The sequence below is a fragment of the Phocoena phocoena genome, chromosome 11 (assembly GCF_963924675.1).
Source record: "Phocoena phocoena chromosome 11, mPhoPho1.1, whole genome shotgun sequence".
NCBI classification, from domain to species: domain Eukaryota; kingdom Metazoa; phylum Chordata; class Mammalia; order Artiodactyla; family Phocoenidae; genus Phocoena; species Phocoena phocoena.
In genome coordinates this window covers 68,489,784-68,633,962 of record NC_089229.1, presented here as the reverse complement: position 1 = coordinate 68,633,962, position 144,179 = coordinate 68,489,784, and the positions used below count along the sequence as shown (strand labels likewise).

The following is a 144,179-nucleotide window of genomic DNA, read 5'->3' as shown; positions in this document are numbered from 1 at the left end:
TTTTGGACTGCACCACGCCACTTGTGGGATCTTAGTTCCCCAAACAGGGGTTGAACCCCGGGCCCATGGCAGTGAAAGCACCAAGTCCTAACCATTGGACCACAGGGTATTCCCTCCACACTTTACATTCTTGTCACAAGGTTTAACCTGATTGGCATGGCCATTCCTCCTCTCCCCACCACTTCAACCTTTCTGAGCACACAAGAAAATATACTTCATCACTCAAGACACTGAAAAAATTACACGTTTTTTTCCCTGAAGACTTCCTGTAAACTCAGGCAGAATTATTTCTTGTTTTTCCTCTATACTTTAATTGAATATTGAACCTATCTACAGTCTAGCATACTTCATGGGTAGAAATTATTTCTTTGTGGCTATTTTCCTTACTGGGTTGTTACCTCCTTAGAGGCAAGAATTGAATTGAATTCTTCTTTCCATAGCTAGGACTCAGCACAGTTGCTGGCTCATGTAGTATCTTCTCAATCCATACTAATTAAATGAAAGGATTAGATAATTGAATTTAAACAACACAAATAGATGGAATTTGTCAGTCAGGTTCTGACTATCAATGATTGCCATCTGGCAAGTGCAAACTGAAAAAAGGAAAAGTTAGGATCTGACCGGGAATTTTAGAGAAGTTGTAAATGTCTGACTGACATAGCTGGCCATAGGAAGCAGGCTGTAAAAAGAAAGAAGGAATTAAAGAGATGATAAAATGAGAGAATTAAGGGAAGTCGAAGGATTCAAGAATCAATGAGTACTCAGTGCAGGTTCAGTAGGCCCCAAGATTAGAAAGATAACGCACATGGGGTCAGAAATGTTACTTTTAGAGTTTAAGATTTAAAAATGAAGGTAGAAATGCAACAGACCTGTGTAAAGATTTGGAGAAGCAGCAGAATTTAGGACTAATCAGTGAGAATTAGAGGAGAGGCAAATTCTACATTAATCCAAACAAGAATTATTCAAGCTCTATGCAGCTGGATGGGAAAAATGGGATGGACATGTAAATCATTGGAGATGGCGAGATTCCAATGTATTATATATGAAGTGGAGACGATAAGTACATCATGATCTAACTACTTAAATCACTGTGGAAGGAAAGAGATGGTCCTAGAAGTTAATAGATGGTGTTGCTGACAATGGGAAGAAAATAATAAAAGGAAATGGTATAAACCTCCAAAAAAGAGAAGTTGTGTATTGACGGTGGCAAAGGGAATGCCGTTTTCTTCTTCAGGCCTGATGAATTAACATGGAAGAGGAAAATAATTCAATTCAAGGACTTTCTCAGTCAAGGGGAAAAAAGCTTATTAGTGAACCTTGTCTGAGGAGGTGAGAATTGTCAGTGAAAAGAACACATGCAAATATACACAGCAAAATATTAGCAGGTTTGTCTGAGACAACATTGGCAGATTTACTTAGGTGAAGTTGAAAATACTTCATTATTCTGTATCAGAATGAAGAATCTGGAGGTGAATTTTTTCCCTATAAAAGTATGGTGTGGAATATCAAAAAGTATTCTAATACTTAATAATTAACTTTAATAATTTTTGTTTATAAGTTACTTTTTGGTATTTTGTTTTAAAGCCAAAGTACTTGGGTTCCTTGAAATATCTGAGCTTAGCCAAAAAATCAGTTATTTATTTACATTACTATGTTTTTTTCTTTTTGGCCATGGCACGAGGCTTACAGGATCTTAGTTCCCTGGCCAGGAACCCATGCCCCTTGCAGTGGAAGCGCAGAGCCCTAACCACTGGTCTGCCAGGGAATTCCCTATTATGTATTATTATATGATTCTCACATTGGAAGATGGTTAGATTAGATGACAGTTAAAGCCCTTTTACACTCAAGTTCCAGGTTCAATAGTACTATATGTTTAGAAATCTGTTTTACATTTTAAACAAAATTAAATTAAGTCAAGAACTTTAAGGAGCCAAGTACATATTTTATAAGCTCCCTTTTACTTTAGTGAAATGTTTAAGCAGGTTGAAATATAAATAAGGTTTTTTTAAACATACTTGGTTTTTAAAAGAATGTTTTTTTCAACCAAGCCTGGTTCTTAAAAGAATGAAAAATATTAGTGACTGATGTTTGTTAAATGGATTTGGAGGAAATCAACTCATGATTCATTTAAATGAATTTGAAGAGGTTGACTAATGTTTTTATACTTTCTGTCTAGACTATAAGTTTCAAAAGCACACCTGTGACTCCCCAAGCCTCTGCTAAATTATGTCTGGTAAGACAGTTTTGTAAGAAGAAGAAAAAAGTCATCATCCACAATACCCACAAGTATGAATCTGGAGACTGGGGAGACCGAGAGTCATCATTGTGTGTGACTCCAGCAGAGCTTCCAAAGAGCTTTTGGCCTTTGTGCCAGTACAGAATGTATATTCCAGAAGGAGCTCAGGGAGGGGTGATTGTGGGAAGGAAAAAAAAAAAGTATGTACCATCTGTTAGTTTCCACTCCATAAAATCTCACCACCCTTCTTCATAAATCAATTCCAGGGGCCCTGAGTCTTTCTCTTCCCCTGCCACTCCCAATATTTGAGGGTCTGTCTTTCTCCCAGTTTAACATTTGAGAAAGTCTGGTGTTCAAGCAGTAATACTGAGTGTATTCATTGTGTTTTAAGCTAAAATGCAATAGAGTTCTTTTAACTTATCTGATTGGATAACTACTGATTTATTCATTTACTGGAAATCTGTTCATTCCAAGGTTGCCATATTATAGAAATTAGTAGAATAATCCTTTCAGTAATTAAAACTGTTGGTAGTGATCTTTAAACTTTGGTCTTCAGCAGCTGAACAGTTATATCAAAGAAACTGTATTGGTTCTTTATGATATATGACATAAAACCTAAAGGGTCTTAAGTCCACCTACACCACCTACCAGAACCCTGCCTTTAAATCACCCATTAGTTCCCGAGGCAGTTCTGTAACCTAGTAGATGAGACAGACATGCAAATATGGAAAACAATACAAGGCAATACAATAAAATCTATTTAGGAGCATTTGAACAAATATCACAAAGAATTGGCATTCGCATTGTGCATTGAAAAATAAACAGGGTTTTGATGGAAAATATGAAAAGAAAAGGGGGGAAGAAGGTAAGTGAAGGAAAAGTTGAAAGAAAATTCACAGAAGCTTAGAAGTAGAAGCGTGTTTTAAAAACAAGTCCCCAAATGTAGACTCTTTGTTCTTGGTTTCCTACAAGATCTTTGTTTCTCCCTCACTCTGGAATCATCATTTGGCTGGGCTGGATGCAGCACTGCACAGAATAGGTCCACAGGTTCTAGGAAAGGCTTTTCCTCTTCTGTAAATAAGTTTGTCATCCAAAGGAGACCATGAGACAAGAGCATTAAATACAGGCAACATTAATATAGATATATGAGCACTTATCGCTGAATTGCAACAGTCATTCAGCGGTAACAAGTCTCCTCAATTTGCTTTGCTCAATCTTCTTATACCATTTCTACTCTCCTAGTCCCTGAAATGTTCTCAAATTGATAAATTCAGAGAGAACAAAAGATATAACCAGATCATAAATCACTGGAGTTTCTTTTTTGCCTCAAGCATAAAATAAAGGGGTTGGATTAAAGGGTCATGGATACCCTTTCAGGTTGTGACATTGTTGGATTCTACATGTACAAATGTAGTTGGCACATAATCCCTCTCTCTCATCTTTCCTCTCTGCTTTCCTCCTTCCCCCTTGTTCTTTTTCTTTCTCTCTGTCATACATATTTATTTTGTACAATAAAAATGACACATCCATTTTTGACAACAGCAACAATTTTAAAAAGCTACTTAATATTTAGGCTAGTCTGACATTTTTATCCAGAGGCATTTTTTTTCCCTAAGTGAATATTCTTGTAGTATATTTACATATATAGTCTACTAATTAATGTAAAAATATATGTCATGTATATATATATATATGTGTGTGTATCATGGTACACATATAATGTGGTTGTGAAGAGAGTATACTATACAAAGACTAATGTCAAATGTGTGTCAGCATCCCTATTCACCCCAGAAGGAACATCAGAGTCTGCCCAGAGAAAGGAAAGTCTAATAGCTTAGTCATTTCAGTAGCCTTCCGGAGGCTCACCACAACTCTCCTTGTCTCCAGGATTGAGATTCAGAGCACTGGTTAGGCCAGTCTAGGGATTTTATTCCACTGGACACTGACCACACATAACACTTCTTCTGTCCTCATAGAAAAATGAGATAAATTGTCAGCTCCCTTGTAAAAGTGGCAATCCTGAATTAAGAGTCCGCAAGTGCCCCATGAAACTTTCAGGACTGGTTTCAGGGGGTTTGGGAACATTTAAGAGTAGTATTAACCCAGGCCCAGCCACTCCACTTCCACTTAGAATTATACCACTCCAAGCACTCGCTGTCCTGGAAGGTTGGACCCCACGTGCTCACAAAAATTTGTGCTGCTTCTTTTTGCGCAGCACAGGCTCCGGACGCGCAGGCCCAGCGGCCATGGCTCACGGGCCCAGCCGCTCCGCGGCACGTGGGATCCTCCCGGACCAGGGCACGAACCCGTGTCCCCTGCATCGGCAGGCGGACTCCCAACCACCGCGCCACCAGGGAAGCCCTGTGCTGCTTCTTAATGCTGAATGTTTGGAAGGAAGGTGAGAATTGAAGTATGCAGAAGCATGTGAACATGGTAATCTAGCCCGTCAATTAGAAAAGTCCTGGAAGGTTGGCAAAGCACAGGGAATAATCAGTTAAATGATTCATACAAAATGAATCTCAAATAATTTTGTATTTCATACATGTAAGGACAGTTTTCTCTCAAACATGTTAAAAGTTATTAACTCATTACAACTATTTGGATAATATAATGGAATATAAATAAATACCTTGGACTACATTAATAGCAGTTGACTTGACTGCAATAAAACGGACCCTTACAAAAAGGCACAGGATAATCTGTTTATAGGAAATTTCATCAACTTCAAGAAAGCCTTATTTAGTAATGACTATACCACTGTAGAAAAGAAGAGCTCATATAGAAAGCTTCATTCAGCAAATCTCAGTAGCCCAAATACTTGTAGATATATTAAATTTTCTGACTCTGAGGGTTTTAACAAACTTTGCCTTACATTCTAACGTCTTGTACGTTGGTAATTCCTGAGAGAGATATTTAAATTTCACTAGAGCAAAACAAAGAAAGCTTTTCTAATCAAACAAACCACACTATAAGCATGCTTTTGAAATTAAACTAAGCAAATTTTATAGAATTGTTGGATTAGACTAGCCTTTAATTATAGCAGAACTATTACTTCTGTAATGATTAAATTATGGGTTGTCAGCATTTCCTTACATTTAGTAATTAATAACTTGACCAGGAAATTTTACTTTCAGCTAAGGCTTGATAAGAAATAGCCATAACTTAATTATGAAAGCAGTAACAACAACCTCAGGGAAGGTGCAGCCAAAATTCCTAGAATTTTCTAGGAATTCAGTTTTTATACCTTTTTCATTGGTGTCCATTTCAGGTTCATACTGGTTAATTTTAGGTTGTTAGTACTTAATACAAGCTGTGCTAATATGTCATTCCTATTATAATCAAGTTCAAAATAACTTCAAAAATAAGATTTTTATAAGTTTCCTTTAACATTTTGTACATAGAAATGGTTAGCAGTGACAGAGTGAACCTATATTATACATACAGTGATTATAGAAAAAAATAGATTATCAATTTGTTATTTCAAAGTCACAACCAATGTACTGTTTCCATTTGTTGCACTGTTTATTTGATGAAACAATTGGCTTTGAAGCTTTTGTTTTTAAAAAAGCACAATCATATGAAGAAGTCAACATGATATTTGGAACATATTACTATAATATTTAAAGCAGAGCTAATTTTAAACTTTAAACTACAGAATTCTTTCAAACTATTTTGGCTTTCTAGGAAATATATTTTTTTAATTGCTTGTGAATAAATTACATATTCTCCCAGGGAGCAGTTAAAGTATTAACTATATGTTTTAAACTGATTTTAATAATGGTTAGATTAAATATTGAATAACAGAAGAATGGTACTATGTCCAAAGGCAAGGGAAATTATTTTTTAACTTCTCTCCTTTAATGCCACCATGAGAGAGAATGTCTTAAATACTATTAAGTACTGCCTTACAGAAATATCAACTGTGTTATAGTCATCCTTATACTGTCCTAAAGTAACATGAAGATAGTGACTTAAATATCTAAATCTTGTAAAGTTTGTGGTTAAATTTTAAATATGGCTGCCCTAAGTTCTGAAACTATACAGTTAATCCAGACAATTGAGTGAACTGTCCCAAATTAGTCACTGAATGTCCCCTGTATATGGAAATGAGATATAGAGTTTGTGCTCTCTTCCCAAAGTTTGCCAATGTTTCTTGATCACATAGTTCACTTACTTAGCAATTTGGAGGAGTAAGATGGTAAAGAGAAAGTCCCAGGAAGATATTGTAAAATATCCCATGCTAAAAAGATTATGTGCTTTAGGCTTGACAAATGTGAAGTGACATCTGCTGGCCCTTTTGTAGAAACAGATAAAGGAACTGGTTCATCAAGAAAAAAGAATTCTTACCAGGAACCACTGAGAGGAACAACACATCATCTAAAAAGAAGCAGGGTTAAGCAAGTGAGTCACACATATTGCTTCAGGAGATAAAAGGCAATGGTTTTTAATTCATTTTATGTAGACCACAGATAAGGAATCTTCTAGATCAAAGCCTAGTAACATAATGGAAACTAGTTGAATACAACTGGATCTAAAAACGTCTGTCAAGGGTTTAATGTGCAAAAATGAAATACTTTGATTCTACTAGATGATCTTTAAAGACTCAGCTCTATTATCATGTAATACTGTATGATGAAACAAGAACCAAAAAGACGTGTATCCCTTCATGCTGGTACTTTCTAATGTCAAAAAAAAGAAAGTGTGTCTTGCCTAGCCATGAAAAACCGGGCTCTGGCAAATGGCTGGAGTATAAGGACTTTAAATTACATTAGATTTTCGAATGCTGTATCTTTTTCAGGCAAGTTTGCATAAGTTTTAATGTTCAAATGTGCCAATCATCAGAGAAAATGTTCACTATTTTAATATTAATTGGGTCATTGAGCCCTTTAAAATTTGTTAAATAAACTTCAACTACCAGGCTCATATCTTTGTAATATTTTTTTTCATTGTGTTGCAATTCTTTTACACGTGAAGCAAAGAATCCTATTGGTGGTGTTACCCACCACAGAATAAATAGGTAACTTTGTTTTGTGAGCACTAGTTAAGTGGTCTCCATGGTGATGAAAGAATAGGGGCCATGGGCCCCATTATTCTAGCCAGAGGATAAATTACTTGAAAGAGATAGATCTTCCTTATTCTGTGGAGAATCACTTACATCATTTCCCTTAGGTATGTAAATGTTTGCCTAGCAGTGCCATGGTCCTGTCAGAAACATACTATAGAAGTGTTTTTGGTTTTGAGGGATTTTCTGAAAAGTTACCACACTCAGGTGTGGAACAAGTTAGTTACCTGGGAAGATCTGGCCTGCAAGGAGGCCCCAGGATACTTTGAAAACTAGAAGACCCCAGAACTATGCGAAGGAGGAACTGGAGACTTGGAGAGGAGAAGATTGGGCCTTTGCGCTTGCTGCTTAAAAGCGCTAAAATGCTGCAGCCTGCGGACAGGCTGGAGAATAGTATTTATAGCCCACGAAGAACAGAGTAGGTGTTACAAACTCAGAACCCTAAACACATATATTACCTGAGTGATGAGCACTGGAGGGCCTGCCTCATCTAAAAGGAGCACCTGCTTGTTTTTGCCAGAGGAAGTGTTTACACCTAGAAATGCCAGCCTTTCTGATTTTTTTCAGAAAACCCAGAAATGTTCATGTGAAAACTCTGTTTTTAAATGAAGCCAATGAATTTATGATTTTATTAAAACACTATGAGGCGCCATACAAAGCAAGTCTACGGAGGGGTGGGGTGGATTCAGCTGAGAGTGGCTTATATGCAGTGTCTAGTGTAAAGGGCACTTTGGTTACACGTGGATTGTCTCACAACTGGACTGTGAACTCCTGGAGGAAAGACCTTGTCTTCAGTATCCAAAAATGTCCAGGACCACAGCCTGTGTTTAACACAGTTTCAGTTCACACAAAAGTATTTTCATATATAATATGTTGACACCACTAAACAGGTCATTTGTAGGGGAATTGTAGAGGAGCGCTTGGCAGAAGGAACCCCCTGGTTTCCTGATTTTCAGAGCCCACCCACAGGAATCTATATTTTGCTTGCTTATTTGGGGTCTTGGACCCAAGTTCAAGTCCCTTCCCCCAGCCAGAGTTTCCTTCTCACCCCATCTCTGGCCTTACCTTATCATCTTCATTCCCACTCTTCCTGCAGTTGTGGAAGGTGATGGGTTGTTGGGGATGACAGATGACACATTAGGGAGGTCAGTGGGGTGAGGGGGAAAGATAGGAGGGAGTCACATGCATTGGGTGAGTCCTTCCTTCATTTCCATTGGATTAGAAACTGAAATCAAAAATATTTCCCAGGGCTTCCCTGGTGGTGCAGTGGTTGAGAGTCCGCCTGCCGATACAGGGGACACGGGTTCATGCCCCGATCCGGGAAGTTCCCACATGCCGCAGAGCGGCTGGGCCTGTGAGCCATGGCCACTGAGCCTGCGTGCCCAGAGACTGTGCTCCACAACGGGAGAGGCCACAACAGTGAGAGGCCTGCATACCGCAAAATAAAATAAAATAAAAAAATCTTTCCCAAAAGCTATTCCAGCCATCCACATAGTCATGTTTAGAAGTCTCAAAGTCAACTGTTTGTGATTACCTGCCCTGGGGTCAGGCAGAGAAAGTTAGGAGGGAAAATGCCTGGAGGACTCTTGCCTGGGGCCTGTGAACATTCTCACTTATAAACGATTCCACCTGCCTCCAAAGGAGGCAAAGCCTGAACAAGCCATGGTTAGAAAGCTTTTGTTTTCTGGCTCCCTGGAAATGGACTCCACTTTTTAATATGTAAATCTGTTGATCAGATTTTCAAACACACTTTCATACTAAATAAGTAAGAATGTCTGTAAAGATGGCTACTCATGAAAAAATTTGGCTACAATGAGAGTTGTCTGTTAGAATAAGATATATTAAAAGAAGAAATCCATTAACTTGAGGGGTGATGATATTTCTTATCATCTCAGAAGTCTGTCCTTGCCTTTTTTTTTTTTTCACCTATGATACCATGCACTCTCCCTAAGTAATATTCTTCACTTCTGTGGCTTCAATAACTATCTACAGGCTCATGACAGCCAGATATTTGAGTCTCTGTCCCACAGACCAAACCACATACTAAATCACTTTTGACCCGTGATATTCACATATCTCACTTTTGTTCATTTCTCACATTGCAGTTTGCTAGCACTTTCTCTGATGGATTGTCTCTGACTTTCTAAGACTGGTTCTGGTCTCTTTCCTATGTACTTCTGTTTTACCCTTCATTTACTCCTATCACAGAATTTATCCCATTCATATGTTCATTCAATCAATCAATAATTATTGAACTTTAGGTGCTTGGAATATAAAGGTAAGTAAATACATACAAGTTCTGTGCTGAGGAGCAGTCAAGTACAAAAGAAAGAAAATTGAATAAGCACCACAAAAGGAAAAATTACAACAATAATAACCATTACAGAAAAGAGACATGGTATTGCAAGAGAATAAAATATGGGTATTTGAACTAATTAAGAAGATCAGGGAAGGGAATTTGATAAGTATAAGTTAATAGGACAAAAGGGGAAGAAATAGACTTTTTGCAGGTAGAACAGTATGTTGTGTTCTTTTATAAGTGCTGATTGACTTAGTCTCTCCCATTCCACTGGGAACTATTTGGGAGTAGGGATGTTATCTTATTTATGACTGTATTTTGAATGCTTGTAAAACTGCCTGGCATATAGTAGATGCTCAATAAATATCTGTTGATTCTAGGCCAATATCAATATCTAAGTGTGTGCTGGATGATGAGTGATCCCACAAATAGAATTCTACAATACTACTCTAGGCCAATATTTATGGAACTGTGATCTACAGATGACCTTATGAGCTCCACCCCAGATCCACTGAATCAGAATTTCTATGAACGAAGTTATGAAGATGTGTATTTTTAGAATTGACCCCCAAATGCTCTTTAAGTACCCTGATTTTTGACACTCATTAGTCTAAGCCAAGAAAATAGCAATACCAGGAATTCAGTTTGAATCAGAAACTTCACCAATGGCTGGGAATGCAGACAAAAGCTTCAATTACCTTTAGAAGGTAGGATGTCAACAGAGTTCCAACCACTTGAGCTACAGATTCATGGCAGAGTTCAATATCAAACAATGAAATGACAAGACATAACCCTACTCATTAACAGTAAACATTTATTGAGGACATACAACATCCCAGGCCCTATGCTGAATGATCTGCATGAACTGTGTGCTCTTCAACCTCACAACAACTGTATAATATAGCATTTTTATTATTCCCAAATAACAGATAAGGAAACTGGGGCACAGGAATATTCACTAAATTGCCCAAGATCACACAATTGGTAAGGCAGAATATTATATAAAGTCAGGCAATCAACTGCAATTCTCCAATTACAGTCATGAAGAACCTTCTATTTATAGACTCAGCTCTACTTGGCAAAGTAAGAACCAACAAAATAGTTGGATAGCTGGATCAATAGCTGGATCAATAGAATTTCCTGATAATACTTGCTTTCCCAGAGGGGGACCCACACTAGCTCAACTTTCAGAATCGAGGAAGGCAACGCAATATCTAAAGTGCCTGGTTTACTGAACCCTTACATGACAGCCCATAGCTGTCCTTTCTTTGAAGACGTCACTCTTAACTGCTAAACACTGACTGTCAGTGACCTCAGTGTGGCAGGTATCCAAATCCTGGCTCTTCCAGGGTCCTTACTATTGAATAGTTCCCTGAAGCAGGAGGTCAGCTCCATTTTGTCCTCTTATTCACTCCTCAACCCCCACCAACAGAAGCCTGTCTGCAGCCTCCCACTGCTGAGTTCTTGATCCAGGGGAAATAGCAGCAACCCAGGCCAAGACCAGCCCTCTTCTGTGAGAAATTCGTCTATGCTTGCCAGGCCAACAAGTAAGAGTGAGGGTCTCATGCCCCCAGAAGCCCCAGATCTCTCTCTAATTTTCCCTTTCCCTGCTCAGGTAGTCCAGAAGCAAATCAGCAAAATTATTTACAACCTATTAACAACGAGGAGAAAAAAGATTTCAGTTCCTCCTCCTTGCTACATCATTAATCTCTTTTTTTTTTTTTTTTTTTTTTTTTTGTGATACACAGGCCTCTCACTGTTGTGGCCTCTCCCGTCGCAGAGCACAGGTTCCGGACGCGCAGGCTCAGCGGCCATGGCTCACGGGCCCAGCCGCTCCACGGCATGTGGGATCTTCCCGGCCTGGGGCACGAACCCATGTTCCCTGCATCGGCAGGCAGACTCTCAACCACTGCGCCACCAGGGAAGCCCCGTCATTAATCTTTTATAGGTGATTATCTCAGAACACTTCCCCTTGATACTGAGGATTGGGAACAGCCCCTTCCTCTCAGCCTCTCTCCATGGACACCACTCTCACCAAAAGACTGATGACTCTTGTTCTCTCTTTGGCCTATTTTTACTTTAACTGCTGGGAGAGGAGGTGAAGGTGGTTATGGGTACTCTAGCTAATTAAGACCTGCAGGAAGGTGGCTAATCTTGACTTCCAGAAGCTCCTTGAATGTAGGATAGAGGGATTTAGGAACTCTTCGTCTTAGTTTTTGGCCTTAGCAGAAATTCAAGGAAAATGGGAAAAATCTCACTTGACATCCTGTTATGAGTTTATCTTGTAAAAAAAAAAAAAAAGCTTCTCCATCTTATACTCCATTCTTTCTCAATGTATGGGAGTCTAGAATTTTATGGTGATAGAATAAACTGCATATACTGATATTTTACATTCCCATCTTGATTTTTCCTTTATTTCTTAAGTGTCAATCCAACCATGATTATACACACGTGTTATTGGAGGAAAGTTACACCAAACCTGTGAATGCCATCAAAGAACTCCAATTCAAAACTGCCATGAGTTTAAGTAATAGACCACTTGCTTGGATTATCTTCACTCTCACTGAACATCAGTGAGGGTGGGGTGGGGGGAAATTGGTCTCTAACAAAATCAAGTCAAAATAAATAAGAACAGAGCCACTGAGAGTGGAGCCTGAAAACAGCCCTCTTTAGGTGGCATGCCTTGGCTTAAAAAATTGCCTCCCCCCAAGGTCATTTCTCATTCCAAGGTCAGTCCACATCCAGTGACTAATCTATACAGAGTATAAAGTCTAGCCTCCTTGCCCCAACTCAGGATAATCTGAAGGACCGCCTCAGTTCCAGAGCCTCCCCGCTGCAAGTGTCGGCTGAGACCCTCATTAGGACCATATCATAGCTCAACTTGTTTCTCTGCCCACTTCTGCTTCTGTCACATCCCTTCTTCCTAGAAGAATACTCCCTAATAAATATCCCCCATACTAATCTCTTTTGAGTTCCTGGGAACCCAAACTGAGAAATGGGTAGAGGTCAGAATGACAAACTTTTATGGGTTTCATAGGTTCTTGTGTTTAAATTCCTGAGAAAATACTATTTAGGGAAATATTTTACAACACAAGTTAAGATGACAATTTCAGAAATTGGGTTTAGGGGCCTGAAGAATATTCGGTTTAGATTTAAAGAATCTCAAAAGGAATTATTGGAGATTAAAACAATTAGATTATTTTTAATGATAGCATTCTGTATGATTTCTATAATCTGTCGTTTAATGACATTATTTGTGTGATTTTTAAAAGGAAGATATTATATCAATGGATTCTGTCAAATAAATTAGAGGATTGTTTACTGATGGAAAATCTAGAAGAACACATATGAAAGAAAACCCAGCAGAGTATCTTCTGGCCCAGAAGAGAGAGCTGACTTGGTAAAGAGAGTTGCAGCTTTATGTAGACACCAAGATCCATAACACAAAACCATTGGAAGGTCACCATCTGTTTCTCTAATTTGATCAAACACACAGGAAACCATGCAAGTATATTGGAATGATTTCTTTTTCTAGCAATATTTTGCAAGGAGATATCTAGGAAATAAAGCATGCTATATTAACACTTCTATATATCCATCAGAAGTTTTTATTATCTCTGGCCAAATAGATCTAATAAAACTATTTCAAGGGTAAAATTAAAACATATTTCTAAGGAAAGGCATTGGTATAACAGTATATAGGTTGAATTTTCAAAGGACGCATTACAAATTTGGTATTACATCATAGAGCAATTTTGTCCAATGTCCCAAGGAAAGGAAGAAATTTGCCTAGCTTATTTGTTTATTTCCAATAATTTGTAATTTTACAAAGAGACTTAACTATATAACCTAATAATTGGACACACTTCTTGGATTTATGTTTAATTGGAGTTATAGGAAAATCTGATAATTAAGCAACTTAAATATAATTTCCTGAAATAGTTTAGGTTTGTCCTTGCATCCCAGCAGTTTGAATGGCCTTTGGTCAGATGGTATTTTCCTCAGGAACTGCCCAGAAATACTTTCTTTGAAATAAATTGAATCTATCTACTAATTGTGTCATTTAAATTTATTTCTTGGTTTGTGGAAACAGTTTTCCAAATTTTCTTAAATGATGGTCACTTTCATAGCTCCTAGAAATACATAAATATTTTTTATAAAATGTAAAATTCTGTCTGCAATATACATTTAAAAATGCAAAATAATCATACCCCTAAAATCATTACTGCATTATCAAATGAATGTTAATTTAAATTATAAACCCTAATTGTTCATTCATCCTTCTAATTAAAATATGATTAAAACATGTTCTGAAAAATATAATACTATACTTTGATCTAGAGCAGTAAAGGTATGACTATTAAAATATGGTGACTGAACTCTATTTGTACTTTTTACGTATCTGTAATAATTGCGAATGATTAACTCAAATGAGATTTAATAACAAAATGAAATCCACAGTGGAGTTAACTTTGGCAAATACTTTTATTATAACATCGGATATACCATCCCTTAAAAAAGAGTAAGAGAACTAGTGTGTCACGGAGAGCACATGGATTTCACTACTTAATAGCTTTCTGAATGTGGGCAATTTACTTCAGTTCTAAACCTCAACTTCTTTATATAGAGATTGTAGCTCACAATGTGATGGTGAGATTAATGGGGGCAATATAAGTAGAGCACTTAGCACATATAAAATCCCTGGCCTGTAGTCAGGATTTTAAAAAATTATAACTGTCATTAAATATATTTGCAGTCAAAACACCTGGAGGATTCCTGTTTCTGTCATTAGCTATGAGTCCTAAGTCCTCTAACTTGTATTTTCCTCATGAGGAATATGGGGCATTAATAATACCTGAATGGTCTTCTGAATAGGATTGTCTTGAGGATTAAATGAGATAGTATATATGAAAGTGAAATGTTAATCATAATGATCCTACTTTTTCAGATGAGGAAACTAAAGGCTAATAGTTGGAAGCAAACTGTCCAAGGCCACATTGCTAGCAAGTAGTAAAGCCAGAATTTGAAAACAAACCTTCAGTTCCTGAACCCAGGACTTGGTCGAGTTCATTTTATCACACAGCTGCTTCTCATAAAGTTTTTAAGAACTTCCTTTGCGTAGGCCAAGATTAGTCCCAGAGCCTGGGATAGGATTAAGCCAAAAAAAGAAGTGAAAGAGCCTCAGCTGCTGAGGTGAAAGGGCACAGGAGTGGAGAGTTGGGACAGCTAATATGCCAATCATTCTGTTTCTAATAATAGTTCTCCCAGTCTCCTGAATTCAATGCTCTGAAGTCAATCTTTGACTTTCCCTTTATCACCCACAGTTGTTTCCAAATCCAGCCATTTCTTCCTTTAGAAGTGATTCCATTATCCACCTTTTTCTCCCCATTTCCACTGCTGCCACTTCTGCATATTGCTTTGTGCCTGGATACAGCAAACAGCCAGTTGGCTGGGCTGCTGTGCCCTTCCTCTGACAAGTTACCCTCAGCAATATTGCTAGATGACTCTTGCAAAGACATCACTTTTAAGAGTCATGAGAGCTGGGATTATCCAGGAGTGGGCTGGAGCTGGTTTGCACCAGCTGGCGAGACCAGATTGTGCTCATCTCTTCTCAACTCTAAATTCTGTGTGAATAGCTTGAAACTGGCCATGGCAGGGGCACTGATACCACAGTAGTCAGTGAATACTACGAATCGGGGATCATTTTCCCCCAGGGAGTCAGTTGTTAAACATTTAGCAGCACTAACTACATCTGACATATCCTCTCCTTAAAGGGACTCTGCACAGTGTCTGACACACTGTAGTACTCAATAAATACATATGCTAAAGAAATTACGTAAAATCACTCTGCTCCTCCAATATCTATACATGTCATTCATCACAATTCACAGTCTAACTCTGTGGTCTAACTTTCTAGACCCATTTAATTTTGTCCTTTCTTATGAAATCAACATTTTTCACTCTTCTGTAAGACCCATTCCATTTAAGCTGGTAAAGCCCCCACTGGCACTGGCATGATCTATGATGAGCCCATTCCTTTGTGCCTCTGCTCACGCTCTTCCTCCCACCTAGAAAGACTTCTCTTTCCCCTTTTACTTTTTAAAATCCTACTACTACTTTTTTTTTTTTTTTTTTTTTTTTTGCGGTACTCGGGCCTCTCACTCTCGTGGCCTCTCCCGTTGCGGAGCACAGGCTCCGGACGCGCAGGCTCAGCGGCCATGGCTCACGGGCCCAGCCACTCCACGGCATATGGCTTGGACATTTTGTTTTCCCAGAATATGCCCAATAAAATAAAATAGATTTTTCTTTCTAGTTATGGTCAGCATTCCCATGTGAAACAGTATTTTCTAAGTTTGTGAAAAAACCACATAGTATAGGCAAAATGTTGGATGAATAAGTTCTACTTTTTGATACATAATAAAACATAGATTCCCAAATTGACAGCTGTTCAAAAAGTAATTACATATAGGAATGCCTTAAAATAAGCTATTATGTTATATATTTATACATTTTTAGTAATATTTGCACTCTGTGTGCCACGTATACAATGTGAGTGACACCTCCTGGAGATGTTCAATGCAGTGACCTTACATTGAATCTAACTGCTGGGCAATTAGGCAATCTGAGAAGTTAAAGGCCTAATTCAGGGCAATATGAGGTTTATAATGAGGGACTATTCATTCACCTGCAAATAAGACTCCGTTTAGAGTACAGATGGTTGAATGCTTATGGTGTGGTTTGCTAAAAAAAAACCTCAGAGAATACAAAGATAAATCAGATAATGTTTCTTTCCTTACATTTCTTACCACCTAATGAGGGAGACAGGCCAGGAGGCTACACACTAATTGTAAAGCACTCACTGTAAATACAGATTCACCAGGTCATCAGGTATTACTTAAAATAATCAATAAATTCATCATCATTTACTGAGATGCAGCACAATTAGGCAGTTAGAAACCCATGGGAGAGTTGGAATCCCAGCTCCATTGCTAGAGGTTTCGTGACCTTCTCTGTGTTTCTCAACCTCTCAATAACTACATTTCCTCATGTGGAAACTGTGAGGAATAATAACAGTATCTACCTTTTAGGGGTGTTAGGATACTCAAAACGAGTTAACATTTGAAAGTGTTTAGCTCAAGGTCTGGCGCATGGTAAGCGCTAGATAAGCGTCTATCAGGTACCTAGTGGTGCTTAGTGATTTTTTTTATCCTGCTTGGTTTATCATTCTTAACATATTTCATCTATTTAGAAGAGTTTAGTCAGTTTATATTGTTTGGATTCATTTGGGGAAGGGATAAAGGAACACAGAGGAGGAAAAATCATCTATATTTATATCATTGTTTTTCTTCACCATCAGTAGAATGAAAATTTCCCCAGGATGCAGAGTTTCTGGTTCTGGTGAAACTGTAAAACACACTGGAGGCACTTCACTTCCCAGAAAGAGCCACATGCAAACATTTTATGAACTCTTAACCAACAGGTGAGGAAATTAAAGCCAAATTTAAAGTTAGGTGGTAAAACACATGAATTACAATCCAAATTCAATTTGTTTCAACTGCATTAGATGATTTATGACAAAAACTGGAAATTTCAGAGGCCCACAAACAACATAAAATCAAGGTTTCAGTTTATCTCATAATTATCTTCTGAAGTCCAAGCACATTGACAGACTGAATCAAAATTTTAATATGCAGTGATATTTAGTTACCCTGCTAAAATAGATACAAATATTTTTAGAAATTTGCCCAGTCTCATAGGAAAAAGTACTGAAACAACAACAACAACAAAAAGCCTTCTGTATTTGTTGCATTGTCCTTATACTACTTAATAGAGAAAACAGGAACTAAGATACCCAATAATTATGTATCCACCTCTGAAGTATTTAATGGAGCAACTGATCCTTTACATGTTGAGGTAGTCATATGCACATTATTCCATAATTATTTACTTCAGAACTAACACAGTAGTTATTTTAACTTCTTTTTTTGTTTTTTTACTTTTTTATCCTATTGATCTGAGGCAGACTTTTCCTATAAGAGGAATGCTGATCTTAATGATTCATTGACAACAATCAAACAATCATAATCTCCTCTCACTTTCAAGACAAATCAAAGGTAAAATCTGCATACTTTACTTCTGCCACAACTCGCTACCTGTTTGACATGACCCTTTTGAAACGTGATCCAAAAAATAACCTTCCCTGATTTCACATAAAGGTACTAGAAAATGCTATAATAAACTGTCCAAAATAACTTCTCAGAAACTCTGAGCAAAATAGACAGCTTTATTTTTACAAAGTCTATTTTAAAATATAGGAACAAGAAAAAGTGATTCCATGAAAGTACGCAAAGTATAAGTGAGTATAATTTCTCATCCTTTTGCTCCTTACAGCCTGAGATTTAAAAAAATGGAACAATAACAATTACCTGATTAACCCTAAAGAAAGAAGGAAAGGAGAGAAAAGGGAAAATAAAATACAAGAAAATAAATAAAAAATAGATTTAAGCTAAATATACCAATAATTATCTTAATGGAAAAGAACTAAATACCGCAATTATAAATCAAAGATCACTAGAATGAATTAAATAACAACTGTATGCTTACAAGAGACACATCAAGACATAAAGATCCAAAAATGTTTATTTTTAAGTACATAAAGATATATCACACAAACTGTAAGAAGCAATATACTTACATAGCTATACTTATATAGCTATATCACACAATAAAATTTAAGGCAGAACTGTTACTAGAAATAGAGGCATTTCATTATGGTGGAAGTGTCAATCCACCAAAAAAATGTAAAACTCAAATTTGTATGCACGTAGTAACACAGCCTCAAAGTATATAAAGCAAAATTTGATAAAAACTGAAAGGAGAAACAGACAAATATGTAAGCATAAAGGTAGATTTTAATACACTTACCTCAGCAATTGACAGAACAAGGACACACACACACACAGAGTGACACACACAGTGAAGACATAGACAATTTGAATAACACAATTATCAAAACTGACCGAATTAGCATACGTATAACACCTCACCCCAAACTTCAGAATATACATTACTTTTAAGTGTACATAAAACATTTGCCAGAAATAGCATATGCTAAGTAACAGAGCAAATCTCAACAAATTTAAAATGACTGAATTAACAGGGAGAAGTTTGATGACTACAGTAGGTCTGAGCTAGAAATCAATACCAAAAATACCATTTTTAAAACCTCAAATGTTTTGAAACTTAGGAATACACTGCTAAATAGCCCATGAGTTGAATAAGAAAGATCTGAATTAAAAAATATTTTGAGCTCAATCATAATGAATATATGATATTTCAAACTTGTGCTATGCAAGTAGACCTGTGCTTAAAGGAAAGTTTGTCTTTAAATGCTTATATTCGAAAAGAATAAAGGTTGAAATAGATTATCTAAGTATCATCTTAGGAAGTTTGGAAAAGAAAAACAAATTAAACCCAAAGAAAGTAGAAGAAAGGAAATAATAAAGAGCAGAAATCAGTGAAATATAGTCAACAAAACCAAAAGTTTAATTCTTTGAAGAGACTAATAAAATTTGTAAATCTCTGAGAAGACTGACCAAGGAAAAAGGTACAAATTACCTATGATTCATATTTCCTACATATATATATATATATATATATATATTTTTTTTTTTTTTTTTTTTTTTTTTTTTGTGGTATGTGGGCCTCTCACTGTTGTGGCCTCTCCTGTTGTGGAGCACAGGCTCTGGATGCTCAGTGGCCATGGCTCACGGGCCCAGCCGCTCAGCGGCATGTGGGATCTTCCCGGACCAGGGCACAAATCTGTGTCCCCTGCATCGGCAGGTGGACTCTCAACCACTGCGCCACCAGGGAAGCCCTCCTACCAATATTTGAAGGCAATAAAAATTATCAAAAATGCCAATTAATTTTAAATTTTAAATGAGATAGACAAATTTCTGGAAAAACACAACTTATCAACACTGACAAAGAAGAAATAGAAACCTTGAAGAGTCCTATGTTTGTAAATATACATATATTTCTGTATCATTACATGAATTGAATAATAAGAAAAATCCTCCCACAAAGAAAAATCTAGTCACAGGTGGCTATTGGTGAATTTTACTAAGCATTTAAGAAATATTAATCTTACCCAAAATCTTCTCCAAAATAGGAAATAAGAAACACTTTCCAACTGGATGAAATTTGATAAGGAAAAAGAATGATGGAAATAGATTTTTAAAAATACCTTGGGAAAGTATGTATCATCAATAAACTTTAGACACAAATACACTTTTATAATTTTTAGAAATTATTTTTACCTTGTCCTGATTTTGAACTTTAAACAGAGTTCAAAAAGAAGCTGCTTCTTGGTGTAACTCCATTTGTACTAATAGAATAAAGGAATTCAGGGCTTCAGTAAGAATTTATTGATCTCTTCTCCTTTCTTTTTACCTTCTCTCCTGACCGTGGGCTTTTCTCTCCTGTGTACAGAACATTTGATTGCCTTTCTCCCTCAAAACTCCTTCTCAACCCTGTCATTTCCTAGTGCCTTCCTTTAACCACCCGGACTTGAAAAATGAACCTAATCTTCCACTGCTAATTTCTCATGTCCCATTTTGTCTTGCAGCCTCAGCAACCTGATCTCCAACTGTACCATTCCACTCAAACTGCTTTCAGAAAGGTCACCAATAAACCCCAAATTGCCAGATGCAATGTAACCTTCTCAGTCTTCACTTTACTGGAACTTTCTGCTGCATTAAAACGGTCCACTTGCACTGTTTCTCCAAACTTTACTGCCTTGACCACCTTGACAATGATCTCTCCTGGTTTTCTAATCACTGTGTTTCTTTGGAGCCTTCCTCCTCTGATAATATATTTCTAAGTAGATACTCTGTTCAACTTTTTAACATATGCAATATTTTTTTTATCAAAATAATTTCCATATCCACAATTTCTGTGCTAAAGCTTTAAAGAAACATTGTATTTTTTAGGTTGGTTGAATATCGCCTACTATTTTACTGCAAATGCACTTATTACCAAAAATTTTAAAAGTCCAAAAAGTTAATTTATGTTATCAGAAATTCTAATTCAGTGAATTTGCCTGAAAATGAATTAATTAGAATTGCTTCCAACTCCACCTACCATTGAATTGAAACATTCTAAATGATTTTAAATGCATCTTAATGTGTTATATTACTATTCTTAAAATAAATAGCAATATTCAAAATCAGAAATAGCTACAAATTTAACCCCTGTCTTGCTCATCTTTTGAGCAAGGCTAGTAAGCTATCTGTTACTCTTTCTCTCAGACTCTTGAAGGAAAACCAGCTAACCACTATGGCTCCAACCTCATACACAGCACAGAGGCTGGGATAGATTCTTTCCAGAAAAAACTCACAATTGGCCCTTTCTACACCTGAAGTAAGAACACAATTGTAATCTCCACCTAATAGCCCAAAGCCTTTCCTTTGTAGTCACTTTGGCCTGAATTAAACAATACATGAATATACAAGTCAATAATTAAAGGGAAAGTACAGAATATGGACCATGAGAGACCTGACAAATGTGGTAGAAAATAAGGACTTTTCTAAGTATCAGGAAAGTATGTAAATTAACTTGCCCTTTGGGGGAAAAAGTTGAGCAGTTTTTGCATTTGTCAAACACTTGTGTTGGATTACAGTGAGCTACTCACCTCACTATAAACTGTTAGTACATTTTAAAGTCCAAATGTGTCCTCAGATTAAGAAGCAAATGTTATATGCAAATAATCATCTGTTACCAAAACAAACCTGGGTCTGCTCGCCTGAACTGCAGCAAAAGCAATCTACTGATACTAGGTTGTGGTGAAGGAAAGTACAGCATTTATTGCAAGTCCAAACAAGGATAACAGGCAGCTAATGTTCAAAAGAACTTCCAGATGGCTTTCAGGGAAAGGTTTATAAAGGCAAAGTGAGGGAGGAGATTGCATGGTACCTGATCAGCCTGTGGACATTCTTCTAACTGGCTGGTAGTGAGGTAACAGGGTGGTATTTTGAGAGTCAACATTATCAGTCCTCAGACCCCAGCCAGTCTGGTGGCTATGTGCATATGGTCATCATGCAGTTAGCTTCTACCTGGTGGGGATTTTTTAGTATCTGCAAAATGACTCAGGGATGTGGCTCAGGATATTATCTATAGTTCTCGAGGAGGAACTAAAGGTCCTTGACTTTGTTTTATGGCTAAACTATTATTATTTTGTCTTCCTTGACTGCTTTCCTTTGTTTCTGCATTTTCTCACTTCTCTGATTAAATTTGCTCTGTGGAACTCAGGGAAGGTCTAGGAGGCTAAAGTTTTCTACAAACAAGAGGCAGGGGAAACAGGCGTCTGTCCCCATAAAGGTCCTGCAGGTCCTGTTCGGTTTCACATCTGTAAACTTAAGATAAAGGACTCTGGTAAATTCCCTGAAATCATTATTTAAATCAAACTGTAGAAATTTACAAAATAGTGAAATATATGTTGCATTCATCCAAATAAGTCATTTCAGTTACTATTTTTCTACAGATTATAATCCCACATGTGCAGTCATTGACTCATCTCATAATTTACAGCCTACTGATTAATGATGTAGTCCACCACAAAATTGGAGAACACTAAACACCAAAATTTAGAATATTTATTTTAAATACTTCATCTTTCTAAAAATATTTTAAAGATGTCTAACAAAAAATTACATTCTTTATTCTTTAGCTGATTTTATCTCTAGTTCTTATATAATCCTATCATTGAGTGAATATAAATCATTAAGGCATGAAAACTTTCTAAGTAGAAAAGAACTCATGAATGAAAAGGAACTTGTGTAGAAAGGTTATTCTACTCGGAAAGGAATAGCTAGGCTTTTAACTAAATCTTCATGTTTTAAAGGACATGTTATTAAATTGAAATAGAATCTGTAACTCCTTCATTGTAATTCAGCTTAGGTAAAATTTCTTCACCAAATATGAGGACATTCTTATAAAGAATTCTCTCTTTATATATAAAATACCCAGCTGCCCTTTAAGCCCTTTAAGTCACTGTAAAAGAACAGGTCTATGAAGGGCAAATGTGTGCATTGGCACATAACTGGATCCTAAGAAGGAACTCAGTAATTTCAATTCAGATAAGCCTTAGTAGAATGAAGCATGTTGTAAAAATACTGATGCCTTTTTTTAAAAAGGTCCACATACTCATAAGATAAAGACAGAAAAAAAAGATGCCATAATAGTGCTTACAGTGTCTGATTGAGGTAGATTTGAGCATTTACAAGAGGTGTTTGGACTGTCTGTTTCCCATTAATGATACAACAAAGCACAAGAGGCATCTACTACCTCTGCCTCCCCACCCACTTCAGTTCACCCCTGTCAATCTTAACCGCAACAGATTGCTCTCTTAACTGACATGAACAGAAGGGCTCCACCATGAAACCCTATCTTTTGACAATGGCTTTCTGAAAGCAGGATAAGATGAATGAGGCAGGAAAGAAAATTGAATCAGAGTATCATTTTGCTAACCCTAGCCTTGCCTTACTTCTGTCCCAGCTTTCTTGTCTGGCCCTTAGCACAGAAGAGAATGGGCTAAATTTATCTAGGGTTCCTTTTCATACCCTTTCAACTCCAACACTCTTCTCTCTCCCATTCTTTCCAGTCACCACACCACAACTCCCTCCAAGGCAAATCCCTGTTTCCTATTAAAATTGACTTTCTCAGTTCTCAACTGCCAACAAACTCTTAAGTTCTTCCAAAATGGTTAAACTGAAGTAACAACTGTAATAAATTAATCTATTCTAATGGAGATGGATAGAAAAGCCTGAAACCACCCTCCATCCTCCTCAAATAAATACATTTTAGCAATAATTTGGAATAGTAAAAGATACTTTCTGGCCAAATAGGAAAGGAAAAAACTGGGGAATTACGTGAAATGTGAATATCTTCTCCTCCTCTTTTCTCCTGTGTACAGAACATTTGATTGCCTTTCTCCCTCATCTTTTCTCCTGTTGTTGTAGAGAAGTTAAGTACTAGAGTTTGAGATCCTCTCTGTAACTCACCAGGTCTATTTCCTAGAACAACACATTTATCTTAAAACTTAGGCTCATCAACTGTAAATGGAGTTTACAAAAATATCTAATCATAGAATTGTGTGTATCAGATTGGTTTTTATATAAACTTAACAAATAATTTAATAGTCCTATCAGAAACCCCACCAGTTCCATTATCTTATTCTGACTTATGGGTCATGACGATATTTTTTTTTCTAGTTTTAGTCAGTAAGCAATCAGATTCTTCACTGCCACATTTTAAATTTTATTATAGCTTTCAGTCTTTACAACTGATAATATTTTCCTAATGACTATGTGTGATACATGCTTTATAATAAATAACCAGGCAAGAATGACTAAAAGCAAGACCTCGGCATGTGGCCAAGTTGTCATTGATGAAACTGGGTTTGGCTTGTGTGAAGAAAAGATGGTTGAATTTCCAGACAGTCCAGGCAGCAAAGAAATTAAAGCTTAATAATATCTGCAACCTTTGCCATAGCTGGGGGAAACAAGGAAGAAATAGAGCAGATCCACCAACTTCCAGGAAAGCTATTAGAAAAGAGGAAGTTAATATTAAAGAAAGGGTTGGAAAGTTATAAAGTGGAAAGGTAAAATCACGAATAGTGACCAAATCTCTAAGAAGTCATAATAATGGCCCATGGTTAACCTTGACATGTAGCTGTTGTGAAAGACAGATAGTCATAAGCTGACCTATACAGCAACGCTTACTGACAAAGTATAATTATCTATTATATTTTAAAGCCTCCAAGAATCTTCTTCTCACTGATTATTAATCTAAATTTTTTTTTGGAAATAAAGAAAGTACAATGGCTGGCTAGCTCAAGGTCACACAGTCCTAAGAAAAACTAAGAAACAAATTTCTTACAACCATTTCTGATGTTGCTAAAAGAACAAGGATAATTTCATCTCCTTCATCTCGTTTGGAACACATTCTTCACATTAATTTAAACATCTATAATCATGTTAGATGTTGGCTTCTGTCTTTAAAAAAAATCTATTATCAGAAAAATGTGATTCCATTTAAATGTCAAAATAGATGAAAATTTATTTTTGAAATAGGGTCTCCTCTATTCCTTATTTGCATGATAATATCACTTATCTTGAAGGGTCATGAACTTTTTTTATAAGAAAATAGTTCATGAGGATTCATGTCATCATCTGTGACCCATTACCTTTCTGAAAACATGCTGTAAATGGACTAACACACTGACAACTTTGTTTTGACTATGGGAGATCATTTCAACTATTTTAAAAGGATATAAAGTATACAGTGGGATTAATAAAAAATGTGTGTGTAAAAGAGTTCCTTATAGCCTTTTTATAAAAATGAGCTTGTCTTTAGATAATATAAATCTTATTTTTATATCTTTCATCCAACAACTTCAATGTAAAAATTTATTGGTTTATTTTTCTTCTATTTTAGACTTCAGGCAGAACTTGCTTTTACCTGAGGCTGAAGGATCTCTTCTGTGTTTATTTATGCTCTTTGAGCTATGAATACTGTCATATTTATCATAGAATATGGTCATGTTCTTTAATTGTGGAATTTTAGATTAATTGTTCAAGAGTTCATTAACAAGCTAATGATTTACCAAAAATAGTGATTTTCTCCCAATAAGTAATCTCTTCAAATCTTGAAAATATATAATAAATTTACAGATGTCTCAGGGAGAGAGTGGAGGATGAAAAAGCAGAACATCTGTGAGATCCTGGGTATGACGACAGTTTTAAAAAATAGAATTAAGAACCAAGAAGATCAATAATGACACCACATAGAGTAAATATGCATTATTCAAGAATTCCTAGGATATTAGAACTGTGCAAATGGGGCCAGATAAAATGTCTGTTAGGAGGTAGTGAGCCTTTTGTCCTCTTATGAAGTACAGATTAAAAAAATATATAAGGCCAAAAAGAAAAGAAAAATCACAAATTACAGTTACACTATACATTGTTAAAGAAGATCTAGCATATCTGAGATGTGTCCTTACCTTTGTGATGTTGATATAAAAGAAACCTTCAAGAAAATGTGGCAGAGTAGATCAGACACAGAAATTTCCAAAGGCATTTTAATGGTAGTTGTTATGTCACAATGATGATATTTTAAGTAGCTTGCTATAGGCTAATCGAGCATTTTTCTGCAGCCAACAGATACACTAGTTTTAAATTTTGGAAATAAAAGTCTGGTAGATATTATGGTCAAAAACTGTGAAACGTCAAAGATTTTACTCTACTTGCAAGCTAATAAATCAGTTTCCTGGATGTTTGTAGAAGACAGGAACTTCTGGAGTCAGAAACAAAGGAAAGTTTATTAGTCACCGCAGTAGAGTGGCCTGAGTATCAGCATTTGTGCTGTGTCCCTGAGCCCCATCCCCACAGGTTGATGTACAGAGAGCCAGTGATGTCTGCATGTGTACTAGGTTACATTACAGGACTGGAATCCTGAACGTTGAAAGAATGACATATTTGTTATATCGGACAACAAACAAATGTGCCTTTTGCTTTGAAGGGAGATACTCTTTCTATCTTCCAAGGCTATTTGCTATACATGCGTCAGCAAATTTTTTTGTAAAGGGACAGATAGTAAATATGTTAGGCTTTGCAGGCCATATGGTCTCTGTTGCAATTACTCTGCTGTCGCTATTGTAGTGTAAAAGCAGAAACAGACAATATGTAAACAAATGAATATGGCGAATTCTAATAAAACTTTATTTACAACAACAGATGGCAAGCCAAATTGATCCATGGGCCACCTCTGGTGTAAAAACATCCTCAAAAATATAGTATTAAACAAAGGCACTCAGTGTCTCTGCTCACAAGATACGTAGAAATATGAGACTCATAAAGAACAACATGTCTCCCAGCATTATGAAGCAGTTCTCAGGTATAATTAAAGGCTAGATATTTTACCTATATTATATATCTAGTGACACACCCACAGAGGCACACACTACACATACAGAGGTAATAATATATCAGAGAAATATCACTGAAAATGACTGTATAAGCTAGCCATTAAAAAAATTTACTCAATAAATGTTTTTTGAGCATCTACTATGTGCCAGGTATTATTCTATGTGCTGGGAGGCAAAGGTGAACAAATCAATAGAATTTATATTATAGTGGCAGGAAAGAGATCATGAACAAATGAGCAAGTTAAGTGTAGACAAGTGCTGTGGAGAAAGGTAAATAGAATGGCTTAATATAAAACTTATTTCACTATATAGAATGAAGACACAATAAGCAGACTTATGCATATAAAATAACCTGCTGTGTGACAGAAGAGGCAAATGGGAAAGTGTGGAACAGTTAATATGTAATGTTTGAAAATTGGCTAACAAAATGGAAAAATAAAATTACAATTTTATCTCAATAATACACACAAATAAGGCCTAGATATATTAATAACCTGAACAAAATGTAAAATATCTGAGAACATGAGGTATAGGTCAGGTTGTAGGGAAAGCTCTCCTTTCATACACTTTCAGTAATACAAGTCCATACAGAAGGATGCCTGTACCAGGATATTGCATATAATAGCAAAAAATAGAAATAAACATCCATAAATAAGGGAATAGATTAAATGTGGTAATATTTAAGATGAAATGCTGTAATTTTAAAAAATAGTGTTTTTAAGTATATCAATTCAACTTTATCCCAAAAACATTTTGAGTAAAAATAAGCTAAGTTGCAAAAATGACCAGACTAGCTTGTTAACATTTGGGGGCTTACATATACACACCCACACAAAAACAATGCCACACATTTTCTATGGATGTACATGTATGGAAAGGTAAAAGGTTCTTAAAAGTACTAGAAAGATAACAAACTAAACATGGTGATGACTCCTAAGGGAGTGTAGAGAGGGCTGGAACTGGGAGCAGACATCAAGTGGGATTTTAGCTCTATCTGCAACATACTAATTTAAATGGACTATATACTCATACATGTTGTAGGCTGAAAATGTCATCCCCCCATCAAAGATATCAGATTCTAATCCCAGAACCTAAAAATGTTCTTTTATATAAAAAAGATTTTGTAGGTATGAATGAACTAAAGATTTTGAGATAAAGCGATTATCTTGCATTATCTGGATGAGTTCTAAATGCAATCACAAGTATGTTTATAACAGAGAGGTAGAAGAGATTTGACACAGATGCACAGAGAAGAAGGCAATAGGAAGATAGAATAGAGAGATTTGAAGGTGTTGACTTTGAAGACTGGAGAGATACAGCCACAAGCCAAGCAATAGCAGCCCCCACCAGAAGCTAGAGGAGGCAAGGAATGGACTCTCTCTGAGAACATCCAATGGGAGCATGGAACTGAAAATATCTTATATTTTGGCCCAGTAAAACTGATTTCAGACATAGGTCCTCCAGAACTAGGATAGAATAAATTTCTATTGTTTTAAGTCACCCATTGTGTGGTAATTTGTTACAGCAGCCACAGGAAACTAATACTCTAGGTTACTTTATATAATCTTTTTAAAGAATACACATAGAGAAAAGACAAAAACACAAAAAAGCCAAATGTTAACAGCTATTAGTTCTGGATCATGGGTTGTGAGTAATTATTAATTTCTTCCTTCTCTGAAGCTTCCAAGTTAAAAACGGAAAAAGACAATGATAAATATCAGGACAAGGAAAACACAAAGTAGATTCACTCTGGGAAACTGTCAGAGAATTAGAGCATTTTGAAAATTTTACTTTGGAGCTAAATTTCTCAATTAGGGTATTAATTATAGAATCGGTTTAAAGATTATAAACTTCTCTAAGATGAACTAATATCGCTAAATCTATGGCTATTGCCTCTAAATTAATTTAGTTCATATACAATTCCAAAGCCTCTGGTATAGCTAGAAGAAAATCTACATTCTCTGGAATATGCTCCAGGTCTCTTGGTTGTTACCAGGTATCTTGGAATCAGCATTCTGCAAGCAATGAGCTGAGTTTGACATAGGGATTTCTGTATCTAAGAAAGTCCTTAGCCTCTAGTAGAGAGCCTGAGGCTTGGGCTAAGCTTATACCTCAGTATATACTACTTATGCTGGTGGCTGCTGTCACTCCTTGGCTTGTAGTGGCATCACTCTAAACTTCATAGACATATTTTAGGTAAGCAATTTGCATAAGGACTCTAAAATGTCCCAAGACTCTACCTGAGAAAATACCTTTGATAAAGAGGCAAGTTTTTCTTGTCCACATTCCCTTTCATGATAGCCATTTTCCCCCTTACAAGGGAAAACATAATTCTCATCCATCCTAATCTTACTATAGTATATTGTTTCAGGAAATACCCTTAGCATGGATAATCATCCACAGATACATAATCTAAATTAGGGAAACTGGCCCAATTTTCATCTCATTAAGAAATATATTACCAATAAAAGTTTATTTTTGTATTTACCATTCATTATCAAAACATATGTACATTTTTTATTATTTTTGTATTCATAAAAATCATGATAACTTAATTCAGAAATTTTTTACTTAAAATCTGTATGGTCACAGGACATAAAAAAAAAACTAACTCCTAATTTATATACATATTTTTATGGCAAATAAGTGGGGGGGGGGCTTGTCTTAGTTTGGGTCTACAAACAAGGGGAGCTGCGACTTCAACAAGGAGTGAGAATACAAGTCATTGGGAGGAAGGGGAGGGACAAAGAGGCAGGGAAGGAGCGTGACAAATGTACATGAGGGCTGGATTTGTTGTGCCCAATTCCTAAGAGACACAAGATGGGGAAGGGAAGTTATTTAAACCAACAACCTTGACTGTATCAAAGCAAAAGTGTATATGTGTACTGGCAAAAGGGCTGAGTCTTCTCAGCACCAAGAGGCCTGACCTTAGATGTTTTAGCCATTCACTTTAACTTTCTATTACTTAAAACACACAGATCTCTCTGCTTATGTATTTGCTATTCTAAAAAATAAAAAATCTAAGAAATAAAATGTAGATCTAGTTTTAACTTTACTCTTGCAAAATAATTCATCCTCCAGACTTTATATTTTGATGCTATAATCAAACTTCTCTGGCTTTAAAAGAACAAACAACCTAAATTTATAGCCTTATAGATGTTTAAGGATTTGGGAATACTGATTGTTTGATTAATCCTAAACTCTGCATTCAAGTATCCAAACATCTTGAAATATAAAGGGCATTTTAAACAGGAAGACAAATAATTACATTACTTTTAGTCTGGGCATTTGATCAAGAAGTTTCCTGTCACATTTGGGAAGGAATTTCTATTTAGATTACCAGTCAGATAGATGCCCTATCATCATTTTAATCAAGATAACAGCTCTTCAATCAAGGATACAATGAAATCAAAACACATACAGGAACATACATTTTATAAGTGGGAAAGACGCAGGTCATGACACAGTACAATAAACTGCTCTTAGGAGAAAGGCTCTCATTGTTTCTTTAATAAAATGAAAAAGTAAATTAAAAACCACTATAATTCATTTCAGGTATATCTTGCAGGGCTATAACAACATGGTACCAGTCTATAAAGTAATTCACAATCTGTATTAGATTATAAATACTTCCTAAATACTCCTGTGCGTTTTTTAAAAATGATACCCTCCTACCTTTCTTTGGCTGCACTGATTCTTTTTTTTCCAAAGAGCAACATCTAGGAAATTTTATGCTCAAAATCAAATTACGTGAATCATGTATTTCTAGTAGTAGCTAGTCAGAATACAACTACTCTTAGCTCTTGCATTGCTAGACTATGGCAATAACGATAAGAAAAGTCCTTTCCCTCTTGAAGATTGTCCCTAGCTTCACAGACCCTGAACTAGGAATTTGAGGCAGGAGTGCTTGCAGGTAGACAGAGAAGTGAAATAAGGCTAATTTTGGTGTTTCTCTAAATATCTGAACATGCTTGCGTCAAGAGATAGCCAAGAGTCTGTTTCCCTACCTCTTAACCCTTAACTAATTCTTCACACCAAGGATCCTGTGGCCTGGTTTCTATTGAAAAGTCGTTTAAAAATCCAGAGATGAAGTGTTTTCTTTTCTGGATGAAATGCTTTAAATTTTTATTTAAATAAATATTGTTATTCGCCAAGTAAAACATTCAGGTAATTCTTAGCTTTGAAAAGAAATTTAATTATCAAGGACAAAAGCTCCCTCTTTTTGTTGAAAAGCTGAACAGTTTTTCTACTGTTTCCTTTTAAGTGGAGGCCTCTCATAATGTTCCACCCTCAATAAGAAAACTCTGGGGTGTACCCATCAGCTCTGGGGACATCATTATTTTTCAGGATGATTGGTGATTAACAAATGCATTATATCATCAACTTGCATTTATTAAGTGAAATGAACATAATGTTATGCTGCATGCTGTATGAAGCAAGTTAAATACACAGTCTCTACCCTCTAGAAGGAAATTATTTATGTTTATCAGATAGCAGCATGATGTAATCCATGGAGAATTGAATGAGAGCAGATTTTATTCATGAGAGTATCACTAACTGATATATATCCTTTAGCTATTCCTTAGGAAAGAAAAATCAAGAACTGGAGGAATTATTTCTGTCTTTTGCATAGGTATTCTGATAATGACTCTAAATCTCTGCTTCACGTCAGAAAGGGATAACCTAGCCACCATAAAATAAATTTTAGGAAAACTATTTCATCCAGTAAATTAAGCTGGTTATAGCAGAGATTCCCAAAGAGTAGTAAACTTGTGATTACATAAAAATAATTTTAGGTAGTATATAAAAGAACATTTTAATAATAATATATTTATAGCAGTATATATTAGAAATGACTTAAGTATTTTCTCCCTAAATCTTTGATATAAAATTTCCTTTTAGATAAATTTATTTAAGTTTAAAAAGTGATTATATTTTTAAAAATATATTAAATGGCATGCAGATATGTCAAGAGTCAGGAAGGCAGAAAAAAAGATGATGAAGTTTGAGCTTAGCATGTAAGTAGCAAGAGAATAATGTCAAAATAGTCTGGCTGGCCTTTCACATAAAATTGTCTATTTTGAAGTTGTGATGTTATTTTTTTCATAGAATCGTAACAGTTAAAATACTAGGTAATCAAAACCTATGAAAACTGTTCATCAAATAACTCACAACTTACACACTAAGAAAAGAGATACCATTGCAATTATGATATTATAAAAAATAACAAAATACTTAGGAATGAATTTTAAAAAGGAAAAGCAAGGGGTGTACTGAAAACTAGAAAACATTGAGACATATTAAAGACCTAAAAAAATAGAAAGATAGCCTTTGTTCATGGATTGGAAGACTTGATATTGTCAAGATGCAATACTCCCCATATTGAGCTACAGATTCAATGTAATTCTTAGGAAAATCCCCAGCTGGCTCTATGGAATAAGTAGACATGATGATTCTAAAATGTATATGGAAATCCAAGAGACCCAGGATAGACAAAACAATCTTGGAAAAGAAGAACCAAGTTGGAGAACTCACACTTCCTGATTTTAAACTTACTACAAATTTACAATAATCAAGACAGTGTGGTGCTGGCATAAAGTTAGACATACATCACTGGAATAGAATACAGAGTCCAAAAATAAACCCTTACATGGACTGATTTTTGTCAAAGTTGCCAAGAAAACTCAATGGGGAAAGAGTAGTCTTTTCAAAAAATTGTGCTGGGACAACTGGATATCCATATGCAAAAGAATGAAGTTAGATCCCTACCTCACATCATATTCAAAAATTAACACAAAATTCATCAAAGAACCAAATGTAAGCACTAAAAGTATACAACTCTTAGAAGAAAACAGAAGCACAAATCATTGTGACCTTGAATTAGGCATCAATTTCCTAGACATGACACCAAAAGCACAAGCAACGAAATAAAATTTTTAAAAAACCAGATATACTGGACTTCATAAAAGTTAAAAACTTACATGCTCAAAAGACACTATCAAGAAAGTTAAAAGACAACCCATAGAATGGAAGAAAATATTTGTAAATCATATATCTCATAAGGGGTTTGTATCTAGAATATAAAGAACACTTACAACTCAAAAATAAGAAGACAAATCATCCAAAAAAGGGGGGGCAAATGATCTGAATAGACATGTCACCAAAGAAAATATATAAATGGCCAACAAGCACATAGAATACTGGTCAACATCATTAATCATTAGAGATATACAAATTGAAACCACAATGAAGTACAGCATATCTGCTAGAATGAGTATCAAAAAGAGAGATATTAAGTAGTGGCAAAGATGTAGAGAAATTGAACACTCATACGTTGCTAGTGGAAATATAAAATGTGCAGCTACTGTGGAAAAGTTTGTCATTTCCTCAAAAAGTTAAATATAGAGTTACCACACGCTCCAGCAATTCCACTCCTAGGTATACAACCAAGAGAAATGAAAGCATATGTCTACACAAAATCTTACAGATGAACGTTTACAGAAGCATTGTTCATAATAACCAAAAAGTAGAACTAATCCAAATGTTCATTAGCTGATGGAATGGATAAACAAAATGTGATGTATCCATACAATGAAATATTATTCATTCACAAAAAAGAATAAAGTGAAATGTGAAACTGAAATATGCTACAACATGGAAACATGTTGAAACCTTGAAAGCATTATGCTAAGTGAAAGAAGCCAGAAACAAAAAGCCACATATTGTATCGATATGCTTCAATATATCAAATGTTCAGAAAAGGCAAATTCATACAGACAAAGAGAAGATTAGTGATTGCCAGGGGCTGGGATGAGGGACAGATTGGGAGTGATGGCTAACGGGTATATGGTTTGTTAGGAGGATGATGATGACCATATTCTGGAATTTGATAGTGGTGATGGTGTTATAACTTTGTGAATATACTTAAACCCCCTGAATTTTATATTTTTTAAAAGGGGGAATTTTATGGTATGTGAATTATATCTCTATTTAAATAATATATATTACTAAACTAGTAGCATTAGTTTACATTTTTAAAAACATGAATTAGCTTTGTTTCGTGTTTCACTAGAATGTTGTTCAAAGAATGAAAATAAGCCAGATTCCAATATCATGAATATATAACTAGTACTATATTAGTTTCTTACAACTGCTATAACAAATTACCAGAAACCTTATGGCTTAAGACAGCCAAAATTTATTCTCTTGTAGTTCTGGAGTCTAGGGGTCTTAAATGAACATTTCAGCAAGACCATACTCCCTCAGGAGTCTCTAGAGGAGAATCCTTTCTCTTTTCCATTATCTGGTGGATGTCGACATCATCTTGTGGCCACATCATTCTAATCTTTGCCTCCATGGTCACACTGTCTTCTCTTTCATGTCAAAGTTCCTTCTACCTCTCTCTTATAAGGTCACTTGTGATGGCATTTAGGGCCTATCTAGATAATTCAGGATAACCTCCCTATCTCCCTTTTTCCATATAAGGTAACATTCATAGGTTCCAGGGATTAGCACATGATATCTTTGGTAGCCATCGTTCCATTCATCCTACCTTCAGTACATAGCAGTGTTGATAAATTTTAGTGCATCAGTATAATATAACACACTCGCTGTTATGCTATATGAGGGCATTACTTTAAAAATGAATCTTTTTTAACAACCATAGCAACATTTACTTATTCAAGTAAAAGCTGTTTTTTGAAGTGGCCTTTCTGGAGGAAGAACACTCATTACCACTATACTGCTCTCACTCAATGTATTTTTGGAACTCCAATCTTGAAAATGTCTTTAGAATCACTTTACAAGTCACCAGGAAAATCAACCTTACTGTTGTATAATTACACACAATATAGCATTATCTACCTTATCCATTGTACTCACTCCTAGATAACTCCCATCTCTTTTAAAATATTAAATCTATCTGGTATTGTACAGCCCTGTTGATTTTACATATTCATTATAGAAAAAAGAGTTTTTAAGGAAAACTATCTGTCATCCTAGTCAATAATGAGCTGCTTGGTATATGACATATCCAGACATTTTTCTATGTAAGTATATGTTTATGAAAATATTATCAAGCCACACATAGTCTTTTGTAAAAAGTAGTAAAAGTTATTTAAGTGTAAGTTATCATTATTATCGTTAATATTATTATAACCTACTTTTTAATTTTAAATATGTTATTAACATCTTTCCATATTAATATATATTAATATTTGTATTAATAGATAAAAGTATTAATACAAATTAATATTAGTGGCTGCATAGAATTCCATTCTTGGTTTTACCACAACTTATTTAATCAATTCTTTGTTAGAGAGTTGTGTGGTTCAGGTTTTCTTTTACTATTATCACTATGAAGTAATAAGCTACTTCAGACATAAATCTTTGTACACTTGTCCAGTTATTTCTTTTTAAAATATTTGTGGAATCTAAAAAACAATACAAATGAACTTATTTATAAAACAGAAACAAACCTACAGACATAGAAAACAAACTTATGGTTACCAAAGGGGAAAGGGAGGAGGGATAAATTAGGAGTATGGGATTAATAGATACACACTACCATATATGAAATAAACAGCAAGGATTTTCTGTATAGCACAGGGAGCTATATTCAATATCTATAATGCAAAAATAATTGGCAAAAAGTATCTCTATATATGTATAACTGAATCACTTTGCCGTACACCTGAAACTAACCCAATATTGTAAATCAACTATACTTCATTTTTTAAAAACCAAAAAAAAAATTTGTGGAAAAGAAATTGCTAGGTCGAAGGTGGAACTTTTATACATCTTCCCAAATGGCCATCTGTATTTATTCCTCAAATATTGAGTGCCAAGCACGTCCCTAGCTCTACAGATAGTGTTCTAAGAAGGTACATGCTGTGTATGGTATGATAAAGACAGTGTGGCCATGAGAAGAAGCAAAATGAGGCTTGGAAGGAAGTTTATTATATTCACAGAGAGGGGGGTTACCACACGCCACGCAGAGTCACAGGGGAGAATACCAGTGTTGGTCAGGAGGCACAATAGACCAAGGGGAAAGTCAGCCAGAGCCTTGATTTCCTTGGCAAAGGCAAGAAGTATACAAGATTGACAAGATGCTTAGACTCAGATAATTTACCCTCTACTAAAATGGATATACTTCAGAGAAGTAAATAAAAGTTGATTTGTGTGTAAGAGAGGAAAGTACAGGGTGTTTGGGTTGCCTAGAAGAGGAGGCTCTCACCGTCCAGGGTTTCAGTGTTTAAACATAAACTGAGGTACTGAAGAGTAAGGATTCTGCAGGAAGAGTGAAAACAATACAGTTAATGAAACAGGGGCAAGGTAGGAAATAATTGGATTTCTATATTATAGGAAATAAATGGAGTTGAATATGGCTGCTGTATATGTGACAGATAAAGGTTCATATTCTCAATACGTGAAGAATTCTTATAAATCAATAAGTGAAAGTCGAACATATCAGGAGAAGCAGACAATTCACCAAAAAAAAAACTAAAATATCAGATATTTTAGAAGTTCAGTGTCATTGGTAATTAAAGAATGCAATTTAAAAAGTGAAAAAAAACTTAAAATATGTTTTGCTTGGTATACCAACAATGCTTTAAAATAACTAGCATCTATAATTGGCAAGGGGCACTGTGGGTAACAATGCATGATGTTTAAGAGCTTGGGTTGGGAGCCACATTGCCTGGGTTCAAAACTCGCCTCCACCTATCAACTGTAAGAACTTTGGCAAGTTACTTTATCTCTCTTAGTTTCAACATCTATAAAATAGTCCCAGTACAACCTCACAAGGTTATTGTGAGGTGAGGATTAAATAATATGTGTCAAGTGATTAGAGCAGCACCTGGTATATGATGAATGCCCTGTAAATGCTGTTATTATTTTGTGACCCTGCCCAATGATTTGATGTGTACTGTATCCATATACTGAATCATAACAGATACCTGGGCTCATTTCCCATTGACTTGCCTAGTCTGACACCAATACAATACCACTTAATTACATAATACATATTCATATAATACATTTTAATTGCTGAAGTATTATGTCAATATATTAAAATATATGTTAATGACAGGATAAATTCTCTGGTTATTACTCTAATTTTGAAAATTTTCCTGGCTATTTTTGCATGATTTTTTTTCCTAAATGCACTTTAAAATCTTTTCTAAATTTTCAAATTCCAAAGTAAAATGCTCCAAAACAAGGCTTGGAATTGCACTTAATTAAATGGCATGCTGACAATATTGAGTCTTCCTATCCATGCATACGCTGTTTCTCTTTATTTTACCCTTTCATCTTCCCACATAAACAAATACAACAACAGTTTTGGAAATGTTTTCACATAGGTCATGCAAGAGACAAAACTTTGTGTGTGTGTGTGTTTGTGTACATGTATGTACATATTTATACACAAATACAATGTATTTATAAAACAAATTCTATAGGAAATTCCAAAGCAAGTAATTCAATAATGTAGGAATAAGCATATAACTTCCCAAAATAACTCCACTAAAGGGGAAAAAGATTTATTTTAAAATATGAGTATATTTATCTAAAAATTAATCCCGTTTCTTTATAGTTAAATTATGTATTTTAATAACCTATATATATAAGGTGCTAAGAAATTCTGTTTTTTAAGTGAAAATCCTTGCTGGTTAATCTGACAAAATTATCATATACATCCACACACAGAAACATGCCCAACTTTGTATTTCCTAATCTAGCTGATGGGTGTTCACAGAAGTTGTACACGGATTATAGTCATTACATTTCATGGCATTTGGATTTCTGCTTGAAATATTTTGATTACACTGGATAATCAATGCATACAGAATGAAGGGACAAAATTTATCATGGTTCTTTAAGAGAAGAAAATTCATTAATCATTCTCCTTCCAAAAAAAAAAAAAAAAAAGGAAACTCTAACCCTAACCAAAAACACCTTATGATCAAAAGGGCAGTTTCTAGGTTCCAACACATGGACCAAAACAGGCTCTGCAGGAACAGTCCTAAGCCTGGGCCAAACTGCCCAACTTCTATTCCGTGAAATAACAAATCCACGAAAAGTCCGTTAAGTCAAATGGGGGACCAGGTGAAATGTAACACAAATCAATGGCAAAAACACCACAAAGTATATATAAACACTGTAGAGCAAGCAGAGGCAAACTTACCAGGAAGCTAAAGACACTTCAGGGCCTCTCGCCACCTCCAAGATCCCGGAAGCGGCCCAATCAACGTGGCCACTTGTTCTCTTGTTTTAAGCTTGTAAAGATACTTTTTATTCCAATTCTTAAAGAAGAACCCCCTCCCTCCCATATTACATACCCTTTTTTAGGGAATTCCCTGGTGGTCCAGTGGTTAGGACTTGGCGCATTTGGGGAGAAGCCTAATTTTATTGCACAAAATGTTAATGACCAACAAATAATACTGTGTACTACAAAACACATACCAACATTATAAATTCCTAGCGATGGTAGAGGAAGAGACCAAGAAAGCTCTCTTTGTATTATCATCCCCCCTCGTTCTAAAACACAGCTGTTTCCAGAGGCAAAGAAAGGAAGGGAGTGGGTAGTAGATGCCTCAAACTATCCCTAAAGTTTTATTTTGGTTACATTCTCATAGCATGACAGAGGAGAAAAATGCTAAGATTAATGAGAAAACATAACCATTTAATAAATGACATCTGTTGGAAAGTAACCTTAGAGAATTCAGTCTTTTCAAGTGAAAAAGCATTAAAAAAACCTCTAAGCTTCCCTCCACAAAGTAAAATATAAATCGAGCAGAGAGCTTCTGGGGGGGAAAGAAGAGTGTAGCACATTTTTCTATTCTCTTTAAGCTTACATAGAATATAAGGTTCTGGACATTTCTTCCTCATTTTATAATTTATTCAATCACAATATGCAAATAGCAAAGAAATGCAAAATCTAACATTGTTACGTTCAGTATTTATTGCAAAGATTGGTCTGCAACATGTTTATGCCTTCCTAATTCTTTTTGTGTTTTAATTGAGGTATAGTTGATTTACAATATTATATTAGTTTCAGGGGTACAACATAGTGATCCAAAATTTTTAGAGATTATACTCTATTTAAAGTTGTAAAATATTGGCTATATTTCTTGTGATGTACAATATATCCTTGTAGCTTATTTATTTTGTACATAGTAGTCTGTACCTCTTAATCCCCTACCCCTATCTTGCCCCTCCCTGCTTTCTTCTCCCCTCTGGTAACCACTAATTTGTTCTCTATATCTATGAGTCTGTTTCTTTTTTTTTATTCACTAGTTTGTTTTATTTTTTAGATTCCACACATAAGTGATAACTTACAATATTTGTCTTTCTCTGACTTATTTCACTAAGCATAATACCCTCCAGGTCCATCTATGTTGTTGTAAATGGCAAAATTACATTTTTAATGGCTGAATAGTATTCCACTGTGTATATATATGCAACACCTTCTCCTAATTCTCTTTGATACTAGCCCAACTAGTCCTGATATTCTGTTAAATGGTGTTCATCAGGATTTCTAGTTCAGCTGATCTGTTTCAAGCAGCTATCCTGTTCTCTTTTTCTTTTCCACACTCAAAGTAATAATGTAGGAATATAAAATTACTAAAATACTACTTTACTAAGAAGGTTTACTTTAACTTCAGATAACCTTGAACAATTCTTTATATTTGACCTTCTTTGGTAAATTAACAGTTAGAACTTATGGCTAATGTTTTACTTTTACTCCTTACATTTTTTTTCTATGTCTTATTCCAAGTATATTTCAATTGTAAAATTGGCAAGATGCATAGTAGGTTATAATATGTAAACACATTGTGATTTTTATATTAAAAATTTATGACACCCTTGCAATAATCTCCAGTGACTAATCAAAGTAATTAAATATTTCAATCTTTATTGTTTCCAGGGCATCCTTAACCTAAAGTAATTCACATATGGTGTACCCTTGTTGCCCATTCAATGTCCTCTCCTTCCATAGTTAAAGAGCTTCTGACATTTTAGTTGGACTTATGGATGCCCAGAATATGAACTACATTTCCTGGTCTCCCTTGTTGCTCGATGTGGTATATGACTGAATTCTAGCTAATAACATGTAAGTTTCCTTACAAATACTTGGCCCACACCTTTTGCTCCTTTATTGGTCCTTTTTTCCCTTCTGCCTTAAAAATGTGGGTGAGGCAGCCAATTTGAACCATGAGTAGACCTTGGGAATGGAAATCCATGTATTACGAAACAAGATAGGAAGAATCTGGTTCCCAAGGACTTTGTGGGATAAATCTCTTCTACAGCATTGTACTGTCCATTTTGGAATTTTACTTGAGAAGTAAATAAATTGCTCACTTATTTAAACCATTGTTATTTTGCGTTTCTGTTACTGGCAACTGAACCTTACCATAACTGATATATAATACTGCACCAGCTAATTTTCTTGGACATTTGTGCCAAGTACTAAGATCTCTCTCTAGCATGTATATCATATTAAAATCTCAGTACAGATAAACAATTTTTGTACACTACTTACAAGGTTTATAATGGTAATGAATTTGTATTTATACCTGATAGTAAATAAGGCATACCTGAATTTACTACTGCTAGATACAGAAAAAGCAGCAAACACATTCAATGTAAAAACTTCCTCAGACCTGTTTTGGGAAGTTAAACTCTGCACATAAATTCCAATCAGATATGAGTTTTTAAAATCACCTTGTCATCAATTGTCCAATAATTTAGCTGCATCATAATTTTGAGGAAAGAAACCAGATATATTGGAATAAATAAAATAAACAGATCCAAAAACAAGCCATGAAAAATAAATAGATGGTTGGTTGGCCCATTTATTCATTTATTTGATCAACATGTATTAAAATTCTTCTTTGTATCATTTCCCATGCTGATTTATTCTTATACATATAAATAAGACAATTCTCTACCAGGGCATTGCATTTTTATCTTTAAAAAGAAATCTTTGTTTCATTATTGTAATAGAAACTATTACATCTTGCCCTTTTTAACTTATAACTAAAAATAAATCAGCCTTAGCAAGATCTGTTGAAAGCCTGAGGTAATAGTATAATGAGTCTATTTAAGCCATTCCAATTCATATATTGAATGAAAATTTCGATAGTTACATTCCTCTTTCATAATTGTAAATAATTTAATGTATTAATTCATTTGACAAAGTGTGTTGACACGTGAGCATTCAACATTCTTTTGATTTACTACTTGGTGTTATATTTGATTACATTGCAAAGCTGTGCTTTGAGAAAGACAGTATTTCTCTGTACACATAATGTGCAAGTTGCAGAATGACTAACCGGGGTATTTAGCCAGAGTTTAGATTGAAATAAAAAAGGATGGAGGTTACAAAAGCAGAACTAGGAATGTGGCCATAAGAGTTGTTAAGGTTGTGACTAAAGAAGATCTAAGCAGGCAAAGATCCAGGTCAAGAAAATTAGCAAAGGCTGGAGTTGGCAAGTACCTTTCACCCTGATTAGAAATCAGTAAATCAGGAATCAGGGTTAATCTGAAGCTCTGCTAGAAGACTGAGACCAAAGATTAGAGATTCTGGGCAATACGAGATCAGAAACTCAAGCCAAATAGCTTAGCAGCAAGGGCTTAGGTTCCCATTAGAAGGCTCTGAGCAAACAGGCATGGGTAATCAAAAGTAAAAATGAGGTTTATCATTGAGCCAGGGAGTCTGTAGGTTTAGGGCTCCCCATATGTTTAACCCAGGGCTAGAATATATCTTACAGCAAGAGACTGGCCTGAAACTTCAGATACCCTTGGCTGGGAAGAAGGAGTGAGGGAATTGAAGAATTAGGAAATTCTTGATATAGGGATCCAAACCCCAGATATGTTAGACTTTCTCAAGCTAATTTATGAGTATGATAGAGTTTTATCAAATACAAGATCACATCAGTTGTCAAATTAGGATCCCTTAAAATCAAGGGGTGGGCCAATTTAGTGAAGACCCTGGTACGACATTCTTCATCTGGTAGAATTAAGTATTGCTGACTAGTTTTGTACTTTCTCAAGCATAATGCATAAACTATATATATTATTGGGAACCTGAAATACGACATTTGGTTTCAAATGTGGAGTTTTTTTCAAATATGGAGTTTTTTTCTTTTAGGCTCTAGGCCTGATAGCTAAACCATGAAAGGGAAAACCCAAGAGGCTGAGGCACCTTGGATCATCACATCCACTGTGTTCTCATCCTACTATGAGAAAAAAGCAATCCGTATACAGAGATAGGCAGTATCATGAGTTTCCTACATCAACAGAGAGAGAGACAGAGACAGAGACAGCAAGAGATAGAGACAGAGAGAGTCTCAAATCTTTTACAGACACTGAACCACACATTTATGCCAAAATCAGCTTATTTATCCCAATGTAGGATTGTAGTCTATCCAAGTTTTCATAGAAATTTCTATCTTACCCAAATTTTACCTGCTCCTGAAATTCCATCATCTTTAAAACAAAATAAAATCCTAGTTTTTAAAATTCAGATTGATAAAAAAAGAGGCAGAGGTAGGGTTTTTTTTCAATCTACATAGTTACAGAGTGAACTCTAACAATATGTGTGTGATTATGAACAGATAAATTTCAACTCATTCTGCTATAGTGAGCAGAGAAAAATAGTAAAGTTTGAACAAGCAACAGGTAAAGGGACAATACTATAAGAAAATCAATAGAGCAAGATTCCTAAAAGGAAAAAAGAAAGAGAAGAAAAAATCTAAAGTAAAGGGGTAAAATTACAAATGGGCTTTCGGACAAGCTGTAAGTACTCCAGGCAATGAAGGATCATTGAAGACTGGAATTAAAAACAGATTCAACCAACAAGAAACATATTTTGTAAGGAAGGACAGATGTAATGGCTTGAGGGGAAGAAAGGAAGTAAGCGATGGAGCAGTGAACATAAAAGAGTGACTCAGCTCTGCAGTCACAGCAAGGTGATCAAGAGATGAGGTTGGAAAGTACAAAATGACTTTTCAAGTCAAGCAGGAAATTTCAAATTAATATCAGAGTCTGATTAGACATAGCGAAATGGTAGCTGATACAAAATTAACCCTCTCCTGTTCTTAAAAGTCTTGAGGTAGGAAGAGGGAAGTTTGCAGGGAAATGAACAGGGAGAAATTCAAAGAAATTAACAGCTGTTTACATGTAAGAAAAGCCCAAGTAGGAAAAGATTTTAAGCAAGAGAAAACTCATCCATCACCTAATTTAATACCATCAATGTGCAAAGAACTGTGGTGTAGATGAACGCCCTTAGGTTCAAGCCTTTGTTCCACCTCATACATTATCATCTTATGCAAGATTCTCTCTTCTTTGAGCAGAAGGATCTTTGTCTATAAAGTGAGGATAGTAACACATATTTAATAGAATATTATCAAGATTAAATCCAATAAATTGTGCTAAAGTGCTATGTAAATGATACTTATTATTGAAAAATAGGAGTGGACGTTTATTTTACAGTAGTTTCAAGCAGAAGAGGAAACTGCTTAGAAAAGTTTTCTTATGCCCACAGAGAAACAGTGAGAGTGCAGGGATTCACCCAAAGCAATCCAGCTAGAAAGTATGTGATCCTAAAATACTTAGCTGTACTGCCTCAGTCCCTGATTTCAGAGAATTTGCAATCTAGTTGAGGGGGAAATATGTGGAATGTTAAATAATAAGACAACAAAAAAATGATCACAAAGGAACCCATGATCCATGTTAGATGAATGTTAGAGATACGGCGGTTTATGCTGGAACATTCTTAGAAGAACTTCTGGAAGAGAAAAGACTTGAGTCATGCTTATTAGGATGATTGGAATTGGCTAATCAAAATGAGGAATAAGAATAGAAGAAAACAGCAAAATAATAAGACTAAAAATATAAAGCACAGATATTCAGATTACTTAGTCCATCTATGTTAAAGAGCTAAAAAATTAAAATGTAATAGAAATTTTAAATGCTGCTTACATGTCATTGAAACAGAAGAAAATAAGCTGCAAATAATGATACAACTCCAATATATAGAATATACTGGCTATAGAACATACAGAATAATATGAAACAATCTACTATTCGCTATTTGAGGGATGTTTAAAATAAATGACTGTAGTACACTACATGCTAACCAGAGACCAAAAAACAATAAAAGAAAATGTAAGCCAAAATAAATACAGACAAAATAATACTATTAAGAAATAACCTTATTTTAAAATATTGCTTCCTGATTTTAATGCTTATTTTAGATTTAAGGTTTAATAAAATTATATTCAGTTTCATAAATGCTTGTTGTCATTGGCCTTGAAAAAATTTAGAAAGAGAAAAATAAAATCTTAGGACTTTTTTATGCTATTGAAAAAACTTATAAGTCTTTCCACAACATGGTCTGACTAAGTATAAAACTACATTGTATCATCTATTTATTTTGTGGGAATTTTGAAAACTCTAAGTGTAAACACAAATATAAAATATATAAGAGAAAAGGAAAGTGTGCTTAAGTTACAAGACCTTTAAGGTGCTCTTAGGGAGCACAGGTCTAGAACAATTCCTGCTCTCTTCATCTCTCTTCATCCCTCTTCTTCGCCCTTTTGACTCCTACCAAAAGTGTCAACTGGGAATGCTGTCTATTGTGCTAGAAATGTGAGAAATATTGTTCAAGTCGTCCCTGGACAACTTTGGGGTAAGACCCTACCACGTTATTTCCAAAACATTTCTTCCATTAAAGCATTTCTTATGAAAATGCAAACAGTATCTGGCAGGAGTAATATATTCCACTATTAAAACCGTGATGAGAATTTCATTATCAGCTTAGCTATCTATATTCCTAGTGGGACTTATATCCTTAGAGGATTTATTTGAGGGAATGGGAAGTTAAGGTAGGCCTTGGCATGATTCATGTATTATTTAGGATTCTTTAGTAACAAGCAACAGAAACCAAACCTGGCTAATTTAAGTCAAAAGAAAAAATGATATGAGCAGCTTACATGCCCTAAGGGAGAGCTGAACAACAAGGTTGGAAAAAGTGGAACCAGAAAACCCCAGAAGGTCTTCCCAATCCCATGTGACCACAGCTGATCAGATAAAAACAACATTTTCTTCTATCTCTCATTACCTCACTCAAGTGTCAGCGTCCCAGGAGAGCAATTGATTAGTCATATTTAAGTCACTTACCTTACTGTTGACACTGCTGGGGAAGGTTAGAGGAAGTATTTGGCAGGAATAGCCAACAAACTTCTCTGGTTTTGGTAGAAGCAAATCAAGCACTTGGATTTCCATCATGTCAATACTGCACACAGCAAAAGATAGCTAATTTGGAAAGAGCAAATCAGAGTGCCATTAGGAAAGGGCAATGGAGTCTCGGCAGCCAAAAAAAAAAAAAAAAGAAAATCAAATATCAAATGAGTACAACAGACAGTCTTTATGGAGGGTTCTCAAGTGAAGCAACCCTGTGTACCAAGAAATAACAGCTTCAAATGCATATTTATTCAATACATAGAACATACGTTATTAAAACAACTCATTAGCTACTGTTTGAGCAGTGGCAAAAATGACTGAAATTAGAATGTACTTAACCAGAAACCAAAATCTGATAAAAAACGGTATGCTAAATAAAGACAACAGCATTAAAAAGAAATTTAATGGATAGTCAAAAAAAAAATAAAATAATAGTGGATAAGAACAAACTCTGGAGCTAGCCTGTTTTTGTGACCATAAAGGAGCTACTAAATCTCCAATAATTCATGTAAATTTGCATGCCATAAACTGTTTTGATCCCACAGACAAGCCAAAATTCTGGTGGCGTATGTAACATTTACAAATTGCCACATAAACTTGGGGTGCACATGAGATCACTTCTTTATTTTTCCAGTGAATTGCTTAAGCCCACACCTGCCTTTTTAGTAGTAAGTTCAGCATCTCTTTTTGGGCTTCCTATTTCCCCTGATTTCTCCAAGATCCCTGGCTTTACCCACAAACTCAAAAACTCTGATTACATCCTTTTCCTCCTGACAAGAAGTCTTCTCAAAAATTATCCTAAGGAATGATATGCTCAGGTCTCGGTGATTCACTGGTGTAAGGGAAACTTCCCAGCTGATTGTAAGATAATCACTTTCAACTTCTCTACTGAGTCCACATTTTCTTTGAAATCAGGTTTAAGCACAATTTGCTTACTTTATACTTGCTAAGAAATCCTCATCTGTGGGCTTCCCTGGTGGCACAGTGGTAGAGAGTCCACCTGCCGATGCAGGGGACACGGGTTCTTGCCCCTGGTCCGGGAAGATCCCACATGCCCGGAGTGGCTGGGCCCGTGAGCCATGGCTGCTCAGCCTGCGCATCCGGAGCCTGTGCTCTGCAATGGGAGAGGCCACAACAGTGAGAGGCCCGCGTGCCGCAAAAAAAAAAAAAAAAAAAAGAAATCCTCATCTGTGAGTACCCATGCTAAGTAAGTTATATGAATTCCCATTAGCTTCTCAATACATGCAGAATAGAATCCATGGCCTGTAAGGCCCTGTGGGATCTGGCTCATATCGTCCTGAATCTTACCTCATACCCGTAACCCATTGCCCCAATAACACCAGCCTTTTTCCCCCTTGAATATGTCAAGCTCACATCCTGCTCATTGCCTTGGACTTGGCGCTCCCTTTGATGGCTTTCCCATGACCCTTCAAATGTCTGATCTAACTCTTCACTTCTTAATTTCAGTCTCACCACCTCAGAGAGTCTTTCCTTAAATTCCCTATCTTCATTCTCTAATTGCATCACTTGATTCATTTCTTCTGTAACACTATTAAAATATACTTTTTGCTTCTTTATTGTTTGCCACCTCCCACTAAGAAGGATCCTTCTCTGTCTTATTCATTGTTCTTTCCAGCTCCTAGAAAAGTTCCTGAAACATAGTAGGCACTCAATAAATACTTTTAAATGAAATGAGCTAATCTATACAAAGCATAACTTTTTAATATCTGTGCTTTGAGAATCAAATAAGAAAAGAGCTTAGGAGAGCTCTCTGATACAGTACTATTACAAATATATAATTACAGTTGTACATAAAATATTAGAAGTAGAGAATTAATAAGTTCTTAAGCAGTTACCAACCAGGCTGTGAGCTCCTCAAGGGCAGGAATTATATTATTATATAATTAAATATAATTACTTAATTATAAATAAAAAATACACCTATTATCACTGTGTATTCCATGCTTGGCATAGTGTCTGCCATGTAAATAAATATTTGTTGAATGAATAGATGAATCCATGAATGAGCACAGCATCTCTCTACTTCCAGAAAGACTTGCATCTAGAAGGAATAAATTTAGCTGGAGTCCTTCAAAAGAAATTATACCGATGTTATGTTCATTTATTCATTCATAAGAATTGTTAAGTACCTACTATGTGCCAGACACTGTGCAAGATGTGGAGGATACAATAATAAAACAAGTAAACCAACCAATCAACAAAAAGTAATGTTCCTGCCTTCATGGATCTCATTGCATGGTGAGAGAGACATTAAGCAAGTAATCACAGAAATAAATTTATAAAGTTTCAACTGAGATAAATGCTAGAAATGGATTTGACTTACTTTGGAAATTATTATCGATAACTACTTAAAAAGATGTTATAAAGTTTCTCAGACAGAACATATATTTTGGTTAGTAAAGAAAATAACTTTTTGAAGAGAGAGCTAGGTACAAGAATATATGAAATAAATTAATATTTTTGGCTCATCCACATAGGTTTACTAAATTAAATTAACTACAGAATGATTCACATGTTCAAATATTTGTTTTCAGGGGAAATTTCCTCTTACCCTCCTCATCCTTAAGTTTGTCAGTTGCCTTTAAAGTCATCTGTATCTGAAATGTCACTTCAAGCTGTCAAAATGAATATTTCCTCCTCTTGATGTGTTTTGGCTTAAATTCCTCCTAATTTGATATTAAGACCATGACTTCCACTCTCTGTTTGCATTTGCCTTTATTCACAGCCTTATATTCAACCATTAAATATATTTGTTTTAGGTGAACTTGTTGCATATAGCATAAAGGCATAAAAAGTGATTTCTTTCTGGGAAAAAAAAAAACTTTTCTGGAATTAAGCCAGTATAAATGTATTGATATGACATATTTCGGTTCTCATTTCTATCCCAGATTATTTTCTAATTGAAAGTTTGTGTCCAAAGCCAAGATGGAGTTAGACATGCAAGAATCACTAAGAATAATGCCTGTGAAACTAAAGGCAAGAGGAAGCAGCAGGAGGATGGAAAAGCATTTGGACCCTGGTATGGGTGGGAAACTTGAGAAAAGAGAGGAGAAAGCAAGGACAGCTGGGTGGCAAAAGCCTCAGACTAGTGCAGCTCTGAAAACATTATGGCCAGTCTGGAGCAAGAGCTCTAGATCAAAGACTGCCCATTGAGGGGTCTCTCCTTGGGCAGAATGTCCAGGCTCTGCTACCCATGTCATAACAAGCCACTGGCTGGAGTAGCAGAGAGAACACGTCAGCTCCAGTGCTGCAGCACATTCTGAAGACGCTACAGCTGGAGGCTATAGGCTAACAGCACGCCATATGGCAGGGTCTTTTTTTTTTTTTTTTTGCGGTACGCAGTCCTCTCACTGTTGTGGCCTCTCCCGTTGCGGAGCACAGGCTCCGGACACGCAGGCTCAGTGGTCACGGCTCACGGGACCAGCCGCTCCGCGGCATGTGGGATCTTCCTGAACCAGGGCACGATCCTGTGTCCCCGGCATCGGCAGGCGGACTCTGAACCACTGCGCCACCAGGGAAGCCCCACAGGGTCATTTTTGAGGGAATATCTGAGTGAAAGAGCTCCATGGCTACCACAGACGCATTATTTTACTCAAGTATAATCTACCTACAGTGAAATGTACAGATCTTAAGTGTACACAGTGTAACAAGTTTTAACAAATTTATAAATCCATTTACCCCATCCCAAACAAGACGTAAAATATTTCCTTCACACAAAAATTTCTCCTCCGGCCCTTAGATCCAACCCCCCTTGCTTCTGCCCCCACCGTACACACATACACACTGAAGCAACAACTGTTCTGATTTTTATAACCACAGTTTATTTTGCTTTCTTTGAATTTCATATAAATGGAATCACAACACATGTCCTCTTTTTGTTCCTGGCTTCCCTCACGCAATACAATATTTTTGATATTCATCATGCCGTTGCATGTATCTACAATTTTTTCTTTTATTGTCTGAATACACCAACCATCTCTTTATTATTATTATTATTTTTTTTGACATCTTTATTGGGGTATAATTGCTTTACAATGGTGTGTTAGTTTCTGCTTTATAACAAAGTGAATCAGTTATACATATACATATGTTCCCATATGTCTTCCCTCTTGCGTCTCCCTCCCTCCCACTCTCCCTATCCCACCCCTCCAGGCTGTCACACAGCACCGAGCTAATATCCCTGTGCCATGCGGCTGCTTCCCACTAGATATCTACTTTACTACGTTTGTTAGGGCGTATATGTCCATGACTCTCTCTCGCCCTGTCAAAGCTCACCCTTCCCCCTCCCCATATCCTCAAGTCCATTCTCCAGTAGGTCTGCATCTTTATTCCTGTCTTACCCCTAGGTTCTTCATGACATTTTTTTTCCTTAAATTCCATATATATGTGTTAGCATACGGTATTTGTCTTTTTCTTTCTGACTTACTTCACTCTGTATGACAGACTCTAGGTCTATCCATCTCATTACAAATAGCTCAATTTCGTTTCTTTTTAAGGCTGAGTAATATTCCATTGTATATATGTGCCACATCTTCTTTATCCATTCATCCGATGATGGGCACTTAGGTTGTTTCCATCTCTGGGCTATTGTAAATAGAGCTGCAATGAACATTTTGGTACATTACTCTTTCTGAATTTTGGTTTTCTCTGGGTATATGCCCAGTAGTGGGATTGCTGGGTCATATGGTAATTCTATTTGTAGTTTTTTAAGGAACCTCCATACTGTTCTCCATAGTGGCTGAACCAATTCACATTCTCACCAGCAGCACAAGAGTGTTCCCTTTTCTCCACACCCTCTCCAGCATTTATTGTTTCTAGATTTTTTGATGATGGCCATTCTGACCAGTGTGAGATGATATCTCATTGTAGTTTTGATTTGCATTTCTCTAATGATTAATGATGTTGAGCATTCTTTCATGTGTTTGTTGGCATTCTGTATATCTTCTTTGGAGAAATGTCTATTTAGGTCTTCTGCCCAATTTTGGATTGGGTTGTTTTTTTGTTATTGAGCTACATGAGCTGCTTGTAAATTTTGGAGATTAATCCTTTGTCAGTTGCTTCATTTGCAAATATTTTCTCCCATTCTGAGGGTTATCTTTTGGTCTTGTTTATGGTTTCCTTTGCTGTGCAAAAGCTTTGAAGTTTCATTAGGTCCCATTTGTTTATTTTTGGTTTTGTTTCCATTACTCTAGTAGGTGGGTCAGAAAGGATCTTGCTGTGATTTATGTCATAGAGTGTTCTGCCTATGTTTTCCTCTAAGAGTTTGATAGTTTCTGGCCTTACATTTAGGTCTTTAATCCATTTTGAGCTTATTTTTGTGTATGGTGTTAGGAAGTGATCTAATCTCATACTTTTACATGTACCTGTCCAGTTTTCCCAGCACCATTTATTGAAGAGGCTGTCCTTTCTCCACTGTACATTCCTGCCACCTTTATCAAAGATAAGGTGTCCATATGTGCGTGGGTTTATCTCATGGCCTTCTATCCTGTTCCATTGATCTATCTTTCTGTTTTTGTGCCAGTACCATACTGTCTTGATTACTGTAGCTTTGTAGCACAGTCTGAAGTCAGGGAGCCTGATTCCTCCAGCTCCATTTTTCTTTCTCAAGATTGCTTTGGCTATTCGGGGTCTTTTGTGTTTCCATACAAATTGCGAAATTTTTTGTTCTAGTTCTGTGAAAAATGCCAGTGGTAGTTTGATAGGGATTGCATTGAATCTGTAGATTGCTTTGGGTAGTAGAGTCATTTTCACAAAGTTGATTCTTCCCATCCAAGAACATGGTATATCTCTCCATCTATTTGTATCATCTTTAATTTCTTTCATCAGTGTCTTATAATTTTCTGCATACAGGTCTTTTGTCTCCTTAGGTAGGTTTATTCCTAGATATTATTTTCCTTTTGTTGCAGTGGTAAATGGGAGTGTTTTCTTGATTTCACTTTCAGATTTTTCATCATTAGTATATAGGAATGCCAGAGATTTCTGTGCATTAATTTTGTATCCTGCTACTTTACCAAATTCATTGATTAGCTCTAGTAGTTTTCTGGTAGCATCTTTAGGATTCTCTATGTATAGTATCATGTCATCTGCAAACAGTGACAGCTTTACTTCTTCTTTTCTGATTTGGATTCCTTTTATTTCCTTTTCTTCTCTGATTGCTGTGGCTAAAACTTCCAAAACTATGTTGAATACGAGTGGTGAGAGTGGGCAACCTTGTCTTGTTCCTGATCTTAGTGGAAATGCTTTCAGTTTTTCACCATTGAGGATGATGTTTGCTGTGGGCTTGTCATATATGGCCTTTATTATGTTGAGGAAAGTTCCCTCTATGCCTACTTTCTGCAGGGTTTTTATCATAAATGGGTGTTGAATTTTGTCGAAAGCTTTCTCTGCATCTATTGAGATGATCATATGGTTTTTCTCCTTCAATTTGTTAATATGGTTTATCACATTGATAGATTGGCGTATATTGAAGAATTCTTGCATTCCTGGAATAAACCCCACTTGATCATCGTGTATGATCCTTTTAATGTGCTGTTGGATTCTGTTTGCTAGTATTTTGTTGAGGATTTTTGCATCTATGGTCATCAGTGATATTGGCCTGTAGTTTTCTTTCTTTGTGACATCCTTGTCTGGTTTTGTTATCAAGGTGATGGTGGCCTCGTAGAAGGAATTTGGGAGTGTTCCTCCCGCTGCTATATTTTGGAAGAGTTTGAGAAGGATAGGTGTTAGCTCTTCTCTAAACGTTTGATAGAATTCACCTGTGAAGCCATCTGGTCCTGGGCTTTTGTTTGTTGGAAGATTTTTAATCACAGTTTCAATTTCAGTGCTTGTGATTGGTCTGTTCATATTTTCTATTTCTTCCTGATTCAGTCTTGGCAGTTTGTGCATTTCTAAGAATTTGTCCATTTCTTCCAGATTGTCCATTTTATTGGCATAGAGTTGCTTGTAGTAATCTCTCATGATGTTTTTTATTTCTGCAGTGTCAGTTGTTACTTCTCCTTTTTCATTTCTAATTCTATTGATTTGAGTCTTCTCCCTTTTTTTCTTGATGAGCCTGGCTAGTGGTTTATCTATTTTATCTTCTCAAAGAACCAGCTCTTAGTTTTATTGATCTTTGCTATTGTTTCCTTCATTTCTTTTTCATGTACTTCTGATTTGATTTTTATCATTTCTTTCCTTCAGCTAGCTTTGGGGTTTTTTTGTTCTTCTTTCTCTAATTGCTTGAGGTGCAAGGTTAGGTTGTTTATTCGAGATGTTTCCTGCTTCTTAAGGTGAGCTTGTATTGCTATAAACTTCCCCCTTAGAACTGCTTTTGTTGCATCCCATAGGTTTTGGGGCGTTGTGTCTCCATTGTCATTTGTTTCTAGGTATTTTTTTATTTCCTCTTTGATTTCTTCAGTGATCACTTTATTATTAAGTAGTGTATTGTTTAGCCTCCATGTGTATGTATTTTTTACAGATCTTTTCCTGTAATTGATATCTAGTCTCATTGCGTTGTGGTCAGAAAAGATATGTGATACAATTTCAATTTTCTTAAATTTACCAAGGCTTGATTTGTGACCCAAGATATGATCTATCTTGGAGAATGTTCCATGAGCACTTGAGAAAAATGTGTATTCTGTTGTTTTTGGATGGAGTGTCCTATAAATACCAATTAAGTCCATCTTGTTTAATGTATCATTTAAAGCTTGTGTTTCCTTATTTATTTTCATTCTGGATGATCTGTCCATGGGTGAAAGTGGGGTGTTAAAGTCCCCTACTATGAATGTGTTACTGTCGACTTCCCCTTTTACGGCTGTTAGTATTCGCCTTATGTATTGAGGTGCTCCTATGTTGGGTGCATAAATACTGACAATTTTTATATCTTCTTCTTGGATTGATCCCTTGATCATTATGTAGTGTCCTTCTTTGTCTCTTTTAATAGTCCTTCTTTTAAAGTCTATTTTGTCTGATATGAGAATTGCTACTCCAGCTTTCTTTTGGTTTCCATTTGCATCGAATATCTTTTTTCATCCCCTTACTTTCAGTCTGTATGTGTCTCTAGGTCTGACGTGGGTCTCTTGTAGACAGCATATATAAGGGTCTTGTTTTTGTATCCATTCAGCCAATCTGTGTCTTTTGGTGGGAGCATTTAGTCCATTTACATTTAAGGTAATTATGGATATGTATGTTCCTATTCCCATTTTCTAAATTGTTTTGGGTTCGTTATTATAGGTCTTTTCCTTCTCTTGCGTTTCTTGTCTAGAGAAGATCCTTTAGCATTTGTTGTAAAGCTGGTTTGGTGGTGCTGAACTCTCTCAGCTTTTGCTTGTCTGTAAAGGTTTTAATTTCTCCATCAAATCTGAATGAGATCCTTGCTGGGTAGAGTAGTCTTGGTTGCAGGTTTTTCTCCTTCATCACTTTCAGTATGTCCTGCCACTCCCTTCTGGCTTGTAGGGTTTCTGCTGAGAGATCAGCTGTTAACCTTATGGGGATTCCCTTGTGTGTTATTTGTTGTTTTTCCCTTGCTGCTTTTAATATGCTTTCTTTGTATTTAATTTTTGAAAGTTTGATTAATATGCATCTTGGCGTATTTCTCCTTGTATTTATCCTGTATGGGACTCTCTGTGTTTCCTGGACTTGATTAACTATTTCCTTCCCATATTAGGGAAGTTTTCAACTATAATCTCTTCAAATATTTTCTCAGTCCCTTTCTTTTTCTCTTCTTCTTCTTCTGGAACCCGTATAATTCGAATGTTGGTGCTTTTAATGTTGTCCCAGAGGTCTCTGAGACTGTCTTCAGTATTTTTTTTTTTTTTTTTTTTTTTTGCGGTATGCAGGCCTCTCACTGTTGTGGCCTCTCGCATTGCGGAGCACAGGCTCCGGACACCCAGGCTCAGCAGCCATGGCTCACGGGCCCAGCCGCTTCGCTGCATGTGGGATCTTCCCGGACCGGGGCACAAACCCACGTCCCCTGCATCGGCAGGCGGACTCTCAACCACTGCGCCACCAGGGAAGCCCTGTCCTCAGTTCTTTTCATTCTTTTTTCTTTATTCTGCTCTGCAGTAGTTATTTCCACTATTTTATCTTCCAGGTCACTTATCCGTTCTTCTGCCTCAGTTATTCTGCTATTGATCCCATCTAGAGTACTTTTAATTTCATTTATTGTGTTTTTCATCGTTGCTTGTTTCATCTTTATTTCTTCTAGGTCCTTGTTAACTGTTTCTTGCATTTTGTCCATTCTATTTCCAAGATTTCGGATCATCCTTACTATCATTATTCTGAATTCTTTTTCAGGTAGACTGCCTATTTCCTCTTCATTTGTTAGGTCTGCTGGGTTTTTATCTTGCTCCTTCATCTGCTGTGTGTTTTTCTGTCTTCTCATTTTGCTTATTTTACTGTGTTTGGGGTCTCCCTTTTGCAGGCTGCAGGTTTGTAGTTCCCGTTGTTTTTGATGTCTGTCCCCAGTGGCTAAGGTTGTTTCAGTGGGTTGTGTAGGCTTCCTGGTGCAGGGGACTAGTGCCTGTGTTGTGGTGGATGAGGCTGGATCTTTTCTCTCTAGTGGGCAGGTTCACGTCTGGTGGTGTGTTTTGGGGTGTCTGTGGCCTTGTTATGATTTTAGGCAGCCTCTCTGCTAATGGGTGGGGTTGTGTTCCTGTTTTGCTAGTTGTTTGGCATAGGTTGTCCAGCACTGTGGCTTGCTGGTCATTGAGTGAAGCTGGGTGCTGGTGTTAAGATGGAGGTCTCTGGGTCATTTTTGCCGTCTGATATTATGTGGAGCTGGGAGGTCTCTTGTTGACCAGTGTCCTGAAGTTGGCTCTCCTACCTCAGAGGCAGAGCCCTGACTCCTGGCTGGAGCACCAAGAGCCTTTCATCCACACAGCTCAGAATAAAAGGAAGAAAAAGTAGAGAGAATTAGTAGAAGTATGAGGAAAGAAAGAAGGAAAGGAGGAAAGGAAGGAAGGAAGAAAGAAGCAAAGAAGGAAAGAAAGGAGGGAGGAAGGAAGGAAGGAGGGAGGGAAAGAAGGAAAAAAGATAGAAAGAAAGAAGTTACAGTAAAAATAAAATAAAGTATAATAAAGTTATTGAATTAAAAAATACTTATTTAGAAAAAAAAAAGGACAGATAGAACCTTAGGACAAATGTTGGAAGCAAAGCTATACAGAGAAAATCTTACACAGAAGCATACACATACATCCTCACAAAAAGAGGTAAAGGGGGAAAAATCATAAATCTTGCTCTCAGAGACCACCTCCTCAATTTGGGGTGATTCGTTGTCTAAAGGAGGGAAGGAAGGAAGGAAGGAAAGAAAGAACGAAGGTGAAGTATAATAAAGTTATTACAATTCAAATTAATTATTAAGAAAAAAATTTTTTTTAAAAACCATGGAAGGATAGAGCCCTAGGACAAATGGTGGAAGCAAGACTATACAGACAAGATCTCACACAGAAGCATACACGTACACATTCACAAAAAGAGGAAAAGGGAAAAAAAATCATAGATCTTGCTCCTAAATTCCACCTCTTCAATTTGGGATCATTCCTTGTCTATTCAGGTATTCCACAGATGCAGGGTATATCAAGTTGATTGTGGAGCTTTAATCCACTGCTTCTGAGGCTGCTGGGAGAGATTTCCCTTTCTCTTCTTTGTTCTCACAGCTCACAGGAGCTCAGCTTTGGATCTGGCCCTGCCTCTGCGTGTAGGTTGCTGGAGGGCGTCTGTTTTTTGCTCAGACAGGACGGGGTTAAAGGAGCCACTGATTTGGGGGCTCTGGTGCACTCAGGCCGGGGCGGGGGGGGGCACTGCATGCAGGGCGGGCCTGCGGCGGCAGAGGCCAGCGTGACGTTGCTCCAGCCTGAGGCCCGCCGTGCGTTCTCCCGGGAAAGTTGTCCCTGGATCCCGGGAACCTGGCAGTGTCGGGCTGAACAGGCTCCACGGAAGAGGGGCGTGGATAGTGACCTGTGCTCGCACACAGGCTTCTTGGTGGCGGCAGCAGCAGCCTTAGCGTCTCCCGCCCGTTTCTGGGGTTTGCGCTTTTAGCTGCGGCTCGCGCCCGTCTCTGGAGTTCCTTTAAGCAGCAATCTTAAACCCCTCTCCTCGTGCACCAGGAAACAAAGAGGGAAGAAAAAGTCTCTTCCCTCTTCGGCAGGCGCAGACTTTTCCCCGGACTGCCTCCCGGCTAGCCGTGGTGCACTAACCCCTTCAGGCTATGTTCAAGCCACCAACCCCAGTCCTCTCCCTGCGCTCCATCCGAAACCGAAACCCGAGCCTCAACTCGCAGCCCCGCCCGCCCCGGCGGGTGAGCAGACAAGCCTCTCGGGCTGGTGAGTGCCAGTTGGCACTGATCCTCTTTGCGGGAATCTCTCTGCTTTGCCCTCCGCACCCGTTGCTGTGCTCTCCTCCGCGGTTCTGAAGCTCCCCGCTCTGCCTCCCGCAGTCTCCGCCCACGAAGGGGCTTCCTAGCGTGTGGAATCTTTTCCTCCTTCACAGCTCCCTCCCACTGGTGCAGGTGCCATCCTTATTCTTTTGTCTCTGTTTTTTTCTTTTTTTCTTTTGCCCTACCCAGGTACGTGGGGAGTTTCTTGCCTTTTTGGAGGTCTGAGGTCTTCTGCCAGCCTTCAGTAGGTGTTCTGTAGGAGTTGTTCCACGTGTAGATGTATTTCTGTTGTATCTGTGGGGAGGAAGGTGATCTCCGTGTCTTACTCTTCCGCCATCTTCAAGGTCCCCCCCAACTATCTCTTTATCCATTTTCCTTTTATAGACGTTTGGGTGGTTTCCAGTTGCTGAAATAAATAAAGTCACTGTGAACATTTTTGTACAACATTTTGTACATTTTTGTGCATGTATTTTTCATTAATCTTTGATAAGTAAATACTTAGGAATAGGATTGCTGAGTCATATGGTAGGGTATGTTTAAATATATGAAAAACTGCTAAATAGTTTTCCAAGTCATTTGTACCATTTTTCACACAGTTGGCTGTGTTTTGTTATTTAATTAAATATACATACCGATTTGGGATGAACTGACTTAAAAATATTGAGTCTTCCAGTCAATGAACAGCATATCTGTCTCAATTTTCTTAGGGTTTTTTTTTCCTTCTCCCAGAAATGTTTTAGTGTTAATGGTATAGGGGACATGTAAGCCTTTGTTAAGTATGTTCCTAAATACTTTATGTTTTTATGCTATTGTAAATAGTATTGTTTTTAAAATATCATTGTTCAATTATTCATCCCTATTATACAGAAATAAAGTTGACTTTTGTACATTGACTTTGTAAACTGGCTAAAATCATTTATTAGTTTCAGCTGTTTGTTTTGTTCTTCTTGTAGATTCCTTTGTATTTTCTATGTATAAAATCATATTGTCTTCCAAAGATAAAAATTTAATTTTTCCTTTCTGAACTTTATGCATTTAATTTCTTTTCCTTGCTTACCCTAGTGGCTAGAACCTCTAATATAACAGAATTGATGAGTGCAGACATCATTGCCTGTTTTCTGATCTTAAGAGAAACAGTTCTATATTTCACTATTAAGTTTACTCTTCATTATAGATCACATTTTCTTGCTTCATTGAACGTTTTATTGTTTTAAATTTCATTGCCAACATTAAGCATAAAGGATCAGTATTATTTTAATTATTTCCCAAACCGTACAAGTGTCTTCCTAATTTGGCTGTTGGAAAGAAAGGTTGTTTATTCTGATTCTCTCTAGGAGTTGAGTTGCTCTGCAGCTGGCCCAGTTTTTAGGGTGGGTCTACCTACCCCCAGATATGGAAGCTAACATGGTTCTCTGCTAACTAGGAAGAACCCATCTCACCCCAGTACTCAGTCCATCATGCCTTCCTTGCATCCAAGACTATTTTATAATTCTATAGAAAAGTATAATTTTTATTTTGTCCCAGATTTTCTTGTTTCCACAAACACAAAGGTCTTTTATATCCTTTTACATCCTAACCATTAATATTTTGTGATTTCTTGTGTGTGTGTGTGTGTGTGTGTGTGTGTTTAAATCTTCAAATATTTAGGAGAGTTCAATTTCGTTCTCCTTACCTTTTTCATCCCTTGTATTCTTCTCATTGTCTACTGCTTTTTGTGCTTCCTTCAATTTCATCTTCATTTCTCTGATGGTTTTGTCTTCTGCACCTTTCTTGAAATCTGCTGTCTCAGGTTTCCTCTCCTCCCTCCTTTATCTTGTGTTATATTTCCTACGTTCTTTTCTTTTTTCTTCCATTTCTTTTTTGTCTTCTTTCACAGAAGTGATTTCTTTACCAAAAAATAAAATAAAAGCGTGTCACAATTTTTATCTTCATGGCCACCTTTATGCAGGCTGTTGGTAAATTTTGCTGCTCTTTTCCACAACTTTATCTTTTTTTCCCACGTTTATCTTTGTGTTGACACTGTGCCAGTTTCCTTTGCTACTCATTGTTGAATGACTTGAATTTTCCTGGGCCAGCTATTTGCAGGAGGTTCTTGGTTAGGCGGGAGAGGCCAGGATAATCTTCCATGATTTATAACTCAAAGATGCTCTCTTCTGTTTCCTACAAATACAACATCATTATTTGAGATGCTTTGTTTGGCCTCAAACCACGTTTGGCAGTGTTTTTGCCACCAGCCTTACCTACCAAAATTTTCTCTTCAGGATAGACCTGTCATATTTAGGAAAAGCCTTTCTTGCTGCTTCTGAGATCTGCTGTTACTGAGCCCTCTTGCCACTTTTTCCCCCACGTCCTACCATGCAACCTTTTTCAGGTCTCAGCTGCTCTTGGCAGTTCTTACATGGACTTAAAATTTGCTTATCATATTGTTTTGCTGGTTTAAAAAAAATGCTGTTTTCCTTATTGCTCTTATATGATTTCCATTCAGGAAAAGGGGTAAAAGCCCACTTGCACAACCACATTCATATCACAAGTCACCTGAAGGTGTTTAGACCAAAGACCTAAGTTTAAGACTTATAAGACTTATTGTCTCTTGGATGACATTAAACTCAATTATAAAAACAGTAACCAAGGATTTAAACGTTAAGTTCTCTAATTTGTCTTATTAAACACATGTGGAATATTTCCTAATAGCTCCTATTAGGAGAAATTCTATTCCACTGCAATTACTAGAGCAATTAAGCTGATTGCCAAAATACTTTACTTGATTTGTCACCTAGAAAGTGTCTGTATGATAAAAATAAGCATTCTAACACTCCAGAAATAGGCAGAGAAAATTCTAAGATAGCCCCCCAGTTTTCCTTAGAGCATTAAAACATGGAGAAGAATACCTAGCAGAGTTACATGAGCAAGGAGGGGGTTATAAGTACAAGGATATATTTCACTGTGACATTAGAGTAGGCATTGAAGTTGAAGGCTGGCTCCTAGTGAGTTTTCTTCTGGGAACACTAAGAAACCATCAGTACAAAGGTCACAGAAGTATTTTATGAAGCCAACTACTTATGACTTTTTGTGGCTATGGAACTGATCAAGTCAGTTGTCAAATGCAGACTGAGAGCATGGGGGCATGAACAAAAAGAAAGAAAAGTAAAGGAGAAACACACAAGGAAATAAATATGAGTAGTCATATTTATTATGCATGTATTTTCTAATATTTTTTGTTTTTAATATAGCCTTAAAAATGCAGAATGCAGAATGATCATACTCTCCTCCACTCTATCTGGCTCTATATAATGTAGTGTTCTCCAGACTCTTCCCTCACATGCAGAAAATGATATTTGTATCACACTAATGTAGGCTGTAAAGAATTTAGGGGTATGAGTTAGTGAAAAACAATATTGCTTTTATATAATTATGATAAGAAAAATAAAACAGACCTACTATGGAAGATATTAAACACTGAATACATATGAAGTTTCAAAATAAAGTATTTTCAAAATTTTAATAAGAAATTTGAGCTTGCTTCTCTGATCATAATGTTTTAATCATGGATTTTGTGTGAAATAGCAACATCTGCACACCTCCTGGTCAAAACTTATCATCAAGAGAATAAGTGTTTGTGACAATGCCTAGAAAATAGTAAATACTATATATACATAACTGCATAAAATTTTGTGGGAAAATTTTTAAATCTTTTTTTTACAATCATTCAAAGTTTACAACAACTGAAATTATGTTTGAAGAAGCTTAACTCTTCCTATTCTTCTTGAAATATTCAATGTTAAAATTTTTCATGACAATGGAAATGATTCTTGTATTGAATCAAATGTCTGTTATCAAGTATATCAAACTAATCACAAAACTCTAACCTGTAGGGAACACATTGTTAGAGCAATCATCCTGCACCAAGTTTGGCTGTTATAACTGTTTTTATTCTTTTAGTATTATAGATATTATACCACACCGTTCCAATTTATCAAAGATTAAAATTAATCAATGTTTATCCTTTTTTACAGCTAATACCACCTTAGATCATTAACCCCTTTCAGTTCCCTCCCAGGTGCTATGTTTTAATTTATCATCCTTATTTAACCCACAAGATATTGTGGATATTATCATTTTATCAAGGCAATGTTTGTTTATATTTAACCACATATTTACCACTTTTCCTGTTCATCATTCATTCCTCCACTTTAGGCTTTTGATTTGAGATCCTCTACCTTCTGCCTGAAGCTTGTTTTTGTTCTAATTTCCTCTGGTGAGAGTCAGTACTTAGTTGTAAACTTTCTCAGTTATTTCATTATATTCCATTGTTGCTGTGGAGAGTAAGCTATCACACACCCTGAGAATAATCTTTACCCAGCTGCTTTTAAGATTATTCTTTTTATTACTGATGTGCTGCATATTCACTATGATGTATCTCAATCTGGCTTTATTATTATTTACACTACTGGGGATTCATTGGACTTCTGAAATCTGTATTTTAGTGTCTTATTAGTTCTAGATGACTCTCAGCCACTATCTGTTCAACTATTGCCTTTACCTTATTCTTTCTCCTTTCCTTCAGATTCCAATTAAATGTATTTTGAATTTTCTCACTCTATCCTCCATGTCTCATCTCCGTAAGTTTTAAAAATCTTATTGCTCCTTTCTGGATATTTTGGGTCCAACTTACTAATTTGCTTTCAATTTTGTGTAATGTTATTAAACTCATGAGTTTTAAGTTTTGATTACTACATTTTCACTTCTAGAAAGTCTGTTGGTTCTTTTTCAAACATACTAGATTATGTTGTAGCTTCTTGTTCCCTGCAGATTTTCAAGGTCATCTCTTACTTCTTTAAAAATAGTTAACATGAAGTCCATGTCTATTATTCTGAAGACCTGCAGGTCTATTTATATTGTCTTTTGTTTTTGCTGATACTTATTCATGATGCCTTGCTTTTCTTTTTTTCTGTGCTGCTTACTGTCTTTGAACATGTATGGGAAACCTGGGATGAAGGCAACTTCCTCAAGAGAACATTTGTGTTGGCTCTGTGACATGACCAGAGTCACTACCACTTAATTTCAAACCAAGTTCATGGCTTAAGAGTCTCTGGATTCTATAAGAAAAAGCATCTGAGTTTCAGCTCTGGCTCCATGTTTCCCTTCTCAAGGTTCTTAATTGTACTCTATCTCTGTGTCCTCATCTATAAAATAAAAGTAATGGTACTTATCCCATAGGTAAGTGCTTATTGGTAAGATGTAAAATGCTAAGCACATAGTGCCCAATGATTAACAGCCATTATCATTTTGTCACTTAGTGAGTCTTCCCCCAGGTTGCCTTAATGTCATAAAGTACTAGAAATATACAGGTAAATTCAGAGATGGGCAGAAATTAAATAATCACTAGTTAAGCAAAGTGAACTGAGGCATTTTGCATTAGGAATCAGCAGAGCAAAGTAGTTATCACCATGGGCTTTGAAAACAAAAAGAGCTAGGGTAAACTCTCTTTGCAACCTAGGGTAAGTGCTACTTAACCTCTTCAAGCCCTAGAATCTTCATTTGTAACATAAGAATGGTTATATTCCCTGACAGCTTGTTCTGAGTTGTTAAGTGAAATTCTACAATGCATTTAATATTTAAATCAAAAGTAGGCATTTTACAGGTAGTGATGACAAAGATGAAACCATTAAAATTATTTTGGCAATTCATGTAAAAGTGGAAAGGCATTATAATGAGTCCGAATTCTAATACTCTAAACTTTCTGTGAGGGTAAAAGGCTATTTTAGAACTTTCCTGAGATACATATATTTACCAAGTAACTTTACTAAGGTGTGTTTGTGGTATTCATTCAGCATTTTTAAGCCTACTACATGTCAGGCACTGATGGGTACCTGAGGTATAAAGAATGCCCTTAAATAGTTAGTAGTAGATGAGCCAGATATGCAATCAAATAAATATAACATGATATGAACAGTATGAGTGTTATGAGAACACAGATTTCACAGACAAGACATTTATTTAACCTAAACAGAGAGGACTTTCTGCCATGGAGAATGGGAGGTTGAGGTACAAAACATGGGAAAACTTGCTATATTTGGCAAGGAGCAAACAGAACTTAACCAAAAGGTATGTTTTACAAAGTAAGAGGCAGATGACATTTGAAAGATAATCTGAAACCATGCTGTACATGTCTACATGTGCTGTGTTTAGGAATCTGGACTTTCATTCCATAGGTACTGGGAAGCCCCTGAAATGTTATATGGTCTCAACACAATGACAGGATCAGATTTCTACTTCTTTTTTTTTTGCGGGGGGGAGGGGGGGGGGCGGTAACTGACATGAGTATATATACAAAGATAGACCAGTTAGAGTGAAGAATGAGGGCAGTCAGTCAGAAAATTATCACAATAATCAAAACGAGAGTGAATATGTACATTAAAAACACAATCATCAAATGCTTCACTTTGAAATTAAAATTTTCTCTTTCAATGCCTTGGAAGAATATTCGCTGAATTCAGAATAACTGCTTCTTGGTTCTTCTATTGGTTCCTAAATGTGAAAAGTGCATTGCTATTATTTATATACCATAAAATCTATTAGATTTCCCTTAAGATATTTTATGGAAAAATTAGTTTCCTTTTGAAAATCATATGCAAAAAAAAAAAAAACCACATTTTATTATAACCTAAAGAAACTATAAAGGTTATTTATAGAAAGAGTCTTCATCTTCCCTTTCCAGAAAAGAACACTAGTCCTTTACGACCAGGGGTGGGGATGGGAACAATAATCAGCTAAGATTAACACCCTATTGTAGTGAAAGCTTCAGAATCCTGACATAACCAGTCTAAGAAAATGCCAGTAAGGCTTATCAGAAAAGGGTGACTTGGAATCAAAGCATAAAGAACTAAGTCCCTAACCCTCTCCACTCTCCACCCATCTTGCTGCTCAAACACCCTCAGCTAAGGAGTGACCAGCTCTTTGTTCTCCTCCCTTTAAAAACAACCAAATAGCTCTTGTTTCAACTCCATGATTAAATTTCCTCTTTGTAACAGAAAATATTGGTAATTGAGTTGGGTATTTAGGAAGGAAACTGATACAGAAAAGACAATTTAATGTTTCTTATATTTTGCCACATTTTCCAATGTCTAAATATAAATAATTTCATGGGTATTGTGACTTCTCTCCATGAGTAAAATTTTCTTTTAATAAGACAGGCCTGTGTACATAGGCAGAGTAAATTAGCTCCTGCCTCCCAGTTGCTGAGAAAACGAACTGCTTAAGAAGATTAGAGTCATTTTCTTTACTTAAAGGTATTCCTGACAACCCACACTGAAATTACACAAGATTAACTCTGCTAACACCATTTCCCATTCTTTAAACTATAGCTTTCGAGAAAGCAGCATTTAGACTGAATACTTCAAAGCATATTTTAAGAGGAGATCTCAAAATGCGTGGAGATGCTAATATAGGTATCATTTAAAGATTCAGAATGAGGTGCTGAGAGGTCAAGAAACCTATTATTCGTCATACAGTGAGCCATAAGTGAAATGCAAAGATGCTGCTTGTTTTTCCCTTCGCCATCTAGTGGTCTGTATACTCTTTTTCCAGATGGCATTTCAAATAAAATGATATCTTCAAGGACATAACACTGTTAATCCCTCAAAGTCAGGGATATTATCTGTTTGTCTTTCCCCATAGCATCTTACAGAGTGCCTTTAACTTAGGGGCACTCAAATGTCTGTGGATTATTATGTCATATATTTGGCATTGCTTTGTGGCTTATCAGAAATACGTAAAGCAGAAGGGCTTAGGAAAAAAAAAAAGATTAAAACAGTACCATAAGACATCAAGCTATTTGTAAGAATCTTTCTGAATCTGAAAGCAAAATCCATGGCACAGGTACTAAACTTTACTTATATTAACCGCCATTGTACAATGCAGAAATTTCTCTTTCTGGCAGTACGTTGGCATGACCCACCAGAACCATTCTGAAAAAAATGCAATCATAATCCATCAGTTCCCTTACCTTACCCTCTCTGAAGCTTCAGTATTCTTCAAGTATTCTTTAATTAATTGCAAAATTAATATACAAATGTATTCTTATTTAAATAGCCAAACATTTCAGAAGTAAACAAAAAAATGAAAAGTCCTATTTCTCTTACTCCCTATGTCTCCTCCCTCCAACCTCTTCTCCTATCCTGACATTAACACAAGAAAATTCTGCACTGTTATATGCAGCTTCATTTCTTCTTGGTCTCTTAAGGGTAGTTCCCAGGTGGAAAATATTGAGGCACACTGACCTATATAGTTCTTAAAGATCTAAATTTGAATGAACTGCTGAATTCCCAGATTTAGAAATACATAGTTCTTTCCACTTACAAAAAAATAAATAAAAGTGTGCTGAATTGTAATTACTTTATGCTAAGATAGAGTCAGATCAGATCTCAAAGGAAATTCATTAACCATTCAACTGTAAAACTTTCATCAGAGAGCACAGTAAAGTAATATTAGCTATAATAACACAAGCTGACACTTATCGAGAATTTACTAGGTGCTGGGCACTGCTTTTGGTGTTTCATAAGATTTTCTAAAAGAAATTCCCTATCAGTGAAATTTTAAGATATGGCATGTGATCATAAGTACTTGTGTTCATAGTATCTTGCATTTGTGTATTTTTCATTATTTTGTTTGATGCAGTACAGTCCTGGACTGAAAAATGATTACTAACATTACTTCACACCTGAGATCACAACAGAGAAATTCAGTGGGTTACTAAAGGGACACCCGACTGCAGTGGTAGAGGCACTCTCTGAGTTCAGGTACTCTCACTATTTCCCAAACTTCAATCATTCATGCACTGCTGTCATAATTACTGTTATATCTATACTAGTAGTTCCTTATTACCTTTACACTGAGTTCCTCATTTTAAAATTTATTTTTGAAAGAAACATCACATAAGTTGAAAACCAACATTATTTCCCATAAAAAAAGGTAACTAGAAACATAAACTCAATAAAACAAAGCAGTATTATGAAATTCTAGTTAGATATTGTTGCTTGCTGGTATTCCTGAGCCTCAGGCCTGCACAATCTCTGTTAAAAAAGTAAATCCAGCAAGCGATATATGTAAACTTATTTCAGCCAGCTTTCTCCTTGTCTTAAACAGAATGGTTGATTAAAAGATTAAAAGAGTATAGGGGGCGGGGGGAGAGGGGGAATAAACAATCCTCTCACTGAACTTTTTCAGTGATATTTAATATTGTACCAGGTATCATCTAAAGTAACCCTCTATGACCTACAATGATGTTGCCCATCATTGAGATACAAGTCCCAAAATGTTCTGGAAAATACCCCAAAATGCTTTGGAAATTTCCTAAACGATCTCCTTTACTTTGGTTTCAAAACCTCAAAAAGAATCTTGTTTCTCTCAAGACCTGCTCCAATATGCCTATTAATCGATATCAAGAAATAAGTTGGGGGCTTCCCTAGTGGCACAGTGGTTGGGAGTCCACCTGCCGATGCAGGGGACATGGGTTCGTGCCCTGGTCTGGAAATATCCCACATGACACGGAGTGGCTGTGCCCGTGAGCCATGGCCGCTGAGCCTGCGTGTCCGGAGCCTGTGCTCTGCAATGGGAGAGGCCACAGTGGTGAGAGGCCCGCGTACTGCAAAAAAAAAAAAAAAAAAAAAAAAAAAAAGAAATAAGTTTGTAGAAATAGAAATTATTAACCAAAAATTTTGTTTTCAGAAGGCAAATATTAGGTAGATGAAAGCAGTACTGCTCTAGGAAGCATAATCAAGTTCCCAAATAGCATCTTGTTTGACCTTGAATAGGTCAGTAAACCACTCAAATATTTTCTGATTTGCAAAAACAGGGAAAACACTACCCACCTACAGGGTGGGTACATGGATTACAATGAGAGGACTGGCACAACACTCAGAAAAAATGTTACTTGGATCAAAGTTGCATATGACTTCAGTTTATTACAACTTACAAAAATCCAAGTGTTTTTATCTTAATAAAAAGACCTCCATTTGTTTTACCTTAGTAATCCTGAGGCACTATTGCTCAGTTTCAAATGCAACGCTGAAAATTAAAGCTAATCCAAAGATTCTTCTTCTGAAAGCCTGAAATGCTCCAGAAAAACTGCAAAAACTTAGGTGACTGCTCATCATTTGGTCCAAAGTCTATTCAAGTCCTTACTGAAAAAAAAAAAAATTAACGTGGCAAATATTATTAGTATATAAAATAATTTTTCACATGAACAGTATCTGAATATATTTTATGGTGACCTGAAATAACTTTAGTGATCCTTTCTTTACACAGGGCCAAAGTACTAAATTAATAAATTAGAAAGATACCTAAAATTATAGTGCCATCTACAGGCAAAGAAAATACTATCAATGATGGCACATTTTTAATGGTTTCATATTTTCTAATTGCTACCCAATGATTAAAAGAAAACTGGGATTTAATTATTTAGTAATTCACTTCCTGATTACATTTATAGGACATAATTTATCATATAAAATAAAGTTAAAACATCATTTCTAAATTTTTTTACTATTTAATATAGCATCATTTCATTATCGATAAATATTAAGGCAATAAAAGTAATTTTTAAAATCCATGGTACCACAATCTGAAAGTTTTGTGTCCTGAATTTGTTTATTATTAAAATATATAAAGACAAAAGAGGAACTTTCTAGTATTAAAAAAATTCCAAACATTCTACGATCTTAACAGAATGGCATTTTCATTTTTTTCTGTTCCCTTCCTACCTTGCATCTGTGGACATTGATTTAACAATCACTAAATGCTAGGCACTTTTCTAAGCTGCTTTACATATATTAACTCGGCAAATCATCACAATAATCCTAAGAGGTAGGTTTATTACCATCCCTGTTTTATAGATGTTGAAACTGAAACACCCAAAGCTTAAACAACTTGTCCAAGGCCACACTGCTCTAAGTGGCAGAGGCAAGTTTCAAACTAGGGGAGTCTGTCCCCAGTATCTAAGCTTTTAATCACTACGCTCAAGTGCCTCTCCTGTGTAAAAGCTGCATGCAGTGTATATACTGCATTTGTGTTTTATATATATGGTTAAATATATATATATATACATGGTTTTGTGGGGCAACATTTTCTCACATACCTAAAACCTTCATCATCAACTTTAATAACTAAATGTTTTGCCATCAAGTTGTTACATCTCATTTTACTTTTAGTTAGCGAACGCTGGACTTCCAAACTGTTTCTAATGTCTTTCTATATATATAGGAATGCTGCACTAAGCAAATTTTGCATTGCATACAGTTTTTTTCCTTCTTTGGAATTTTATTTCCTTATGCTAATATACCCAAAATGGTTTGACTGGCTTAAGCATATAAAAGTGCCACATTACTAATATATAATACTCTTGACAGCTTTTAAAGTCATTATGTAATGGTACCAGCAATAAAAGAATGCTCAGATTTTCCCAATCAGTATATCCCATTTCCCCCCAAATGTACCTGATGTAAAGTAGATAAGGATAGTTTGTGACGTGGGATAGTTAAACCAAAAAATACAGAATTTTCAAAATGGGTAAAATGTTTTTCTTCCTCCAGCAACGTAAAAAGGTGGAGATAATTCTATTGTTTGCTGCTTATGAGACTGGTGCTATTTAAATGAGCCTCAAAAAGAATCAATAACACTCAGTCACTAGTAAGTGTCAGAGCTGGAGTCTGAGCACAGATCAGCCTGACTCTAAAAATTTATGTTTTAGATGATAGAACAAAAATAACAAAAAAGTGGAGGGTCAATATACGTCAAGATAAAGAAACTGTAGGAAAAATTTTATTTCAGTCTTTATCAAAGATTATTTACCTCATAAAGGGGTAAACTACCCTGGGGTAGCTATCATAAATAGAGGGATTATATTTTCCTAATGTACTGTTCTGATCAATAATTTCAAAAATAGGAGATAATGGCAATAATTAACAAAATGCTTCATCTATCTTTCCAACCCTGTTTTCATTACAACCTAGTTTCATCTACATTCTAAGCAAGGAGCTTGAGGATATAAACATTACTCCAAAAATGTTTTTCTTTAATGTTATCTTCTTTAATGTCATCCTGCAGTATTATATGCTCCTAACAGTCCAGAAAGACTAACTTTTATAGCACAGACTAAAGGTCACCGAGATATTAGATAATAGAAAGAACAAAGGCTTTGGAGTCTTCAACTCAGATGCTGCCATTTACTAGCTATCTGTCCTCTGGAATGTTAGTATCAAATTCCTACTTCATCAGGATGTTGTGTAATTAAAGGAGATAACAGTTATAATGCTCCTAGCACATGGTAGATGCCCAAGAAACTTTAGCTCCCTTTCCTTTAAAAAGTGGCACATACACGATTATATTAAGGGGATCAGTTTTAAAAGTCATGCTTCATTATTTCCCTCAGACAAACGGTAGCATAACACGAAGCGTCAAGATCAAAAGAGATCAAAAGAGATAAAGTTGCTTCATCGATGTGGGAACCTTCCTTCGTGACATCAATATCCTGGTCTTCTATTAGTTGGTATGAGAGATTACAGGGATGTTTCAAAATCTTTCTATAGCATCCTGGAACATTCAGTTTCAGAGTAGGTATTTTAAATCTACATGTCTGTAGTCCATCTCTGCTGAGTACTTCCTGGTACCACTTCCCTAGTTTGTTCTTTGGGTACTGAATATTGTATCCAAGCACTGGAAGAACCACCTGTGCAATGAAAGGGAAAATAAAAGATACGTGAAACAGCCTTCAGAAAAATATTTGATCATATTTTAAATTTACTTTTATGACTGGGACCTGGATCTGTAAAAACAGACTCAGGATATCAACATTACAATCAGCCTAAAACATGCTATTGAGTATTACACTACTTTGATTCTTTTTAACGCTGCCCAGAAAAGAGAAGAGCCAACTAAAATCAAGAAGGACTCTGAAAGGACTTCCCTGGTGGTCCAGTGGTTAAGAATCCGCCTTCCAACGTAAGAGACACAGGTTCGATCCCTGGTCGGGGAACTAAGATCCCACATGCCGCAGAGCAACTAAGCCCGCGCCACAACTACCAAGCTTGCATGCCTCAACAAGAGAGCCCTCGTGTCACAAACTACAGAGCCCACGCACTCTGGAACCCTCATGCCACAACTAGAGAAGCCCACACACCACGACAAAGACCCAGCGCAGCCAAAAATAAATAAATAATGATAATAACTAACTAAATAAATATTGTGTTTGCGTGGTATATCTAAAAAAAAAAAAGGACTCAATTACCAAGGCAACCAACTCAAGTCGGATATTATTAGACAAACTGCTGTTAATGTAGAAGAGATGAAACAAGAAGTTGAGGTACACTTAATTAGCCAACAGACTTCATCTTTGTGCAGTTATACAATCCTAAAAGCATATTCTTTCCGGAACACAAAGAATAACCTTTACTACTCAATCACGTAACTGGTATTTTGGCTGATAATTTTACATTTCCCTTACTTATTTAAAAACATGGGGCTTCTCTGGTGGCACAGTGGTTAAGAATCCGCCTGCCAATGCAGGGGACATGGGTTCGAGCCCTGGTCCGGGAAGAACCCACATGCCGTGGAGCAACTAAGCCCATGAGCCACAACTACTGAGCCTGCGCTCTAGAGCCCACGAACCACAACTACCGAGCCACGTGCCACAACTACTGAAGCCCACGTGCCTTGAGCCTGTGCTCCGCAACGAGAAGCCACTGCAATGAGAAGCCCGTGCACTGCAACGAAGAGTAGACCCCGCTCGCCACAACTAGAGAAAAGCCGCGCACAGCAAGGAAGACCCAACGCAGCCAAAAGGTAGTCAGAAAAAGGAACAAGGTAAAAAACTCAAATACACACAACATGACTGAATTTCATATTCGTTATGCTCACTGAAAGAAGCCAGACACAAAAGGCCATAAACTATATGATTCCATTTCTATGATACTCTTTCAAAGGCAAAACCATAGAACAGAAAAGAGCTGAGTCAGGGCTGGGGCAGGGGTGGGGTGACTACAAAGGGGCACAGGAAGTTTGGGGGAGACATGAAACTGTTCTTTATCTTGATTTTTGTGGTGGTCATATGACTTTATACGTATATCAAAACTTGCAGAACTGTAAACTGAGAAGAGTGAATTTTATTATATAAATTATAACTGAATCAAAAGTGGTAAAAAAAGGAGCAAGGAAGGGAACTGGTTAATATATATTGTCCTTTGGGCACAATGTGTACATTTAGATCTAAATGATACTAATTTTTAAGCAAGTTTACCTGATGTATTGCATATGTATTAGCTGATTCCTCTTCTTCAGTTACTAGATGAACCTATTTTTTAAAAACATGATGAAAGTACAGATGATTTTCAAATGTTCCAAATTCCCTCAATTTTCCCTAACTCTGTTATGTACAATTTGACTCCTTAGCTGAATATACACATACCCAAACAAGATCTTTTCACAATTTCTTTCCAGAGGAGTAGACTACTTAAAAATTAGAATGATTCTTCCTGCTTTAAGCCCTGATAACTCCATGGAAATACACAGAGAATGTTGGGCAGCTAACACTCTGAAGCAACACATTCACCTCAGTTACCAACGATCTTTTTCTAAACTGCAAAGTTGTTTTTTCTTACTATGCTGAATCAAGAATCTGCCTCTGTGAGACCACCCAACCTCTGTCCCTAACAAATGTCATAATAATCTATGAGAAGTAGTGCTTCTCAAAATGCGTTTCATAGACTAGTAATAGGTGTCACACATACGAGGCAAAAAAAAAAGTGAGTGATAAGCTACGTTTGAGAAATGTTGCTCTAGGACAGAGAATAATTCTGATTTCTCAGGCACATGAAAGCTCAAGTATAAAGGCAGCTGTCATCATTCCATGAGGATTACAACAGCCTCATTTTCCTAAAGCATTCATCATATAATATGTCTAGATCTTCTCTAAACCTGCTTGCTTTCCCAATTCTCCCTACTCTTATCAATAATGTCTCTCCTTTTTGTTTTTCCATTTTGGGTTTATTTGTTTGTTTACATGTAAATAACCCATTTTAACTGCTGCACTCAGAAATGGACATAACACTCCAGATGTGATCTGACCAAATACATGGGGCTACGATCTCTCTTGCATCATTACTTCCAGCTTTTTGTCTTTCACAAATTCATAAGCATACCTACAATGCTGCAATTTAAGTAATTTATGAAAATACTGAACAAACATGGTCAAGTACAGAGTACCATGTTTTGTCTTTAGAGAACTCCCTCCAGGTTGATATCAATCAATAAATTAACAAACATGATTTTGCTGTATGGCTGCTCTGCAAAGATGAATTCACCATTCTCATTGTCTAACTCACATTTCTCCATCTTGTTCACAAAAAAACTATACGACAATCTGCCAAGTCACTTGAAATTAAGATATATAGGTAGTCCTAGTAATTCTATCAAAAAGGGACTCAGTTTCCTACAATTTTTAATGTAGATGCACAACATGACATGTTCTATATACCATTTATTAGAAATATTAGTTTGTCTTTTTTCTTTTCATATTTCATGTCTTTTTTTGGTTTTATTTTGGTTTTTTTCTTTAACTTTTTATTTTATATTGGAGTAGAGTTGATTAACAATGCTGTGTTAGTTTCAGGTGTACAGCAAAGTGATTCAGTTATACATATTTTACGTCTTGAGACTCCAGTTCCTGCCTTTTCTTTTCTCAGTGCTAACTAATAAAGTATAAATGATTGATCTTAAAAATATAGACACTTTTTGCTGCTAATAAAAGGAAACTCTGCAAAATGTAAAGGAGAAAATATTCTCTTTTCTACTACATCTCCTGAAAGAAAAGCAGATTCAATCCTGATCACAAAACTATCCGTGCAAATGTTACATGGAACAAAGAAGTCGTATAAGACAGATGCATTTCAGAGATTATTGTTATATTTTGTCAAAGTAACCTTTAACTTCTGAAAATCTGAATTAGAAATGGCTGACCTACTAAATAATGTGTTGCCTAGGTAATATTTAAACGGACATGTTTTCTGAAAGGTGTTAAAAAACTTGTGCTTTTTTCATTATTTATCAAAATGGAATCAACTGACATATCTCTTCTTCCACTCATGAGGTAAAATAAAACCTACGATGCTGCTAGATTTTTTCTTACACGGTTTCAGAGTCTGTGTCTCAGTTAAATGACCATTCTTAATGATTTATGCTCTTAGTGATCACTTTATCTAAATATTCATAAGCCATTCATTTAATAAAATAGTAAAGCAGACATCTTTTTTCTGGCTCACTCATCACTCAGCCTTTACTCTCTCTTTTCTGGTAGTGCACCTGCGTTTTCCTGGGAGCTTTCCTCCCAGTTCTTAAATGTGGTTTGGATGGGATGGTTCCAGGAAGGAGCCCTTGGAACATAGGTTTTGCCAATCACGTACTCCAGTCCACAATAACTGGTCTGGGGACTTGTGACCCAAGCCAAGCCATTCCTAGCCACTGAGGCTCAATTCCATGGCTTTGATTGAAACTGTTGGGAAAGAAAAGCCCTCTTTTCTGGAGAAGAAACTGAGAATGGATCTAACAGAGAGGAAAGCAGAGCTGCAAGATAAAGCAAATGAGATGGATGATTTAGGACACTGCTTAAGCCCCTTGATACAGCTGTGCCTGCATCACTCATGTGCTTTTAGTTATGAGGGCCAAGAAACTCCTGTCTGTTTTCCTTAAGTTACTCTGAGGTGGGTTTCCATCACTTGAAACCAAAAAAATCCTTAATTCATACATCTAGAACTCTGCCATTAATTTAGAACAAGCTTCCTTTATGGAAAGTTCAGCCTATTTTTCTCCATTTTTGAAAAACTGGGCCATGCCCAATCTCTAGATGCTGACACCTTTTCTACACTCCACAATTTCTCTAGTAGAGACTAATCTGGGCTAGGAATCAGACAACAGATTAAGTGCTACCTATGTCACTTAATCTGTCTCCTCTCCAGCCTGGGTCTCAATTTCATTTCTGTAAAATGGGAATTAGAAAAGAGGGTCTCTAAAATCTTTTTGTCCTCTAAAGGTCAATGATTTTATGATGTTATATACAAAAGCACTACTCAAATCCCTTCATTAATTTTTAAAATATATTTGTGAGACTGAATTAAGATAATGATGGAGAATAGTCTGCTCTTTTTGCATTACAATACTATAAAATAAATTTCCTTTCATGATTTACGGAATTAAATTTCATTATTTAGTTCAATCCCACAGAGATTAAAATACTATAAAAATACTAGTTGGATGGGGAGGAAATGGATCAATTTTTATAATACAAAATTATATTTCATTAATATAAATGCCTCTAAGATACTGTTAAGAGGGAAAAAAGTAAGTTGTAAAATCGCACCTATATAAAAGAAACGCACATGACATTACATACCCTATATACCATTATTATAAAAATCTTATTCTAAAGAATGTGTTCTTTAAAGGAAGGTTTACTATCTTTGTAACTTTCATTTCATACCACTAACTATTTTTATTTTTCCATTCAATAGCATGTTAAGCGTCAGCTGACAGCAGAGTAGAAGCAGGAGATGAGCAAATATACGTTAAAAAAAGAAGAAGAGCATGTTTAGTTTTAAATTGTTTCTAAAATAAGGGCTTCTGAAAATTAGTATTCCTGGTGTGGTAACTACTCTTGATGAAATGACACTTACTTTACTACTTGGTAAATGCTCATCATCAATATCTTCATCCAAACAGACCAAATCACCCTCCACCACTCTTGATCCATAGGTTGCAAGTCTGTAAGATACTGCCTCATTCCAGATTTTGCTGCTATATGCGTGAACATAGAATATGCGCATGGAATGGGGGAAAGAGAACCACGCCTGGATACAGCCCTCCTCTGTCACGCCAAAGCGATGCAAGGACTCCAACAATGCTCTCTCCCGAACTTTGAATTCAGGCATCAGTGAAAGTGTGCCTTTAGCATCCTCTGAATAAAGCGAAGATCAGTTAGTCATTTTTATTTAAAGGCCAGTTATTAAGACCTTTACCACGCTCTCTAAATGAACTGAGCTATCCTGGGAACCTGAATATGAAGATGATGCTCAGCACCAACTATAAACCAGAGCTACACCTGAAGAGGTGTTTTGTTTGTTTGTTTTTAATAAAGATCATTCATCATATGGCTCAATCACTTTCCCTGCTTTAAAAAGAGCACAACATTAGTAACTCCAACTTCAGGATGGAGATAAACTAATTTGCAGTTATTTAGAGGACTTTTTATTTTAAAAAGCATTACATAAACCCCTGAGCTTAGAGATTTTTAAAGAGCTATTATAGACATTTTACACAGAATTTTTTGAATAAGAAAGGGTTGACATCTGGATCCTTCAAGTGTACTATTAGGTCTTGATAGTAGGATGCTTTTTAAAACTAGGTTACTGGACTCCATGGCAAAGATGGTCATTCAGGTAGGGCCTTGGATTCCACATTTTAATAAATGCACCAGGTTTCTTAAGCACACTAAAGTTTAAGAATCATTGCCAAAAGGAAATTATTTTCTCAGGACCCTACAATAGATGCAATTTTGAATTTTCCTTAGTATTACTTAGATTACTCATAACAATTTGAAATGCTCACACTATTTACAGATTCTGGTGTGGCATAAAAATATTTTTCTCCTATGAATCATTACATATAGGTACTATGTACATAATTTAAAACAATGAAATGGAGATATTTGAAAACTGATGTCCTTTATTTCAATGTAAGTGAAATTCAATATGCACGTATATATCGATCATATATTTGAATGACTCTAAAATGCTACAGTTGCCATTATTGTTTAAATACAAGTAATATTTATTCAGTATTCAGAACGTGCCAGGCACTATATTAAAAGCATTATATCTATTATCTTATTTAAATCTCATGACAGTCTTTTAGGTACCATTATTAGCTTCAGTTTGCAGATGAAGAAACTAAAAGAATGAAACTAAATGACTTGCACAAGACTGTACAGCTGTGAAGTACTAAAGTTGAGAGCTAAACCCACGTAGATTGACTCTAGAACCCACACTCGTAACAACCTTCTTTTAGTGCTTCTCATTAGCATTCTACATATATTGGGCTAAAGTTTTCAAAATCAGCAATCAGGGCTAAATGGCAACTAGATCAAAAATAATGCACAAAGTATCAGATATAACAAATGTACTTTTATTTAGTTTATTTTTTCAGTCTCCTCTGATTGTAGTGAATTATACTTCCATCAATACCTAAATCCTTCGAGGATTTAGGCCAAGAAAAACTCAGCATCTTTTCCCTCACCCCTACCTCCAAGCAAGAATTAGAACAGACAAAACTCCCAGAGATCTGGCCAAAAATGGAGTGCCTAGGGCACGTAATAAAAATGCTTAAATATACAATATATTACAGTCTATTTCTTATCATATTTATGTTGTAATGAATGCCCTCCTGCTGACATAACACTTATATTATGTATCTGCATGGTTATGTATGGGGTAAAGAAACTTTTTAAGTACCAGTCTGAAGAAAATATTTCTTTGCTCTATTTACAGGATCATCCAATTCTTCTGGTGTAAGAAATAATTGTACAGCCTTCACCTTTAAAAACCAAACAAGCAAACGTGTTAAATGAAAATGAAAACTTACTTTTTTTTAAAAAGATACAAATTGTCTGACATCTAACAAATGCCAGACATTTAACAAAGGAACAAGAATAAGCATTTAACATGATATATTTTACGTGGCAATTTTGTCTTTAAGTGTTCAAAAGTTAAACAATGTTAAATTTAGAATTAACCTCCTGTACAAAGCAACCTGATACATAGGTTTAAAATATTATGGACTGGAAAAGTGCTCCCCCACCACTTCCACAGTTCTTCTTCTGTCATTCTTTGCCTCTATCATCGAACTATGAACACAAGTATTAAGTGATGACATAAAACTCAGACTTAGCCAACAAAAATACACAACAAAAATAAGGGAAGGAACAAGCATAGGGGAATGGCAAGCCACTAATTTCATTTGTGTTCTCAAGTCTCAGAATTCTGTGGTCTTAAAACTAATTGCCAGTCATTTTTAAAAATTGCCAACTTTACTGTTTTCTTTTAAAACCTAAATAGATTAAAAGATGATCCTTTAAAAAAAAAAAAGGTATCTACTAGTTCCTATATTTTATCACTGTCTCCAGCACAACTTATTTCTAAGTATGTGCCTTAGAGTAGGAAAGGATCTTTTTTTTTTTTTTTTTTTTTGAGGTATGCAGGCCTCTCACTGTTGTGGCCTCTCCCGTTGCGGAGCACAGGTTCCGGACGTGCAGGTTCAGCGGCCATGGCTCACGGGCCCAGCTGCTCCGTGGCATGTGGGATCCTCCCGGACCGGAGCACGAACCCGTGTCCCCTGCATCGGCAGGCAGACTCTCAACCACTGCGCCACCAGGGAAGCCCGGAAAGGATCTTAAAATAGGTCAAGCAACCAAATCTCCCATTCATTCTTCTGTTAACATTATTCATTCATTCAAACAAATACTATTAAGCATCTGCCATGTGCTAGGCACTGTGGAGATACCAGGGATAGAGTGTTGAGCAAGAGACTTGTGGTCTCTGTCTACTGGAAAAGATTAAATAAGCAATAATTATAAAATGTAATCAAATCTGAGATGGGAAGTCTAGGAGGCTGTGCAGTCACAAGATAAGGGGAATTCACTAATTCTTGGGTAGTGGGATGAGAATTTAAATTGAGACATAAGGAATGTAAAGGTTGGGGAGGGCGTAATTCAAGCAAAAGGAAAAAAAAAAAAATCTGCCTTTCCAGCTGTGGGAGCCAGCCTCTAAGACAGCCCCAGTGGTCTCAAGCACTGGTGCTCACGCCTGGGCAGTCCTCTCCCACACTCATCAGGGTTGGCCTGCATGACCGTGGAATACGGAAGTAGTGAAGGTCTGTCCCTCCCAAGGTTAGGCTATGAAAGACAGTGAAGTTTCTTTTTTCTTTTTTTATTCAATGAATATTTATTGAGTATGAATGAATGAAGAAAGGAAAAAATGCTCTATTTTTAAAGAACTTTTATGAGGCTAAAAACTGTATCCTCTGAAAAGGAATTACTCCCCTCCATTTTACCAAACTGCAACTTTTTTCTCATTTCGTTTCTCTGAAGGAATATTCTATTTCCTTTAGCAAAGAGAGCGTGTCAAGAGATATATGACCAGGCTTCCCTGGTGGCGCAGTGGTTGAGAGTCCGCCTGCCAATGCAGGGGACACCGGTTCCTGCCCCGGTCCGGGAAGATCCCACATGCCGCGGAGCGGATGGGCCTGTGAGCCATGGCCGCTGAGCCTGCGCTTCCGGAGCCTGTGCTCCGCAACGGCAGAGGCCACAACAGTGAGAGGCCCGCGTACCGCAAAAAAAAAAAAAAAAAAAAAAAAAAGAGAGAGATATATGACCCTACTTTTTTAAAACTTTTTATTTTATGTCAGAGTACAGTTGACAAACAATGTTGTGATAGTTTCGGGTGTACAGCAAAGTGATACAGCTATACATATACATGTATCTATTCTTTTTCAAATTCTTTCCCCATTTAGGTTATTCCATAATATTGAGCAGAGTTCTCTGTGCTATACAGTAGGTCCTTGTTGGTTATCCATGAGGTTTCTGTTGTGGTCTCCCTCTCTCTCTCTGTTGTGGTCTCTCTCTCTCTCTCTCTCCCTCTCTCTTTTGTGCTCTTGGACTCCTCTCTCCGGGGGAAGCCATGCCACGAGTACCACTATGTCAAGAAACTCAAGGTTCCTGCCAACAACCATGAGAGTGAGCTTGGATGTAGATCCTTGGTGCCCACTCAAGTTTTCAGAGACCACCCAGGCTGATAGATAACTGCAAATGCATGAGACACCCTGATGCAAAAATGCCCAGCTAAGCTGCTCCCAGATTCCTGATCCTCAGAAATAGTGAGGTAATAAATGCTTGTGGTTTTAATACACTAAGTTTTGGGGTAATTTGTTCCACGGCAATAATTGATAACCAACAGTCTAGCAAGTTTACAAATAAGTAGGAGCATGGAATATGAAGTTTGAAAGAGGTAGCCATTGAAGGGGTAGCCAGCCAGCTTTTGTTTAAATGTAATGATAGCAAGAGGAATTTCCAGTTCTTGGGGTGGGGCGTGGCGGAGGAGGAAGCCCATTTCTTTGGACAACTCTTAGATAAGTCTTTCTTACACTAGGCTAAAACTTGGCCCCCTGAATTTCTACCACTGTTAAAACCAGACAATTAATAGTCTAATCATATTTTTGAACATTCATCTTACTATGAGCCTGACACTACGCTAGGTGCTTTCACAAAAGTTATCTCATTTACTTCTCACGAACATCTTGTAAAATACATATTATGTCCATTATACAGATAAGAAAACCGAGGCTGGGAAAATTAATTAACCTGCCTATAGTGACATATTAGACAACTGGCAGAACTCAAACAGAACACATGATGCATTCTTCAGACCCCTAACTATTAAATTCTTCTTCCATATGACAAAATTTCCAATACTTCATAAGCTAATTTCCTCTTCAGAGTTTTCTAGACTGAAAAAACACTTTTCAGTTAATCATTTCTCATCAATACAGTTTCTAGACCTTTTATCATATCAGTTATATCCCACTTGCTAAACTCCCTCTGAAATGTTAAGCCCATACTGACTGCAGTTTTGCAGATGTGGTCTACATCACCAGCTGTCAACTTTATTTCCATGTGTAAGATGATGTTCACATGCACAGTGCTTCTCACAAGTGCTTTTACTGTTCCTTTCTCTTCCACTCAAGAAAACATATCAGAACACAAATGAGTAAGCATGACACTATTATATGAATAATACTGCATTTGCTCAAATATATAATTTTCATAGTTATGTGGGTTTTCTCTATTATGTATACTGTAATCAGTGTGAAAATATATGTGTGTATATATAATATGTAATTATATATATGTAATATACATTTTAAAAACATATAATTGGGCAAATGTGGCTTATTTGTGACATGCACTTTTAGTTTCGTTTGAAACTAGCCAGATTTTCTTTTTCAAATTTGCTGTTCCTCTTGGTCTCTGCCATTGGGTGAATTCCTATCTTGCGTAATATCTGATACCAGATTTCTCGAATCAGGGTTTAACTTTCTCAAAATCCTCTATTCAGCTCACTAAGAATTTGATGAGCGCTGGTCAAGTCCCTGTTAGTCTCAAGCAGGTATTAAATACAAGGGGCATCACATACAGTTTGCTTTGTTAAAATGTGATACCAAGAATATAGTGGCTGCTCAATAAACATGATGTAATGTATGGTATATGTATGTGGTGGTATAGCTGCCTTTATATGCTGGGTTAAGAAAGCAAGGAACAGGCTTATGTAGTAAGGACAACTGATAAAACAGCTAAGTCCATACTTTTAAAGAATCCATACCATTTCACTCTTCAGCAAAGCCAATCCAATTTGGTCTGTGTGAACTTTCCTTCCCATCCCAAATCTCTGTGGTCCATAGTAATTCACAAACCCTTTATTCTATAAATACAAAAAAAAAATCAATTAATTAAAAGTATATTGTTATGGAACGCATGCCTGTGAGCCACCAAAAGTCATATGTTGAAATCCTAACCTCCAATCTGATGGTGTTTGGAGGTGGGGATTCGGGGAGGTAATTAGGTCATGAGGATAGAGCCCTCATGAATAGAATTAGTGCCCTTATAAGAAATGGTGGTAGAACTAGCCCACTCTATTTCTGCAGTGTGTGAATACAGTAAGAAGACCAGGCAGGAACCCTGATCTTAGGCTTCCAGCCTCCAGAACTATGAGAAGTAATTTTCTCTTGTTTAAAAATCACCCAGTCTACGATTCTTTGTTATAGCCCCAAACTAAGATAAATAAATACAATTATTGTGTCGGAATATGTAATCAAGTCTTTCGTGTTGTATTTATTTCAATACAAGAATCTTGTAATTGGCAATATGCACATGGATGCCAAATGGGCTGAGAAACACTATACAGTTAAAATATAGAAAGGAAAAGAACAAATGATTAGAAGTTAGAAATAAGTGAAAAATCTTTAAAAATATGTCAGCTTTTCATTCACATTACTGAGTTTTCTGGAATGTGGGACTCCTGGTGCTAAATTCATGAAAGTTCTGGGAAAACTGGGATGTACTGGTTACCTAGTATTGGATCTGCACTTTGCCCTCAAGCTCTTTCTGATTTTGAGACTTCTGCTGTCTGGAAATGCTTGAAATACAAAGCAGATTTATTTTCAAACCCAGCAAGTCTTGGCTTCTTTATATATAATGGTTCGTTTTTCGATTATCTCAGTTTCTGAAAGCCTGGGCCAAGGCAATGGCATGGAGTCACTTCAGCAGGAATAGAAAATTGTAATTTACCACTGCAACCATTAAAGACATTGGTCAGTGGTTAAACATGTTCTCACAAAGCAAACCCCAGGCCCAGATGGTTTCTTGAAAGACAAAAGAGTTCTCTACACTCACTTTATGGGGGAATATATATTCATTCAACAATGATTATCAAGCACCAGCTCCAGGACTGTTCAATAAAAGATGCTAAGATAATTTGTAATCAGCATAGTACACAAGGAACTGCATCCTGACCTCATGCCACAAAGATCAACTGCAGATAGAGTAAGTACTCCCTGTATTAAATCTCACAGTTAAATACTTTTAATTATTTCAAATTTGGAAAAATAACATTACACAATATCCTCCAAACACCAGAAGAGTTTTAAGTACCCCTCCAAATTACTTAGGGTTGGTTATATAACAAAAGGTTTATAACCCTTTAAAACAAAACTCCAAAAACTTCTTATTTTCAGGACTTCTCAACTTCCTTCCCCTCATCATGAGAGCTAAAGGTAAATTGGCTAAATCTAAGATTATTCCTAGTGGGGATTTTAAAATGTATATGCATAAATACCAAATGAAAGTCTGGCAATAAATGCTATCAGAGTTCAGAAAACCCCACTCCCTTTTCTAAGGGATATCTTTTTAACAGTTTATCAGGGGAAAAAAAAAAAAAAGAACCTTAGGTAGGTCTAGAAGAAAAGGAAAAAACAACCGTATAAAAAGTATATAATCAGGGAATGCCTGTATATTTTAAAGATTTTAAAAATCTTTAGTTGGAAGGTATTTTCCTGTTAGGCATGACATTGATTAAAACCTGATTTCTGTTTGTTTGTTTTCCTGCTGGAGAGGCATAAAACTGTGTAAAAAGGTCTTTGTGGTCAGAAACTTAGATCTGTGTTTCTCAGTGTTAGCCGTAGAGAAGAATCACTTAGGGAGTTTTTTTTTTTTAATGTTAATGCCTAAGCTGCATCCCCAAATGTATATATATATATATTTTTTTGCAGTACGTGGGCCTCTCACAGTTGTGGCCTCTCCCGTTGCAGAGCACAGGCTCCGGACGCGCAGGCTCAGTGGCCATGGCTCACGGGCTCAGCCACTCCGCAGCATGTGGGATCTTCCCAGACTGGGGCACGAACCCGTGTCCCCTGCATCGGAAGGCAGACTCTCAACCACTGCGCCATCAGGGAAGCCCCCAAATGTTCTTATTTAATTGGTTTGGGAGAAGAGACAGACTGCTGAAATGTTTTAAAAGCACCCCAGGTTGAGCATTATGGGTCTAGATCAGGAGTTAGCAAGCTATTAACTGGCCCACAAGTCAAATCTGGCCCAACACCTGTTTCTGTAAACAAGGTTTTTATTAGAACATGGCCATGCTCATTCATTTACATATTGTCCATGGATGCTTCCACACAACAGCAGTAGAGTACCTGCAACAGAGACCATATGCCTACAAAACCACAAATATTTATTATCTGGCCCTTTACAGAAAAAAGTTTGCTGAACCCATAGTCTACATGATCAGAATGAAGGCTATGGTTGTATGTGCATATTTAGATGCCTGGCAAATGTCATTTAAAAACTTATGGTAAGTAATTTTTTTACTGTAAGACAATATGTATATGATTTAACATTTGTATACACTGAAACAAAATTCAAAATTAGACTGAAGAGAAAAAAGATTCTGAAAAGTCATATAAAAACTATTTACCAAAGATTTCTGAAAAGAATTACTAGACAAAGTTTCCCCCAAAATTCATCTCTTTGCCTGAAATACTACTCTATATGACAGATACTAAAAAAAAAAAAAAAAAAAAAATCTGTCTTTTTATACAGTTTTTACCCCCACACTGAGGAACACTATACAATTTTTTTTTATTACACTAAAGTTGTGTTTTTTCAATACAAAAATGTATACTAAGAAGAAAAATTAAAAAATAAGTCAAATGGCCCTAATTATCATTTAAAAAAATAATTATACATGCAATAAAAAGAAAAGGTACAAAAGAAAAAGAAAAATTTCCCTTCTTATCTCAATGTAAAGGAAGGGACTATAAAGATTTTCCTATAGTACTCTATTTTAAAGTGCAGTTTGGGGACATCCTTGGTAGTCCAGTGGTTAAGAATCCGCCTTCCAATGCACGGGACACGGGTTTGATCCCTAGTTGGGGAACTAAGGTCCCACCTGCTGTGGGGCAACTAAGCCCGCTCACCACAACTAGAGAGCCCGTGCACTCTAGAGCTCATGCACCACAACTAGAGAGAAGCCCACATGCCGCAATGAAAGATCCCATGTACAGCAACTAAGACCCAACTAAGCCAAAAATAAATTTTTTTAAAAAGTGCAGTTTTCTTACCTTAACATTTTCTACTGCCTCCAAAATTCTCTCTCTCAGGTTTGCAGAATCATTTATTTGATTTTTTAAATTTCTGATGACAATATCAAAGTGATTTCCTTTGAGCTGACCGAGTCTAAGGGAATCATCTACAGACCGAATATTAAACACATTCATTCTTTTCTTTTCAATTTCTTTTTCAATATTTTTCAACCTATAAATGATAAATCATATAGACTCAGTTAAATCTTACATTTAAAAAATTAGTTTAAATGCTTAAACATTAAAAAATTATGTTAAAAATGTCAAAAAATTAGTTTAAATAAAGTTTAAATGACAGTTGGCAGACAACCACTTATATCAGAATACTAAAACAAAAATTGGGGGAACTATTTCAAAAACACATCTTTCATTTATTTCAACAAATGTACACTAAAAACCCTTTATCATAGGAACATATTAAGAGTTATTTTAAGAACTGGAACACATATACCTAATGCTACTACTCTATCTATGTAGCCTTCTGACTTCTTAGTTCAGGGATAGAACCTCTTAACTGTTCTCTGCTCTTCCTGTCCTTAGACTTTGCTCCTTTCCTCCTCAGTCTCTCTTTCTCCAATGTTACCAAAAAACCACTAGTGCCAGAGGATTTTCCTAAAATTCTGCTCTGAATACTTCCTTATTCAAATTTTCAATTTTTCACCAACATCTAAATAATAGATTCCAATTGTCTTAGCCTAACTTTTAAGATCCTGTAAGAACTGATGTAAATTCTTCTTTACATCTTATTTTCTGTAGTCCTTACAGGAACTATCTGCTTTATTAGGCAGACTTTTTAGCTTACTGCCCCTCTAAACTATCTTCAGATTTTCTGCATCTGCTAAAATCTTACTGTTAGTTGATGGATAATTAAAATCCCCTACCCATAAGCCAAATCAAAGTACCTGCTCCTCCTAGAAACTAATAACTTGTTTCGTCTTTGATGGTTAAAAACTAATTTTTAACATCTAAATACCTTTTAACATCTAAAGTCATTCTCTCTTACTATACTGCACTTCTTGACCACAAAGACAAAATCATAAACAATTTTTTTTGTCCCACATATAAGAACTTAGAAACATCTATCTGCAAGTAGTGAATACTTAAACATCTGATGACTAAAGATTAATATAACAATATTACATCAAGTTAGGCAGAATTCTGGTTCAATGATTCAACTTTCTGAACTTTATCTTGAGGAAAGTATCCACAAGGCACAGATTTAAGTACAATCATATTAATCACAGTAGTATTTACAGTGAAAAACTGGAACAAATTTCTATGTCCTAAAACAGAGGAATGTTAGATAAATTAGTCTGTATAATGAACATGACTCTGAAATATTTCATGACATAAATTTTCATTAAGAATACTAATTATTTTTATAAGTAAAATATAAATTACACACACAGGGCGATTTTCACATATGTAAGAAATGGCTTTGTAGCATCTGTATGTAGCATAGTATTTGAAAAAAGACTGGAAGGAAATGGATCAAAATGTTATTGTGGTTATTTCTGAGTAAGATAACTTTTAGTGACATTTAATTTCTTTTTTATTTTCTAAATCTTCTATAATAAACATGTATTTCTTCTAAATACACGTATTATCTTCTAAATAATACATGTACTATCTTCTAAATAAACATGTATTATCTTCTAAATAGAGTTTTGTTTTGTTGTTCAATAGAGTTTTGTTTCTAAATAGTTTAGAGTTCTAAATAGAGTTTTGTTTTGTTCAACAACAAAACTCTATTTAGAAGATAATTATACTATTAATGCAGAATATGTGCTGAGTAAGCCTGTAATCAATTACTATTGATAGTGAGATTAATATGCTCCCAGTATTATTCTGAGTTTTTGATGCAATAAGAAAATAAAGTCTGTCCTTTAAAGTAACATCTTATTACCTCTCTGGTGTCACTTTTCTAACAACCATTGCTTGATAAGTGATGGCTTTCTTGTCTTTAAGTCCTGCATAACTAAAATCCGAAGGAATCACTCCAAGTTTGATAGCTAAAAAACCAACTGCTTCAAACATTTCCAGATTTTCTTTTCGTAGGGTAAAGGCTGAAACGAAAACAATCCCCGATTACAAAAAAAACAGCTAACATACATCAATCACATTCTTAGCAGATTGACAGATCATTATAATGAATCAAATCACTAATTTAAATAATGAGTACTTTTAAATCAAAATACAACCAGTAAAATACAAAACCTCATGGATTTCAGCGCTCATTTTAAAAATGCTAGTGGGCTCATTAAAGGCTTACAGAAAAATAAAAATCCAAATTCCCTGATCTGACGTTCATACTGGCCCCAGTCACACTAGCCCTAATCTACCCTTCCAGTCTCCGCATGTGCCACTCCCATTCATATAACCTATAATCCTAACACAGAGAACTCCTCACAATCCTTGGATGGACTAGAGCCTTCATGTGCTCCCTCCATTTACTATTTGCCATACTTCTATTCATGCTTCAAGACCCAATGGCCACAGCAGCAATCACGTTTGTCTTGTTTTTGTTTTTGTTTTTGCGGTACGCGGGCCTCTCACTGCCTTGGCCTCTCCCGTTGCGGAGCACAGGCTCCGGATACGCAGGTTCAGTGGCCATGGCTCACGGGCCCAGCCTCTCCGTGGCATGTGGGATCCTCCCGGACCGGGGCACGAACCCGTGTCCCCTGCATCGGCAGGCGAACTCTCAACCACTGCGCCACCAGGGAAGCCCTATCTTACTGACCATTATATCTTCAGCCTAACACATAGTAAGTATTCAAGTATTTATTGAATGAATGAATAAATGAACTTTACAGGAAGTTAATTACTTAAATCTGCATGTCTCCACTAGCTGTCATTATCTATTTTGTGACACTGAACACCATGTTATAATTTATCTCTTTAAGTTGTGCACCCCACGGACTAGGAGTTCCCGGCCAGCAAACCAGGAAATAAAACCATACTTGCTTCGTGCTAGCTGCTTCAAATGTCTACTAGATGAGAGAGCAGGAGTGAGGTTGCAGAAGAGGAAGGAGGAACAAGCGCAGTAACGGCCACCAAAACAGCCCCCCAACTTGTTGGCCTATATAACCTGCCAACATTGACAGTAACAAAATACCTCAATCCTCAGTTCACCATATACATATAAGATGCTTCAAAGTACTGCCCTTTTCCCTCAAATCATGAAAAGGAAATTCAAAGTTTTCTGCAGAATAATTTCTATTTTGTGCACCTCTTGTAAGTGTCATCAGCAGCTACATGGGTCTCTCTGAGGAGAGCTCTAAGAAAAATGAACGTTTAACATACATGTGACTCAGGAAGCAGAAGGATGTGAAATTTACCTATCTATCTATCTCTGAACATATGAAATAGCTAAACAAAAGCTTGTAATGTCTACACTTTAGAAATCATGCTGTTTAAAAGAAAGGGAAAGATCTGTATGTTCTTTAGATCTCTATATAAATAACCTCAAAAAACATGAAAATAGCAAGTCCCAAAAATATGAAGAAAAACATGCATTTATGAAAAAGTTTTTAAAATCAGCAATAATGCTTCAATATTTGTACATATTGTGAAATGATCACTACAAAATTTTTTTCCTTGTGATGAGAACTGTTAAGATCTACTCCTTTAGCAACTTTCAAATATACAACACAGTATTATTAACCGTAGTCACCATGCTGTACATTATATCCCAGGACTTATTTATTTTATCACTGGGAGTTTGTACCTTTTGACCACCTTCATCGATGAATAAAATAGATTATTTTAAATAAATTCATATCTTTTAAAATTCATTTTAAATTGCTAATAGGTTAAATACAATTAACACATAAACAAAGGCGGTTTGGGGTTCACAGTAATTTATAAGAGCTATACTAGTCCTGGAACCAAACATTTGAGAATCAATTAGTAATAATGTGAAAAAATATAGTAGTCTTTCAAATATACCAAATCTACGGAATTAGACACCACTAAAATATCTTAAAAGTGTTGCGGCAGCCTGGCTAGGAGGTACAAACTGTGAAAAACAGACCAAGAAAGTGTATTATATAAAGTAAGAAGGCTAGGAGAGCAACACTTAAAGTTTTAAAGTACATGTGTTTGATAACTAGAGTTCAATGTGTCAAATCTGTCCCTGACAATCTGGGCATGTCACTCACAGGTCATTAGGCAAGCTCAGCCATCTAAGAAGGAGCCTCCAAATTGTTTGAGATTGTATCAGTTTGTTGCTGATTAGCCTTAGTGCATAGGTATATCTTATCCATGAAGATACAGAATTTAGAATAGAAATATTTAAGACGATCAAATTCACGGTTTTTAGTATTTGTGTTAATGAATGTCTTATGCACTTGGAATGCACTTGGAATGCTTAAGGTAATGAAACTCAAGTAATTCCAATTAAAAATGTCTAATTGATTTAAACTTGTCTTTCTTACACTGAAATCTCATTAAGTTAGTAAATAATATTGGCGCATATAAGAAAATGTAAACATCACCAAATTTATGTTGAATTTATAAGATTTATAACATTTTCTTAATTACTTAATTACCTGGAATAAATGAAGTATTGGAAAAGAAAATCAACTATGCTAAATTTTAAAATTCAATTTTAGAGACTTCCACTTCTAGCTGTAAACTTCCACTGTAAACAAACAGAAAAAAACTAGACAAAACATATGAAACACCTGTCTTTGGACCCCGGACTAAACGCATCACAGAACTCTGATCCAAAAGGAAACGCAAAACAAACGAGGTGAGTCTTAAAATACCATGGTTTTGGACTTCCCTGGTGGCACAGTGGTTGAGAGTCCGCCTGCCGATGCAGGGGACACGGGTTCATGCCCCAGTCCGGGAAGATCCCACATGCAGCTCAGCGGCTGGGCCCGTGAGCCATGGCCACTGAGTCTGCGCGTCCGGAGCCTGTGCTCCGCAACGGGAGAGGCCACAACAGTGAGAGGCCGCGTACCGCAAAAAAAAAAAAAAAAAAAAAAAACATGGTTTTCTAACTAGGGGTACTTTCTGGGCCAGGGAGGAGGAATCCAAGTAGAGCACAGTGGTCTTGCTGAGGCTGGAGTTCAAGAAGGCCCAGTGGGCTGGAATTCATAGTGCAGAGTAAGAGAACGTGTTCCAGAAATCTGCATAGGTGACCCCTTGAGTTCCTTGCTGAGTAGTAATCTGCATGCCTAGAATTAAATGTTACATATCATTTATCTAGAGTTGTGTAACAAGTTGCCCGAAACCCTACTGGCTTACAATGTTCACTTATCTCTCAGAACTTCTCTGGAGCAGGAATTCAAGAGCACCGTGGTTTGGTGGGTTCTAGCTCAGGCTCTCTCAGGAGGTTGCAGCACAATGTGGCTAGGGCTGCAGTTACTCAAAACTCCTGACAGGAGTTGGAGGATCCATTTCCAAGGGGATCACTCACTCACATGGCTGGCAAGTTGGTACTGGCTATTGGCGGAAGGCCTCAGTTCCTCTCCAAAGAGCTGCTTTAATAGCCCTAAAGTCTGGTAGCTAGCTTACCCCAAAGTGAGCCATCCAAGAACTGTGCGCAAAAAGTGCAATACCTTTTATGACCTAGCCTTAGACATTACACACCATCATTTCTGTCATGTTCCATTCGTCACACCAGCCACTAAGAGTCTTCTCAGACACTGAGAATCTACCTTCTGGCTCTAATACTTTATGTCCCACCCCCATTCAAAATATACTCGTTCTTTCCCAATGCCCCAAAGACTCATCCCATTAAAACATCAGCTCAAATTCTAGTAGTTTTCATCTCTATCAGGTCCAGTGTGGATAGGCTCCTTAAATACATAGTAGAGCTATATGACAGGACTAGTGTAAACCCTACTCTGGACCTCCGTTAATAAAATTCAAGATGAAGCCTCAGATGGATCTGCAAACTACTTCCTACCTGCTAGAGCACGTTCAACACTCTCTAAAACAAGACAACAAAATCCAGACACTCAACAAGATAATATTCACAATGTCTGACCTCCAAAAAATAGTACTGGACATGCAAAGGAGCAGGAAAATATGACCCATGAACCAAATAAAAGTCAGTCAATAGAAACAGATCCAGAAACAACAGAGATGAAATTAGTAGACAAATATTTTTAAAGACCCATTAAAAATAGGCTCAAACTGCGCTCTAGAGCCCGTGAGCCACAACTACTGAGCCCACGTGCCACAACTACTGAAGCTCATGTGCCTAGAGCCCATGCTCCACAACAAGAGAAGCCACCACAATAAGAAGCCCACCCACTGCAAGGAAGAGTAGCCCCCACTCGCAGCAACTAGAGAAAGCTCGTGCGCAGCAACAAAGACTCAACACAGACAAAAATAAATTTAAAAAATTAAAAAAATAAAAAGGCTCAAAGATTATAGGAAAACATGAACGTAACAGGAAATTGAGGACCTAAGAAAGAACCAAATAAAACTTCTAGAGCTGATAAATGCAATACCTAAAATGAAAATGTCATTGGACGCTTAAATATTTCATACAATTCCTTCTTCAAAAAAGTGTCTAAGAAAACAGTATACCACTACCTCAAAAAATTAAACATAGAATTACCTTATTATCCAGCAATTCCATTTTGGGGTATATACCCAAAAGAACTGAAAACAGGAACTTAAACCAATATAGCCATGTTCATAGCCGCATTATTCACGATAGCCAAAAGATGGAAGCAACTGTGTCCACTGGCAGATGAATGGATAAACAAAATAACAAGATGTATGTATACATACAACAGAATATTATTCAGCCTTAAAAAGTAAAGAAATTCTAACACAGTAAAGAAATTCTAACACACACACACAAGTAAACCTTAAAAAACCATAAGCTAAGTGAAATAAGCCAATCACAAAAGGACAAAAGTTGTATGATTCCACTTGTATGAGATACCTAGAGGAGAGGCTAGGGGAGAAGGGAATAGAGAGTTATTGTCTAACAGACATAGAGTTTCAGTCTGAGGAGATGAAAAGAGTCTGGAGATGGATGGCAGTGATAGTTGTACAACAACGTGAATGTACTTAATGCCATTAAACTGTACACTTAAACATGGTTAAAATGGTAAAGTTTATGTTATGTCTATTTTATAACAATTAAAAATAAAAGGTTTTTTTAAGTGTTCTATTTTTTAGGTAGGTCTACTTATTAAGGAATTTTTTTATATGAACTATTTTTGTTCTTACAAAAGGCTGGCCTAAGCAAAATCTGGGATAAGCAAAGTTTATCTTTGTCTTTTTCTTTGTTCTTGTACTTATAGGTATCCCAATATCTTCATACTATCTTCTGGTGAACCATCAATTCCTCTCTTGAACATGTCTCTCCAATCATTCATAGTTTTGGTAAAACTAATTTAAACTAATATATAAAAGTTTCCACAATTTTTTGGTTCATTAATTCAAATACTGTTAGAATTTCAAGTCGTACAAAACCTACACCTGCTTAAAACACTGATCAGCAATTCTCTCCCCACGTGTAAAACTAGTTTTGTTTTTCCTTCAAAACAGATTTATCTGTTAACATTTATTGCATGCCTCACGTGTCAACTCCTATACTAGCAGCTTTTTCATGAAAAGGTAAGTCATACAACTGGACAAATTTCCAAGACAGAAGACACCAACATTTGAAAAACGATTACATACTAAACATTTGCATTCATTATTTCATCTAATCCTTAGAGTATCATTGTGAATTAGGCTTTACTACTACCCCATTTTTAAAGTACAACCAAAAGTTATGAATTGTTAAGTAACTTGCCCATGGTATTATTCTTTCCAGTTTTACATTTATGGAAACTAAGTCCTAAAGATATTAAAAAGTTCACAGATCTTTTTATGAACTAAAGTCATAACGTAAAATAAAACCCACATAGCTCCAAGGTCCAAACTCTTTTCACTTACATCACAGAGTTCCCTACATAGTACAACCTTGTTTCTGTGCCAGATACACACATTTGTGCAAATCTGAGTTGCTGTTTATATTTTAAATGCTGTGCTGTTTACTTATAAAACAGGACCATCTGAAACACTTGCCATCCTTCACGTAGGATACAGGCCAATTAAACCTGATCAGCCAAACTTGCAGAGTGAGATTTCATCAGTTCCACTCCATCCTAGAAAGTGAAAATATTCCCTAAGACAGTGATTCTCAAAATGTGATCCCCAGACCAGCAGAAAAAGGATCACCTAGGAATTTGTGAAAGACCTACCCCAAACATTCTAAATCAGAAAATCTGAGAATAGGGCTCAGAGATCTCTCAACAAGCCCTTTTGGTGATTATAATGCATGCTAAAATCTGAGAATCTCTTCTCTAAAAGACTGACAGCCAAAGGAAGTAAGTTTGCATGTTCCCTACCTTGGGCAGTTAAGTCCAGCTGTTTTAGATTACAAGGTATTCTCTTCACTTCCCCAAGCACAGCAAACATATTCTACTTCTCTCCAAATACTTAATTTTAATTAAGATAACTCTCAAAATATGAAATCAAGATTCATCCCCACAACACTTACTTCAATGCAAAGTAACTGCTTCAACTTTATACATTTGTGACTACGTTAACTATAAGTATCTGTGTTAACGACACTTTCATCAATAAGGTTAGTTTTGTTTTGTTTTTTTGCGGTACACGGGCCTCTCACTGTTGTGGCCTCTCCCGTTGCGGATCACAGGCTCCGGATGCGCAGGCTCAGCGGCCATGGCTCATGGGCCTAGCTGCTCCGCGGCATGTGGGATCTTCCCAGACCGGGACATGAACCCGTGTCCCCTGCGTCGGCAGGCTGACTCTCAACCACTGGGCCACGAGGGAAGCCCCAATAAGGTTAATTTTTAAAACCAGTGTATTTTGAAAGACTTTCCCTTCCATTAAAAAACAGGACCCATATATTGTTTCCAATATCGCTCTGGACAAGGCTATTTAATTCATTTGAAATTATTCAGCTTTCACGCAACTTTAACTAATTTACCTAAGAAAATAATAATGATGTATTAAATTACCTGTGTATATAACTTTTCTTTCCTGGCATTCATGAAGAGATCTTTTCCTGTGCTTGTGTGCCTTTTCCCGAAATCTTACTGTTATCACTACCTTTGGATTATCAGCACTATAATTCGGTTCAGGAAAAGATTTGGTTTCCACAAGATTTCCAAACTTTTTGTTGATAAAATGGTGGACAGCCTTTCGGTGATCTTTGTTTATATTAGGTTTAAAGGTAAATTTGGAATTTTCTTTCTTTGCATCCAAATATTTAAAAAAGTCAAATGCTTCTTCTTCAGATACCAAGTGACAGAGTTCTTTATACTCAAGATTTGGTTTTACAACAATTTCACTGTTTTTTCCTACAGTTATTAAAAAAGGAAATTTCTGCCTAATAGCACTATGCAAAATAGCCCTCTGGTTTTTGTCAAGGATTCTGCCTAATGAGAATTCAGAAGATGGTCCAATTAGTTCAGTTTTAGAATTCCGCTTCTCTTTTACATCACAGGCAAACTGATTCAGTAATTCATTAGTTTTTTCATCTAACAAGGATCCTAATACATCAATGTTTTCTTCTTCACCTTTGGAAGTTCCATCTTCGATAGTATCTTCCTTGTCTGAACCAGGCTCATAATTTTGGTCATCACCAGAGCACCCAGCCAAAGTATTGACTTCTTGATTGCTTCTCTCTTCAAAGGATAAATTTTGAGGATCTAGGTTTGTTTTTTTAGCCAAATTATTTGGCCCAGGTAGTATTTTATTAACCTTGTAAATAGGTTCATCACTGGCTTTATTAACTAACTGTCCCTGTTCATCAATCTCAATAACAACAAAGTCACTTGGTGAGCTTTTTATGGTGCCATGAAATCCAACGTGATCTGTAATGAAACACAGAGAACTAAACCTGATTCTAAAATCTGTATCCTCTTCCATTCTCAAATAACAACACCTATAAAAGAAACAAAGAGGTGGTCAATTACCAGAAAGAAAAATTCTGGATAACAAAAAAAGAAATAGTTTTGAAAGATTTATTTAATTCTCCTTCTCCTTCTCCCTTCCAATCCGGAGTCCCCTTAAAAGACATTACTAATCTAATTTATTTCTATATATCATGTGTATTTTGACTCTCTTATACCGAGATATCTGGAGATTTGCACCTTGACTCTTCACCCACTCCAGGCTTCCATCTATTAAAATTCCAGGATTAAAATGGGTTAAGTTTCAAGTTCACTTTTAAAATACCATCTGTAGGCTTACAAAGAAGAGACTAGAACATACGCCTGTTTACAATGATTTGTCTGAACTCCATCCCTGAAAACTAAAATTTCCAGCTAATTCCAGAGAATCTGTAGCTAGATATTTATATATGAAGAGATAGGGATGGAAGAAGGGATGAGGAGAAGACAGGAAGAAATAGTCCAAATTGATAGATAAATGAAGTTCTAAAAACAACCTGCAATGTGATTAGGTTTCTAGGTAGGCTTAAATTAACCCTGGACCTTAAACCTTCTTGAAAGCCAGATACAAACTTTTACAGATACAAACTTTTGCGGCTAACCCAAAGAAAAATTCCAACCATCTCTCTCTGGCATTAGAGAGAAAAAAACCTTTACAAACCTTCTTGAAGCCAACTTCACTCATTCTTCACACAACCCATGGCTACCAGATGGAGATTCAGGAAAAATAAAATGCTCAGGGGACCAGTACTACTCCGTTCTTTGTGTTAACCACACTCTCCAGGAAATTCATCATCTGGACCTTCACCCCATTTCTACAGTGTATTCTACTAATCGGAACCAATTTAGAAAACCACCTCCACACCATCCTTTCTAATATGTCATGTAGAAATCACAGCAAATTCTCTATATCCTAAATTCCTAGGGAATATATAGGATATATTTATTTTCCCTCATTCCTTTATTTCCTGCACAGTCTCCCCAGTTTCTTGCCCTAATGAAACCTGGCTATTTTCCCCAAGCTGCTTCTTCTGTAGCCCTCTCATGTGAAGGCTATTTATCCTTTCATACCCACCTTGGGATCTGGAGGTTGTAAATATTTTCTATGTTTGCCACTGCTACTTCCAAACCATTTCTTCCTCCTCTACCTCCCCAAATCCCATTTCCTTTGAAGTTCATGCCATCAGGCTCTACTATTTGCTGCCATACTCTCTCTGGTCCCAGGACAATTCTTCTTCATTCACTGATGACTTTAATACCAGGCTTAAAATCTACTATCCAGCATGACCTCCATGACCATCCATATGGATCATCCATTTAACATCACAGTCCCTCAGTTCCTCAATCTCAACCTCACACCACTTCCACTTCATCTCGGTCATAGCTTTGACTTTCTCATCACCAAAAGTTGCATCACCTTTAAGCATCCGGCTCTCTGATTATTCCTGCTGTCCTTTTGTCACCTCTACTTTAGGACTTCCATTCCAGAAATTCTTATACACTGTGAACGTCTCTAATCTCTGCTTCTATTACTAGTCCACTATAGTCTGCTCTCCACAGAGTAGCCAGAATGATGATTTAAAAGGTAAATTAAATCATATCACAACCCCTTTTTAAACCCTCTAATCACATTTATAATAAAATCCAAATTACTTACCCTGGCTTCCGAAGACTTCTAAGATTCTGGACTCTGTCTATTCTCCAAATTTATCTTGTACCTTTTTCCCATTATCCACTTTACTCCAGCTTCACTGGCCTTCTTCAGTTCCTTTCTGCCAACTGTTCCTGTTGATTAAATCAGTACCTCCTCAATAACATCCTCAGTGAGGTCTTCCTTGACCAATAATCCAGAGGAACCAGCAAGCCACTATTTTTCACAAAATCCTATTTAATTTTCTGCATAGCATTTCTGTCTAATAATTTTCTTCACTATTTATTGTATACCTCCCCCAACTAGAATGTTTGCTCCATGAGAACAAGAACCCTGTCAGCCTTATTCACTGATTATCTCACAATTAGAACAGTGTCAAGCACATAGTAGGCACATAATCAATACTGACTGTTGAATAAACAAAACAGCTAGTACAAATAAAGAGCTGTAAGAGTGAAAAGGAAGAAAGAAAAAATCACTTTTGTCTAGAATAATCAGTAAAGGCATAAGCAAGAAGTGGCCAAGTCTTCAAAACAGTTCAGGAGGCAGAAATGAGTCAAAGACCTATCATAAGTGATGCACAAACAACATATGCAATGTGTTAGAGAAAACTGAAGAGCCCAGATACAGAGCAGTAGGAGAAAGTGTTTTCTAGTACAGTTTTGGAAAATACAGCTGGATTAGTGCCGAACAAGGTAAGATACTGAACACCTTGTCAGGGACTTAGAATCCACTGAGTGGTCAATGGATGGCCACTGGAGGTGTTTGAATAGGAAAATGACACAATCCAAAAAGATGTTTTAGTAAGATGACTGATAGCACTGCACAGGATGAATCTGATGAAGAGTTTGAAGAGTTGGAAAGCAATGAGATGTGATCAAAAGCTCAGCTGCTGGATTGGTCTTGGAAAGAAAAATGACCTACTCTTTACCCAGTAAAAGGAAGAAGATATGAAGACATTCTAAGCTAGTGGCATAGGTAGAACAACCTGAGGAGAATACAATGATGAGGGAATTATTACAACCAAGCATCTCAGTAAGAGTGGAACCGTGCTGAAAGGCCGCCAAGGAACCCACGTGGAGTTAAGCACACACGTGCAGTGTTCCCGGGCAACAGATGCGTTGAAGAGCTTGCGGGGCAGAAAGGGGGTACTCTGGCTGACCCGAAGCTGGGGAAGTGCTGGCTAAGGGCAGAGTCTGAGAGGGTGTTAAAAAAAAGGCCAGTAGCGCCTCCAGTTCCTCCACTGCCGTTGCTCCGCCTAACTCACTCCTACTTCCTACTTCTGCCACCAACCAGCAGGACTAACATCCCCTGCTGCGTAGCCTTCAGCCGCATTGGAAAGTACCCCGGACACAGCCAGCAGCTCCACCGGCTTCTTCTCCTCCCCCAGCCCCGCCTACCCCAAGGCGCGATACTAGCTCAGGTCGCCCTCCTGTTGGGGACAAAGGGGCAGGGTCCCAATGCCTATCTTGTCATTGACCCATACACAAGCCCCACTTGGCGCAAGAAACTCAACCCGCCCTACCTCATGTCCAGGTGAAGGCATTCCTCTGCACTACGCTGTGCGCATGACCGGAAGCCTTAAAATAGCCTCCGACACGGACTATTTAAAGGGCCAGGCTCCCACTTAAAGAGCCTTAAAAGAGGCCCGGAATTTCTCACGCTGTGGAGCCACCTAAAGGCACAAAGAGGAAGAGGGCGGGACGGGGGTGGGGACGGGGCGGGCCTGGGCGGGGCCTGACGGGTTGAGCCTGCCCCAGCCGTCCCTAGGGCCCGGGTTCCTCGACCGCTGGCTCAGCCCCGCGGCGCCCCTCCCGCCCCCCGCTCCCCGCGCCTGGGCAGGTAAGGGATTCCGGCCGTGCGCGCCACCTTCTCCGCGAGGTGTCCGAGGTCCGCGTCCCGGCCTCGGCCCCTCTGCCCCAGGGTTGTGGAGGGACGGTTCGGAAGGAAAATCGCCTATCTTCAGCCCAAGTGAGAAAAGGTAGAGAGGAAGTAGGTTGCGTGGGCAGCAATTGCTCCAGGATGAAGACGTGGGTGGGTCCCTGGGGATCAGAAAGTTAGTGGTACCTGTGGAGGACCGTGGGGCGAGAAGAGACGTCACCTGGTGGCTCGGTCAGACCGCGCCTGGAATTTCTCAACTCCCGGGCGGTGTGTTCCGAGAACCCGTTTACGAAATGAAATATCTTTTCCTGAGAACCAGGAAGTAAGACCAGCACCCGGTGGAGATGCTCGCCGCGTGGAAAGCATTCCGAAGCCCCCCCAAGATTCTCCGTCAGGCTTCCAGGAACTTGGAAAGTGGAGCGGGGTTGTCAGTATCTTATCAGATAGGAAAAGTGTACAGACAGCCTGGAAACAAGAGAGGGAACGAAGGGATGAAAAGCAGACCTCAGAAAGCATTTTAGCCATTTAGAATGGGAACAAATGGCTCTCTTAGTGCCTCAAAAACGTGTCTGCCCAAGGAGCCCTAAGCGGAGAATATTAAGAATTGCCCTTTCCCTTTCTGGGGGTAATCCTTGAAGAGATATGTCAGAAGGTTCAGATTTCCTTAATTCTTCTGTTTGCACACTAAACATTCATTTGAAGTTTGCTTCCGACCTGTCCAAACAGAGCTCCTGCGCTTCCAGGCTAAACTCGCTCCTGCCACAGGCTTCTCCATCTCGGTAAAGGTGCCATCTTCTCACCCTTCACATCAGCACACAGGATCCTGTGTGCTTTACTTCAGAAAATATCCATCATCCTAGGACTTCTACCTTCTTTGCTACCTCTCTGATCCAAGCCTCCAGCACCTCCACCTGGATTATTGATGTACTGAACTAATTGGTCTCTTCCTGCTTCTCTGCCCTTTCTTGAATATCCTTTATTCTCAGCAGCAGTCCCTGGTGTCCTTTTAAGACATGAGTAGAGAGTGTGTCTCTCCACTTCTCAAAACCTCCACTGTCTTTTCATCTCCCTCAGAAGATAAAGTCAATCCAAAGGCTATGAGGGCCCGAGGAGACCTGGCCCCATTACCTCTCTCATCTATTCTACTTTCCTGCCCCCTCTTCTCCAGTCTTACTGTCTCCTTGCTGTTTTTCAGTGGACCCACTCCAGACCCTTGCATTTACGATTTCTTTTGCCCAGAAACCTTTCCCACAGATATCGCAGTGGCTAGCTTTCTCATTCCTTCAAACCTTTAATCAAACGGCACCTTCTTATTGAGGGCTACTTTGACTACCCTATTTAAAATTAAAACCCTTTCTCAGTTTATTTATTTCCATTCCACTTGGCACCATCTAATGCACTATAAAGCAAATGCTTATTACCTGTCTTTCTCTATTAGAATATAAGCTCCATGAATTCAGTTTTTTTTTTTTTTCTTACTTAACTTATGCTTTATCTCCAGGGACCTGGATCAATATCCAGCACAAAATAGAGACTCAGTAAATAATTGATGAATGTATAATATTTTGGCTTTTAAAAAATATATCCAAAATGTTTAAATACTTACCATTGAGATAAATCAATGTTTGAGAATGGTATGTGATGTTTAATTTATGGAATACCAGCACATATCCTATTTAAGAAGGGCAGCCCTATATAATTTATTAGGTCTAGAAGGTATCATGAGCTTTTGTTCTTAATGATGATATTGAGTTGTCCAAAAATATCTAGAATATTTTGCTTAAGAAAGCATGCGTAGATGATGTATTTTAGGAAGGTTATAAGCATTTTAAAGATACTATGCTTGATAAAATAACACTCACCATGAAAAGCCTAGCTATGTTTTCAGACCTATTAGTTCCATTCTTTCAGTTGTCCTTCACTGCTATTCTGAAAATTGAGCTTAAATACAATTCTGCACATTTCTTTTTTTTTAAATGTGACATAAGAATAACTTCTGCCATACAATAGTCATTGCTACATTTTCTTTGATCACTTATTATTGATAGGATTAGGCGTTTGTTAATTTAAAATCTATACAGCAACTCTTAGGTAAGACCATCTCTGTTTTTCAGATGAAGAAACCAAAGTCCAGAGAAACTGAGTTATTGACCCTGGTCACAGTTGGCTTGTGGAAGAGCTACATTAGAACCCAGGCCCAGGCAACCTCAAAGTCCATCTTCCATCCACCCCTCTACACTCTCTTCCTCTGATCAGACTGTTAGTGAAGCACAACCTTAAAACTTTATTAATGCATTTCATATGAATATTTTGAATTTCTATTTTGAACTGTACTTTGTTAGAGAATGTGCATGCAGGTGGGAAGGCACTGGGTTCCACAAGCAGATCTCGTTTTAGTATTATTTCTCAATGATCACCTTACCTCGTATTCTTGGCTGTGTTGTCTAGTGTGAAGATATGAGTGGTTTTTCTTTACCATGAGAATTAATGGTATGAGAAAATAATCATGAATATATTTATTTATTTGTAAGCAGTATATCCTGTTCCACTTCTATTAATCCTAAATGTACTAAAGTAAAATCTTGAATACTTTGAAAGAGGTGACACTTTTTAATTTTTTCTGCACATATCATTTATTTTCATTATAGAAAATGCAGAAAAGTAAATGAAAACAAAACCACCATATAAATCACCATCAAGAGTTAACCACGGTTAATATTTTGGTGTATGTTCTTCCAAACGTGTTGGTGGTGATAGATGGATGTATGTTTTAAGTAACATTTTAAATTCTGAAGTTTAGAACTTCCAGACTTAAATATAAGGAGGAGTTGTTAGAAGGCCTTCCTTTTCTGGCATCCCTACGCTATCACCTTTGTTAGAAATCTGGATGCAGGAGAGTTACAGAATTTATCCCTGGTCTTCAGATAGACTGCTCTTATTCTCAATTCTTTGTATTTTAGCTCTAGCTTTTAGGATTACTAAGCAGTTCTACCTTTACTAGCTTTGTCAATCACATTGTACTTCTTAACAATGGAGAGAAATACAAGTAAATAAGAAAAAGTAGTGTGAATGTAGCAACTGTAAAATCTATAGGCAGATGTGATTTCTTAATTTAAAACATCAGCCTTCTGGCATTCAGCACAAATATTCTGAATAGCTGCTAAAGCTGAATTTGGTTGGGTCCCTGCCCAGGAGAGCACGCCATCTAGGAGAGAAGGCAGACCAATAAATAATAAAATATGATAATTGTTATACTAGAAGAATAACCAGGTGACAGTTTGGAGCAAAAGAGATGGCTGTCAGGAAAAGCCAATAGTGCCTTTTGTGTTGAGCTCGAAGGAATAGTAGACATTTACCAGGTGGTCCTCAAGGTGCTTGAGCGATTCTTAACCTAGCCCTGGATGACCTCACCTCCTGCTTCACAGAGAAAATGACATTGTATAGGAATTCTCCCTCTTGCTTCAAATATATCTGTATCTAAACCTCTGCTTCCCTCCTGTTAGATTCAGAAGAGGTTTTCTTCTATGCAGGGTTGACCCCTTCATCTCTGTTTACTATCCGTTTCATATCTTCAACCAAGTTTTGTCTTAAAACAAACCTTAAACCGGCAGTTCCCAGAGGGTGGTTGGGGTCTTTGAGTCTCTTTCAAGAGGTTCGTAAGGTCGAAATCACGTATGGGTAAAAGATTCATTCAGAGTGCAATGGATTTTAATGTGACAAAGTTCATTGATATGGTTTCAGATTCCACACTGCAGCTAACTTTCAGGAAATTGTCACTTATCAAGTTTTAGTATAGCATCAAAGAAAAATACTGCTTTGTGAAATGGCTGCTAAAATACTGCTCCCTTTCCAACTGTATGTCTGTGTGAACCTGGACTTCCTTCATATACATTAACCCAAATGATATATTGCCGCAGACTGAATGCAGAAGCAGATATTAGAATCCAGCTATCTTCTATTAAGCTAAAAATTAAAGAGATTTGTAAAAAAAATTCACTCATATTTTTGGGGGAAATATAGTTTTTATTAAAATATGTATGCTAACACGTAGTACATTTATTATTTTAAATGAATTAATGAATAAGTAATTTTTCAATTTCTCAGTGTCAGTTTCTAATATGGTAAATATTGGCAATATAACCAACATAAACAAAAGCTCTTTGGAGTCCACAGCAATTTTTAAGCGTGTAAAGGGTACATAGTTTGAGAGCTGCTCCTTTTCTTTGCTTTTTTTTTTTTCTTTCTTTCATCCTTTCTTCCTTTCTCCTTCCCTTCATAGCCACGCTTCCTGGAAAATGCATTTCTACCATGCACTCATTGCTCCACTAAAACAGTTCTTAAGTCACCCAAAGGCCTTCTGGTTACCCATCAGTATTTTTTCGACCTCTCTGGGTCTTTTATACCAACCTATGGCTAATTCTAGAAATCTCTGGTATTCTCCTGCCCTGGTTCTCTACCTACCTCCATGACACATCAGTACTTTTAAAAGTTTCTTTTTTTCCTTCGTTCCTTCACATGCTATATATTCCTAATAGGCAGGCTTATATTTCTTGTTGTTTCAACCAACTATTCATGTATGAATATATGAGTATTCCTGAACCTGTCTCCTAAGCTCCAGAGCATATATTGAGCTACTTAGTGCCAACTCCCCTAGGTGGTGCCAGAGGTAGATATTTCACATTTAACATGACCAGGACTGAACACATTATTTCCTCTATCATCTACATAATTACCCAAGCTGAAAAAGCCAGGAATCAGCTTCTTTGTTTCTCTCAGTCTCCTTTCCCTCTAATATCCTGAAATTACTTTGATTTGGCCTCCTAAACCTTTGGAGTTTTTTTCTTCCCCATTACCCAACTGTATGTTTCTTTCTTCAGGCTTTCATTTCTAGATTATTGTAAAATTTTCAAACTGTTCTCTTTGCCTTAATATACATTCCTTTAATGTTTCATCCAGAGGAATCCACTTAACCACATCGGATCACATACCACCTTTCCTTAAAATCCTGCATTGGCTCCCCTGTAACTTTTAGTATAAAGTTTAAACCCCTTGTCATAGAATATGAGGCACATGATGACTTGGTCCTGCCTACCTCTCCAATCTCATCTTTTAATGACATGCGTCCTGTGGTCCAGCCCTAACAAACTACTTGCCTTAGCCTAACCCATGCTCTCCCATGCTATTCCTCCTGCCTGGAATTTCCTTTTGGGCTTATCCCCATTGCTTTTCACTCATCCTTCCAACCTCTCACCCCCCCAAATCTGTCTTGGCATACCTCCTTCAGACTGCCTCCCTTGGTGCTCCTTCTCTGGACCCCATTAACACTCTGCTCACCCTTCTTGTAACATTTATTCTCATTGTAATTGTTTGCACCCCCTGCTAGACTGAGAAGCTTGAAAACAAAGATTTTTCTCTTCTTTGTAGCTCCCATCACTTAGCACAAAGCCTGACATATATGTTTATTGAGTTTATGAATGAATGAAAGGACTGGTCTTTCTAGAAAAGAGAATGACATGAACAATGCATTGAGTTAGAGAAACAGGGACATATGGCATGAATTTTGGAGTCAGATATGGTTCAAGACCTAGCTCTTTCACTTACGACCTTTGTGAAATAGAGATGATAAAATGGCCTTAGTCACTGTGAGGATTAAGTGAAATATATAAACCACCTAGCATGGTCCTGGGCAAGAAATTCATTCATTCCTAACCCTTAACAACACCAATATCTACAAAGCGCTAGTAATTAGTTACATATTAGTGAATAAAATGAGCATAGACCCTGAATTCATGGAGCTTGTAGTCTAATGGGGTAGACCATTAGTAAACAACTAAACAAATAAATATATGATTACAAATACATTGTGCAGTGATGAAAGATAATTAAGTTGAGAGTAGATGGACCTACCTAGCTGTGGTCAAAGAAGGCCAAAGAGAAGAGAATGCTAATATAAGAGGCACAAGACACAGGGAGACTTTTTGCTTCTTACTCTTCTGTAACGTCTGAATTTCATACCACATGAATCTATTCCTTATTCCAAAAATTAATTATATTACACTTTAAAAATAAAGATATGTAGGGGAGCAGGAGAGTAATTGACAGAAGAATATCTAAATCTATTTGTTTTGATTAATTAGAAGGAAAGGTGACCACCTGCTGAGAATGAGGGAGATGGAGATCAAATAAAACCACGTAGACAGAGCTAAAGGTGTGAAATAGTCACCAGGGAGGATGAGCAAAGACAAGTGAAAGGACTAACAGCAGTGTTGAAGGCCCGATGGAAAAGGCTCCCCTAAATTTATATTTATACCAGTCTGCTCAGTTACCTGGTTCTCCACAGCTGTATTCAGCAGTGCTGGTGTACAAGTAAAAGTGTGAGATTTATCCCCGGCTACAGCTCTCCAGGGTGGAGTAGCAGAAGAAAAGGGGGACTGAGGAAATAAAAGTCCTGTCTAGAGAGTAGTTAGGTGGTAAACCACAGGGTTTGCCTTAGTAGGGAATGAATTGTCATCAGGCAGATCTGATGGATTCAGAAATTGTGGCTGCACCAAGGAAGAACATGTTATGTAAAAAGTCAGTGGATAGACCATATCTTTTAATGCTGTACAAATTATTTCAAGACATTTGTTTTTACTTCCACCAAAGAGTGTTGTATAAATGTTTAATAGTAAATAAATACGGACTGAGAAAAATATTTTAAATTGAAAACTTTTTTCTTAATAGATTTGATTCCTGAATATGTTTACCTAAATTTTTCTGAAAAAGTAAACTTTTTGCTCCCTTGTGTAAATTTCACTTGGAAAATGTTAGTGCCGGAACAAAAATAATCCTGTAATTTTTTTATTGATATTTAGAGATGGAGAAAGATGAAAATAGCAACTACCTGGCTTCGGAGTGTTCCTTTATTATGGTGTAATGAGTTCCCAACATTTCATAAGTTAGAGCAAAGTGTGATGTATAAGCTTACAGATGTCATCGCTAAAGCTACTGTAAAATTTTAATGAGAATTTTCCGTATTTCAGGAATAAAAGATGAACAAACCCATAACAGCATCAACATATGTGCGCTGCCTCAATCTTGGACTAATTAGAAAGCTGTCAGATTTTATTGATCCTCAAGAAGGATGGAAGAAGTTAGCAGTTGCTATTAAAAAACCATCTGGTGATGATAGATACAATCAGTTTCACATAAGGTAACGTTAAATTCTTACATCACAATCTAGAATGATTAATAGATATGAATACTGTCTACTGCTGCAGTTCAGAAAATAAACCTCTCTCTAGGGGAGATAATGGTAATAAATCACACACCCCCTTTTTTTTTTTTTTTGCAATTTTTGCTTCATTCTCCAGCATATCAGCTAGGTCAATATTGTGATATTGCAAATAGGTTTTTGAAGTTAAAATCAAGATTCCAACTTTTACTCTAAATTTCTGTTTGGCAAGCTGAGCCTAGTTCACTCTGCCTCATACCTGTCATTTCCAGATTGAAGTAACATAAGAATATTTTAAGAATCTGTAGTAAAATTCTGGAGCCTAAAAGTGTGTGAGTCTCTAATTCACTTTAACAGTATATTTTAGGAATTCTTCAAATGTGACATTTTAAAGTTGCTTGTACATGTACACATCTATGAATAGACTTCTTAGTTCTTAGCCAGGATTTTTCAACACTACCTTCAGATAATTTCCATATTTCTGTTTGTCTCTGCTTGATTAAGTGTAAGATATAAGTACACATGTTATTTTTGCCAGTTATTTCAGCCCAAACCTATGTCAAAATCTGTCTTTGGAAGCAAGGGGAAAAGAAATTTATTTGTGATTTTCACCATTAACCTGAAAATAACCTGAAGCCTTAGCTCCCATACTAGTCCTTTCAGGAAACGTTTTCTTGTATGAAGGATGAGCATCTTAAATTACTTGGAAGAAACTTAAGTTTAAACCTTGAAAACCATTTTTATAGACAGTTTGTTGATCTTAACTATCTAACACTTTGAGAGCATAGTCGAGGGAGTGGTAGTGAGGAGAAAAGACTCTTCTTTACAGAATAATGGCAGCAAATAATTATTGAAAGAATGATAGAACTAAAAAGTTACCAATTTACAACTACCAGTGAGTGATTACGGAGGGCTCATCAGCGAGTGCTAAAATCACAAGGCGAAAGGGTGTTGGTGAACAAGATACGCACACGATTTCAAATTATTATCCACAGGTTATTTATGAATTGCAAAGGGGAAAGGTAGTTTTATAGAGAAAAAATCTGAAGTACCCCTCCTTAACCAGGTAATCAAACTGGTGTCGTCAATAATGGTACAAACTGCAATTATGTGCCTCCAGATGTGATGCAGTGCAAAGGACACATTGTCATCTCTGTACTGTTCTTACCAACAGGTTTTCACCTGAATTTAATCGTGAGAGAGTAGTCAGACAAATCTAGACTGTGTGAATTCTACAAGGCATCTGACCTACACTCTGTAAAGTGAGCACACAGACACAGAGATGGAGAGGGTGAGAGCACAAACATGGCAAAATGTTATCCATTGGTCATTTGGTGAATCTAGATGAAGAGCAGATGGCTGTTCATGGTATTATTCTTTCAACTTTTCTGTAGGTTTGAACTTTTTTGAAATAAAAAAATTTCAGGAAAAGCCGAGTTGTTCAAGTTTTTAAATGTTACTTTCAAAACTAGTTATTAAAGAAATTTTGAATGAAAAACTGCTCTGTGTTTTTCCCTCAATTTAACTGAAATATAGTTAAGAACTATATTTCTTAACTATAGAAATAAAACTATTTCTTAACTTGGGATAATTCTCCAAGTTTGTGTATATTCTATTTCTTTAAGCAGGCTGGTTTATTAAAAATCATATGGCTAACAGAGTGAGTATGTCATGTAGGGAAGTAATATAGCTTAGTAGGTTGAGAGTATACCCTTCTGTCAAGTGAGATCTGAATTTGAATCTCAATTTGTATACAGTTGATGGACAGTGTGGCTGTAGGCTGCTTACTTTACCTCTCACGCTTCCTGTTTGGTAAATTAGTATGATATTCATAGTGTTTTCGAGAGTTAAATGGGTTCATGTGTGTGCACCCTCTAGCCCACTGTAAGTACACAGTGTCTGTCAACTTATCATCATCTCCAGCATCTTTTTTCCTTCTGCCTATCTTTCCTGTTCTCTGTAATCCTTGCTGATTCTCTTGCTGTATTGTAGGAAGTGCTCGGGACTAGACGGGGCAGGGGGGTGCTGCTGGGGGGAATAATTCCTATTTACATGTTAACTCTGTTTACATACTAATCTTGTTTCTCTTTTGCTTACTTTAAGGAGATTTGAAGCATTACTTCAAACTGGAAAAAGTCCCACTTGTGAATTACTGTTTGACTGGGGCACCACAAATTGCACAGTTGGTGATCTCGTGGATCTTTTGGTCCAAAATGAGTTTTTTGCCCCTGCAAGTCTTTTGCTACCAGGTAAACTGAGCATGTCTAGGGTATCAGTAATTAGGGTGGAAAGACAAGTAGCAGAAATAGGAACATTTCTTCTGACTCTTACTTTTTTCTCATAGTAGATGAGCCTTACATTTAAGACTCCTTTTCATTCTTTCAACTCTCCCCAACTCTTTAGCAAGCACGCCAGACAGTGCAGACTTGCTGCTAAGGAAATGGAGGCTTCAGGATTGAGTCTCATCCCACCATTAAAGTCAGGTGGTTTTGTGCCAATAAGAAGTTTAGAATGATGAGAAAAAACTCTTGCTTTTTTTCACCCTCAACTTCCACTCTGATGGGACTCTGTGATCGTGAATTCCTTACATTGTGTTCCAGTGGGCTGGTGTCTAGTTGCCTTCTTCATAAGCTACTTTTTCTCCCTTTGATGCCATGTACACCAGTGGTACTCATCCTTCAGAGGGCATAAGAATCGCCTGGAGTTCTTGTTAAACGTGTAGCTTCCCAGGCTCTACTCTAGACCTTATTATCAGAATTCTTGAATTAGGTTCAAGATCTAAGTTACTTCAGTGCTTCTGTTGCAGGTGGCTTATAAACCACTTTTTGGAAACACTGCCTTACCCATCCTTATCAAAATTTACAAATTCTTACTAGGTAGCTTCTTGTGTAGTGCTGTGAAAATGTGGGGCTAATGTGTAGAAACTGGAATGATGTTAAGTGAACCAAGTTCTTAATTTACCTTTTTCACAAACACTTTTTCTAATGGAATGATAACTTGTATCTTATTTCATTTGTTAGATGCTGTTCCCAAAACTGTTAATACACTGCCTTCTAAAGTTACTGTAACAGTTCAGCAGAAACATATGCCCCGCTATGGCAAAGACAGGACATCTGTGATATCTGATGAGAATACTGAACAAAACTATACGCCACCTGACTCCTCGTGTCCAGAACATAGAAGTTTAGAAGTTACTGATACACGTAAGTAACACTTGCAGTGCTTTACACTAGTGGGTTTGTTATTAAGACCATCACTGTTTTAAAATCAATCTCTCCTTTTGTTTGTGCACTCTGGTAATAGCTCTTTTGTGGTTGTTTTTTTCCCCTGATTTATTAAGCACCATCTTCATTGTATTAGTCAGTGTTATAAGTGAGTAGAGGCAATAGGATATATGAACAACCACAGAAGCTATGAAAAAAAAAAGTAAATATTTACATAACTTAAAAGGGTCATTTTATAAAGAAAATAAGTGACTAGAGTTTTAAGTGGAGGACCACCAAACAGAATTCTCAAGGTAAACCTTAAAATTTGTATTTTAAAAATGTTTTTACTCTCTTCCACTGTACCTAATACAAAATTGTAAATATTTGCATATGTATGAAATATCCAAATTGAGAAAATACTGAAGTTATTAAAACCAGTTTCTTTTTTACTGAAGCCCTTTTTTTCTTATTCTATTGACATTATAGGTTTTCACAGTTTTTCATATTATGAATTGAAGGATGTCACAAATAACTTTGATGAACGACCCCTTTCTGTCGGTGGTAACAAGATGGGAGAGGGAGGATTTGGAGTTGTGTATAAAGGCTATGTGAACAACAGGACTGTAGCAGTAAAGAAGCTTGCAGCAGTAAGTTATACTTTCAGGAAGACAAAGGATTAGAGAAGAGTTGCTTCTTAGTGTGTTATATAATAAATTTTAAATTATCTTTAGGAAATATATGATTTCAGTGTGTATTTTCTTTAAATAAACATCATTCTAAGCTGGCAGTTCTTAACATTTAAAAATTTGTTGAAAGCTACGGACTCTGTCCCTATAAAAAATGTAGTTATATACACATACATACAATTATACATATAATTTGGGGAGATTCACAAAATAGAGAAGCTGAACTCTACACAGTGCTTCATGCATGATCAATATTAAAATGGTAAGATTCTAAAAAATTTTTATAAAAATAGCTTCCTTGTATTACTTTTCTCATTTAAAAATAAAGTTTAGAAAATATACAATGGGCTTCCCTGGTGGCGCAGTGGTTGAGAGTCCGCCTGCCTTTACAGGGGACACGGGTCCATGCCCCGGTCCGGGAAGATCCCACATGCCGCAGAGCGGCTGGGCCCGTGAGCCATGGCCACTGAGCCTGCATGTCCGGAGCCTGTGCTCCACAGCGGGAGAGGCCACAACAGTGAGAGGCCCGCATACCGCCAAAAAAAAAAAAAAAAAAAGAAAATATACAATAAGAAAAGCTTTTCCTAATTCTTATCTATGTCCTTTGTTCCCATTTCTATTAGAGTGTTTACCATTTACTTATTGATTTGTTATATTTTAAATCATTATTATATTCTAAAAATACCAACACAATACATATTTTTACAATAGTCACCCTTTGTCATATATGTTGTAAATACATTTGCAGGTCTTGTTTTTCTTTTTGCCTTCAAATTTGCTTATGTTTTCTATTACATTTAATTTTTTTTCCAGAATGTTTATGCAGTTAAGTCTCATATTATTTCATTTTGTTCCCACAATGACTCAGTGAGGTTTATGTAGTTACATAGTTTATAAGGTTTTCTTCCTTCCACTCACCAGCCGTGAGACCTTGAGCAAATTGATAATATTTCTAGTTCTCAGTTGTTCTATAAAATGGGGAGAATGATGCCTTACTATTTTAAAGAAAGCAGAATCAGCCAGACGATCTCATGGCCCCTTTTAGCTTTAGGAGACTTGGGGTTATTGTATTGTATTATACTGTATATTATTTTATTTTTTCAGATGGTTGACATTAGTACTGAAGAACTGAAACAACAGTTTGATCAAGAAATAAAAGTAATGGCAAAGTAAGTTAATCTGGCAGTGTGGTACTGTGGAAAAAAGCAGGACAAGGAGTAAGGGACCTGTTTCTTATCTAGAGTGTGCCATGAACTAGTGATATTTTCAAATATGTAAATTAAAATAGTTTAGAGAACTTGAAAGAACTTTGACTCTACAATTCTGTGACTGCATATACTCTTTCGTATGTGTGTAGATTAAACAGCTGTCGTTATTCTAAATCATGGGAAAATTACATGGAATTTCAACTAACTTCCATTATTGTGTTTTCTACTCCCAAAGTTCACAAGAGATAAATTGTAGACATAATATGTATGTGCATATATGTGTAAATACATATATGTGTAAATAAATATATATATATATGACAAATAGTCCCTTTGATATAAGTTAACACCATAAGCCAGGGAAGTGTTATATGTAAGAATGTTTAGAAGGCACTGACTCAGTATGTTTGAAAATTGTTGGACATTATCAGGAAGATAAGGAGAAATAAATTAGGAAATTTATTCAATAATTATAGTGATTGATACTTGAGTATGTACAATAGACCAGAAACTGCAATGTGTTAACCAACAATTGTTATAACACCCCCCACACCCACACACTTTTTTCCACTGAGATTTAGAAACATTAAAAACTTTGCCCAAGGCCACATAAACAATAAATATGTGGATTTCAAATCCGGATCTGTCTGACTCCAGAACTTGAGCTTTTGATCTAAATCCTTAATGGGATTTACCAATTTATTCTCATTAGACCCATTGCTATAAATCACTAATTCTAGTTGCTTAACTTCAAGAAAGAAAGAATAGACTGGAATTAATTCATTCACAGTAAAAATAATGCACACTGAAAAAACTAAAAAGCCTTCTGTTCAGGATTTGTTCTTCGTACCCCTAACCCCTCCTGAAAGTAACTTGTTCAAAATAGATAATCAGGAAAATATTTTTAAATAATAAAAGTCATCTCTTACATATATCACTCAGAGATAACCACTGCTAGTATTTTGATGTACTTGCTTCATGAGGAGTGTGTAGCATTTTCCCCATGTCATTAAAAATAATTGTAAAACATTTAAAATTATTGTATAACATTCTAGCATATATAAGGATTATATTTTATTTAACATTACCCTTCTAGGTTTGTTTCTAATTTTCAATATTAACTATTAAAGCTCCTTTAAATCTCTTTGTACATAAACCTTTAAATACAAATCTGCTTATTTCATCTGGAGACAGTCCTAGAAGAAGAATTACTGGTTCCGAATGCATGAACTTTATAAAGACTTTCTAAGTATTTGTCCAAATGGCTTTGTAGATAAGTTATGATAATTTATACTTCTACCACCAATTTATTACAATTTCAGACTTCACTGCTACCTCACCACCATTAAATATTACTGCTATTTTTTGATAAGTACCAATCTCTGGACCTTGCTAGCAGAATAACCTTGGCCAAGTTTCTTACCTGTCTATTCATTCTTTTTTTTTAATTTAATTTTATTTTTTTTATACAGCAGTTCTTATTAGTTATCTATTTTATGCATATTAGTGTATATATGTCAATCCGAATCTCCCAATGCGTCCCACCACAACTACCCACCCCCCTCCACTTTCCCCTCCTTGGTGTCCATACGTTTGATCTCTACATCTGTATCTCTATTTCTGTCCTGCAAACCAGTTCATCTGTACCATTTTTCTAGGTTCCACATATATGCGTTAATATACAATATTTTTTCTTCAATTTCTGACCTACTTCAATCTGTATGACAGTCTCTAGATCCATCTCACATCTCTACAGCCACATCTCTTCCTTTTTATGGCTGAGTAATATTCCATTGTATATATGTACCACATCTTCTTTATCCATTCATCTGTCAATGGGCATTTAGGTTGCTTCCATAACCTGGCTATTGTAAATAGTGCTGCAATGAACACTGGGGTGCATGTTTCTTTTTGAATTATGGTTTTCTCTGGGTATATGCCCAGGAGTGGGATTTCTGTGTCATATGATAATTCTATTTTTAGTTTTTTAAGGAACCTCCATACTGTTCTCCATAGTGGCTGTATCAATTTACATTCCCACCAACAGTGCAAGAGGGTTCCCTTTTCTCCACACCCTCTCCAGCATTTGTTGTTTGTAGATTTTCTGATGTTGCCCATTCTAACTGGTGTGAGGTGATACCTCATTGTAGTTTTGATTTGCATTTCTCTAATAATTAGTGATGTTGAGCAGCTTTTCATGTGCTTCTTGGCCATCGGTATGTCTTCTTTGGAGAAATGTCTCTTTAGGTCTTCTGACCATTTTTGGATTAGGTTGTTTGTTTTTTTTAATATTGAGCTGCATGAGCTGTTTATATATTTTGGAGATTAATCCTTTGTCGGTTGATTCATTTGCAAATATTTGCTCCCATTCTGAGGGTTGTCTTTTCATCTTGTTTGTAGTTTCCTTTGCTTTGCAAAAGCTTTTAAGTTTCACTAGGTCCCATTTGTTTATTTTTGTTTTGATTTCCATTACTCTAGGAGGTGGGTCAAAAAAGATCTTGCTGTGATTTATGTCAGAGTGTTCTTCGTATGTTTTCCTCCAAGAGTTTTATAATGTCCGGTCTTACGTTTAGGTCTCGAATCCATTTTGAGTTTATTTTTGTGTATGGTGTTAGGGAGTGTTCCAATTTCATTCTTTTACATGTAGCTGTCCAGTTTTCCCAGCACCACTTATTGAAGAGACTGTCTTTTCTCCATTGTATATTGTTGCCTCCTTTGTCATAGAGTGTGTGACCATAGGTGCGTGGGTTTATCTCTGGGCTTTCTATCCTGTATGATTGATCTATATTTCTGTTTTTGTGCCAGTACCATATTGTCTTGATTACTGTAGCTTTGTAGTATAGTCTGAAGTCAGGGGGTCTGAGTCCCTTTTTTCCCTCAAGACTGCTTTGGCTTTTCAGGGTCCTTTGTGTCTCCATACAAATTTTAAGATTTTTTGTTCCAGTTATGTAAAAATTGCCACTGGTAATTTGATAGGGATTGTATTGAACCTGTAAATTGCTTTGGGTAGTATACTCATCTTCACAATATTGATTCTTCCAATCCAAGAACATGGTATATCTCTCCATCTGTTTTTGTCATCTTTGATTTCTTTCATCAGTGTCTTATAGTTTTCTGCATACAGGTCTTTTGTCTCCCTAGGTAGGTTTATTCCTAGGTATTTTATTCTTTTTTTTGCAATGGTAACTGGGAGTGTTTTCTTGATTTCACTTTCAGATTTTTCATCATTAGTATATAGGAATGCCAGAGATTTCTGTGCATTAATTTTGTATCCTGCTACTTTACCAAATTCATTGATTAGCTCTAGTAGTTTTCTAGTGGCATCTTTAGGATTCTCTATGTATAGTATCATGTCATCTGCAAACAGTGACAGTTTTACTTCTTTTCCAATTTGTATTCCATTTACTTCTTTTTCTTCTCTGATTGCTATGGCTAGGACTTCCAAAACTATGTTGAACAACAGTGGCACGAGTAGATGTCCTTGTCTTGTTCCTGATCTTAGAGGAAATGCTTTCAGTTTTTCACCATTGAGAATGATGTTTGCTATGGGTTTGTCATATACAGCCTTTATTATGTTGCGGTAGGTTCCCTCTATTCCCACTTTCTGGACAGTTTTTATCATAAATGGTTGTTGAATTTTTTCAGAAGCTTTTTCTGCATCTATTGAGAGATCATATGATTTTTCTTCTTCAATTAGTTAATATGGTGTATCACATTCATTGATTTGCATATATTGAAGAACCCTTTCATCCCTGGGATAAATCCCACTTGATCATGGTGTATGACCCTTTTAATGTGTTGTTGGATTCTGTTTGCTAGTATTTTGTTGAGGATTTTTGCATCTATATTCATCAGTGATATTGGTCTGTAATTTTCTTTTCTTGTAGTATCTTTGTCTGGTTTTGGTATCAGGGTGATGGTGGCCTCATAGAATGAGTTTGGGAGTGTTCCTTCCTCTGCAATTTTCTGGAAGAGTTTGAGAAGGATGGGTGTTAGCTCTTCTTTAAATGTTTGATAGCATTCACCTGTGAAGCCATCTGGCCCTGGACTTTTGTTTGTTGGAAGACTTTTAATTACAGTTTTAAGTTCATTACTTGTGATTGGTCTGTTCATATTTTCTGTTTCCTCCTGGTTCAGTCTTGGAAGGTTATACATTTCTAAGAATTTGTCCATTTCTTCCAGGTTGTCCATTTTATTGGCCTAGAGTTGCTTGCAGTAGTCTCTTATGATGCTTTGTATTTCTGCAGTGTTCTTTGCAACTTCTCCTTTTTCATTTCTAATTTTATTGATTTGAGTCCTCTCCCTCTTTTTCTTCAGTCTGGCTAAAGGTTTATCAATTTTGTTTATCTTCTCAAAGAATCAGTTTTTAGTTTCATTGATCTTTGCTGTTGTTTTCTTTGTTTCTATTTCATTTATTTCTGCTCTGATCTTTAGGATTTCTTTCCTTTTACTAACTTTGGGATTTGCTTGTTATTCTTTCTCTAGTTCCTTTAGGTATAAGGTTAGACTGTTTATTTGAAATTTTTCTTGCTTCTTGAGGTAGGCTTGTATTGCTATAAACTTCTTTCTTAGAACTGCTTTTGCTGCACCCCACAGGTTTTGGATCATTGTGTTTTCATTGTAATTTGTCTCTAGGTATTTTTTTATTTCCGTGTTGATTTCTTCAGTGATCTCTTGGTTATTTAGTAACGTATTGTTTAGCCTCCATGTTTTACATTTTTACATTTTTTTCCCTGTAATTGATTTCTAATCTAATAGCATTGTGGTCGGAAAAGATGCTTGATATCATTTCAATTTTCTTAAATTTACTGAGGCTTGATTTGTGACCCAAGATGTGATCTATTTTGGAGAATATTGTGTGCACTTGAGAAGAAAGTGTATTCTGCTCTTTTTAGATGGAATGTCCTATAAATATCAAGTAAATCTATCTGTCCTATTGTGTCATTTAAAGCTTGTTCTTCCTTATTAAGTTTCTGTCTGGATGATCTGTCCATTGGTGTATGTGAGATGTTAAAGTCCCCCATTATTATTGTGTTACTGTCAATTTCCTCTTTTATAGCTGTTAGCAGTTGCCTTATGTATTGAGGTGCTCCTAGGTTGGATGCATATATACTTATAATTGTTATATCTTCGTCTTGGATTGATTCCTTGTTTCTTGTAACATTCTTTATTTTAAAGTCTATTTTATCTGATATGAGTATTGCTACACCAGCTTTCTTCTGATTTCCACTTGCATGGAATATCTTCCTCCATCCCCTCACTTTCAGTCTGTATGTGTCCCTAGGTCTGAAGAGCATCTCTTGTAGACAGCATATATATGGGTCTTTTTTTTGTATACATGCTTCGAGCCTGTGTCTTTTGGTTGGAGCATTTAATCCATTCACGTTTAAGGTAATTATCGATACGTATGTTCCTATTACCATCTTCGTAATTGTTATGGTTTGTTTTTGTAGGTCCTTTTCCTGTCTTGTGTTTCCCACTTAGAGAAGTTCCTTTAGCATTTTTTGTAGAGCTGGTTTGGTGGTGCTGAATTCTGTTAGCTTTTGCTTGTCTGTAAAGCTTTTGATTTCTCCATCAAATCTGAATGAGATCCTTGCCGGGTGGAGTAATCTTGGTTGTAGATTCTTCCCTTTCATCACTTTAAATATATTGTGCTACTCCCTTCTGGTTTGTAGAGTTTCTGCTGAGAAGTCAGCTGTTAACCTTATGGGAGTTCCCTTGTATGTTATTTGTCATTTTTCCCTTGTTGCTTTGAATAATTTTTCTTTGTCTTTACTTTTTGTCAGTTTGATTACTATGTGTCTCGGTATGTTTCTCCTTGGGTTTATCCTGCCTGGGACTGTCTGTGCTTCCTGGACTTAGGTGGCTATTTCCTTTCCCGTGTTAGGGAAGTTTTCAACTATAATCTCTTCAAACATTTTCTCGGGTCCTTTCTCTCTCTCTTCTCCTTCTGGGACCCCTATAATGCGAATGTTGTTGCATTTAATATTGTCCCAAATGTCTCTTAGGCTGTCTTCATTTCTTTTCATTCTTTTTTCTTTATTCTGTTCCATGGCAGTGAATTCCACCATTCTGTCTTCCAGGTCACTTATCCGTTCTTCTGCCTCAGTTATTCTGCTATTGATTCCTTCAAGTGTAATTTTCATTTCAGTTATTGTATGTTCATCTCTGTTTGTTTGTTCTTTAATTCTTCTAGGTGTTTGTTCTTTAATTTTTCTATGTGTTTGTTAAACATTTCTTGCATCTTCTCGATCTTTGCCTCCATTCTTTTTCCAAGGTCCTGGATCATCTTCACTATCATTATTCTGAATTTTTTTTCTGGAAGGTTGCCTATCTCCACTTAATTTAGTTGTTTTTCTGGGGTTTTATCTTGTTCCTTCATCTGGTACAAAGTCCTCTGCCTTTTGATTTTGTCTGTCTTTCTGTGAATGTGGTTTTCCTTCCACAGGCTGCGGAATTGTAGTTCTTCTTGCTTCTGCTGTCTGCCCTCTGGTGGATGAAGCTATCTAAGAGGCTTGTGCAAGCTTCCTAATGGGAGGGACTGGTGGTGGATAGAGCTCAGTAAAACTTTAATCCACTTTTCTGCTGATGTGTGGGGCTGGAGTCCCTCCCTTTTGGTTGTTTGGCCTGCAGCGACCCAGCACTAGAGCCTACCCAGCTCTCTGGTGGGGCTAATGGCAAACTCTGGGAGGGCTCACGTCAAGTACTTCCCAGAACTCCTGCTGCCAGTGTCCTTGTCCTCATGGTGAGCCACAGTCACCCCCTGCCTCTGCAGGAGACCCTCCAACACTAGCAGGTAGGCTTTGTTCAGTCTCCTATGGGGTCACTGCTCCTTCCCCTGGGTCCTGATGCACACACTACTTTTTGTGTGCCCTCCAAGAGTGGAGTCTCTGTTTCCTCCAGTCCTGTTGAAGTCCTGAGTCAAATCCCACTAGCCTTCAAAGTCTGATTCTCTAGGAATTCCTCCTCCTGTTGCCAGACCCCCAGGTTGGGAAACCTGACATGGGGCTCAGAACCTTCACTCCAGTGGGTGGATCTGTGCTACAAGTGTTCTCCAGTTTGTGAGTCACCCACCCAGCAGTTATGGGATTTGATATTATTGTGATTGTGCCCCTCCTACCATCTCATTGCAGCTTCTCCTTTGTCTTTGGACATGGGGTATCTTTTTTGGTGCATTCCAGTGTCTTCCTGTCATTGATTGTTCAGCAGTTAGTTGTGATTCCAGTGGTCTCGCAAGACGAAGTCTATTCATTCTTAACTTAACCAAGTTTCTTAACTGTCTCTTCATTAGTTTTCTCATCTGTAAAATGGGATAATTATTTTAATAATGAAATACTTCATTAAGTTATTGTAAGGATTAAATAAAACAAAGCAGGTAAATCACTTACCGCAGTGCCTTGTTAGTATAAATTCAGCAAATATTATCTACTCTTTTTTTTTTTGCGGTACGCGGGCCTCTCACTGTTGTGGCCTCTCCCGTTGCAGAGCACAGGCTCTGGATGCACAGGCTCAGCAGCCATGGCTCACGGGCCCAGCCGCTCCGCAGCATGTGGGATCCTCCCAGACCGGGGCACGAACCCGTGTCCCTGCATTGGCAGGCGGACTCTCAACCACTGCGCCACCAAAGAAGCCCTACTTATTTTAAAATGTGCTAATTTTGTGGAAAATGGAGCACTTACTATCTTAATTTGCACTTCATAAAATATTTCTGGGCTCTCATATATATTTGCTCATTTAATTCTCACAGCATTCATGTTACATAATATGTATTATCCACATTTACCAGGTAAAGTTGCTGAGGCTCAGTGAGACTGTTAACTTGTGAGAGGTCACATTTCCAGGAGGTGGCAGAACTGGACTTTAAACTTAGGACTTTGAACCCAGGTTTCTTTCTACTGTGCCACAGATGCCTGCAGTTTTGTTACACTTCAGCTCTATTTAGTTTTATTACTCTCAAGTATATAAAGAAACTCAAATTAGGTTGTAAATAATCAGACATGATCAAAGATCAAAAATATATAACTTAGATGTAATTAAAAATCAGATGTCTATAAATCAGTGCTTTGGATGTGTTAAAGAATTCTTGAAAGGATTGTCATACAAGTTTCAACACACTTCTTGAAATCTTGTTTGTGCTATCATTGAAAATTATACAAAACAAAGGTAAACTTCAGCCTAGTTCTTAACCAAACTATTACAAGTACCAATGATCTGAATTATTGAGCTTTTGCTATAAAATCAAAAGCAGTTTTGCTTCTAATGTTGATTAATATTGACTGAAAGGAGAACTGTTTGCAGAAAATTATAAGCAGTTATAATAAACATATATAAAGATGTTAGAAACATATGTATCATATTACAGTGATATATAGCATATAATTATTTCTTGCTGTTTTTTTTAAAGCTCTAAATTGAATAACTTATAACCTACAGCTAAATATATGTATGTATCATAATAATTTTGAGTGGAAAATTATTTGTCACAGGTGTCAACATGAAAACTTAGTAGAACTACTTGGTTTCTCAAGTGATGGAGATGACCTCTGCTTAGTGTATGTTTACATGCCCAATGGTTCATTGCTAGACAGACTGTCTTGCTTGGTAAGATGTTTGTTCATCACATTGTTAGGCTTTATGTTTCTGTGTTGGAATACTGATATTTACTTTGTGACAGGATCATTTAAAGTGTATTAGTCTTAATATTTTTCCTAGTCTGTGAAAACTATACAGTTGGTATGTAAACAACTGGAATTGCCTAGCAGGTGATAATCTAAAATGTAAAAATATCAGTCAAGGCTAAACTTTGAAGATGCTCTTATATATTTTTATTGTTAAATAAGAAATACTAATCCCCATTTGATCTTATTTAGAGATTATTTTTTAACAACTTAAAAAGTGATATTTGTAAATTCTTAGCAATGTAATATAATTGTCAGTAGCTGCTTAGAAAAAATCTTATATATTTTCATAGATTTTTTTTATCCTCCTCTTTTTTTTTAATTGGTTTGTTTCTTACTTCATAAGGATGATACTCCACCACTCTCTTGGTGCATAAGATGCAAGATTGCTCAGGGTGCAGCTAATGGCCTCAGTTATTTACATGAAAACCATCATATTCATAGAGATATTAAAAGGTAAAATGCTACCTTTACAAAGCTTTAGGAAAACTGTCTTAAAGAATAATTTTCTCTCACTCTTTCTATTCACTATTCACATGCACGTCTTAACCTGGAGCACTCCGTGAAAGCTCTCCTCACTAAGGATGTCTGTAATCTGCCTTATTTCAAACCCAGTGACCTATTTCCAGCATTCATCCTAATTTACCTTTTTAAAAAGAATAGTATGTTTTTCTGTTCTTCTTGACCATTTTTGCTATGTCAAGATTATTTTCCTTCTTATTTTCTGGGTCACTGCTCTTTTCTGAATCACTTTTATCCTCCACAGGTGAATTTCAGTTATCTTTCTTGTTATGTATTTAGTTAGTTAACAAATATTAGTTGAACACTTATGACATGATAGGTACTGTAGATGGTATAGTTAGCAAAAGTAGCATTTGTAGCATCTGACAGCAATCAAATAATCACAAAATAATAACAGAACTTTAGTGTATAGTCTATAGTATTAGTATAAAGAAGAGTTCCCTGAGGAAATGATATTTAAGCTGAGATCCAAAGAATGAACAGGAAATAAGTAGGCACAATTTGAGGGCAGCCATAGAAAATGGGGAAAGAGCATTCTAGGAAGAAGGAACCACATATGTGAGACCAGTGTTGAAAGGGAACGTGGGAGCATGAAGAATTACAGGAAGTGAAATAAATGAAGTGTGGAAATTCAAGGGGTGATTGATGTAAGATAAAATTATGGAAGTAGGCAGAGAGCTAGGCCCTGTAGGACCTAATAGACCAAAATAAGGACATTAATTTTATCACAGATATAATCAGATGCCATTGAAAAATTGTAAGTAAGAATGTGGCACCACATTTAAGTTTTGAAAAGATCACTTTGACTTGAGTGTAGAGAACAGTTTGTAAGAAGGGGTAGCTTGGAGCCTATCATAGAAGGCTTGGTGGTAGCAGTTCATATGAAGAGACGTGAACAGATTTGAGAGCTTAAGATGGCAAGTCTTGCTGATTCTTGGCTGCAGGGGCATCAGGGAGAGTGACATATCAGGAGTGACACCAGGATTTATGGCTTCCAGAACTGAATTCTGGAATGATTGTGACACGATTCACTTACAGAGAAAGCACTGAAAGAGGACCAGGTTGGGGGTGGAAAATGTGAGTTCTCTTTTGTGCACGTTGTGTTAGAGGTTCCTTTAAGATATAGAAGTGAGTAGAGATGTTAATCAGTGTGATGTACATGTTGGAGCTGAAAGAAGTCTGAGCTGAAGACATCAATTTGTGTATTACTTGCATATGGGTGTTAATTGAAGAGCTATCATATGGTTGTCTTCACTTTAAGAGAGAACTAGATTAGGAAAAGTTCCCAAGATTTAGTCCTGAGGAACTTCAAGACTTAATGGCCAAGTAGAAGAGAATGAGTCTAGAAAGGAATCTAAGAAAGTATTGCAAGTAAGCTGAAAACCAGGAGAGTGTGGTATCCCTGAGAACAAGGAAAGAGAGTTTCCCTAGAAGGACTAGTCAAAAGTGTCAATTGCTTATTTAGAGGTCAGGATAAGGACTGAAAAATAATGGCATTTAAAAAAAAAATTTTTAAATGAGGCATTTGATTAGTGCCATGAAGGTCATTAGTGACTTTATGGAGATCTACTTCCATGTAGTGATTGGGTCAGAATTCAGGTTGTAGTTGAGCAGAGAATGGGAGCGAGAGAAATGAGAGGTGAGTATAGACAGTCTGATAAGACGTTTAGCCCACGAAGAGGGATAACTGGAAATTAGTGTGTCATTCAGGAAGCTTTTTTTTAAGATGGCAGTGACTACAGCATGTTTTTGTGTCTATGGAAAGAAGGAGGTGATAGAACAGAAGAGAGAAATGAGATAATTTATAGCATAAGGTTCCTGAGAATGTAGAAAGGAGTCCAAGTAGAGGGACTAGCCTCAGATAAGAGAAGAGACACCATCTCCCATCCCTTACACATTGGTGTATTCCAGTTGGTGTGTTCTTACCTCATCGTCTCTTTGGTTCATCCTACATATTCTTGCTGAGTGATATATTGACTTTAACTTCTACCTCTATGTGGGCAACTCTCAAATCGGTATCATTAGCCTCCAGTCCTATATTTTCAGTGTTTACAGACCAAATCACCCCACCGAGATGTCCCACAGCAGCCTGTAAGTCAACATGTCAGAAATCACTCATTCCTCTTCCAACCCAAGTTCTTCCTTCTGTATTTCTTTCCTAATCAAATGAAGTCAGTATTCATCCTGTCTCCCAAGCTAAAGACTTTCTCATTCCCCATATCATACAAATTACAAAGTTCTATTGAGTATGCCTCAAAATTTGCACCTCCTTTTTCTCTCCAGCCTTTATTTACACTCTATCTCTTGTTTGCTTTATTACAAACTTTCCTGGTCATCCTTTAACCAGTCTGTACCAGTTCTCATCTATGCAGTACTATACTGACAGGTTGTGGTCCTAAAAATCAAGTCTGATAACATCAATTCCCTACTATGAACCCATTAGCTGGTATCCTGCTGCTCACAGGATAAAGCTCAAGCTCTCCTCATGTTCCACTGACACCAGTTTCTTCAAATTGATCATATGTTTTTTGTTTTCATCACTGTGTTCATGTTGCTCCATTTGTCTGAGATGCCTTTCTTTCTTTCTTTTAACCTCAACTTGTAACAATCCTTCAAGACTATGCACTCTTTTCACCTTCTACTTGGAATTTTCTGCAGTTCTTCCAGACACGTGGTTGTTCTCTCAGCATTTTGTGCCTAATATCACCATTATGAATACTTACTGGATTTAAAAAAATTATTCCTATACCTTTGTTACAGATAAGATTCGAAGATAGCCCCCATGCCCAGCCCTGAGCTTAAATACTATAAAACATTGGGGGTCCTCAATAAAGTTTTGATGAATGAAAGTATGAGTGTAGGAGCACATGCATAAAATGAATGAATGAAGATCTTTTAGCCATATTCTTTCCTCTTTAAAAGATTTCAGATAATACCCCCCAAGAAATGAAATAAATAAGAAACTTTAGTTGAAAATTTGTTTTTAAATGAATTGGGATATTTTAGGAAAGGAATTAAGAAGGGTGCTTTAGGACACTTCGAGGGAAGTTACCTTGTAATAAATTATTTGTGAAATAATAAAAATATCTCTCACTAATATCAACAGCTTTATTTCACTTTTATTCTCCTTAGATTTTCCCTCAAGAAACAATAAGGAAAAGAAGACAATTTTATTTCTCATTAGCTTTAATCTGAAATTCTCATTTATTTACACAAATTTCAGGCTTTTATGATGTATATTATAAAGTGGGATACTGTATAAATACAAACATTCATACACCTACCTAAGGAACTATTTGATTTGCTTGAAAAGAAAAACTTTTTTTCAGCGCAAATATCTTACTAGACGAAGACTTTACAGCCAAAATATCTGACTTTGGGCTTGCACGGGCTTCTGAGAAGTTTGCCCAAACAGTCCTGACAAGCAGAATTGTGGGAACAACAGCTTATATGGCACCAGAAGCTTTGCGAGGAGAAATAACAGCCAAATCTGACATCTACAGCTTTGGTGTGGTAAGTTTCATATATATATATATGTACACACACACACACGCACACACACATACACACACATATAAAATAATATATATATAATTAGTAACAATAATCATTCTGGCTGTACTTGTGAAATTGAAATAGAATATTTTGAATACACCTGTGTTGCTTAGCTCTTACATAAAGATTAAAATTGTTCAGTTTAACCTCTAGTTAAATGAGAAAGTTATAAAAACTACTCTGAATTTGTAAAACTTTTAAATTGATTTCTGAAATTACTGCAAGAAATAATTTTTTGCCACATGAATTAATATGAAACTTGAATTAATGCATAAAACAAATTGTGTCATACAGTATGCACTTTAATGTCATGTTTTAAAAATGAAATCTTTTTTGAAGGAAATATGCTTTGGCATTTTCTGATCTACCAGTCTGTTCCTAATAACTTTTATGATGGTATGAGGAGTGGATGGGAGTGGTTGGAGAAATTGGGTGCTTCTTTATCTTATTTATTCAGATGTGTTTCATTTATGGATATTTATCTTCATAGTACTGTGAAGTTAAGGCACAGAGTTCTAGGATATGCCTGAGGTTTAGAAAATAATATTCTCCTAAGAACCAGAGAAAATTATTCTTGTGAAAAATCCTCTGCAAGACAGGAAAAGCAGAGTCCAGAACACATGTTGAGGGGGTGCTGATTGTTTAGTAAGTTGCCAGTAGAAAAGAACTGCTTGAGGGTATGGGTGGGATCCGAGGTGTCCGGGAAGAAAGAGTGGTCAGAAATGACCACAGCTCGTGTTCTTTCCGCTTTCATGCCTAAAGGGCATAATGCAGTGTGTGGAAATTGTTCATCAGATTTCATAATCAAGAGTTATGTTCCTTCTAGTTTCTATATGTTGTCTTGAGTCATATTAATGGATTTTACTTTCTTCTTAGGTTTTACTAGAAATAATAACTGGACTTCCAGCTGTGGATGAACACCGTGAACCTCAGTTATTGGTAATTGAAAGATTTCATTTTTTCCAGTCCTTTTCTATATGCATTTAGAATCTAAATTTCTGTGGGTAAATTTGGTATCTAGAAATGTCATTTTCTATTGGCAGTCTTTCTGTTGGCAATTACATAGTGGCATATGGAAAGAGCATCAAATATTTCTAATCTCAGCTCTGCCTTGAAATATTTGTGAAGCTTGGAAAAGACACATATATTCTATGTTCTAGTTTCTTTGTGTCTAAAATCACAATAGGGCTATATGATTTATGAGGTCTCCTCCAGTATATGTTTATTTTGTTACTTTCATGGTGATTACTAATAGCAGAGAGGAAAAGCAACATTTGCTTCCTTTGAAATTTATATCAGAATAGAATTGCTAATAAAATTCTTTATCCATTTCTATTATGGAGTATTTTTTAATATAGTTACCATAGAAAATTTTACCTGTGTGTTATATTAGGCATTCATTGACAATTATATAAATAGACTAACTGAATGCTAAAACTATAGGAAAATTATGCCATGCCTTTTTTTCCTATATATTAAATTTTAAGAACTTGGAGAGCCTTCTAATAAAATTAAAGACTTACAGAAATACCTAGTACTATATATAAGTTTTTCTTAAAATTAGTTAAATAACTACACTGACTTTATTCTAATTTATGTGTTCTAATGGAACAAACCAGTGTGACAAATTCAGACAACATGTGTATACCAGATTATTCCCCTAGAATGAGGATTAGAAAGTCAAAAGGTATAATATATTTGCTCAAAGGCTTGGTGCCATACTTTTAAGAAATACCATAAGTATAATATCTCTATATTACAATATTGCTACAAGTGTCCCTTATAAAACTATATATTACAAAGCTTTCCATGGGTTCCTGGATATGTAGTAATGAATATTACATGCTATATAGTATTTCACATTAAAATATATTTATAAAACATAGTTGTGAAAAGTTAATCTTTTTGTAATATTTCATAATATTTTACAGTAGCACATAGTGAAATTTTGTCTTATCAAAGAAATAAAATCCTCTGTCCCATTGGTTCTTGGAGGTCAGGAAAGAAGCCTGGGCTGGAGTTACAATTTTTGAGCTGTTCGTGTACAGGCATGCCAAAGCTTTGTGTGTTGATTGGATTATACAGAGAAAGTGTGTAGGTGAAAAATATAGGAGGAAAAAAATTACCACAAAGTAGGGTTTTAAATGACAAATTTATTCTCTCATGGTTCTGGAAGCCAGAAGTCTGAAATAAAAATTTTGTCAGGGCTACATTCCCTCTGGAGACTCTAGGGGAGAGTCTTCCCTTGCCTCTTCCAGCTTCCAGGAGCTGTTGACATTCCTTGACTTGTATGCACATCCCTCCAATTTCTGCCTCTGTGATCACATTGTCTTCTCCTTTGTGTCTTTTTTTTTTTCTTCTTTCTGTCTCTTAAACAGATGCTTGTCATTGGATTTAGGGCCCACCTGGGTAATCCAGGATGATCTCATCTCAAAATGCTTAGCTTAATTACATCTGCAAAGACCTTTTCTCCAAATACAGTCACATTCACAGGTTCTGGGGATTAGGACTTGGACATATCTTTTGGGGGCTACCGCTCAACCCACTACACCATCCTAGTCCTCCACCTCTTTCCTGATTGATTATCTTTTCATCGTGGCCCTGCCCCCTTTCTCTTCCTCCCTCTTTCTCTTTGATTCAACAGTGTGAGTACGCATAGAGAAGTGTGCCTGTGCAGGGAGGGGGTCTGCATTCAGAAGCTGGAATTGCATCATCAGAAGCACAGCAAAGAAGCAGACCTCCTTGTGCTGGCCACCAGTAAATACTGCTGAGTACATGAGAGCAATTAGCTCAGTCACATAAATACAAAAACCAATAGGCGGGTTTCCCTGGTGGCACAGTAGTTGAGAGTCAGCCTGACGATGCAGGGGACACGGGTTAGTGCCCCGGTCTGGGAAGATCCCACATGCCGCGGAGCGGCTGGGCCCATGAGCCATGGCCGCTGAGCCTGCGCGTCCAGAGCCTGTGCTCCGCAACGTGAGAGGCCACAACAGTGAGAGCCCCGCGTACCGCAAAAAAAAAAAAAAAAACAATAGGCAAATGGCTGAAAGTTTCTAGGAGGGAGGTATATATGTATACATAAGTAAGTAAGTAAATAAATAGAGTTTCTCCTAGATGTCTTCAATTCTTAATAAGGTTACAACGGTAGATAGTAAACTAAGAGTAAATGTTATTATGATGTAGATTAAATAATTTAAATGTATTCTTTTATAATATAATTGATAATATAGGTTAATTATAATATAAATATAATTTATATTTATTTATAAATACATTTATAAATTTATCTGATTTGTTTCCCTTTTATTTGACACTCAAAGTTTTAACATTTGTCTTAAAGCTGGATATTAAAGAAGAAATTGAAGATGAAGAAAAGACAATTGAAGATTATATTGATATGAAGATGAATGACATTGATCCCACTTCCATTGAAACTATGTACTCTGTTGCCAGTCAATGTCTGCATGAAAAGAAAAATAAAAGACCAGACATTAAGAAGGTAATTTTTTTTAACATATATTTAAAAAGTGAAGGAGGTGGGGTTTGTCATTTTTTCCTAAGTGTACATTTCAAACCAACTATTTAATGTGGTTCTTTTGTTTTTTCTATCTTTCTTTCTTTATAAAAGGTTCAACAACTGCTGCAAGAAATCACAGCTTCTTAAAACTTTACTGGAATAGACTCTTGGGTTTTTATATACAGCTATCTAAATCATTTTTTAAACTAAGATTTTTTGTAAGCATTCTTCTTTACCTTTGACAAGGCAGCATGATGAAGTGCAGTGGTTATTGAAGCTTGTGTAGAACCCCCAATATATAGAACAAACGAAAGTAGAGCCACTGTAGCAACACTTAGCCCTACTTTCACTCTGAGGTCTTACCGTAATCCCTGAGATCTCCTTGGAACCTTACCAAACACAGTATGAAAACTCAGAATTAACAAAAAAGAGGACTGAACTATAGGGTGAAAAGACCCTGGGCTGAAGCCTGACTCCACTACTAATTTTCTGTAAAGCTTTGGGCAACCTCTTAGCTGCTTTGAACCTTGGTTTTTTCACCTGTAACGTTGGACTAATTATCTACTGTGCCTCTCTGACAGGTAGTCATGAAAATCAAATGATGCAGAATATGTACAGGCACTTTGTAACTTGTAAAGTGATATAAAATTTAATGTTTACATAAATGATTATAAAATGCTATTACAGTCATTTGTTTATAGGGTCATGTTCACAGTGTGCTATTTTAAGCAATCATTCACCATAAGCCAGTTATGCCCTGATGATATTCCCATGATGATATGGCCATTGTTAGATTATGTTATATGGGAAATTTGAAAGCATTTTGCAGATGCAGTTATAGTCCCTCATCAGCTGACTTTGACTGTCAATAAGGAGATGCTGCTTTGGGGGCTGGACCTAATAAGGTGAGCTTAGAAGAGCTTACAAGAAGTCCAAGAGATTCTCCTGTAGGCCTTGAGGTAAGCTACCATGTTGTAGGAAGGCCACATTGGCTAAGATCTATGGGTGGCCTTTAGGAGATGAAAGCTACCTTCCGGCTATCAGCCAGCAAGAAAAAATTGGAATCTTCGTTGTACAGCCTCAAGAAACTGAATTCTTCCAACAACCTAAATTAGCTTAAAAGAGTGCTCCAAACTTCAGATGATACCATAGCCCCCACTGACACCTAAATTTCGGCCTTGTGAGACCCTCAGTAGAAAACATGGACTTCTGTGCCTGGACATGCAGAATTGTGAGATAATAAATAAGTTGCTATAAGCCACCAAGTTTGTGGTAATTTTTTATGCAGCAATAGAAATGAATACAGATATTCTCATGATGATTCTCCCACAGGGATACCCCATCATGTTCACAGGTTCTGTCCACAATACCAAATATCTGCAATTATTCATTCATTCAATAAACTTGGTATCATTAGTTCTTTCATTAACACACTCAAAACAAGAGTATGTAGAGTGAGCTATAGTAGAAGATGATCATCCTCTATATTGTACTGTTTAGACCTTCCTAAATGCTTTCTTGGGAAACAGAGATAGTACTGTTTTCAAATCACCTTTATAAACTAAGCATTTAAGAAAAAAACATTTGCTAGTTGAAAAGCAAAATAAATAAAATGACTTGGTCACATTAATCTCAACAAGAACTCACATAATTTGAGGCACGGTATGGCTTATAACCCTGAAAATAATAATGTTATTTTAAAATATAATGAGAGACTTCCCTGGTGGTCCAGTGGTTAAGACTCCATGCTCCCAATGCAGGGGACACGGGTTCGATCCCTGGTTGGGGAACTAAGATCCCTCATGCCCCGTGGCATGGCCAAATAAAATAAAATTATTAAAAAAATTTTTAAAAATAAAATATAATGAGTTAACTATTACTTGAAATAAAAGTATATATGTAAAATGCCATGGATGTAGCTGTGGTTATGGGCTGTGACTAAACCATATTAAAAATTTTTAAATGAGTAACCTGTTTCATTGATTTTGAAAATTTCACAGTATAATTTGGTAGATGTTTCCATTCCAATCAAATGGAATTGATATCAGACTTTCCAAAATTAGGCATGGCTTCTCTCTCAGGATAAGACTGTACCTTAACTCTTTTGAGAGCCACAATACAGTCAATCCAAGATTCCAAAGCAAGATTCCACACGGTTTCATGCCTGATGGTGTGTGATGCATCGTGGACCCTTGAACTTGTGTGACTCACTTAACTCTAGGAATGAACAGCAGGGGGGTTGCCCTCAGCTTGCAGCTGAGCAGGACTTGACTAAAGTTCTGAGGAGAATAATGTACAGGCTCTTTTCACAGTTTCCTCAAGGCAGAATTTAATGGCCTGTGGTGACATCTAGTTGAAGCATTTTCTTAACTGCATTTGGAATATACTTCCCCCTAATCTTTTATAGAAACAGAAAAAAATAGATTTTCGAAAAAAATGTTTGACAAAGGTTTTGATGTGAACTTTTAACGTTGCCTCCAACAACTGATGATTGTGCAAACCAATAAGTAATGAGACCACAGTAGAGAACCACTGGCCTACCCCATTTCCAGAAAGAACAACTGCCTTTCCCCCCATATTTCTAACCCATTGATTTGCGAGCTAGCCAACTAAAAGTTTTTAATTCTGAATTTCTCTCAATATGTTCTATGAGGAACAAGCAGATAATAGGAACAATTAATCAATGTTTTGCTTTACTTTTCTGACATATAATTAAGACAAATTTAAGACATTCTAAAGCATTTATTGCTCTGATCACTTTTTCTTCTATAACTATATATAATGGCTATAGATCCCAGCTATCTATGATCCCATTTTTCACTTTCAAAACAAGTGTATGTTTTATTTTTTCCAACTTTATGGCAGTATAATTGACAAATAAAAATTGTATGTACTTAAGGTGTTCAAAGTGATAGTTTGATATATAGCCCTCAGTATCCCCAGGGCATTGGTTCCTGGACCCCTGTGGATACCAAAATCTATAGATTCTCAAGTCCCTAATATAAAATGATATAGTATTTGCATATAACCTATGCACATCCTCCTGTATGCTTTAAATCATCTTTAGATTACTTATAACATCCAGTACAATGTAAATGTGATGTAAATAGTTGTAAATACAATGTAAATATGTAAATAGTTGCCAATGTGGCAAATTCATTTTGCTTTTTTGAACTTACTGGAATATTTTTTCAAATATTTTCAATCCACACTTGGTTGAATCCACAGATGCAGAACCCATGGATACAGGGGGCTGACTGTACATTGTGAAATGATTACCACAGTCAAGCTAACTAACACATCCACCACCTAACGTAGTTACTTTTTTAGTTATTTTGATGTGGTGAGGCTACTTAAGATCTACTGTCTTCTTAGCAAATTTCAAGTATATAATGCAGTGTTACTAACTATAGTCACCATGCTGTACTTTAGATCCCCAAAACTTACTTATTTTGTAACCAAAAGTTTAACCCTTTGACCAACCTCTCCCCATACTCCTTTAAAGTTTGTACTATTCCACTATATGAATGGACACAGATAGGACTGGCTTTTTAATCATTCAAATTCTAGTCTCAAAAATAGTATGGAGGCAACAACAGTGAATCTCCAAAATTAATACTAAGATTTCATTTCTCAGATGAAATTAGGAAAAATCATTTTATGAAATATTCTCACCTAAAATAAAAATCAGTAAATTAATTCATCAAATATTTATTGATTGTTTTCTGTGGTCCAGACACAGAAAGTAATGTACATATCCAAAGTCCCTGTTCTCCAGGAGCTTGTTCTCAAGAGAAAGTCTTTGTTCAGATGGAGATGATAATATACAAGTAAATAAGTAAGACAACATCAGGTAGTGAGAAGTGTTAAGGAAATGTTAAAACTATGTATTGTGATAGATTCCCTTGGCTAAGAAGGTTTAACAACACCCAAGCTAAAAAAAAAAAAGGCAAGAAAGAAAAGAAAAGAAGGAAGGGAGGAAGGAAGGAAGGGAGGGAGGAAGAAGGAGAGAAAGCAAGAGAGGAAAGAAAGAAAGAAAGAAAGGAAGGAAGGAAGGAAGAAAGAGAAGAAAGAAAGAAAAAAGAAAGAAAGAGAAAGAAAAGAAAGAAAGAAAGGGAGAAAGAAAGAAAGAGAAAAGAAAGAAAGAAAGAAGGCAGGCTACCAGTGTGTAGTCTCAGAAATGACTAGAATGTACTGTAACTTAAAAAATAATAATAAAAAAATCCTAAACTGAATCAAGTTTTATTTGCATGTTAGACTGTGTTATCAGAGACCTTTGGGTCAGCAATGAGCCAAGAAGAAGACGCTGTCACAAAGTTTCTACTACTATCCTGGGAAAAGGAATACTGTGTTTCAGATTATGTCAGATATTTTCCTCTACTGGCTATTTATACTTCAGGGTAATTTGGTGAAGATAGTGGTTAAAGTCATCTAATCTGTTTGCCTCACACTAATGCCATGTTTATCTGGCAGTCTTTTCTTTTCATTTTGATTTTTTGTCTGGATTTGCCTTTTGGAAGATAATGCACAGTGGCAAAGACTGTTACAACCTACATATCAGTTTCTATTGCAGAATATATTTTTATGAATAGTAAGATCACATTCTGGTTTATACTGAAGTCTTTTGAAAGTTTAGGTAGTATGAATTAAATCTTCAGAGATTGATCATCTCAGGCTGTCCCACAATGATGATATCTAAACCCTAGACTGTGACTGGCCCCTTCTTCTGCGACAGCCATTCTAATTGCCAGATGGTGTCTTCACCTCTTTTAAGAATTAGAATGGAGGTAATGCTACAGTGGTAATCATTTTGCAGTATATAAGTGTATCAAATCAACATGTTGTACACCTTAAATTTACACAGTATTATAATGTGGACGGACCTAGGGTCTGTCATACAGAGTGAAGTAAGTCAGAAAGAGAAAAACGAATATTATATATTAATGCATATATGTGGAATCTAGAAAAATGGTACAGATGAACCTATTTGCAGGGCAGGAATAGAGACACAGACATAGAGAACAGACGGGTGGACACAGAGGGGGAAGGGGAGGGTGGCATGAATTGGGAGATTAGCATTCACATATATACACTACCATGTGTAAAATAGATAGCTGGTGGGAACCTGCTGTATAGCATAGGGAGCTCAGCTCAGTGCTCTGTGATGACCTAGATAGATGGGTTGGAGGGGGGGTGGGAGGGAGTTCCAAGAGGGAGGGGATATATATACACATATAGCTGATTCACTTCGTTGTACAGAAGAAATTAACACAACATTGTAAAGCAATTATACTCCAATTAAAATAAAAGGTTAAATGAGGACTACATTCTTAGCCTATCTTCCCCTTTATAAAATATCTAAATAATGATAGAACTTTTATAGAAAAGAGATGCATATCACCATTATATATCTTAGAGAAAGACTGGAATCCTTTAGAGCAATAACAGAGTTTGACTATTATAAATTAATGAGTGGCCTTAAAACTGTTGACATACTGACCAATATCTGTTTAAAAATAAATTCAATGTCACTTCCATTAGTGGCATGCATTGGTCAAATATTCTTAAATCAATTCATAAGTTAGTGGAGGGAACATGCTATATCTTACTCTGTTAAACATATTAGAAAGCCCTGCCATACCAAGATTCTTTTTTTGCCAAGAAAGATCAATAATAGCATCTGCCCTTAAATATACAGGCCTGGAAAATGGCAAAGGAGCTCTAAAAATTCTCCTCCCCATGAAAAAATAAGAAAAGGCTGGCAAAAATTGTCAAAATTGACTTTTTCAGAACTGAAAACTAATCAAAGGTTTGCAGCATCTCCAAGAGCATTTATTCAAGAAAAACAGCTGAATCTCAGTAAGAACAACAAGCTTTGTGGCATTTTAACTTACACTAGTCCTATCTGCTGCTTCCTAGCTCAGTGGTAGCCTTGAAAGTAACAGCCCACATTTTTGGTACCAGAGGGAACAGAACAGAGCTGGAGCTCTTCAAAGCCTAGTTCTGAAAGAACTGTAATTATTTGACCTGTCTGGAGGTTCCCTGGAAGACCCCATTCAAAGGCTTATCTTTTCTGACCTGACTAAAGCTAACCTAGCACTAAAAGCCTCTATGTGGAGTCATTTTTCAAAATCATTTACTGGCAAATGTTTTAATCATAGCTGCCTGAGTTGATGAATAACCACTGGGACAAACAATAGGCTAAAAAGCTTAAAAGGAAAAGCTGAGGGAGAAGATGTGCATTATGGCTTTGAAAGTCTCCAATGCATTTGTGGGAACCCAGAAAGCCATGCACATATGTAAGGCCGTGTGCATGCTCAAAAAACCTGAGAAGGTCCTAAGCTCTCACCTCTGGCTGATCTTCAGGCTCTGTACAAGTAGGAAGTGAAAGCTAAGGCAGAGTCTAAGCTGCCTGACTGAGTGTGGATGGTGTGTCTCAACATGAACACAGAGCCTGTAGCAAAAACTGGAGCATTTATTGGTTTCAGATGTTTAAGGAATCTCTGTCCATTCATTAGCTGATGACTAAGCTGAGTTGAGATTTCAGTGGCCACACATCACAAAGAATACAGACTTTACAAAATTAGCTCATAAAGTCACTAAATAAACAAAAACTAAAACAATTAGCAACAGCAACAAACCTTGAGGAGGGGGCAGTCTGATGTCTAGAGTTTCCGCATTATATTATTTTAAATTCCCAGCTTTCACTAAAAATATACTAGACATGCAAGGAACAGCAAAGTATGGCTTATACCCAGGAAAAAAGAAAGCCCATAGAAGCTGTACCTAAGGAAGCCCAGATGTTGTGCTTACTAGACAAAGACTTTAAATCAGCTATTTTAAATATGTACAAGAGTTAAAGGAAATTGTGGATAAAGAATTAAAGGAGACTGTGAGAACAGTGTCTTACCCAATAGATGATATCAATAAAGAGATATAAATTTAGAGAAGACCCAAAGTTGAAAAGTACAATAACTGGAATGACAAATTCATCAGAGGGCCTAACTAGCAGATTTGAGCAGGCAAAAAACAAAGAGTTATCAATCTTGAATAAATCAATTGAGGAACAGAAAGAAAAAAGAAAGAAGAAAACTGAGCAGATCCTCAGAGACCTGCATGGTAGCTTCAAGGTAACCACCATATGTATAATGGCAGTTCCAGAGGAGAGGTGAGAAAGTACTAGAAAGAGTATTTGAAGAATGAATGGCCAAAAACTTACCAAATTTTATGAAAAATATTAAGTCACACTACCAAGAAAGTAAGAACCGCAAGTAGAATCAACTCAAAGAGATCTTACTCCTAGACACAGCAAAATCAAAGACAATCTTGAAAGCAGCAAGAAACAAGAGATTTAGCAGGTATAAGAGATCCTCAATAGGATTATAATCTGCTTCTCCATCAGAAACCATGGAGGTCAGAAGGCATGATATATTCAAGTGCGGAAAGAAAAAGAATTTCAATGAGTAATTCTAACAAAACAATCCTAAAATATTGAAGGAGAAAATAAGACATTCACAGATAAATAAAAGTTGAGAGAACCTGTCACAAGAAAATCTGCTCTTTGAGAAAAGAGGAAGTCCTTCAAGCTGAAATGAGAGAACACTAGAGACTAAATAAAATCCACAGGAAGAAATAAAAAGCACCAGTAAAGATACTACAAAGGTAAACATAAAAGACATTAAAATGTATTTTTTGTTTCTGACTAAAGCAAATAATTATGCCATGAAGCAATAATTAAAAATCTGTGTTGGCAGACACACAATGTGTAAAGATATAAATTGTATGACAGTAATGGTTCAAAGGAGGGGGCTGGGCACAGATCTACATAGGAACACATTTTCTGTATATTACTGAAATTAAGTTTATATTACTCCAAACTATATTTTTTATGTTAAGATGTTAATTGTAATCCCCAGGACAGCACTAAGAGAATAACTAAGAAAACATGGAAAAAGAAAGGACAAGAAAATTAAAATACATGGAATATATATATATATAAATTTGCCCCTCACTTCCTGCATTACTGCCTTCTTTTGTGTTAAATATACATATTTTTATACATAATAATATATATTATAAAGTAATATATTTATTATATTTATATATTATTTATATATGTTTATAATATATAACATGTTATACTTAATATATTACATATTGCATTATATTGTATTATAATATATATTATATTAATATTATATATAAAATATAATATATTAATATTATGTATAAATATATACTATATTACATATTATTATATTATATATAAAGTATATTTTATAATAGATATATAATATATAAAAGTATATATTATATATAATATATTGCATATTACATATATTAATATATTGTATTATACTATATTACATACAATAATATATGTATTATATTATACTACATTATATATATAATATGTAATATATTATAATATAACATACATATATTATATATGTACTTTATATACAATAATATGTAATGTATATTATATATTAAATATATAATATATTGGGGCAGAGTCAAGATGGCAGAGTAGGAGGATGTGGAGTTCGTGTCTCCTCACAACTAGGGCACCTACTAGGTGCTGGTGGGGGACCTCAGACACCTAAGGGGATGGGAGGAATCCCTGCGCAACCAGGTAGGAAGTGGGAGGGAAGTGGGGGAGGGAAAGCAGAGGTGGGATGGGACCAGTGCCCCTGAGGGTGTTCTGGGGGAGGGGAGAGGTTCCCACGAGCGGAGCGGTCCACTCACAGCAAGGAGGTCAGCAAGGACAGAGAGGGACCTATGCAAGATCAGGGCATCAGAGGGTAATGTGGCCAACATCTCCCCTGCCTGCTCAGGCCCTGGCGAGCCTGCTGGAGTCCTGAGCCTTAACCCTCACCCTTTGGGGCCCCTCCAGCCATGCAGGTCCTGGGCCTGAGCCCAGGACCTACACAGGAACTGGCAGCCCGAGTGTGGCCCCTGACAGGGCCTCCTCTTGCCAAGCGGATCCAGGCAGACCGAACAGGCCTCTGGCTGCGCCAGCCCCTGTGGGTGTGCTTGTGGAGGACTACGTCCCAGTTGGCTTGCACGGGCACATGTGCTCTGGGCCAGTTTCAGGAAGAGATGTTGGTGAGAGGAACACGCAGAGGTGGGACTGACACAGCAGGTCCAGAGACCTACCTAGAGATCTTGGAGGCCTACCACGGAGGCAGGGGGAGGCTGTAGCTCACCACTGGGGCAAGGACACTGATAGAGGAGATACCAGTGTACTACTTTTTTAAAACTTTTATTCTTATTTTATTTATTTATTTATTATTTTATTTTTCTTTCTTTCTTTCTTTCTTTCTTTCTTTCTTTCTTTCTTTCTTTTTTCCTTTCTTCCTTTGTTTCTTTCTTTCTTTCTTTATTGCTGTTGTGGTTCTGTTTTGCTTTGTTTCATTCTTATTGTTATTTTTCCTAATATATTTTTTATTTTTATAATTTTATATTATTCTTTATTCTTTGTTATTGTTCTGCTCTTTTCTATTTGTTGCTTTCTCTCTCTCTCTCTTTTTTTTATTTTTTTTGCTGTGCCACATGGTTTGCAGGGTCTTGGTTCCCAGTCCAGTGGTTAGGCCTGAGCTCCTGTAGTAGGAGCACTGAGTCCAAGCTGCTGGACTAACAGAGAACATCAGGTCCCAGTGATATTAATCAGTGTGAGGTCTCCCGAAGGTCCTCATCTCAGCACCAAGACCCGGCTCCACCCAACTGCCTGCAAACACAAATGCTGGACACCATAGGCCAAACAACCAGCAAGACAGGAACACAGCCCCACCCATCAAAAGAAAAAAATGAGAAGACAAAAAACTATGTCACAGACGAAGGAGCAAGGTAAAAACCTACAAGACCAAATAAGTAAAAAGAAAATAGGCAAACTACCTGAAAAAGAATTCAGAATAATCATAGTAAAGATGATCCAAAATCTCGAAATAGAATGTAGGCATGGATCAAGAAAATATGAGAAATGATTAACAAGGACCTAGAAGAACTGAAAAAACAAACAGTGATGGACAACACAATGAATGAAATGAAAAATACACTAGAAGGAATCAATAGCAAAATAACTGAGACAGAAGAATTAATAAGTGAGCTGGAAGATAGAATGGTGGAAATGACTGCCAAGGAGCAGAATAATGAAAAAAGAATGAAAAGTAATGAGGACAGTCTCAGAGACCTCTGAGACAACATTAAATGAACCAACATTTGAATTATGTGTCTCAGAAGAAGAAGACAAAGAGAAAGGGTCTGAGAAAATATCTGATGAGATTACAGTCAAAAACCCCATAACATGGGAAAGGAAATAGCCATCCAAGCTCAGGAAGCACAGAGAGTCCCATACAGGATAAATGCAAGGAGAAACACACCAAAGCACATATTAATTAAACTAACAAAAATTAAATTCAAAGAAAAACATTGAAAGCAGCAAGGAAAAAGGAAATAATAGCATACAAGGGAATCCCCATAAAGTTATCAGCTGATCTTTCAGCAGAAACTCTGCAGGCCAGAAGGGAGTGGCAGGATATAATTAAAGGAATGAAAGGGAAAAACCTATAACCAAGATTACTCCACCCAGCAAGGATCTCATTCAGATCTGACAGAGAAATCAAAAGCTTTACGAGCAAGCAAAAGCTAAGAGAATTCAGCACCACCAAATCAGCCTTACAACAAATGCTAAAGGAACTTCTCTAGGTAGGAAACACAAGAGAAAGAAAAAGACCTACAAAAACAGACCCAAAACAATAAAGAAAATGGTAATAGGAACATACATATCGATAATTACCTTAAATGCAAATGGCTTAAGTGTTCCAACCAACAGACACAGACTGATTGAATAGAAACAAAAACATGACTCATATATATGCTATCTACAAGAGACCCACTTCAGACCTAGAGACACATATAGACTGAAAGTGAAGGGATGGAAGAATATATTCCATGCAAATGGAAATGAAAAGTAAGCTGGAGTAGCAATACTTAGACAAAATAGACTTTAAAATAAAGAATGTTACAAGAGATAAGGAAGGACACTATGTAATGATCAAGGGATCAACCAAGAAGAAGATATAACAATTGTAAATATTTATGCACCCAACATAGGGAACCTCAATATATAAGGCAAATGCTTACAGCCATAAAAGGGGAAATCGACCATAACACAATCATAGTAGGGGACTTTAACACCCCACTTTCACCAATGGACAGATCATCCAAACTGAAAATATATAAGGAAACACAAGCTTTAAATGACATTAAACAAGATGAACTTAATTGATATTTGTAGGACATTCCATCCAAAAACAACAGAATACACTTTCTTCTCAAGTGCTCATGGAACATTCTCCAGGAAAGATCACATCTTGGGTCACAAATCAAGCCTCGGTAAACTTAAGAAAATTTAAATTGTATCAAGCATCTTTTCTGACCACAACGCTATGAGATTAGAAAGCAATTACAGGAAAAATACTGTAAAAAACACAAACAGTGGGCTTCCCTGGTGGCACAGTGGTTGAGAGTCTGCCTGCCGATGCAAGGGACATGGGTTCATGCCCCGGTCCAGGAAGATCACACATGCCACGGAGCAGCTGGGCCCGTGAGCCATGGCTGCTGAGCCTGCACGTCCGGAGCCTGTGCTCCGCAACGGGAGAGGCCACAACAGTGAGAGGCCTGCGTACCACAAAAAAAAAACAAAAAAGAGCAAACAAAAAAACCCACAAATACATGCAGACTAAACAATATGCTACTAAATAACGAAAAGATCACTCAAGAAATCAAAGAGGAAATCAAAAACACATAGAAACAAATGACAATGAGAACACATGACCCAAAACCTATGGGATGCACCAAAAGCTGTCCTAAGAAAGTTTACAGCAAATTAATCCTACCTCAAGAAAAAAGAAAAATCTCAAACAACCTAACCTTACACCTAAAGCGACTGGAGAAAGAACAAACAAAACCCAAAGCTAGTAGAAGGAAAGAAATCACAAAAATCAGAGCAGAAATAAATGAAATAGAAGTGAAGAAAACAGTAGCAAAAATTAATGAAACTAAAAGCTGGTTCTTTGAAAAGATAAACAAAATAGGTAAACCTTTAGCCAGACTCATCAAGAAAAAGAGAGGACTCAAATCAATAAAGTTAGAAATTAAAAAGGAGAAGTTACAACTGACACCGCAGAAATACAAAAAATCATAAGAGACTACTACAAGCAACTCTATGCCAATAAAATGAACAACCTGGAAGAAATGGAAAAATTTCCTTCCAAGACTGAACCAGAAAGAAATAGAAAATATAAACAGACCAATCACAAGTAATGAAATTGAAACTGCAATTAAAAATCTTCCAAAACGGGCTTCCCTGGTGGCACAGTGGTTGAGAGTCTGCCTGCCAATGCAGGGGACACGGGTTCGTGCCCCGGTCCGGGAAGATCCCACATGTCACGGAGTGGCTGGGCCCGTGAGCCACGGCCGCTGAGCCTGCACGTCCAGAGCATTTACAGGTTCCAGAAAACAGGACAAATCTCAATGAATTTCAAAGTATTTAAATCGTACAAAGCACGTATTCCAACCACAGGAGAATGAAATTAGAAATTAATAACAGAAGGAAATTTGGGGAATTCACCAATATGTGTAAATTAAACAAAACACTCTTAAATAGCCAATGAGTAAAGAAGAAATCATGAGGCAAATTATAAAATACTTTTAGAGGAATGAAAAACACACAACAAAACTCATGCAGCAAAGGCAGTGCCCAAAGTAGACACAAAAATTTCCCCCAAAATTCTAGCAAGCTGAATCCAGCAACATATAAATAGGATTACATACCAAAACCAAGTAGAATGTATCCCAGAAATGCAAAGTTGGTTCAGCATACAAAAATCAGTGACTATAAAACACCATTTAAATAGAATAAAAGACAAAACCCACATGATTATATCAATAGAGAAAGCATTCGACAAAATCCAACACTCACCAATTAAGAATAGAAGGTAACTTCCTCAATCTGATAAAGGCCATCTAAAACAAACACCCCGCTCCCCCCCCAGTTAGTATCATATAGAATAGCCAAGAATAGCCAAAATATTATTTTTTAAAAAAGTACAAAGTTGAGGACTCACATTTCCAAGTTATGAAAATACAGTAATCCAAACAGTGTGATGCTGACATAAGGACAGACATATAGATCAATGACATAGAATTGAAAGTCCAGAACTAAACTCTTACATATATGGTCAATCGTTTGCCAAGACCATTCCATGGAGGAAAGAATGGTTTTTTCAATAGATGGTGCTGGGACAATTGGATATCTACCTGGAAAAGAATGAGTAGGACCCTTACCTCAAATCATATACAAAAATTAACTCAAAATGGGTGAAATACCTAAAGGTAAGAGCTAAAATTACAAAACTCTTAAAAGAAAACAGGTGTAAATATTTGTGACCCTGGATTAGGCAACTGTTTCTTAAATCTGACACCAAGAGTACAGAAAAAACAGAAAGAAAAAAAAAGTATAAATTGGACTTCACCAAAATTCTAAACTTTTGTGTATCAAAGGACGTCACCCAAGAAAGTGAAAAGACAATCAATAGAAAGGCATATGTGAAAATAATATGTGATTAGAATCTACTATCCAGAATATACAAAACACTCTTACAGGCAATAATAAAAATAAAAATAATTTCAAAATAGGCAAAGGATCTGAATAGATATTTCTCCAAGGAAGATATACAAATGGTCAATAAGCACATGAAAAGGTGCTCAGCAGCATTAGTCATTAGGGAAATACAAATCAAAACCACAATGAGATACCTCTATAGCTATTACAAATATTGGTGAGGATGTGGGGAAATTGGGAACTTTGTACATTGCTGATGGGAATATAAATGGTGCAGCCATTGTGGAAAATAGATTGGTAGCTCTTCACAGAGTTAAACATAGAATACCAATGACACAGCAATTCCACTCCTGGGTGTGTATCCAAAAGAACTGAACACAGGTACTAAAAAAATATGTGTACACATCTGTTCATAGCTTCTCCCAGAACTGGCAAATGGTCCCAAGGAAGTAGTAGCCCTACATACTGGGTTCATCTCTTTGGATTTATGTTTTCTCCCATATCTTGGTTCTATATTTCATCACTACCTTAGTAGCACACTGATGCCTTTGAGCAGAATTTTTCCCCTAGTTTTCCTCAGGGAAAGGTTTGATCTGAATTACCCGATATTTTCCTAGTTTAAGTAGAATAATATTGATTCTATCCTGGATACTCTTCTTTCCAGACCTTTGTATCTTATCTACTTATGGAGTTTCAAATATCATCCATATGCATATGGATAGATTCTTGTAGTTCTCATCTTTAGCCAACCAGTCTGAAATATATTATACCTTTCTCCCAAACAACTGCACTTCCTGGAATTTCTTGAACATGACATCTGTGTATCTGGGCATATGGTCGTCCATCTTTCTATTCCGCTTTGAATGCTCTTCCCTCTGCTGTCCACCCGGCAAACTCATAACAGTTTTTTAAAATTCAATGCTGGTATCCATTCCACAGTCTTTTCTGATTCCCCGTGCAGAAGTAGGTGCCTCTCCTCTGTGTTCCCGTAGTATCCCAAGAATAATTAATAATAATAATGTTATGCACATTAATTTATAAACTTACAATTTTAAAAAGTTATACATTGCACTGTTTTTATTAAATAATTTAAGGACTATTCAAAATGCTTCCCCTATATTAACTTATCTCTCATAACAATCCTATGAATCTGATCATATTATTCTTCACACTTTATAAATGAGGAAATTGAAGTGAAGTAACTTGCCCAAGATTATGCAGCTATTAAATTGCAGAGCTGGAATTTTAACTCAGGCATCTGACATCAGCCTGGAACCTTTACTATGCTCTCTGTCATCATATTGATCATAATCATCTTCTCTGTCATTTGCTGGGCTGTTAATGCCAAGCATTATGTTAAAGGGCATGATCACATTTTAGAGCTCTATAATGTAGGTCCCATTTTTTTCTTATTGAGGAAATTGATGCCCCCAAATTTAAGTAACTTCTCCCTTATGTTCATTGTGTTAGATTGCAATTCTCCACTCTTCCCTAGATCCATGCCCTTTACAATATGGTTTTGTAATTCTTCCCATCAAGAGGTAAATTTCATTTCCCTAGTCCTTATATCCAAAATGGCCTTGTAATTTGCTGTGGTCAATAGACTGCAGGAAGAGTGACGTTTCAGTTCCAAGCCTGGGCCTCCAGAGCCCCTGTGCACCACTTTTCACTTTCTCTGTCATGGGACGCTGCCACTGCCATGAGAACAAGCCAGGGCTAACATGCTGCTGCTGAAACCATGCTCAGCAGAGAAAAGTCATCTCAGATGAGGTCATCCCACACCAGCCAACCTGCCAGCAGACCACAGATGTGAGAGAGGTCAGCCAACTGGAGACATGTAGAAAATAATTGCTGTTTTAAACCCCTACATCTGGGGGTAATTGGTCATGCATTAGTATGGTAGCAATACATAACTGATTCAGTCATATAGCCAGGAAGTGACAGCATCTCTCTCTCTCTCTCTCTCTCTCTCTCACACCCACACACACACACGTGTGCAAAAATATGACCCATGTGCTCTTATCCATACAGCTTGATAATAGGAGACTAAGAAATTAATTTAACCCCCATTCATGAAGGCATGAATGTGGAGGGGGCACAGGGAAACCAGAACAGGAGGTAACATAGGAAGGAAGAGGAGGGGAGGGGCCACGAAGAACTTACCAACCCCTTCAAACTGACTTGCCCCCTCTCTGTCCCTTTCATTTTTTTTTTTTTTTTTTTGCGGTACGCGGGCCTCTCACTGTTGTGGCCTCTCCCGTTGCGGAGCACAGGCTTCGGACGCGCAGGCCCAGCGGCCGTGGCTCACGGGCCCAGCCGCTCCGCGGCATGTGGGATCTTCGCGGACCGAGGCACGAACCCGCGTTCCCTGCATCGGCAGGCGGACTCTCAACCACTGCGCCACCAGGGAAGCCCTGTCCCTTTCTTAAGAGACCCATCCCTCGACCCCTCCCTCTTCCCTCCCCCCCCCCCCACCCCCAGACCTGGAGGATCCTTCAGAGGGAGGTTCAGACCTCTTTCTCTTCCTTTGCTGGTGTAAGCCATGGTGGTGTGTGCTTCTGTGTGAGAAGTAGGTCTTTGAAGTTCCTGTTCTTTCCGTTCCCAAGTCTCTGGGGCTGAAAAGGAGGAAAAGATATTAGTTATCAGATTTTTAAAATGTAAATAAAATATACTCCCCCCACCTCAGAAAAGCACCTCTTCCTGTTAAGCGTCCGGAGGTTTATAAGGCACTACCGCCTGACTGAATTCTAGCAAATGCAGATGGTGGTGGATCAGCATTAGCCATTGAGTAGAACTTAGCCTTTGGTCTTTCCAGAACAGTCAGCTGAATGAGGATCCATCCCCACGGGAAGACACTTGCTGCTCAGGAATGAGTCAGTACTGGAGTCTCCTGAGGTAGAAACTATAATCTTCCGAGGGCAAGAGGTTGTCAGTGCTAGTGATGTTTGCTCTGCCCAGAAATACAGCAGCAGAGGCCAGAGCCTCTGTGCTGAAACTACCACTGCTTCAATGTGCTCCCTTCCCCACTGTCCAAGGAAAGGTAAAATCTCATTCTTTTATTTATTCAACAAGTAAAATATCCACTATGTCCTAGACACTGTTCCAGGTGCTGAAGATGCATCAGTGAATAAAACCAAGTCTCTTTCCTCCATCAAACTTGTATTTTAGTGGAGGAGACAACCAATATATACATAGATATGTAATTCCTAAGTGCTTTGAGGAGAGATAAAGCAGGATCAAGGTGAGAGGACAGGGAGTACACTTGAGCAGAGACCTGCATGAAGTGAGGGAGGAAGGCACGTAGATATCGGGGTGGAGTAAGCCAGTGTGAGGAACACACTCAGCGTTCCTGAGGCAGCAGTGTGCCTGGTCCTTCAGAGGTCCAGCCAGCAGCTGACTGATCAAGGGAGGTGGAGATAGCCATGGGCCAAGTCATGCAGGAGTTAGTGGGCAAGAGTGGGGGCTACATTTTATTCTATGAGATGTTACCTTTCAGCGTAACCACTATAGACCAATATACAGGAATACTTAGAAAGTTTGTTGACTGAACGGGGTGAGGGGAACCCTCACTTTATATCATTTAAGACAAACTGTACCCAGTCATGGCTACACATAAATCATTTGTGTAACTATGTGACTCCTGGGCCCACTTACTCATCAAAATCTCTGGAGATGAAGCCCCAGAATCAGTACTTAAAAAAAAACTCCAATCATCATAACATATGGTTGTATATGCAAAGAAAACGTGTGAAAGGATTTATACCAAACTACAATATGAACCTCAGGCACATGAATTTAGTTCTGAGTAGAAATGCCATAAAGAATTTAACTTTTTAAAATAGTTCTCAAAATCAGACCTTTTAAGGACAGTTCTGTCTTGGTGAAACTGCTACCAAAGACATCCCTCTTGTAATATAGTTCTAATAAAAAGGATCTATTTGATACTGAATTGAAACTGGAATGCACTCAGTATTTGCTGGGTGAATGTCTTTTAACAGCTTACTGTCAAGTATGTCGGTCACCCTATTGTACTGGGTTGCTGCTATCACAGTAGGACCTAACTCATGACGTTTCCATTATTGCTGCAGTAGTGGAAAAGTTCTAATCTACTAAAGCACTCTATTGACACAACTTGCTTAGGTTTCAAACTATTTAAAATCCTTTTCGATTTAGATAGGTTAATTAACAAATAGATGAATGGGCTATCTAACCTATCACCAGGTATTGCATTATGCAGACTTATCCAAACAAACAAAAAAAGGTTATACTAGAAAACCAATTTAGTACACAATTTAGAGAAAAAAATTTTATTGCAATATAAAACGCACTTATAAAATGTCCACAGAAGGCATGTAATTCTTCACTGCTATATAAATTCACTGGGAATACTTTATTCACCTTCTATTGTTATGACATCACCTAAAACATAAACGATGAGTTATACTCTATAACAAATGCATCATTGATTTTCAACAATCATTGGTTTAATAATAATTAGTTTAAGATTATATAATCACATCTATATTCTGGAATGTCCACTTACTTTCATGTAGTGTAACAGAGTTTAAGAGCATAATTGCACATGGATGGTGGAGAAAAACATTCACTACTAAATTATTTTATACCTTCATGACAGGTTAACTTTATTCCTGACCGAAAATAACAGCTTCAGCAGCTTGGCCTATGGTCGACAACACAGCTCCAGGATTCTCAATGCAGTAGTTTGTGTGTATGTGTGTCTATGTGTGCACCCACGGAAGAATTTAAACTACATCTTTCATAAACAAGTGCAACATTACCGTCAATTATTTTGCATTATAGTCTGATTATTTGTAAACAAACAAAACCCCACACAAATACTCTTAATTCTAGAAAACAAAAAAATCTGTCAACTCATTATTCTAACATGCTTTTAGTTGAACACACATTGAATTTCTGAAAGGTGCATATATTACCTTAGATAATAAAGTGTAAAAATGAGTGTTTCATATTTTATACTATGAAATGTATATTTCTGGTATTTGTTCTATGCAGCATAAAGTTTAGATCAAGAAATTCTAAATCCCGGATCCCCAGTTCGTTTAGAAAAGTCCTCTAAATTATGGCTCTTGCAGCAGGTTTATCAGATTAAACATGATGAAGTTTTCTAGCTCCCTGTATTTCAAGTATCAGAGAAAACGAGGCTCAAAATCTCTGTAGGTTGTAATTGAAAATGCAAAGCTTTAGAAAACAGTTAACTGTGTTTTGAAATAAGATATAAATTGAAACAAGATTTGTTTATCTGTGTTAGGCTGATGAGTACTAGGACTTTAAAATAATTCTGTTAAATCTGAATATTTGCCTATAAATATATGGTTTTAGAGAGAAATCAATCGGTTTAAAACTTTTTCAATATTGTTGACTTTAGTTTTGTTTGCTTTTGAATGATATTAATTTAATATTCAACTGGACATAAATATTTGGTCTCACACTACCTATAATGAAACGACTTACTTTTGAAATG

At 36.6% G+C, this 144,179-nt stretch overlaps 2 protein-coding genes across 3 annotated transcripts; one reads left to right on the top strand and one right to left on the bottom strand.

The window, feature by feature from the left end:
• Window positions 1-68,255: 68,255 nt before the first annotated feature.
• On the bottom strand, window positions 68,256-92,909 carry PUS7L (pseudouridine synthase 7 like). The gene is made up of 8 exons (XM_065887843.1): window positions 91,997-92,909; window positions 84,898-85,057; window positions 82,971-83,163; window positions 79,676-79,774; window positions 75,755-75,836; window positions 73,922-74,202; window positions 70,495-70,548; window positions 68,256-68,928 (listed from the first exon to the last, which is right to left on the bottom strand). The coding sequence occupies exons 1-8, from the start codon at window positions 92,907-92,909 to the stop codon at window positions 68,602-68,604; spliced, it is 2,109 nt and encodes a 702-aa protein (XP_065743915.1). The 3' UTR covers window positions 68,256-68,601.
• Window positions 92,910-96,348: 3,439 nt separating this feature from the next.
• On the top strand, window positions 96,349-126,306 carry IRAK4 (interleukin 1 receptor associated kinase 4). Of its 2 annotated transcripts, XM_065888401.1 has the most exons (12): window positions 96,349-96,425; window positions 103,487-103,656; window positions 105,781-105,926; window positions 106,698-106,880; window positions 107,370-107,530; window positions 108,674-108,738; window positions 117,264-117,378; window positions 117,802-117,911; window positions 121,307-121,490; window positions 122,409-122,471; window positions 124,873-125,031; window positions 125,161-126,306. In XM_065888401.1, the coding sequence occupies exons 2-12, from the start codon at window positions 103,496-103,498 to the stop codon at window positions 125,194-125,196; spliced, it is 1,383 nt and encodes a 460-aa protein (XP_065744473.1). In that variant the 5' UTR covers window positions 96,349-96,425; window positions 103,487-103,495; the 3' UTR covers window positions 125,197-126,306. The 2 variants fall into 2 exon arrangements, with proteins under 2 accessions (XP_065744473.1, XP_065744475.1); XM_065888403.1 differs by lacking the exons at window positions 96,349-96,425; window positions 103,487-103,656; window positions 105,781-105,926; window positions 106,698-106,880 and having other exon boundaries at window positions 107,403-107,444; window positions 125,161-125,196.
• The last annotated feature ends 17,873 nt before the right edge of the window (window positions 126,307-144,179 follow it).

Coding starts and splice junctions, on each gene's coding strand:
- PUS7L (XM_065887843.1), bottom strand. CDS start 92,909: ATGGAAGAGGATACAGATTTTAGAATCAGGTTTAGTTCTCTGTGTTTC. Junction 79,775..82,970: donor AGGCAGTAGAAAATGTTAAG/GTAAGAAAACTG, acceptor TTGTATTTATAG/AATAAAGGGTTTGTGAATTA. Junction 75,837..79,675: donor CTTTGCTGAAGAGTGAAATG/GTATGGATTCTT, acceptor TGGTTTTTAAAG/GTGAAGGCTGTACAATTATT.
- IRAK4 (XM_065888401.1), top strand. CDS start 103,496: ATGAACAAACCCATAACAGCATCAACATATGTGCGCTGCCTCAATCTT. Junction 106,881..107,369: donor TTTAGAAGTTACTGATACAC/GTAAGTAACACT, acceptor TTGACATTATAG/GTTTTCACAGTTTTTCATAT. Junction 125,032..125,160: donor AAAGACCAGACATTAAGAAG/GTAATTTTTTTT, acceptor TCTTTATAAAAG/GTTCAACAACTGCTGCAAGA.